The sequence below is a fragment of the Musca domestica genome, unplaced genomic scaffold (assembly GCF_030504385.1).
Source record: "Musca domestica strain aabys unplaced genomic scaffold, Musca_domestica.polishedcontigs.V.1.1 31, whole genome shotgun sequence".
NCBI lineage: Eukaryota > Metazoa > Arthropoda > Insecta > Diptera > Muscidae > Musca > Musca domestica.
The window spans coordinates 3,745,528-3,889,706 of NW_026712309.1; the positions used below are offsets into that span (position 1 = coordinate 3,745,528).

General features: G+C 35.3%; 11 protein-coding genes across 15 annotated transcripts in view; 2 read left to right on the forward strand and 9 right to left on the reverse strand.

The window, feature by feature from the left end:
- Positions 1–924: 924 nt before the first annotated feature.
- On the reverse strand, positions 925–9,965 carry LOC101901298 (kinesin-like protein costa). Its single transcript, XM_011292313.3, has 2 exons — positions 8,605–9,965; positions 925–8,545 (listed from the first exon to the last, which is right to left on the reverse strand). Exons 1-2 carry the CDS (start codon positions 9,819–9,821, stop codon positions 6,112–6,114), a joined length of 3,651 nt encoding a protein of 1,216 aa, XP_011290615.2. The 5' UTR covers positions 9,822–9,965; the 3' UTR covers positions 925–6,111.
- Positions 9,966–12,841: 2,876 nt separating this feature from the next.
- On the reverse strand, positions 12,842–20,131 carry LOC131803613 (uncharacterized). Its single transcript, XM_059125008.1, has 2 exons — positions 19,500–20,131; positions 12,842–14,825 (listed from the first exon to the last, which is right to left on the reverse strand). The coding sequence occupies exon 2, from the start codon at positions 14,823–14,825 to the stop codon at positions 13,293–13,295; it is 1,533 nt and encodes a 510-aa protein (XP_058980991.1). The 5' UTR covers positions 19,500–20,131; the 3' UTR covers positions 12,842–13,292.
- Positions 20,132–23,284: 3,153 nt separating this feature from the next.
- Positions 23,285–27,586, forward strand: LOC101901456 (ATP-dependent RNA helicase DHX15 homolog). The gene is made up of 6 exons (XM_005178753.4): positions 23,285–23,444; positions 23,559–24,823; positions 24,890–25,153; positions 26,615–26,737; positions 26,815–27,168; positions 27,230–27,586. Exons 1-6 carry the CDS (start codon positions 23,392–23,394, stop codon positions 27,355–27,357), a joined length of 2,187 nt encoding a protein of 728 aa, XP_005178810.2. The 5' UTR covers positions 23,285–23,391; the 3' UTR covers positions 27,358–27,586.
- Positions 27,587–29,713: 2,127 nt separating this feature from the next.
- Positions 29,714–35,889, reverse strand: LOC101888578 (gustatory receptor for sugar taste 43a). Of its 2 annotated transcripts, none has more exons than XM_020035150.2 (10): positions 35,639–35,889; positions 33,834–33,888; positions 33,635–33,767; positions 33,473–33,572; positions 30,858–30,923; positions 30,526–30,783; positions 30,389–30,467; positions 30,063–30,324; positions 29,920–30,009; positions 29,714–29,825 (listed from the first exon to the last, which is right to left on the reverse strand). In XM_020035150.2, exons 1-10 carry the CDS (start codon positions 35,790–35,792, stop codon positions 29,763–29,765), a joined length of 1,260 nt encoding a protein of 419 aa, XP_019890709.2. In that variant the 5' UTR covers positions 35,793–35,889; the 3' UTR covers positions 29,714–29,762. The 2 variants fall into 2 exon arrangements, with proteins under 2 accessions (XP_019890709.2, XP_058980982.1); XM_059124999.1 differs by having other exon boundaries at positions 30,526–30,801.
- A 5,551-nt stretch (positions 35,890–41,440) lies between these two features.
- On the reverse strand, positions 41,441–45,107 carry LOC101888754 (sodium channel protein Nach). Its single transcript, XM_005178765.3, has 7 exons — positions 44,737–45,107; positions 44,472–44,678; positions 44,119–44,409; positions 43,497–43,948; positions 43,320–43,446; positions 43,146–43,249; positions 41,441–41,841 (listed from the first exon to the last, which is right to left on the reverse strand). Exons 1-7 carry the CDS (start codon positions 44,994–44,996, stop codon positions 41,654–41,656), a joined length of 1,629 nt encoding a protein of 542 aa, XP_005178822.2. The 5' UTR covers positions 44,997–45,107; the 3' UTR covers positions 41,441–41,653.
- Positions 45,108–47,347: 2,240 nt separating this feature from the next.
- LOC101888932 (gustatory receptor for sugar taste 43a-like) lies at positions 47,348–50,344 on the reverse strand. Its single transcript, XM_020035149.2, has 10 exons — positions 49,971–50,344; positions 49,726–49,780; positions 49,510–49,654; positions 49,353–49,446; positions 48,494–48,556; positions 48,159–48,431; positions 48,024–48,102; positions 47,706–47,967; positions 47,552–47,641; positions 47,348–47,482 (listed from the first exon to the last, which is right to left on the reverse strand). Exons 1-10 carry the CDS (start codon positions 50,122–50,124, stop codon positions 47,420–47,422), a joined length of 1,278 nt encoding a protein of 425 aa, XP_019890708.2. The 5' UTR covers positions 50,125–50,344; the 3' UTR covers positions 47,348–47,419.
- A 1,889-nt stretch (positions 50,345–52,233) lies between these two features.
- On the reverse strand, positions 52,234–55,998 carry LOC101901789 (lactoylglutathione lyase). The gene is made up of 6 exons (XM_005178755.4): positions 55,853–55,998; positions 55,684–55,765; positions 55,483–55,619; positions 55,327–55,413; positions 52,501–52,614; positions 52,234–52,428 (listed from the first exon to the last, which is right to left on the reverse strand). Exons 2-6 carry the CDS (start codon positions 55,753–55,755, stop codon positions 52,302–52,304), a joined length of 537 nt encoding a protein of 178 aa, XP_005178812.1. The 5' UTR covers positions 55,756–55,765; positions 55,853–55,998; the 3' UTR covers positions 52,234–52,301.
- Positions 55,999–61,601: 5,603 nt separating this feature from the next.
- Positions 61,602–62,452, reverse strand: LOC101901619 (trypsin alpha-4). The gene has a single exon (XM_005178754.4). The coding sequence runs from the start codon at positions 62,419–62,421 to the stop codon at positions 61,651–61,653; it is 771 nt and encodes a 256-aa protein (XP_005178811.1). The 5' UTR covers positions 62,422–62,452; the 3' UTR covers positions 61,602–61,650.
- Positions 62,453–62,899: 447 nt separating this feature from the next.
- On the reverse strand, positions 62,900–82,081 carry LOC101887330 (ell-associated factor Eaf). 4 transcript variants are annotated; one of them, XM_005178759.4, is made up of 8 exons: positions 81,977–82,081; positions 75,879–76,956; positions 72,648–72,740; positions 68,690–68,828; positions 68,435–68,619; positions 68,287–68,365; positions 67,592–68,222; positions 62,900–64,578 (listed from the first exon to the last, which is right to left on the reverse strand). In XM_005178759.4, the coding sequence occupies exons 2-8, from the start codon at positions 75,991–75,993 to the stop codon at positions 64,183–64,185; spliced, it is 1,638 nt and encodes a 545-aa protein (XP_005178816.2). In that variant the 5' UTR covers positions 75,994–76,956; positions 81,977–82,081; the 3' UTR covers positions 62,900–64,182. The 4 variants fall into 4 exon arrangements, with proteins under 4 accessions (XP_005178816.2, XP_005178815.2, XP_011290616.2 ...); XM_005178758.4 differs by lacking the exon at positions 81,977–82,081 and adding an exon at positions 79,453–79,718; XM_011292314.3 differs by lacking the exon at positions 81,977–82,081 and adding an exon at positions 79,418–79,718.
- Positions 82,082–84,512: 2,431 nt separating this feature from the next.
- On the reverse strand, positions 84,513–85,630 carry LOC101887943 (NF-kappa-B inhibitor-interacting Ras-like protein). The gene is made up of 2 exons (XM_005178761.4): positions 85,376–85,630; positions 84,513–85,291 (listed from the first exon to the last, which is right to left on the reverse strand). Exons 1-2 carry the CDS (start codon positions 85,487–85,489, stop codon positions 84,749–84,751), a joined length of 657 nt encoding a protein of 218 aa, XP_005178818.2. The 5' UTR covers positions 85,490–85,630; the 3' UTR covers positions 84,513–84,748.
- Positions 85,631–128,303: 42,673 nt separating this feature from the next.
- LOC101889286 (protein sine oculis) overlaps positions 128,304–144,179 on the forward strand; it is a 133,599-nt gene continuing 117,723 nt past the window's right edge. Inside the window, exon 1 of the mRNA XM_059124982.1 lies at positions 128,304–128,726. The gene's annotated coding sequence lies outside the window, so the exon portion shown is untranslated. The remainder of the gene's footprint in view (positions 128,727–144,179) is intronic.

The window sequence follows — 144,179 nt, forward strand, 5'->3', positions numbered from 1 at the left end:
CCTTAAAGGCGAAAGAAACATTAGAACACAAATAGCAATTGTTAGACATATTCGTGGGAAATGTGGCAAAAATCATCAAAATGCCGAATTTCGGGAGGTACCGTTGTATGTGAGCTATACATGCAATGTTTCGCCACCGGAGCTAGACCCCATTATGACCAACAAAGTCTACTTTTTAGGCAAATCCGTGAAAAAATGTGGCAAAAATCATCAAAATACCGAATATCGGGAGGTGCCGTTATATGGGAGCTATACCAAAACATGGACCGATATATCTCATTTTCAATACCAACCATCCTAGACACAAGAAAAATTGTTCTGCTATATTTTGACGCCCTGTCTCAAATAATGTGGGCTGTTTCAACAGCCAGACAGACTTAAATGGATTTAGAATTTTATGTTGATTATGACTATATATACTTTATAGGGTCTACGATGAATATTTAGGGATGACATAGTTAATATACCCTCCTTTCCAAGGCGGAGGGTATAAAAATAAACATTATTAGAAGTTAGAAGAACGACACGTTGTTTAAGATACTTTGATAGAGGTTGCTGTTCTGAAGACTGGGATGGAGTCCCATATTCCAACGACTCAGAGATTGACGCTGCCTAAGACCCAGGCCCCTAGGGATTTTCACCATGGAAAGATTTGTGGAGTTATTGTTTGAAGTTAATTCGGTATGAATGAAGATCGCAAAATTATAATATCTTTTGTCGAACTGTCTACAGTCTTATTGTAAATAATCCACGGAGTTCACTTTCCTGGTACCGACTGCTTCTCATTCGCAATCAATTAAGAAGTTTCTTATCTTTTGTCAATTTGTCACAAATTTTTAACACGATGATCGAACGGCACACTGTTTCTCAAAATTTGCGCATAACATTAAACTGATTATTTTAACATTTAAAATAAAACTCCGGTTATTTGTATTTTTATTTTTGGGGAATTGCTTCTTTTATTCTTTTTTTGATATATATTTTTAAAGAATATATTCTATATGTATATATTGATGATATCTATAACATTGATTACAAAAATTCTTATTAATGGATTTTTGTAAGTGAGTGCTTGTTTGTGTGTGCGGTATATAATCGTATATACCAATTTTATTTCATTTTTTGTTCATTAAAACTTAATATTTAAAAAAATATTCTTAAAAATTCTTAAAAAATAAAAATATACAGTATATAAAACAATGGAAGTACATGGATAATAAATAAATGAAGGTGTTAGTTGGGTGGTGGGTACTTGGAAGTGAACTCAAATGTAAATGGAAGTTTTAACATAGGTTAAAAATCCATGAAATATAAAAACAAAATAGTTTTAACTTTTGTTGGATTTCAATTTGTTTTTTTTTTTTTTTTTAATAAATTAAGTTGTTATTTCTTGAAGGAAATGTGAGGTTCGTATAATACTTTTTGTGGTACACTAATAGTAGTTTTTATGAAGATAATCTCGTTTGAAAGTGATAGTTTAGTTAACTTATTGTTTTTGTTGTTTGAGTGCAGTTATTTTAGTGAAAAACAAAAAAGGGTTGATTTTCAATCAAAAAGAACAAAATAATACTTGTTTTGTTTAGTTTAACTCATTTCCACCAATTCTGCAAGGAGCTAAACAGCAGTTAGTGAATAAAATTTGGATTGAAAGCTAAAAGCCATCAAGAGATACCCTGGATTTAACACAAGTTGTAAACTGGGTCTAAGTCCTTCCTCTTTGCCTTGCTTTTATCCTTATCAAGTGCCATGATGTTCTTACATATTCAACTTAATCTATCTGTTGATTAGCTCCATCCCGGAGGAATTGAGAATTATACTACCACAAGAATATTCAATATTCTAACAAGGATAGACACAAAATACATGGAAGTTTAAATGAGGACTAGTCATTAAGTATATCATTAAAATTACATTGCTCTTTCTTTCTAAATATAAAATAAAATATAAAAATTATGAGTATTATAAAATAGTACAAAGAGATCGTTATAACAATAGAGAAAATAAAATACAGTTTCCTGCCAGGACTTAATCAATTAGACATAAAATATAAAAATCTTAAAATAATAACAAAACTATATATAAAACTTATATTAGGATTATTAAATTTATATTCTTTTATAAATGCCTTTTACATGTGTGTGAGTGTATGTGTTACCAAAGTAGGAAGAATAGTAAGTCTATTAGGTGATTTTAAAATATATATGCTAAGGTAACAAACATCGAACCTATATTGCTGTGAACATAAATTTGTTAATTTCTACAAAATAAAGAAGGAGGACATAAGTGAAACAAAAAAAAAACATAGAACACAAATATACATAACAAAAAAAGGAAGAAAACAGAAAACTTTGGAAAAATTGCAATGGAAACTCCAGACATTGCTACAAAACTTGTTCCCTGGAATATAACAGACATCTTAGTGCACTCGATACCAAGATCAGGATTTTCATTAAGCAAGAACAGAAGAAAGTATCACTGAAGATTTATTAGAGAGCTTTCGGAGGGGATTTTATAAATTGTAGACATTCTTCAGGACACCTTTTGTATTTGGAAGAACTTTTAGATACAACAAGTTAAAAAGCAGAGCCGGGCCGAACTTTAAATACCCTCCACCATTTAGAACGAAGTTGGAAATTTTCAAAAAAATAAAATCCGTTAAAAATTCTGTTAAAATCTTAAAAATCCGGGTCTATACGACGTGGACCTACATAGGCATTGTTTGTCATAAGAAATTACCATTTTCAAATTCAAAACTTGAAATAAACGATGAATAATGTAGCTAAAATCATCAAAATCCGTATATAGGGAGGTACCGTTATAACGCAGCCATACGAAGACCTGGACCTGCATAGATAATTTTCTGTCACAGGCTGTAGCATCCATTACGACCTTTAAATACGACATCTTAAAAAATTTTGGTGAGTATTGTACCTAAAATCATCAAAACACCGAATATTGGGAGGTACTGATATATGGGGCCTATACGAAGACCTGGACCTGCATAGACAATTTTCTGTCACAGACTGTATTTCCCATTACGAACTCTTAGTACGTAATTTGAAAATACTCTAGTGAATAATGACGCTAAAATCATCAAAATACCGAATGTTGGAAGGTACCGTTATATGGGGGCTATACGAAGACGTGGGCCTGCACATACAATTTTCTGTCATAGGCTGCAGTATCCATTTCGAACTTCAAACACCACATCTCAAACAATTTCGGTGAATAATGTCTCTAAAATCGTCAAAATACCGAATATCGGGAGGTACCGCTATATGGGGGCTATATGGAAACGTGGACCTACATGGCCTATGTACGAACTTAACCTGCCTACTGGCAAAATAAACATGTGTGCAAAATTTTAGCCTTCTATCTCAATTCGTTCGAAAGATATCGTGATTACAACAGAGACACGGACAGACAGACGGACAGACACACAGACGGACATCGCGCTAGAATCCATCCAAAGTCTCCTATAAGTAAATGTCCTTCTAATCTACTAATTATGAAAGGTCGTAAAAGTAAGGCTAAACTCGATTTAATCAGGGGTCCAATTATCGCATTTAATACCAGTTTCGATCGAAATGTCTCTTTGGGTGTACATTTTCTTGTTGGAATTGAAAATTTTGAATAGAAACTATGAGATATCGAATGCGAGAATTAATCTCCTACTTTCTCTATCAACATTTTTGGTATTTCGATGGATTTTTTTCGATAACGAGTACGAGAGCTTTCACATTACGTCAGGATAGCATTCTGCCCGAAATTAAAAAAAAAACTCCCACCTTCTGATAGTGCTAATACCTTGAACAGCACAAGTGGAATACATTCTCCAAAACAGGATGTCAAAAGGAATACTAAACGGACAGATTCTTTAGCAGATGTTCCAAATACATTGGATAATTTCCTTTTTATGGAATTTTTAAAATGCATATTTTAGGGCTCACACTATTAAAGGACTTACTTCAACACAGGATGTCTGAAAAAATGGTTAACTTCTTTCAGGGAGTTGTTGAGACTCCCCATCTTTTTAGGGCTCTATCGGAGATTTTAATATGTTCCAACTACATTGGGCAAATCCACTTTTACGGAATTTTTAAAATGCACATTTTAGGGGTCACACTATTAAAGGACGTATTTCGACACAGCATGTCTGAAAAATGGTTAAGTGACCCAGGCTTCTGGACCTGTCCACAAACATCTTGAGTAATTCCAATTTCAGCATCTTTTTTAATTTTGGCTATTTTTTTAAAAAAAGAAAGGTCAAGGACATTTAAGGACTATTTTCTAATTGATTATTTGTCATTGAATAAGTTCTTGAAGGACAATAAGTAAAAAAAAAAACTAAATTACTTTTTTCAGGGACTACGACGGATTTAAATGTTAATTTTGAAGGACTATTCCTTCAATGACTAGTTTTGAATTTTTGACAAAGAAACTTTCGAAGGCAAAAATGGTAAGATTTGAAAAAAAATCTATAGCATTTTCCGCAAATTTTATATTTTAGTTAAGGTATGTTCTTAAAAGGATAAACAATGTATTTTTAAAAATATTTTTCAAGTATTTCCAATATATTTTTATGGCTATTTTTGAGAAAATTCCTTAAAAGTTCATTTTTTGAAGGGGTATCGATGATTTTGATGAAGATTTTTATGGTAAATTCCTTAAAGTGCTAGAAGTGAATTTTAATTATTTGAGAATTTTTAATAAAATCTTTCAAGGATTTACCAAATTAGAAATTTAAAAGGCCTTGAGATTTAAATATAGATTGTATGGATTAGTAGCGAATTAAAAAAGTTTTGAATGAATTTCACTACATTTTTGTGATTGTTTTTGAAAAACTTTCAAAGCTATAGGTGTGGAGTTTTAAGGAAAAAAATTAAGCCTGACTATTTTGCAACAACGAAAAAATTTAAGATTTATTGAATCATTGATTTTTAAAAAATTCTATCAATTCAAAGTTTTACTTTTGACAGCAAGAGAGATCGAGGCCTGAATTCGCCTCCTGTGTGACATTTTTATATTGGCCTTGGTACTTCCAAGTACTTCCTAAGCTTGAAAAAATGGGGGCTTAAAAAATATTTTTGTAGGCTATAAGTGAATTTTAAGAATATTTGTTAAAAGACTTTCAGGAAAATAGTAGAAGTTTAAGCATTTGCTATGAAGGACGATAGTCCAAGCAAAACAGATTTCTCTCTCAACATAGTAGAGAATATTTTGTAAACAGATTTGTTATTAGCATTTCAAAATGTCACATGAAAAAATTAAATCTGGGCCTAAAAAGTTTAACTTAACTTATGCCATAAAAAGTGCAGATATGCCGGTCAAAAATTCCCCTTTTCGATAAATATGCTCGATAAATGATTGGGAGACAATGCGTGATGTAGGGTTAACAACAGTCTATTTTGGAAAGAAGAAGACGAAGTTAAATGATCAAAAATGAATTCTATCAATGGGACCATTTCATTCCCAATTTTCCTAGAATTCCTCTAAAATTCGCTTGAATCAATTAACGTCAACAAACTGCACTGTCTTTCAATGACTAATAAATTCCACTATTCGCAGAAAATCGAGATGGACTTGAAATTGCTTTCTACGAAAATATATCCGATGCCAAAAATTTCCCTTTCTAATATCTTTGCTCATTAAACGATTAAGAGACAACGCTTGATGATGGGTTAATCACAATCTATTTTAAATTGAGTTTCTGAGGATGATCAAAAATTAGACCATTTATTCCCAGGTTCTTGTACCAGATTATGAATCAAACTGCACAACGTTTTGCCAAAAATAACTAAAATCAGTTCTGGAGTTCCATATTAATTATACACCTTCCAAAGACAACGCAAAAATTATTCCACATAAAAATAAAAATAAAAAACTACCAATTCTAGGGCTCACAAATACAACAAAACACATATTTCATCATTACTGCCTAAAATACGCCTATATAGAACCCAATAATTAAGTACCAACTGTATGCAGCACGCACCATAGGTAGGTCTTTAGCTAAACTAAAAATATTCTTTAACTTACTTATAGTTCTCTAGATGTGTCTTACTTGCTTTTGTTTTCATTTTTTCTTAGCAATTGATCTGTTGTGTTCCTCTAATTCTTCCTGGACTTATCCTGTATAATGATTTTATTCTTTTGCCTTGTTACCTTTGTGTTTTGAGCATTTCCTGATAACTTTTTGAGATTCTCTTGCGGTATGGCTGGATGAGGTAAATCGATTTTCTGCAAATTACCCTCCTTGTCTTTGTGTCGTTTATTGCCAGCCGAATTGGAAGATGACGTCGATGGTATGTTCGAATCATCGGTGTGCTGAGTATTACTGCTGGCATAACGTGTCAGAACTTGAAATTTGGCAAATAGTTTATTCTTCGTTTCCCTTTCCTTGTCTTTGATCTTGTCCAAAGGTTTGTATTTGCTGAGCGTGGGATCGGTAATGGGACACATTTCCATTTCATTGATTTTTGAGGCCTTAACCAGCCGTGAGTTTGTGGTGGTGGTGGTGTGGCTATTACTTTGCTGATGGCCAGATGGACCATGATGACTGAGCCACTCAAATTCCGAGTCGGAATATACGGCATTGGCCAGTGTGGTTGGTGTGGGCAATGCCAACTGTGATGGTTTGTAGAAACGTGGCATCGACAACGATTGATCTGAGAACGAGGCTGAACTATTCGAAGTCTCTTCCGCCAAGTGCCTTAACATCAAGGTTAATTTCATTTCATGCTGTCTTTGCAGGAGTACCGCATTACGTTCTCCCTCCAGTCTGGCTTGTCGCACCGCATTGGAGAGAACTCGTTCCTTCCATTCCCAGGCATCTTTCTCCCTCTCTAATTGCACTAATTGTATTTCCAGTTTGCGTGACGAATCTCTGAGGTCAATAACTTTGGTAAAATATTTATAGAGTAAGGTGCGCATCTCTTCATTCGATAGCTTGTTGAGGCGGGCCATTAGCATTTGCTCGCCCTTCTCACGTTGCAGACGCTCACTGGTATCAATGGATTTGTGACCACAAATCAATTCATTTTTGAATTCTATAGCCGCATCAATGGCCTCTATGGCCTCATCGCATTCCAACAGCTTACGTTCCTCTTTGTGGCTCAGCATTTTATCGCGCTTCAACTTTCGATCCAAAGAACATCTTTGATCCAATAAATGGTCCCGAGTACGACGCAGATTACGTATTTCATGGCGTAAACTTTCACGTTGTTCATCGTCACGATATTGTTCCAAGTTATCTGATTTCTCTTTAAGGACATGATCCAAATGGGCAATGCGTGACTGGACATCCTTCAGATGTTTCGATTTCTCCTCAGGAAGTTTTGGCCCGTCCTCGAGTTTGCATGTTATAGCTTTGGTGTTTTCTTTTTCCTTGAGCGATTTCAACTCGTTTTGCAAAGCCTCCTTAAGTTTCTTCTCTTTCTTCACCTTCTTTTGCAGCTCCTCCATTAGCTTTTTGGATTCTTGCAGAGACTGTTGTAGTTTCTTGACCTTTTGTACACTTTCGCCGGCGATATGTTTTATGGAGGTTACATCATTGAGTCTTTGCTCCAAATGATTTATAACCGCCTTTAAACGATCCAATTCACTTTTGTCCCTTTGCTGGGCCATTGCCTTGTTGAGGGACTTTTTGGATTTTTCATATTCAGCTTCTAGCTTGGCACGCTTCTTGTGGAATCTTTGTTTGGCTGTGGTCCGCGTGTCGCTATTCTTAATGAGCTCTGTGATAATATTCTGTTTCAATTGCATGGTCTCCTCAATTTCTTTGATTTGTTTTTGCCTCGCCTCTATATCGGCATCTAGTTTGCGTAGTTTCTTTTGTATAGCCTCCAAGGGGGAATTGAGAATAGGTCTAAGTACCGGCAAATCAGTTGACACATCCAAAAAGTCGTCTGGTTGAGTTTCCAGCTGATGATTCTCTTTTGATTTATCGCTTTCGGAGCGCTCCCTAGACGCCACACGATTAAGCATTGCAATCTCAGCGCTGGATAATGTGGAGCCCGGTTGTATGGAACGTCTACGACCAACTCCTCCGCCACCACCACTACCTGAAACCACAACTCCGCCGCTATTACTATCACTGCTGCCTAGCGAAGGCTTACGCTCATCCTGTTTTTCTTCATAGCTGTTGTCTTTTTTTAGCCGCATGCTTTCCTGAGATTCCATAACACCTTTAGGATGGGTTTCCATAAAATCTTCATACTTTTGTTTTACAATATCATCGGTCTTTGTTTTCAAATCGTCCATTAGCAACTCCAGTTTTTCTTCCAAGTCAGCTCGGGGGGATTCCACATCAGATTCATTTGCAGAATTTTCTTGCATTGGTGTCTCTGAGTCGCTAACGTCAGGATCACTATCAACATCCTCCTCTTCCTCATCATGTTCGTCGGCTTCCTGTATGGGCCCCAAGGCATTTTCAGCCTGCATAGAATCGGTAGAATTCAAACATTCCTCACATTCTTGCTTCTGCAGTAACCATTCCTCGATTTGCTGCTTATCCGTCTCACCCAGAGTATTGGAGGATATTAATCTGTAGAACGATAGAAATTAAAAAAAATTCAATTATAACATGAAATTCATTCCACTTACTTCGACAACAAGTCCTCGGCATTGGACACCAATTTCGACCATTGGCTGGCGGCAAATTGTAAACCAAAATTATCATGGACCTGCGGAGGTATTCCCATTCCAACATCCCTCATTTCGGGTGGCAATTCATCCGGTGACACCGGGGTATTGTCATCAGAAAATGAATTGATTACCACAAAATTCCTTACACACTGGACCTTAAAGGCAAATTGCATATTACAAATGGTCTCGTTGATACCCCTTTCCAAAGGAGATACACAAACAATAACCAGAGTTTGGGCCCGGCCACCAAATGAGTCCTTGAGTAGAGTTGTCAACATGGTTTGATTATACGGCACATTGAAATTTGCTTTGAAAATTAACGAGGGATCTATAAGGGTGCTGACCACTCGCTCCAGCGACTGTAAACCCAAATCTTTGGGAAGACTTGTTGGCTGTTCCAGTGAGTTCAACATAAACAAACGTTCCGTGGCACACAAATCCGTGAAACTAGCTGTGGACAAGCGATGTTGAATCAAGCCCTCCTTTGATACCCATCTCTGTTCCAATGTTATGCTGAACAAAGAATGACCCATTTGAGATTTTGTACTGTTCAGAAGTTTGTAGCCCACTTTTAGCCAGTGGAAGGCATCATTGACATTCATGCACTGTACACTGCCCACTCCAAATACATCTCGGATAATCTCCCGACAAATCTCTACCCATGTTATGTTCACAGCATAAGTACGCTCCGGATGATTGGCAATGTGATTGAATATCTCACGTATACAACGTGCCACCACACCATGGTCATCCTTTTCGGGCGATTCATTGAAACCATTACCATACAAGGCGTATGTCTTGCCGCAACCGCTTTGCCCATAGGCCACCACAGATGCGTCAAAGCCCTCCATAAACAAACTCATCAGCGGAAAGACGGCCTGATGGTACACTTGATTCTGTGTACAATTCAGCGGCAAAGCATGCGTTACAGGAAACGAGTGGGGACCCACTTGTACTATGCCAGCTGCCGGATCCATGCATCCTATTGGTGGTTGCGGTCTTCTCGGGGCAAATGGTATATTCCGAACACAACATTTCCTATCCCTCTCGTCATCATCATAGTCATTACTGCTGCCTTCCTTTGTTGCATCCACCTCTTCTTCCTTTCGCAAATTTCCATTATTATCCTCGAAAATCGGACATATTCGCACCGCCACTTGTATTGGAAACTCCATTTTTAGTTCAATTCGGAAACACTTCTGGTCATACTGCACATACCAATGTAATTTCTCTATTTTTGTATATTTTTCATATATATTAATGTCTTTTTATTGTAAAAGCTGTAAAAGCTGGCTGATACATTTTCGTTGAGAACGACGAGAAGTAAGTAAGTAAGTAATCGATTTATTGAGACTAATTTCATTTCGATAACAAGATATGTACAGAGAATGATACCTGCGTGAAGTTAGCAACGTTGCTAACTATCGATAACATCGAATTTCACCAAAACTACAGGGTGACTCAGAACATCGAAATTTCACATTTAATACTTTTTTTCAACTGTGCGTCAGAGAAAAGACCTGGAACCGATTTGAAAACAAAATTAATTTATAAAATTATGAATGAAAAAGTAAATGAAATAAACAAATTTTGTTCCATAATGAATTCTCATACCCCAGTTATTAATTCCATACATAACATCGCAAATCAGTTTATGATACAACAACACTTTCAAATTCTGATATTTCACTGGTGGTCAGGACGGAAATCTGGCTCTGGAAGCCTCCATATAAAAACGTCCAAAAAATGTGAATGACAAATGAAAGTGGGAGCCCTTATGAGTGTTTTGGCATATAAAATGTTCTCCAAGTCAGTTTTTGGTAGAACAAATTTTCCAATTTTCTCATATTCCACTGGTGGCCAGGACGGGAATCTGGCTCTGGAAGCCTCCATATAAAAACGTCCAAAAAACTGCGAATGCCACATGAAAGTGGGAACCCTTATGAGTGTTTTGGCATATAAAATGTTCTCCATGTCAGTTTTTGGTAGAACAAATTTTCCAATTTTCTCATATTCCACTGGTGGTCAGGACGGGAATCTGGCTCTGGAAGCCTCCATATAAAAACGTCCAAAAAAACTGTGAATGCCACATGAAAGTGGGAACCCTTACGAGTATTTTGGCTTATAAAATGTTTTCCAAGTCAGTTTTTGGTAGAACAAATTTTCTCATATTCCACTGGTGGTCAGGACGGGAATCTGGCTCTGGAAGCCTCCATATAAAAACATCAAAAAAAAAAAAACTATTGTGATTGGAACTATGGTACAATAAGGAGGTAGAACAGCTTCGTAAAACTACAGAAATGCAGCTCTGAGGCTATACCCGCTTCCTGTCAGACTCATTCAAAATGATATACAATAAGTTGTTTTAATTTTTTTCATATTTTTCTCATTTTTAAAATGAGTTAAATAGCGTGAAAAATGAATGAAATACCTGGATTTTCTCTTAAAAATATTATCAAAACTGTTCAATCTTTCAATTTCATGCCTATGCTGGTTAATAGCCTTAATGTGCGAGCCACAATGTAAGTGTATTCCAATCATTGGTTTTAAAAATATTTTGTTTTTATTTTTCAAAACAATATATACATACACAAAATTGGCAGAAGTCGGCATATATTGCATTTTGTGCAAATTGCCTTCCTGTCACCTTCCTTTAAAATTTGCAATTGATTTAAAACATCAACAAGACACAAGGAAAAGCATGGATAATGGTTAAAACATAATACAAAATATTTGCGCGATTTTGACTTAACTCTAGTTTATTAGTACAAATGGTAGCATTTTGGAAAGGTAAGAGTGTCAGCAATAATTTGGCGCCAATTTTATTGACTCCGATAATGGGCCTTTTTTAGACTTTTTGGGGCTTTTATAAGAAATCCGGGTCCAAAAATCAATAATTTTACTGTTGGAGGTATTTATGTTTTTTCAACAATTTTTATAAATTTAAAAAAGTTTTCATTCAACATATTCAATTCCAAACTTGGTTTGACAGTTCACTGTAGCCGCAGCTGTGTCGATGCGTCTACCTATATTCTTCTACCATGCTTTGGAGTTAGAACCATGGCAGAAGAATACAGGTAGATGCATCAACACTTGGGAGCATTGATATGTAAAAAAAAATTAAATGTTTTGTCAAAAATAAGTAGATTTTTATATGTATTCTTATACCGATGCAAATCGGAGGTTGTTATGATATGTATTTTTCAACAATTTTTACAAATTTCAATAATTTTGTTACAAAAATGGCCAGGCTTAATCCCTTTATTGTTGTGTTTATAAAAACAACGTTTGTTTATTAGAGGAGAACGATGGAAATGTTTACCGGGGGGTAAGACGGGGAATATCTACTATGGTGGAGGGTATAAAAGGATAAGGAACTTACTTTTCAAAAATTGTGACAGTTTGGCAATTTTACAATTTTACTGAGTTTTAGTCAGTTTTGAATTTCTTACTATTTTTTCTTATATTTTAGATTACGAATTCTGTCATCAGTTTACAAATGTAATGCTTGTTCAGCCTCGCTGCATTCTAGGTCTTACAACACTGTCCGCTGCCATTGATAAAATTCTCACATCCGATACTCAACTTACCCTCACACATGCTGACCTTTGTCAACTAAGTCTTAAATCGAAGTGTTTGTAAGAAAATGTATTAAACATTTTTCAATTTAATCTTACACTTAAGGGCTAAGTACATAAGAAGCTTGAAGTCATGGCACGGCCTATTTTGTGACATTTCACAAAGGAATTACAGAGCCGCACTAAAATCCTGCCGTCGTTTTTCATTATAATTTGGCATTAATATGCCTAGCCATGACTTCAAGCTTGGTACAATAAAAAGGTAAGGTGGAGCTACCATCCGATTACAATATTTTTTCTCATTGTGCCCGACTTCTGCCAATTTTGTGTATGTATATATTGTTTTGAAAAATAAAAACAAAATATTTTGAAAACCAATGATTGGAAGACACTTACATTGTGGCTCGAGCATTAAGGCTATTAACCAGCATAGGCATGAAATTGAAAGATTGAACAGTTTTGATCATATTTATGAGAAAAAATCCAGGTATTTCATTCATTTTTCATGCTATTTAACTCATTTTAAAAATGAGAAAAAATATGAAAAAAAATAAAACAACTTGTTGTATATCATTTTGAATGAGTCTGACAGGAGGCGGGTATAGCACTTTTATTTGCGGAAAAAACTTTGACTAAAAAAAAGACGTTTGGTGTGGTTTGAAATTATAACTTGCTTTCTTTATTTTTCACTGGCTTATATACTAAAATTCTGTTTATTGCTGCATTTTCGTTGTCGGAAATGCAGCAGAAAAGAAAATACAGTTTTAAGCTAATATTAATATTTAAGTAAACAATTCTTTGGAAATTTGTCTGGAATAAAATGTTGAATTGCATATCAATATTTTAATAAACAATTCTTACAAATAAAGTATTAACGAATATTTATTCTTTGGAAATTTATTTTATAAAAATGTTGGATTTGCATATTAATATTTTGGTAAACAATTCTTTGGAATAATAAAATGTGGAACGATTCTCATTAAGGGAATAACGGGAGACACTATCGTTGAGGGGAATTAGTAGTTGATACTATAACACCCCCACCGCTAGTTTGAGGCTCCGACGAAACTATATTATTTTTATTCCATTGTTTATAATATTTTCATCTTTTAATTGTACACTTGTTACGTATGTGTTCTTATTCTTAATGATGTATATAAAAATAACTAAGATACAAATTGATACAATAATAGAGACATCAATGCCAAAACTTATAATTTTTGTGTTCTTATCTTTATACAATGCTTGTTTCAATGTTTCTTCATATTCTATTTGTTTTAAATATAATGATTCAATTTTTATATCGGCTAGAGTTGTGTTACTATTTTCTTTAATTTTTGTTATTAGGTTTGGTAGGATAAATTTATCGTGTATTTTTATTTTAATATTCGTAAAAGTTTTATTTAATGTGTTTATTTCACAATTTTCGAATTTGATCAAAAAGTTGCCGGTAATTCTCAGTTTGGCTTTGTTACAGTTATGAGTTATTTTATTGTTAAAGTTTTTAAGAATTAGTATTCCCGGAATGATTTCGGTTACTTCTTGTTTATTTGATGGTTGCATTTTACAATTAGCTTCTTCGAATTTTAGTATGTTATTTAAGCAATTGTCTTCGATTTTAATTAGATTTCTTTTTAGGTTATCTTTAATGTAAGTACTGTAAACGTTACTTTCTAGATCTATGAGTACGTCAGAATAATTAAGCTGTATGGATCTGTTATTCTTATCAGGGATTGGTACGAATGTTACCATGGATAGAGGATCTTTTGAAAAATGTGGAATGGAAAGAATTATGATAACGTTGTTATCGTGGAGTGCTATGGTTACTTTAATGTTGGTGTAACTGTCAAAGTCTGTAATTAGGTTAAGTTCGGTTTGAGTAAGAATATCTGTAGGAATTATTCCTAGTTTGCTGGAAAAGATAATTTGTCCGATGTCATCCACATGTTGCTGTAAAAGTGAGATATCGTTGTTGATCTGGTATATGTGTTCTATAAAGGTTATTTCTTCTTCCATGGTTGAGATTTTATTCCCTATAATATTTTTGAGTTTCGTTAAGTAGTTTCCAATGATGTTCTGCTGGTAATTTATGTGATTGGTTATATTCTGGATTTGAGAGTTCATTATATTGCTTATATATGTTAAGTTATTAATTTTGTCTGTTAAATTGTTATCGTTCGCTCGCAGCAGCTGAAAGGTCTCATTAATTTGTTTTTCGTCGTCGCTGTCCATTGTGCCAGCAATAATTTTTAACCCTTTACCTAGGATATTTAAGAGAGCCCGTTTCTTTCGAAAATGTGGGTTGAGGTTTTCTATTTTTGCCTTTAATAGCATAAAATTTTTGTTTACTGTATCTAGTAACCTTTTTGATTCGGTATTTGATGTTTTTAAAATGTCAATATTAGTTTTGATCATTTCTAATGTTCGTTCGTATTCTGTGGTGTTTATTATATGTAATATCTTGGTATAGTGTTCAATGGTTTTGGTTTCTCCTGTCTTGATTGGAATGTAACCGTTATTGTTTGATAGGTCTTGTATGTCGAGGGTTTGGGCCTTGGTTGCTGTAGTAAATGCAACCATTATTATGATCCAGTTAATCATCTGAAAGGGGATGGTAATTATCTAGATTTTGCTTTAATTTTTGGGTTATTCTTGTCTTGATATTTCTTTTGAGGTCTTATATGTGCTTTGTAATATTTATGCCCTGTTTTTGTGTTTTCAATATGATCTTCATCGACTTTCTTAGATTCTATCTTTCTGTACCTCCTATGATTTTTACCCCCTCGAATTTCTCTTATATAGTTTGTACCTTCCTCTATCACTATATCGGTTCTATTTTTGTTAAGTTTATTAATATAGTTATTTTTCTTCTTTAATATTAGATCATGTATTTCGGGATATTTATCCTCATGTACTTTGCCATTTATAAAGTCTATAGGTTTGATTTGTGTGGTGCTATGAATAGTATTATTATAAAATCCAATGATACGTGATATTTTTTCCTCTGTCGTTTCGTCTTTGGATTGTTCGTCATGTCGTAGTAATCTTAAGTGTTCGTTCAATGTATTGTGAAGTCGTTCGATATCTGCGTTGGATGTATGGTTACTGTTTGATGTGTAGTGTATATTAATGTTCTCTTTCCTTAAATATTCTTGAATCGGAATGGCTTTAAATCCTAACTCATTGTCAACAACAATTTTTTCTATTCTTCCAAATGTGCTGGTATATTGCATTAATTTTGATTTAAACTCTATCCTTGATCTTCCATTAATTTTGTATGCTGTGGCGTGTTTTGAAAATTTATCAATTATAGTTAAGTAAAGTTGTTTCTCTAGTGTATAGAAAACGTCTAAGTGTAATATTTCTCTGGGTTTTGTGGGTGTTTCCGTTAGTTTGTAAGGTAGTCTAGGTGGTCTTCTGTCATACTTTTCCAATGTGCATATTTCGCAATTGTTAATGAACTGGGTTATCCTTAATTTAAGTTTGGGGTTATAAATTTTTGTTTTTAGTTCCTCGAACACTACCTGAATTCCTCTGTGATTTTTGCTTAGATGTTCTTCCTCAATTATGTTTGTTAGTTGGAGTTCGTCTTCTATATCGTCTAGTTTCTTAAAAGTCCTGATTAATTTGAATCCGTTATTATTTGAAAAGAATTCCCTACAAGTGTCTCTGAAAGTGTCGTAAAATTCATTGTCTATCAGAACTGCATTTATTTGTGTTGGGTGACAGTGGGTTTTTAAAATCATAATTGCATATTCTTTATCTAGTTCTTTTATTGTTACAGTTTTTCTAATATTCTGAAAGATGTTTTCGGTTTTTATCCTTGCTGATCCGGAATGAATTTTTTTTTACGATGAGTTGGTTTTTAAATAAATTTATAGGTGAATCGCTTTCTTTAAGAATGGGTTGGATGTTTTCTAATGAATTGATCTCAACAATTTTATTTTCGATCCTTGATAATACATCTGCATTACTGTTTTTTGTTCCCTTTTTGTATTTAATCTCATAATCGAATTCTGACAACTTGAGCCTCCATCTGACTAGTTTTGAGTTGGGTTCTTTAATCGAAAAGAGCCATGTTAGCGGTTTATGATCTGTCTCGATTATGAACTTGCGTCCGAAAAGGTATGGGCGAAAGTATTTTGTGGCCCAAATAATTGCTAGAAGTTCTTTTTCTATCGTACTGTAATTGATCTCGTGATCATTTAGGGTACGACTAGCGTAGCAAATCGGGTGGTTTTCTTGAGATAGTATCGCTCCAAGGGCAAAGTTACTAGCGTCTGTTGTTAGGGTGAATTTCTTAGTAAAGTCGGGGTAAGCGAGGATTGGGTCGTGTATTAGTAAGTTTCTTAGCGTATTAAAGCTTTCCTGATATTCTGGATTGGATATGTTTATTTTGGCATCCTTTTTAAGACATTTTGTCATGGGTTTAGCTATTAGCGAATAATCTTTTATAAATTTTCGATAATAACCAGTCAAACCTAGGAATTGTTTAATTTGTTTGGGTGATTTGGGGATGGGGAAGTTAACTATGCACTCGATTTTTTTTGGGTTAGGTTTTATACCTTCTAATGTCACGACATGGCCAAGGAATTCAGTTTCCTTTTTTAAAAATTCCGACTTGTCCAATTGGACCTTGAGGTTGGCTTCTTGCAAACGGTTAAAAACAAGTTTTAATGAATTTATGTGTTCCTGCAGTGAGGTGGAAAATATTATCACATCGTCTAGATAAACCAGACAGATTTTGTTGATATAGTCTCTAAGGACGTAGTTCATCAACCTTTGGAATGTCGCTGGGGCTGTCTTTAGCCCAAACGGCATTCGTAAAAACTCGTAATGGCCTCCTTCTACACTGAAGGCAGTTTTATGGATGTCCTCCTCTTCGATTTCAATCTGATGAAATCCTTTTGCGAGGTCAAGTGTTGTAAAATACTGGCATCTTCCCAGTTTGTCGAGTATTTCGTCAATGTTAGGTATGGGGTACTTATCATCGATTGTAACTTCATTTAATTTACGGTAATCAATGACAAGTCTCCATTTGTTCTTCCCACTTGCATCGGCTTTTTTTGGCACAATCCAAATAGGGGCAGAATAAGGCGAATTGCTATGCCTTATTATATTATTTTGCAACATTTCTTGTATCTGTCCTTCGACTTCTCTTTTATGTATGTAAGGATATCTATAGGATTTACTAATTATTGGAACATTGTTTGTTGTCCGAATTTTATGCTTTATAACGTTGGTAAAACTCAATCGAGTATTTTCTTGGAAGAAGATTGAAGAGTATTTTTTTATTAGCTGTAAGAGACATCTTTTCTCTTCAGAATTAAGGTGTTGTGTCCTAATTTGTTGTTCCAAGCTATGATATTGCTTCATATCCTTGGTATCATCGCCTACCTTCTGCGTGGGCATGATTTTACTTAAATTTTTGTTATATTGTTCTTCAAAAAATATTGGTTTGTCATTTGTTTCTTCTCTATTTTCGCTATTTTTATTGTCAAAAAGTATTGGCATGTCCTGTCCGTTTATTTGTATGGAATTGTTTTTATAATTTATGCAAGTATTGTATGTTTTAAGTATATCGTTGCCTAGTAATCCATCATAGTGATTGTGAAATTTTAAAACATAAAACTCTAACGCATTATTAGTTATATTAAATTCTTGAAATGCTGGAATTACTGCCTTTTCTGTTATGGTAACTTGGTGTTGGAGAGTTTTAATAACAAGAGGTTTTATTTGGTGTATCCATTTCGGATGACAAATTCCTGGATTAATAATTGAATTAGTGGCTCCAGTATCCACTATCAGTCTCAAATGACCTAACTTGGTTTTTACCATTATATATGGTAATTGCCTGTCGAGGCTCTGTCCTGAAAATTTTCGGCTGTGCCTATTTCCATGGGTTCAGGCTGATTTCTAGTGTTTTGTCTGTTTGCATGGAAAGGGTTTTGGAAATTTCCTTCGTGGTTTGGGAATGGTTGTTGGTAATTTCTTCCTTGGTTTGTGAATTGTGGTTGGTGATTTCTTCCTTGATTTGCGAATGGTGGTTGGTGATTTCTTCCTTGGTTTGGGAATGGTTGTTGGTAATTTCTTCCTTGGTTTGGGAATGGTTGTTGGTAATTTCTTCCTTGGTTTGGGAATGGTTGTTGGTAATTTCTTCCTTGGTTTACGAATGGTTGTTGGTAATTTCTTCGTTTACTAGATTGTGCATTGGTCTGTGCTCTATTTTCATTGTTTCCGGTGTATGCGTAGCCGGCTTGAAATAATATGTCCATGGCCTGTTCCAAGTCTCCTGGGTTCCTACAGAGCAGGATGGATTTCATAGGCTCTGGAATTTTGCTTTTAAAAATGTTTAAAGCGGTGCGTTTATTATTAATCGCACTTTGCCTAGTTGCTTCACCTTCTCCTAGTATAACTACCAGTTTGTTGTTTAGTCTGTGCAATTTGTCCTTTACGTCATTATAGAAGTCTAGTGTGTTCGTCCTGAAAGTCACACTCCTTAGTTCGTCGAAAAGTTCTTCACTAGAACGTCTGTCCCCAAAATTGTTTTGCAACATGTTTTTTATGTCAGTCCATGAAATCGCGTGGCAGTTTATCTCAATTGCCTGCCTAGCTTTTCCTTTGAGTTTGGACTTTATAATGTCGGAGAAAAGTAATTGGGACAATTCGTCGTATGTGCGTAAGTGTGGGTAAATTCGGTCAACGAGGGTAGTAAAAGTCTGTAAGTTTTTTGAATCCCCATAGAACTCTGGTAAGTTGTTTAAGTATTTTAGCGGGTCTATGGTTAGTCTATTAATCTGATTTTCGGCCTGTTCTGCCATTTTAGTTATTAATTTTCCTTTATATTTTGGGTTATAGTCCTGTTTAGTTTTTTTTTTTTTTTTTTTTTTTTTTTGTTTATCTACGTCTAAAATATTGTCTGAGTTTCTTTCTAAAAATGCGTCTGTTTCTGCTACTTCTTATGTCACGAATGTAATGTTCTGTTCTTTCGTCAGTCAGGTATCCATCATTCGATTCAATCCCTGAGTCAAGTTCTAATGCTGTCGACCCGTTATTAGAGTTTCTTGGTATGTATTCAAAGTCTGATGGGTACTCTGATAATGAGTCACTATCGCTCATTGAAATGGGAAAGAGGGAGGAGAGGGAAAAAAAATTTTCAACAATTGCTTGTAGGGAATTATTTTCCTACACGATTTTTTCACAAAGGTATGTTAAATATTTTCTTATAAAATATACAAGTTATTCTTAATTATAGATTTCTAGAGATAGTCTTACTTTGTAATTTGGTTGTTGGTGCTAAGGATTGCAGGTTCACTTTCTTCTTAGTAGTAGGGTCTTCCACGGTGCAGTTCTCGGCATGAACTGTTCCTTAACTTATTGGTTTGTTGGTAATGTTATTTCTTTACAATATTGCTCCAATAGTTGCTGTCGAATTTCTTTAACATGTTTATTTTGGTATTTTGTTTTGTTGTTGTTGTTGTTGTTTCTTTGAAGTTTATAATCCACTGAAGGAATATCCTTTTTTTTTTCACTAGGTTTCCTTCTGACACAAGGATGTTCACCAAAAGGATAGATCTTTATATCCTTTCTGGTTCCACTAATATTTTTTAGTCACAGGGATATTTCTTAATATCCTTTTTTTTTTTCACTAGGTTTCCTTCTGACACAAGGATGTTCACCAAAAGGATAGATCTTTATATCCTTTCTGGTTCCACTAATATTTTTTTTAGTCACAGGGATATTTCTTAATATCCTTTTTACTTTTTTCCTTCATAAAATTTGTGTATCCTTTAATCTTATAAAGGATATTTCGAATACCGCACTAAGGATTAAAATCCTAGTTCTATCACGCACAATAAAATCTGTTTTATTATTTTTATACGTTGGATAGGACTTTGCGGTATCCTACCGACTGTGCCACTTTTATTTGCGGAAAAAACTTTGACTAAACAAGTAAAAAAACATTAAGTTCGGCCGGGCCAAACTTTTAATACCCTCCACCCTAGGGTAAAAGAACATTAGAAGAAATGTGGCAAAAAACATTAAAATGCCGAATATCGGGAGATACCGTTATAAAGGGGCTACACCAACACGTGCACCTATAATTACAATGTTTCGCCACACGAACTAGGACCCATTATGACCCACAAATACCAACTTTTACACAAATCAGTGAAAAAATGTGGCATAAATCATCAAAATACCGAATATCGGGAGGTACCGTTATATGGGGACTATACCAGAACGTGGACCTATACATGCAATGTTTTGCCACACGCTCAGGGACCCGTTGTGACCTACAAATACCAATTTTCAGACAAATCCGTGAAAAAATGTGGCATAAATCATCAAAATACCGAATATCGGTAGGTACCGTTATATGGGGGCTATACCAAAACGTGAACCTATACATGCAATGTTTTTCCACACGCTCAGGGACCCGTCATGACCTACAAATACCAATTTTCAGATAAATCCGTGAAAAAATGTGGCATAAATCATCAAAATACCGAATATCGGGAGGTACCGTTATATGGGGACTATACCAGAACGTGGACCGATATATCTCATTTTCAATACCAACCATCCTAGAGACAATACACACACTTGTGCCAAATTTCAAAGGTCTACGTCAAATAATGTGGGCTCTATCGTGATTTCAACAGACAGACAGACAGACAGACGGACAGACAGACGGACAGACAGACAGACAGACGGACATCGCTAAATCGTCTTAGAATTTTATGCTGATTATGAATATATATACTTTATGGGGTCTACGACGAATATTTAGAGGTGTTGCAAACGGAATGACAAAGTTAATATACCCTCCTACCCATGGTGGAGGGTATAAAAAAAGACGTTTGGTGTGGTTTGAAATTATAACTTGCTTTCTTTATTTTTCACTGGCTTATATACTAAAATTCTGTTTATTGCTGCATTTTCGTTGTCGGAAATGCAGCAGAAAAGAAAATACAGTTTTAAGCTAATAGGTGTGTCTGGTTACCCTAAAATTTGTAACAATTGTTACAAATTGTTACTGGAAGTCGTCTGTTAACCCAAAAGTTCTGCAAAAGAGAGCGGTTGGAGAGAGAAATTTTGACAGTTCTTTCAGTGAGAGTTTGCAAATTCTTGCTGGAAAAATTTTTTCTTGCAATCGCTTGCAACTCTTCTTCTTCTCATTCATCGACATTCAATCAGATGTTTTCTATTGTTTGTTTATTTATTTTTGTGCTTTCAATTTGAAAAATTTTTTTTGGAATTAGCAAGACTAATAGTTTTTGGAGAAAAACTTTACAAAATGTGAAAAACGTAAATGTTAATATGTAATAAGAAAATAAAAGACTATTTCCAACATTTTTATTTAAAAAACTTGTAAAATTAGTATTGCTTCCTTTGTTTTAATTCTCCTTATGGGGGACAAATTGGTTTGTTTTGATTTGATCAGCTGATTAGTTGCAAGCTTCTGCAGGAATACCGTCTGTTTACTTTTCGCATTTTCCTTGCAAAAGAGAATAAAACTACCTTACTCTCTCAGAAAGAAGTTGCTGGACAATTCCTGCAGGAAAAGTAACCAGACACACCTAATATTAATATTTAAGTAAACAATTCTTTGGAAATTTGTCTGGAATAAAATGTTGAATTGCATATCAATATTTTAATAAACAATTCTTACAAATAAAATATTAACGAATATTTATTCTTTGGAAATTTATTTTATAAAAATGTTGGATTTGCATATTAATATTTTGGTAAACAATTCTTTGGAATAATAAAATGTGGAACGATTCTCATTAAGGGAATAACGGGAGACACTATCGTTGAGGGGAATTAGTAGTTGATACTATAACATATAGCCTCAGAGCTGCATTTCTGTAGTTTTACGAAGCTGTTCTACCTCCTTATTGTACCATGGTTCCAATCACAATAGTTTTTTTTTTGATGTTTTTATATGGAGGCTTCCAGAGCCAGATTCCCGTCCTGACCACCAGTGGAATATGAGAAAATTGGAAAATTTGTTCTACCAAAAACTGACTTGGAGAACATTTTATATGCCAAAATACTCGTAAGGGTTCCCACTTTCATGTGGCATTCACAGTTTTTTGGACGTTTTTATATGGAGGCTTCCAGAGCCAGATTCCCGTCCTGACCACCAGTGGAATATGAGAAAATTGGAAAATTTGTTCTACCAAAAACTGACTTGGAGAACATTTTATATGCAAAAATACTCGTAAGGGCTCTCACGTTCATGTGGCATTCACAGTTTTTTGGACGTTTTTATATGAAGGCTTCCAGAGCCAGATTCCCGTCCTGACCACCAGTGGAATATGAGAAAATTGGAAAATTTGTTCTACCAAAAACTGACTTGGAGAACATTTTATATGCCAAAATATTCGTAAGGGTTCTCACTTTCATGTGGCATTCACAGTTTTTCGGACGTTCTTATTTGGAGGCTTCCAGAGCCAGATTCCCGTCCTGACCACCAGTGGAATATGAGAAAATTGGAAAATTTGTTCTACCAAAAACCGAATTGGAGAACATTTTATATGCCAAAATACTCGTAAGGACTCCCACTTTCATTTGGCATTCACAGTTTTTTGGACGTTTTTATATGGAGGCTTCCAGAGGCAGATTTCCGTCCTGACCACCAGTGAAATATCAGAATTTGAAAGTGTTGTTGTATCATAAACTGATTTGCGATGTTATGTATGGAATTAATAACTGGGGTATGAGAATTCATTATGGAACAAAATTTGTTTATTTTATGGACTTTTCATTCATAATTTTATAAATTAATTTTGTTTTCAAATCGGTTCCAGGTTTTTTCTCTGACGCACCGTTGAAAAAAGGTTTTAAATGTGAAATTTCGATGTTCTGAGTCACCCTGTAGTTTTGGTGAAATTCGATGTTATCGATAGTTAGCAACGTTGCTAACTTCACGCAGGTACCGCAATCCGTTTTTTCAACGATAGTATCGCTATCGAAAAAAACCATCGATAGTCTAGTGAAAACCAAACTATCGATAGTTTGCCAGCTCTATTCTCTTGTAGTATTTCTCACTTGAAAACGTGCGGTTTATTTTTGCGAAGGCAAAACATATAAAAATCCGGGAATATAATTGTTTTTAAAACTTAATTTTTGTATTTTCTTTTCAAAACATAACGGCATGTCGAAAAGACGCATAGAAGTCGGTGAGACGTACTCAAACAAACAGAAAAAGTAAGTAAAACATGCATGCAGAAGCATGGGAACGACGAGCAACAAAGGAAATGTAAAATAAAAATAATATGGCGCCCAATGAACTACAATAAATTCTTTTCGTTTTCATTGTAGGGGAGATGAGATGGCTTCAACATCATCCTCATCAACGGTGGCCAATAGTACAGCGTTGGGACCGGTTACGGCTCCCAAACAAGCTGGCTCCATGAATCCCTTCACATTGCGACCCTACTCACAACGATTCCATCAGTTGTACAAGAAGCGCATCACATTGCCTGTCTTTGAATACCAAACGGATTTCATGCGTTTGCTCAACAATCATCAGTGTATTGTGTTGGTCGGTGAGACAGGTTCTGGTAAGACGACACAGATACCACAGTGGTGTGTGGATTATGCCATATCGAAGGGTAAGAAGGGTGTTTCGTGTACACAACCACGTCGTGTGGCTGCCATGTCTGTGGCACAACGTGTCTCCGAGGAAATGGATGTGAATTTGGGTGAAGAAGTTGGTTACTCGATTCGTTTCGAGGATTGTTCGTCGCCCAAGACTTTGCTCAAATACATGACAGACGGTATGTTGTTGCGAGAAGCCATGTCCGATCCAATGTTGGAACAATACCAGGTGATATTGTTGGATGAGGCTCACGAAAGGACATTGGCTACGGATATTTTGATGGGTGTACTCAAAGAGGTTATTCGTCAGCGCAGCGATTTAAAACTTGTTGTGATGTCTGCCACTTTGGATGCTGGTAAATTCCAGCAGTATTTCGATAATGCTCCTCTTATGAATGTGCCCGGTCGTACACATCCTGTAGAAATTTTCTATACTCCCGAACCAGAACGTGATTATTTGGAGGCTGCCATACGTACCGTCATTCAGATTCACATGTGTGAAGAGATTGAAGGTGATATTTTAATGTTCTTGACGGGTCAGGAAGAAATCGAAGAGGCTTGTAAACGTATTAAACGTGAGGTTGATAATTTGGGTTCGGATATAGGTGAATTGAAGTGTATCCCGTTGTATTCAACGCTACCACCAAACCTACAGCAACGCATTTTTGAGCCGGCACCACCACCAAATGCCAATGGAGCAATTGGTCGTAAAGTTGTTGTGTCGACAAATATTGCCGAAACTTCGCTTACCATTGATGGTGTTGTGTTCGTGATTGATCCCGGTTTTGCCAAACAAAAAGTCTACAATCCTCGTATACGTGTAGAGAGTTTATTGGTGTCGCCAATTTCAAAGGCTTCAGCACAACAGAGAGCTGGTCGTGCCGGTCGTACCAAGCCGGGTAAATGTTTCCGTCTCTATACTGAGAAGGCCTACAAGAATGAAATGCAAGATAATACATATCCGGAAATTTTGAGATCGAATTTGGGTAAGCATGACTTTTATGAGCTATCTTAAGGAATTAATTTTTTAAACCTTTTTATTTCATTTTTAGGCACTGTGGTTTTGCAATTGAAAAAACTTGGTATCGACGATTTGGTCCATTTTGATTTTATGGATCCTCCAGCTCCGGAAACCCTTATGCGTGCATTGGAACTCTTGAATTATTTGGCTGCATTAGACGACGATGGCAATCTAACAGATTTGGGTGCTGTTATGTCAGAATTTCCATTGGATCCTCAATTGGCCAAAATGCTTATTGCCAGTTGCCAACACAATTGTTCAAATGAAATTCTATCAATAACGGCTATGCTGTCGGGTGAGATTATTTTATGAATTTTTTCTTTTGTTCGATGAAGTCAGTTAGGAAATCTTTTTGAGGTTGAGAATTATGGGGCATATTTGTTTAAGTCTAGTTGCTTTGTGTAACATTCGATTGGATGTGAACCACCTCGGCTCATGTTACTTTGGCCAAGACTTAGTATATATTGAATGCCCATTAGAGATCTCGGTAGATAGAAGCCAGCATTAAGGAAAATTGGGACATTATAGTATCGTTATTTTAGTATAAGTCTCATATTTAAAAAATTCCAAACGTATTTTACAAATTTCAAAAAACTCCAAATTCCAAACTCTACGAAAATTTATCATTTATCAAAGTTTCTTATGAAGAAGCTGCTGGAAAGGGAAATAAATGTATCTTTTTCGTTTACTTCATATCAAATTATGTCCCGTGGAATCAATGCCACTCCACTTTATATATGGGGGAAGATTACAACCAGCTTCTCCCTGTTTAGGTCTTCTCTTAATGGCTAGGCTTATCCGACAGAATCGGACTATTATATTTTAGATATCAGATGTCGCCCCTACCAGTTTAGAGAGAGAATTGCAGTCAATTAAGAGGGCGCCGATTTCCCCTCTGAAATATCTGAACGATTTTCACAACTTAACGTCCTTGGACTAAACATCTAATTTTCCTTCTTCGAAGAGTAGATCGAGGAAACGTTTTTATTTTGTAGCCACCAATTTAAAGGTTGGGTCTTAATAATAATTTAAATTCTCATTCGACAATGGTAAAGTCTTGAAAACTACATTTATATATTTTAAACGAAATAGGTAATTAATCGGTTTCCTTCAAATTTACATGTGAATTAAATTTTCTCATTTTGACTCAAAATGTTTCAAATGTTCTCGTTGATTATCTTAGTTAGCTTAATATTAAGCAAATGTGCAAAAGAAAAATTTTATTTTTTTACAATTGGGGTTAGAGAATTTGTCTTTTGCATACTCCACTGAATCACAGTTTCAATAGCGTTAAAAAGCCACAAGTAATTCCTAATTTACAACAATTACTTTCCGATTAAATCAATATAATTACTTGTGGATCCATTAAAAATAGCCATCTTTGTGGTCTTCTTTTTGAATTTGAAAACGTTCTTGAAACTCTATGCTAAAAATGCTGATGTTACAACTTCCTTTGTACAACTATAGAATTCATTAGATGTGTATTGTTGTTCTGTGTCATCACTGTTGGATATTTCATAAACTTGTATATGCCTATAATTGAACAAAAATTATATATTTTAAACCACAAAATATCAAAAAGATAATATCTTAAATGTACAAACAACTTGTGTGAACGGGTAAATGGTATACATTTTGTCATCGAATGAATCAAAATAATGCCAACAACACATACCCCAAACACAAAATGCTCTTCTTTTGTTTTATCTTTGGACTCAAAACCAAAAACAAATCAAATATGAAAACACCACAATAGTTCCGCAATGCTTTGTAAGACCAAATGAGGCCAAAAAGGCAGCTGATGAGGCTAAGATGCGTTTCGCTCACATCGATGGTGATCACTTGACCTTGCTGAATGTCTATCATGCCTTTAAACAAAGTAAGTAGTTTACAATTTCTTTTAAGGTTTGGATAAAAATCCAATAACGATTTTTTTTATATATTTATTTTAAACAGGCAGTGAGGATCCCAATTGGTGTTATGAGAACTTCATAAATTTCCGTTCTCTGAAATCGGCCGACAATGTTAGACAACAATTGGCCCGTATTATGGATCGTTTCTGTTTGAAACGTAGCAGCACAGAGTTCACATCAAAGGATTATTATGTGAACATACGTAAGGCCTTGGTCCAGGGCTTCTTTATGCAAGTGGCCCACTTGGAACGTACCGGCCACTATTTAACCATTAAAGATAATCAAATTGTACAATTACATCCCTCAACATGTTTGGATCATAAACCCGATTGGGTTATATACAATGAATTTGTATTGACCACCAAAAACTATATACGTACCGTTACAGATGTTAAACGTAAGTAGAAGACAACTAAAACTATCACAATATTGATTTACTCTTTTCTTCCCACCCGCAGCTGAATGGTTACTGACTCTGGCACCCCAATATTATGACTTAAATAATTTCCCTCAATGTGAGGCTAAACGACAATTGGAAATGCTGCAGCAACGTTTAGAATCTAAACAATATCAAAAAGGATTTTAATACGTTCAAAGTCATCCTCGTACGTTATTTCTTTTTTTACACGTTTTTATTACTCTTATTATTTCCCTTTACATACATAACCATATTCACTGGATCAAGAAATATTTGTTTATAAAATTAGAACACAAACACTACAAGGTTTATAATATAGATTTTATGTTTAGTATAACAATATGAATCCTACCAAGAAAATTCCACTAGAAGAAGAAGAAAAAAAAAAAACACAAAACAAGAAAAGAAAAGGACTACTTTTTCAACCAAAAATATTACAATACAACAAATGAAATATTTACGGCAAAGGAGCACATCCAATTTAAATGTAATAATCGATCATAAATGTTAATAAAGGATTTTTATCTTCAAATGCCGGAGATGGAGATTATTTTCCAAACAAAACACAATCAAATTTTGTTCACAATAAAAAGTACTGCCTTACTTGGGACATCATTAAAAAGGTAAGTTCAATCCTAATAGCGTTTTTTTAGGAAAGCTCAGATAAAGAGGATAACAAGCAACGGTATGGTATATCAGTTATGCTTTTTTGCAATATTAATTTTTAATCATCTGGATATCGGCGAACTAATACAGCAGTTCAATCAGTAGAATCGGTTTCTTCAGACGTTTCAAGAAATAAAGAAAAAAAGGAAACAAATATTAACCCAATTAATAGAAAATATCTATGTGACGAAGCAGATGCCCTAGGTCCTGAGAAGAGGTTGGAAATCCTTCGTTATTGTGATATCACTGTTCAGTTGTGCCATCAAATTATTGAACATTTATTGTTGTAGAACAGAGCCAAGCAGATTGTTATCCAGATATAAAGAATCTCCAAAGGCAAACCATCCAAATCCTTTGGTCCAGGTGGCATTATGCAAACATATAGAAAGTTGCATAAGTTATTTCCAACGACACAAACTCCCTTCCGTTTTTACTTTCGTCCATGGAGAGCGCATCCTAACATGGCTATAGGGAGGTGCATCACGAAAAAATAAGCTTTTCAGATGATCAGTACTAAAATTACGAATACTAAAACCAGAGGCGAGGGCCAGAAGAGAGATTAATGTGACAGCTTCTAATCAGACTTTCACACTCCCAAGTCATACCACGCTTTGACTTGCCTCAAGGTTACAGTTTTTGACAACGTTGAATTCCGAAGCCAAAATGCAAAGCTCCTAATATCACAAGCAGATGTCTCAAACGTGTCGTGTGCTGATGACTGTTCCATTATAGGATTAGGAGTTAATATTGACGATTCAAAAATTCGGGAGTGCAATCTAACAATAACCCCTACAAAGTCATTCGGGTAAATTTTATTCCCACAATCCATAATCCTTAAATTGTGGGAACAGACTTCTCTTCTTCTCACCACTTACATTAACCTGAAAGTGAAAGATAAGGAGACGATGATATATCTGGTCTGGACTTCATTCCTTGACGACATCCAGTGGAGAAAGTTGCAAACAATGCACTTCTAGTTGCAGTGAGTTGTGTCCCAACGTCCACAGTGGATAAAGAGCCAGAATATTATGCATATACAGATCCTTCTGACGAGTCATCCCCGCAGTGATCCCTTAATGGAAGATCCACCTCCTCACACAACCGCCAGGACTTCGTAGGTTAAGGCATCCAAAACGTCAACCGATCTTCGATGGCGAATCCGAAAACGGCTATATGTAGATGCAATTATGTCTTTTATGTAAATCCTTCTTCAGTCATGAACGGCAGCTTCCGCGTTCCATCCTGACTCAAGTTCGTTCGGTGTATAATAACATACAGAGAAAAATTTGTCCACGGTGGTCCAAATTGGACCCATTCATTCGTTTAAAGTTCAAAACTCCAAGTGTATTTTCAATAGACTCATGATTGAACGCCAGATTTACTCCTTTTCACTCACGTGAGAAACACACATGCGAGCGGAAGTGCTCTAATGGCACGAGTTTTACACGAAGTTAATAATAGGAGTGAGAGTGAAAATGTTCGAAATAGAGAGAGAGAGAGAGAGACAGAGAGTGGGAGAGAGAAAAGGGTACTCGACAAAGGTAGAATCTGTTCAATTTCGAGCGAATAATACTCTCACTCGAAAACGAACAAAGGCAAAGGAATTACTCACAGAACTAAATTTGGGCTAGTTTCATTCTCGACTCGAATTTGGCCGAGTTTTTTGGAGGTCTAATGAAAGCTAATTAGGTTGGCGAACTTTCATTGACTGACCATATCCAATCCAAAGCAAAAAAATAACCTATATTGTCTGTTTTTTCCTTCCATTAAACTTTATTCTTTAGAAAAGATCTTTCGATTTCAGCCGAGCAGTTAGAACAACAAACAATGCATTTTATTATAAGTAGATTTTATTGTTTATAAAAGCGTTAGAAATTAGTATTGATATGAAATAAAAAGTTTTTGAATTAACCATTCGTTTTTTGAAACTGAATAAGAATGACCAGATATGTGGCAATACCAGAGAACATCTAAAAGTAAAAAAAAAATATCAAAAAACATCGCTTCTTTTCAAGTACAGCCTGAATATTAAAAAAAGAGAAATCTGAGAAAAAATTAACTTACCGCTGCTAAAATATTTCGATCCACCATACACAGACCACAGGCTGAAAATCGAGGTTCATACACCAATAGCTGTTGCCAAAACTTTTTAACCTGAAAAGTAAAACTTGTCAGCTATTGACTTTTTCCAATAAAAGTAGATTTACCTCCTCGGCCAAGATGGAATCATGAATCGTTCGCTCGATTTCACAAATTATATGGATGGTTTGGGTAGACTCCACCGTTAAACGATGACAGGGCTCCACAACAGCCAACAAACGTAGGGCATGGAAAATAATCCACATGACTTGAAGCCAAACATAGCCGCTATCCTTATTGCTAAAGAGTTCAATTAGCAGGAAATATGCAGTGGCCAAGAGATGTAGGAAACAGGAGACGAGAATAATCAAGATTGCCATGCCGTAATAGCTAATGTAAGGGCAAAGAGTTAGTGAGGCAATTTACATTACAATTGACTTGAATATAGTTTTACCTCGAAACCAATTTAACACATTTGCCCAAGGATTCATGAGTCTCGGCCATCAGTTTTAAAAGCAACGATTTGGTTTTACCTAAAATAGAAACAATTAATAACATGTTCTTAAATCGCAACCCAACCTCAATTTCAACCATTTTGTTGATAACTTTCCGAAGCCAGCGACGAGGAACTGCTCACTGTAGAATTCGCTTTGACGGTGGTAATTTTTGGATTTTTCGTCATTTGTGGTTCCTTAACACGAACATGCGGCAAAAATGAGGTCCTCAACAATCTATTCAGACCTTTAAAACGTTTCCACAGCCCAAAGGTAGTATTGGCAAAAGATATATGCAGAACGGTGAGTACCAAATACAAACTATAAAACGGTATGTACCATTTGATGTTCATATCTGAAATTGGTTCAATGTCTTTTTTAAAATATTTAAGTAAATCATTGTGAGTCAAAACCAAAGTCTCTTCTAACCTGTCTCATCATCTTCGTGAACTTTCATGGAGGCTGCCTTCCGAAGCCATGTCCCAATATCGAGGCCTGGAAATGAAATGTATCAAAAATTATAAATATTTTGGATAGAAAGTTCCAGAAGAACCAATCGAAGAGTAACTTCGAAACATACTGCAAAGAATCAAGTTAATTCTGGGGGATTACTATGTAACCCGATTCGAATGTAAAATATTTCGGATGCGAATTTTTCATACCAACTAACTCGAATTCGCAAACCCATTTCCTACTTTCGGATTGCCATATCCGAGTATAGAATAATCATACTCAACTTATAGAATAATCATACTCAAAGTCGCTCGAAAGTTTTCATTTCTACTCCTTTGATATTTAGCTAACGGATACGAATAAAAAACGGGAAAAAGTTGTTGAAATTCAAACAAGCTTTCGAGGGTATTTAACCATTAGCTAAAGAGTATTCTATAACGTATTCAATAAATAATAAAGTGGGTGAACCGTTATACGGGGGCCATACCAAAACGAAAAACCCATATAGGTTTGTTATGTTTTGTAAGTGATAAATACCACATGTGAAAATGTGGCTAATATCATCGAAATGCCAAATATCGGACGGTATCGTTATATACAAACCGCGGACCAATATGAACAGTATTTGAATACCGAACGTTAAAATACCGAATTTTAAATAAATCCGATAGAAAATGTGGCCTAAATCGTAATAAGTGAGGAATATAAGTCGGTACCGTTACATGGCGCTATAAATAAACAGGGACCTATGCAGACATTGTTCTGCTGCAATAGACATTGTTCTGCTGCAATAGACAATTCCGTTGAAAAGTATAATATGTAGGGAGCAACCGTTACATGAGGACTAAACAAAAAGGTGGACCGATACCGACACAATATAAATTATTGTGTCCAATTTCTGTATGTCAAATAATGTGGACGGTATCGTGATATCACCAAACAGGCAGATATATTTGAATCGACTAAATATTTTATGAGTTACACGACAAATACTAAGAGGTGATAGAAAAGGAATGAAAAATTGAATATATCCTGCTTTCCATAATAGAGGATCAGTACAAAACAAAGCCAATTTCAGACAATACTCAATTCTATGACGGCACATCCACAGTTGGCTAAATGCAGCATAGATAGCATAGATGTTATAGTCATCCAAACATCATCGCATATTTTTTAGTGTAGGGTGTGATTGGGGAAATGGTATTGAAATAGAGTCTCGAACTGACAATCTTGCTCTAAAAAAAGTGAGTTTGTCATTTAGAATTCTGGATCAAATATAGGATTCACTGTCCTCCAAGTAAAAAGGTTCTGTCTCTCTCACAGGACATTGAAAGGAATCACTATGACATTACCTTATTTACAACTTCTACCTAATAAAGAGCTGATTTGGTTAAGAGTTCAGAAACCACTGCTTCAGAGGACTGCAGCAAGGATCAGGGGGATTCGTAGTGCAATGCGGCGGTTATAGGACCTCTGGATTGAATATCGCACTAAAACCTTTAGTAGTTTGCGGAACTACCAAATCGCTTAAAGCGAGATTGTTTAACATCTGATTTTCTGGAACTCCACAAATTTAAAATTTAAGAAAAAATCTTGTGGAGAGAGTATGCAAAAAAAAAAAAACAAGTAAAACCGAAGAGGATTATTTTTTGTTTTCTCAAAACTAGTTTTCCCTTCCTGGCATGAATTTTGCCATTGAAACATTATCACTGGGATAAGCTCTGACTATGAAAATTAACAACTAAATAAATTGACATACTTTTTGCCACATGTACTGCGGAGATGAGAATGTAATTCATTTCGATGGACAGAGAAACCCACTGACAACTAATTATTGAAAATCCTAGCGATAACTCTTAACAGCATATTTAATTCGTTTGCGAAGGTATTAAACGAATTTTAAAAGAAAAAATGTTCTCAAATCGTTAGTAAGCAGCACTTATATAACAGACAGACGATCTTATGAGGTCTGCCTGGGTTAAGCCTGGATTTGTTTTACTATTGGGGTCATTCCAACCATGACATGATGAATAGAAGCGTATCCTTCAGAAGCTGATCCTTCAGATTAACAACCACAGCAATCTGCGATAAAATTAGAAGTAGAAACAAGGTTCTCAAGGTTCATGTCGGGAACACTTGGGGTCCCGATAAGGAAACTTTGGAGACCCCTTTAAAACACGGTAGGCCGGGCTGTGGTAAGATATGCGTTTCCCCCGTGGTCCGCCAACGTTAGTGCTACACAGTGGAAAAATATTCAGTCCAGACAGAACGCCATCCTTCGAACCGCAACAGGACACCTGCCGCCCATCTATATGAGGAGGCGAAGGTCTTACTGGTGCGATAACAAAATAAAATGCAGTTAATGCTTGGGTGTTATAAACAGAACCCTCCTAATCCCCAAAAACCCCGGCAAACCCCAGCCAGTAGTTTTGGAGTAGTTAAGATCCGGACCAAACCTAATTAACTAACTCCAGTATCGTTTTGGGCTTGGAAGCAGAACCAGTTTGAGATAAAACAGAACGGACACAGCAAAATTTACTTACTATAAGGATTTCTAAGTCTTGACTTAAGCGGAATTTTGTAGTTCTTACCCAGTAAAATCGTTATAGATAACATCGGAACTATTAGTAAGATTAAAGCCTTTGTACGTTCTCGTTTCACATCCTTAAATCCATTGATGGTTTCATCAACCTAAAATTTTATAGAACATACATAACAGGCACAAATACATAATATTCAGGGGAGTTACTAACTTTGCGTAAACGTCCATTAAGTTCTCGGGTTGTATTTAAGCCAACAATTCCACAAAATACGCCAGCAACGGAAGCCAAGACCACCACCGATACATCTAGGGCTGTAACGATTTTTGATGTTGCCGTTTTCATTCTAAAAAGTTTTTAAATTAAATGTTTCGGGAGAAAAATATTCAAAAATGCTTAATCAAGAACCAACCTTATGGGGACGTTTGAGTTGGCATCATATAACAATCCGCGATAGGTAAGGAAAACTGAAAAAATGGAAATTGTAAGCGAATTTATAAGACGTAATACGTCGCTTTGTTTTGGGCACATGTATGCTACAAGTCTAAACACTGATATACACATAATGCTACAATCCTTCGTAAAGCTACTTTTTCTACATTTCTGTTAAAAAATTTTATAGCATACTTTAAGGCGATTCAAATAATTTGTTTTCTGAAAGGAAACACTTTATAGTGTAGTATATGTTAATATATTCATAGTATACAGGGTGAGAAAAAATAAAAAAAACTGCAACAAAGTCAACCGCCATAATTTTAAATTTGTTTTAAATTTTATTGAATGAAAGCAAAAAATGTCGGAGATAGCATCAAATTTTAGAATAAGTTTAGATTTGTTCGAATTGGTCACTTTTGGCACGAATTGTGGCCTTCATACCGACAATGAAACCGTCATACGCTGCCCGAATGTTGCTCTGCGGTGTTTTGGCCCATTCCCGTCAAAGCGCTTGCTTGAGGAGATCGACACTTTGGTATTTTTAGTGCCAACTTTACTTTCCAAAAAAAAACTCCAGACACAATAGTCCAACGGATTGGTATCCGGAGATTTTGGTGGCCATTGTGGGCTGGAAATGAAGCGTAACCATTCTTGGGTGGCGCGTGCTGAGTGCGATGGTGCTGAGTCCTGTTGGAATGTCCAAGGTCTGCGACCAAAATGTTTGCGTGCCCAAAGCTTTAATACACTCTCCAGAATATTTTCGCGATAATATTCGGCATTTATTCCGATGTCATGGTCGTTTAATACGAGCGGAGAGCGGCCATTGGCTGTTATAGCGGCCCACACCAACACCATGGCCGGCGCTTGAGTTCTGGTGGCCAACCGGAGGTGCACATTTTCAGCTGACCTCTTTGGCAAGTAAACACGATAATTTTGTTTGTTTACAAATTTCTGGAAAACGAATGTTTTCTCATCAGTTCACCACGCGAAGCAACTCTTTACCTCTTTTGAGTCTATTTTCTTTCTGTTGCGGTGTAAGTTCTTGCACTTTTTGGAATTTCAATGGATTAACCCCGAGCTCATTTTTCAATATGTGCCGAATGGAGTATTGTGATATATTCAGCTCACGAGTTTCGATCAAGTCGCTTCTTTACTTTTCGAACCATTTCTGCTGATGTTGCTGTTTTCTTCCGTCCACTTCCTTGACGTCGGGCTACACTACCAGTATCACAGTAACGAGCGATGGTACGAGACACAAAAGATTTATTCACATTTAAATGCTGGAGTGCTCAAACGATATCCACTTGTGGTTTTCCAGCCAAATATAAAAAAATCACACTATCACGCTTCAATTCCATAACGAAAAACTTTTTTTCTGAAAAATTCTCACGAAAATGCTTTTGTACGCTTGTAAACAATATAATGAGGTGTCACTGGAATAAGTTTAACAGCTATCGGACGAGTGGCTTAGAAATGACAGCAGTCTGAAGTTGGTTGCCGTTTTTTCATCTCACCCTGTATGTATCTTATAAAGGATTGTACAATATATGTTTCAAAAAGTTGTTGGGCCCGCTTAAAATTCTGCTTCCAATTTGTTAATCACAAAATGTTAAAAAATCACTTTACATATGACACTAACACGATGTGAAATCTAACCTTAAACGGTGTTTGATACATTATTAGCCCTAAACGTATTCCAATTCTTTCACATTTTGCAGTCATGAACTTGATTTTTTCAAGTTGGCGAAGCAACACATTACGTCTCAGGTTTTAAGTGCTTACCCAACAACAGAATTATGGATGAGGAATAGAATATAAACGGTACACTTTTGTCGATAATATAAATCCCCTTGGCATTCCTTTGCAACGAATATGGAGCCAAGGTAAAAACTTTACTCAGAAAGAGAATACTTATGGAGGGTTCAGATATTTCCATTTTTATTTATTTTTTATTTTTCCCTCAGATCTTCTAAATGCTGTGCCGCCTATTTGTTTTATTTACTTTCGCCACTCTTCAACTAAAGACCTCAATTACTTGTGCATGCAATGGCCAGCCGAATGTCCGGGGTTTTTGTTTTTTTTTTTTGTAAATGCATATGTATCCTTGTCATTTTTGCAAATTGCATGTTTTGGCGAGTTATGAAGTGGATAGTAATTCACACGTATAGAAATAACGAAAACAAGTTGATGAAAGGGAAGTGTGGGTTCTTTAACCCTGGAAAGGGTTCTAAATATTTACGAAGTAACGTATTGATAAACTGGGGTTAAAGTATATATTTATACGTTAAGGGAATTGCTTATTCAATTATTATATCCTTTAATTTAACATTTAATTCTCACTATTTTTGCCTGAATCCGTTCTCTCTATTAAAATCGGGACATCACAGAGCTTCGATATTTTTATTATGTCTAGAATGAAAGGTATAGAAAATGGGTGTATCTGTGTTTCTACAATTTAAAAAAAAATGCCAAATTAATTAAGAAATATAACTAACACGTAAATTATACTAGAAACCGGGATATACTCTTATATGTGGGCTATTCGAAAAGTGGGTATATTTTGTACAAATAAAGCTAGATGGAATTAAAAGATTCATTACTCTACCCTAGTTTTTGCGAAATTCAGAAAGTATTATAAAGGCCTTAAAAAGTTTGGGCTGGGAACCCAAAAAATTTTTAATGGGTATGATCTACAAATCGACTGCTATCAAATCCACGTGGAATTTCCATCACCCAAACTGTCTGTGCACAGTGACAGTTTTAGCAAATTTGCAGGGAATTCGGAAAAAGTTGTCGAATATAAAAAACTGAAAGAATTCTAGAAATGTTCCAAAACTGAAGGAATATAAAAGTTTTCACTACGATAACTAATTTTCTATTTATGATATCGAAAAAATTTCAAAACTAGTAGATTCTTGCAAGTTCCGGGACAGACCACATATTTTTTATGGTACATATTTGGTATGTTCCAGAAATGCAAGAATGTAAAACTTTTTACTACGATAACTGATTTTCCCTTTATGATATCGAAATATATTTTGCAAAACAAGTAGATTCTTGCCGGTTCTAGAGTTTACAAATTATCATTTTTATACCCTCCACCTTAGAAATGAGGGTATATAAACTTTGTCATTCCGTTTGTAACATCCTTAAATATTCGTCGTAGACCCCATAAAGTGTATATATATATTCATAATCAGCATAAAATTCTAAGTCGATTTAACGATGTCCGTCTGTCTGAGCAATTTGTATTGTGTCTAGGATGGTTGGTATTGAAAATGAGATATATCGGTTCACGTTCTGGTATAGTCCCCATATAATGGTACCTCCTCGGTATTTTGATGATTTATGCCACATTTTTTTCACGGATTTCTCTGAAAATTGGTATTTGTAGGTCATAACAGGTCCCTGTACGTGTGGCAAAACATTGCATGTATAGATCCACGTTTAGGTATAGCCCCCATATAAAGGTACCTCCCGATATTCGGTATTTTGATTATTTTTGCCACATTTTTTTCACTGATTTGTCTAATGGGTTCCAGCTCCGGTTGCGAAACATTGCATGTATGGGTCCACGATTTGGTATAGCCCCCATATAACGGTACCTCCCGATATTCGGTATTTTGATGGTTTTTGCCACATTTTTGCACTGATTTGTCTAAAAATTGGTATTTGTGGGTCGTAATGGGTCCTAGTTCGTGTGGCGAAACATTGTATGTATAGGCCCACGTTTTGGTATAGTCCCCATATAACGGTACCTCCCAATATTCGATATTTTGATGATTTTTGACACATTTTTTCCTGTGGCGAGTCATTGTAATTATAGGTCCACGCTTTGGTATAGCCCCCATATAACGGTACCTCCCGATATTCGGTATTTTGATAATGTTTGCCACATATTTTCGCGGATTGATCTAAAAATTTGTATTTGTAGGTCATAATGGGTTCTAGCTCCGTTGGCGAAACATTGCATGTGTAGGTCCACGATTTGGTATAGCTCCCATATAACGATACCTCCCAATATTCGACATTTTAATGGTTGTTGTCACATTTCTTCTAATGTCTCCTTTACCCTAAGGTGGAGGGTATTAAAAGTTTGGCCCGGCCGAACTTAATGTTTTTTTACTTGTTCAGTAACTTATAATGAAATTTGATATATAATATATCTTCATTTGACACTTTGCCCCAAAAAATAGGTTTTATGTCAGGTTGAATATATTTATGGTATCTAACTGATATTTATCAAATTCGACGTATTTCCTTCTAAAGTAAGTTCGGTTGTTGTGCCAAAACCCATCCAGTTTGGGTTAATCCTACACATTTGGTGCACAAAAAGGAAATCGGACGAAGAAGATATATGGGAGCTATAGATGAATTTGAACCGATTATCTCCAATTTCAATGTTTTATTACAAAGACATAATACCCTGTACCTGTATTTTCCACTACAAGAATGGTTAGAGCTATGAGGTATGGAGGTGTGCATACTTTTAGGCGCAATGCAGATGTGTTTAATTCAGTGTTTTAAATGTTCTTCATCGTCTTCGATATTTACTGTACTGTGGCTGTGAAAATTTCGCAACACAAAATGAAAACTGTGGTTAGCAGCACAACCACGATCAATTTCACATAACATGACATTGACTTTGCAATTGTCTTCTATAGTCTCTAGCATTCCGATGTCAAAAAATGATCACATTCATACATTCTATTTAGACCTGAAATATTTTGAAGTCCTTAATTTGTTGAAAGTTGCAATTTTTGATGTCTCCAATATCCCGCAACAACTCATACAGCTCGCAAAGGGTTTACGAAATCATTTAATGCAATATAAAATGCTAGACATTAGAAAAACAAATTAGCAATTAATTACCAAGCCTAGGATATAATTTAAGGTTTGAAATGCGGACAAGACATGACACGTTATGGTTAAATCAACTATTTGACGTCAATGCTGGCACAGACATTGAAAAACACCTTTTATTGGTCGTTTGAAAGCGAACAAAGAAGCATGCATAAGTGCATAGAACAGCAAATACTAAAAAGGAAATTGGAGTTGGAGATTTTCAAAGTAATAATAAAATCGTTAAATAAGATCCAAAGATCCAAAGATCCAAACATTTCAAAAACAACGAGCGCCAACAAGACTTGTAGACGAAAGTAAAAATTAATGATTTGAAGAAGTTTTAAAATATAGTCTTCTGTTTCGGAAGACAAAAAATGATTGCGGGAGAAATCCAGTTGATTCTGAAGATAGAAAGTTTATATCGCAAAGATTTTCATTAGAATAATGGCTTTGCTTTACCCAATACTGGCAGGCTTAAATTAATTCAAATGTCTACATTAAAAAGTAGACGTAATATGTTCAAGAGAATGAATGAATGAATAAATGTGTATTCTGGCTCCCTTATTAATTCTTATTTTAGATTTTATATCCCGTTTAGATTTAGCATGTATTATCAGTAGAATGTATATTGATTTCAACCTTTTGAATAATATTGTACATTTTGGTACAGGTATTGATGTAAAATTAAATGAGGAGTAGTTTGATATAAAATGTTATTTTTCAATCGACTCATGTAATATTTCCTGTAGCTGGTATTTCAATGCCTACTAATTTTCCGCTTTAGTATGGAACATGGTGAGTGCGCGATGCCTACATATAGGGTATACCGCTCCACGGTTGTTTGAGGTGACAAAGGTTGGCGTTGGGAATTCAAAGAAAAATAATAAAATTTTTTTAAATTTTCGGATTAAGATTCCTTGGAATCATTTTACATTATTTTTGTCGAAAATTTCAAACCTCAATCAAGTAAGTCTCCAAAGAAACCCTTTGGTCATTTTTCAGAATCTTAGCAAGTCAATTTATTCTACAAAATTATCGAAGAAAAGAGGATCTATTTCAATTAAATTCAAAAAGTCTCTATTTTAATTTTCTTCCTAGAAACCACGCCTATTAATAGAACAGGGTTGACATGTTTGTTCTGGATAACATGGTACAATAAGAAGGTAGAACAGCTTCGTAAAAATACAGAAATACAGCCCTGAGGCTGTCAGAATTATTCAAAATTTTAGACAACAAGTTGTTGTTGGTATTTTTGTTCATTTCTAAAATGAGCCAAATAGCGCTAAATATGAATGAAATTCCTAGATGTTCTTTCAAAACTATGATCCTAAGTGCCCAATCTTTCAATTGCATGGCAAATCCGGTTAATATTATTAATGCGCGCCCCGCAATTTAATTTTCTTTCAATCATTGATTTTGAAAATATTTTGTTTTTATTATTCAAAACAAAAAATACATACACAAAATTGGCAGAAGTCGGGCACACTAAGTAAATAAATGTAATCAGCTGGGAGCTCTACCTTACCTTTTTATTGTACCATGGGGATACCATAGTATTTTGGTGTTGCAAAATGGTCAGGCTTAATCCCATTATTGCTGCTTTTATAAAAACAGCGTTTGTTTTTTATATACCATACGTTTTTCCTGCTAATTCGACAAGTTTTAAGTCATAATCTCCCTTGGTATTTGATTTTTTTCGGAGAAAATGTCAAAGGATGAAATATTCTATATCAAATTTCATTGTAAGTCCCTAAGGAAAAAAACGTATACTTAACATATACCCATGGTAGAATTAAGAAGGTAGTCATGCAATCATATTTTTATTTTTTTTTTTTTCAAAATTGTTTATTTGACAACATCTCATTGTCATAATTTTTACTTATAAATCCACTGTGTATACACAAATCAGAGATGGGAACCTCATTTCTATGCAGTGAACATGGTAAAATAAGGAAGGTTATGCTATGTTTACGTTAGACCTTTTTGCAGGGTTAACCTACTTCAAGAGGATTTATTTGAAGTATAAGTAATGGGTATGACAATTTTAATCCAAATCTGGTGGGTTAACCCATTTATATGTAAACGTACTGTAACGTCATGCAATCATATGTCTGCATTTTTTTTTTTTCAATATTATACTTTTGACAACATCTCATTATCAAAATGTTGATTTACCAATCCATTGTACATATACAAGAAGAAGAAAGAGAAGTGATAGCACGGTACAATGAAATAAAGGTAACCTCATTTTAAATAAGCACTCCCAGCTCTGCATTTTCTGTAATTTACCTTGCCAAATTTCAATGCATAAAAAACAGTCCCCATCTCTGATTTTGTGTGTATTGAATGGATTTATGAATATAAATTTTGATAATGAGATGTTGTCAAATGTATAAATTTAAAAAAAATGTAAACATATGATTACATGACTTTACCTTCTAAGTTCTACCAGGAGGATTACCTGTGTTCAATGAAATTAAATTTGACAAAGTAAATTAGAGAAAATGCAGAGCTGAATATTATTATTTGAAATGAGGTTACCTTAATTTAGTTGTGCCATGGCAGTGACATTTGACAAGGTAAATTACAAAAAATGCAAAGATGGAGATGCTCATTTGAAATTTACCTTTTACCTTTTTAATTTTACCATGTTTATACCATAAAATATACAATAAAATATACCATTAATTTTAATGAATAAAAAATTGACCAATTTAACACTTCTTCCGAATTTGCTGATCTTATAATTTTAATGTGCAATTGCCAGTCTGGGTTGTGGAAAATGTCAAGTGTATTTAACAATACTGTGAGCAGTAACCAATTCTTCCTCCTTTCTAAAAAAAATTTTAGATAAATTAGTTCTAATTCTAAGTGCTTAAGCTTTCTTTGTTTTATTTGAGATATGTCAAATATACAATAAAGTTGAGAAACTAAATAACGCGCCAAATTATTTTAAGATTCATTATTTTCATTCTCCTCTCGATCTTCGAGCTCCCGTTGTCTTCGAATAAATAATTTCTCTCTGGCATTTTTTTCCTGTCGGTAGAATTTCTTCAATATAACTGTAAAATAGTACACAATTTCGACAGCGGATACCATGCTCATGCCGACAAATAAACTAAAAGCACTGCCCAAGTTTGCTGAAAATAGAGAAAAAAATTAAAAAACCTAAATTCAAAACGGAATGTTTATAAAGTCATCATTAATCTAATATTGAAATGCTGAATGTATTATATAGATCATTCCAATGATAATCGCATCTACGCTTCGTCCAGGGATTGTCAACTTAACGAATTATGTATAAAATTGATTGGCTTTCTACAGGTTAGCATATTATGACGGCGGCTTTGATAGCCGATTTACTCATCCCGGAGCTTGAGATAGAATATCTCCTAAATTTAACAAAGTGTTTGCCAGAACTGATGTCACCTGAGAATCTCTCCTCATACCATGTCTGGTCAGCTGATGATAAAACTGAGTTCCTAAATGAATGTTCTACCTTTGAAACACAGGCTCTCAAAATGATTGTAATATCAACTCGAAGCAGATTTAGTTTAATGGTATATTTGGTTTTAAAATAACAGGAATCTCTGATAGCAATATCATCTTTAATAGTAACCTGTATAACCTAATAATAACCAAAATATATATAATCACAGAGCAGGTCTAAACAAACTTTTTATCGCCCGTTCGATCTTCTTCCACATGTGGCAAACGTTTAAGCATGTATATTGCTCTCCTCCCAGATGAATTTTCTCCCAAATGTAATTATCTGAATAGCCGACAAGTCATCGTTAAATACCGAGTTGTTGCCTGAAAAATGCAAGGCGTATTTCTTTTACCCATTTTATTTAAGCTCTATCTTGTAAAACTCTGCCCCAGCAGATGTTACGATGGTGTCGTATATAAGTATATTTATGACTAAGTGCTAAGATACCCGACTATTAATCCATCATCAACATGTTTTTTCCGGAGGGAAATCAGAAATTTTCCACCAATTAGCTTTACTTTTTAGTTCAAGAAAACAAACATTGAACCTCGAGTTAGACAGGTGTAGGAATTAAAGTGTCACATTACGTTGGGCGCCGACCGATTGTCGTTAGCGAGCGTTTTGAAACTGCATTAGTCCTAAATCAATATTCTTATGTAACTTCGAATATTTACCGGAAACTCCAAGACTCTCTCCTGATTTTGGAATGAAACCAATCAGAATGCTTTAGCTAAGAAAGTAGCCAGTCTGACTCACACTTTTATAGGATCGGGAGCAATGGAAAATGAGGAATTTCGCAGTTAATTCTGCTGAACTTTAGCTTCAGAATAACAAGTAACAATCCCGAAAAATTGAATTTGAAATTAAACCTCGTCTCTTCTTTCCTATAACTCCAGTTTCTGTTTAATGAAACGTTCGACTAATGATACTTATACTAATACTAATGGTACTTACAGACCAATGTTACCATATTCGATAGTAAATCGTGGCGCACCCGCCGGTACACCTCGGAATTCATGTAAATGTGGACAACGGAATAATCCTTTTTCAAGCCGGTACTGAAATTTAGAAACAAAGAATGATGAGCAAGGTAATGCTGATTTAGAGAATTCAAAATTAAATACTTACTAGAAATCATCAATGGATTGTATATCCAAATCCAAGGTCGAACTGGTAGCCTGGACATTAAATTCGACCTTTTCACAACTATTTACGCAAGGACACTGATGTTTCTTTATGCGGCCAATGATGTCAGCTGGAAATATAAAATGTTGGTTTTGGAAATTCATAATGTTTTCAACTTACCAAAGTTCCCCACCAAACACGGAATATCCTTATAGGTACAAATTCGATCATTTGTCCGATTGCTATAGAAGAAATAAGTATGGCAGCCACAGAATTTCACCATCATTGTAACGCGACAATTGAGCTCACAATTCGCCCCCACGTAACTGGGGAAATAAGTGAGCGGCCGTTCATAGGGAAACGTGCATTGACGTTCGTCAAAGGTCAAATCTTTTACAGCTTTCGAACAAAATGTCTCGATGGGGCGCACAGATATGAAGACCTCTTCATTTAATGGAATAAATTTAATTGCCGAATGGGCACTGGGAAATCCATTGGTCTCTTGGATCATGACTTTAAAGCCAATCGAATATGAACTTATTTTATCGTACATGGAATCGTTATAATACAGCATCATTGAGAGGCCGTTGCGAAAACCTCCTGCGGCCAGTTGATTCGTGAATTTCAAGGTGCTTTAAAGTGAGGAGAATGGGATAAAAGGAATAAAAATGATTAAAAATATCCTATATCTCTAATAGATCTTTAGTTTTTTTTTAGTTTCTGAAACCTCAAGTTAAAACATTGTATTGCAACTGAGACGACCATCCTTCAACACCATTTTCTAAATTTTCTCAATACTTACTATGTCTGATTCAAATTAAAAGCACAGCAGAATCCATTAAATGTTGAGGCAACTTGAAATAAACTGTCACAGGGAACAATGGTATCCTTGAACCTACATTTGTATATCAGGTCATTGCAATTCCAAGCCATATTTCGGGCAAAGTCCAAAATATTCAGATCATTCAGTTCCAATAGCGCATCGAATAGTTGCAGCTCTCGAGGCTCATAATGACGATCGTCGTACATGAAACCATAATCGATGCCCAGAATTGATGTAAGTTCCGCCACCGTGGTGTTTTCCGGTATAGTTCTGCAAAATTTAAGGATCTTTAATAAAACATATGTAACACAAATATTCCAATAGCCTCCTACAATGTTTCGAAATATGCCTTCGATTTTTCCAAATTATACAAGACCTCCGGGCAAATGGTGGTGGCCGGAAACAGAATGCTATCAATGGGAGCATGGTCGTTTTCCACATTCATGCGTGTGGGATTGCTGCGATAGTCCACATAGAAGGTGAATACCATAATTATGGCACAAATGAACATGATCAATGTAATGAGGTACCAAAGAAACCTAAAGAAGACACATTATTCCATCAAAACCTTTAAATTGTCAATGTTGCGGACCTCACCTAATATATTTGTTGGTATCTTCATCACGAGCATATTTCAAGCCATGTATACTTGTGGTAGCACAAAATGCACACCAGGTTCTCTTGAGGGCTCCTTGTAAAGCTGTAATCGACTCATCAATATCCTCAGGTTGCAATTCAACTTGACCCATAGTTGTTTTACCGCAAACACAACAGTTGTCTGGTGTTGCTTTTATTTGAATGTTGTGGCTTGAATTTATTGTTTCATTTCGATTGGATTCATTTGAGGGGGCGTACATGTGTCCTGTTCATCCTAACAACCCTTAATTAAAATCACATTTATATTAAATTGGCAAGATAATTCAAGGAATACGGAGGATGTTGTTGTTATTATTAATTAAGACATTTTACGGACACATTTTCTATGGAAATCAAATTTAATAGTAATAGAATATGTTGATAACAAACAAATATAGAAAATGTACTGACCATAACAATACTTTCTATAGAAAATGCTTGTTATCGACAATGCTTTCTATAGGAAATATTGTTATCGACAATGCTTTCTATAGAAAATATTGTTATCGACAACATATATTGTTATCGACAACATTTTCTATAGAAAATATTGTTATCGACAACATTTTCTACAAAAACATAGAAAATCTTGTCGATGACAATATTTTCTATTGAAAACAGTTTCGATAACAATATTTTCTATAGAAAACAGTGTCGATAACAATATTTTCTATAGAAAACAGTGTCGATAACCATATTTTCTATAGAAAACAGTGTCGATAACCATATTTTCTATAGAAAACAGTGTCGATAACAATATTTTCTATAGAAAACAGTGTCGATAACAATATTTTCTATAGAAAACAGTGTCGATAACAATATTTTCTAAGAAAACAGTGTCGATAACAATATTTTCTAAGAAAACAGTGTCGATAACAATATTTTCTATAGAAAACAGTGTCGATAACAATATTTTCTATAGAAAATCTTGTCGATAACAATATTTTCTATACAAAATCTTGTCGATAACAATATTTTCTATAGAAAACATTGTCGATAACAATATTTTCTATAGAAAACATTGTCGATAACAATATTTTCTATAGAAAACATTGTCGATAACAATATTTTCTATATAAAACATTGTCGATAACAATATTTTCTATAGAAAACATTGTCGATAACAATATTTTCTATAGAAAACATTGTCGATAACAATATTTTCTATAGAAAACATTGTCGATAACAATATTTTCTTTAGAAATATTGTCGATAAGAATATTTTCTATAGAAAACATTGTCGATAAGAATATTTTCTATAGAAAACATTGTCGATAAGAATATTTTCTATAGAAAACATTGTCGATAAGAATATTTTCTATAGAAAACATTGTCGATAAGAATATTTTCTATAGAAAACATTGTCGATAAGAATATTTTCTATAGAAAACATTGTCGATAACAATATTTTCTATAGAAAATCTTGTCGATAACAATATTTTCTATAGAAAATCTTGTCGATAACAATATTTTCTATACAAAATCTTGTCGATAACAATATTTTCTATACAAAATCTTGTCGATAACAATATTTTCTATACAAAATCTTGTCGATAACAATATTTTCTATACAAAATCTTGTCGATAACAACATTTTCTATAGAAAACATTGTCGATAACAATATTTTCTATAGAAAACATTGTCGATAACAATATTTTCTATACAATAGGCGGTACTTATATAAATATTTTCTGTATTACCTTCGATAACAATATATTCCTTAAAAATAGTGTCGATAACTACACTTTCTATAGAAAATCTTGTCGATAACAATATTTTCTATAGAAAATCTTGTCGATAACAATATTTTCTATAGAAAACATTGTCGATAACAATATTTTCTATAGAAAACATTGTCGATAACAATATTTTCTATAGAAAACATTGTCGATAACAATATTTTCTATAGAAAACATTGTCGATAACAATATTTTCTATAGAAAACATTGTCGATAACAATATTTTCTTTAGAAATATTGTCGATAAGAATATTTTCTATAGAAAACATTGTCGATAAGAATATTTTCTATAGAAAACATTGTCGATAAGAATATTTTCTATAGAAAACATTGTCGATAAGAATATTTTCTATAGAAAACATTGTCGATAAGAATATTTTCTATAGAAAACATTGTCGATAAGAATATTTTCTATAGAAAACATTGTCTATAAGAATATTTTCTATAGAAAACATTGTCGATAAGAATATTTTCTATAGAAAACATTGCCGATAAGAATATTTTCTATAGAAAACATTGTCGATAAGAATATTTTCTATAGAAAACATTGTCGATAATAATATTTTCTATAGAAAACATTGTCGATAAGAATATTTTCTATAGAAAACATTGTCGATAACAATATTTTCTATGGAAAAACTTGTTGATCTATGGAAAATCTTGACAATAACAACATTTTCTGTAGAAAAATATGTCGACAAACAGTGTTTTTTAAGGTTTTCCTTTATAATATCGAAAAATAATCTGCAAATCCAGTAGATTTCTGAATGTTCTGTTCCACAACTATAATTTTTATTGAGATATAAAATATAATATTTCTTATACTCAAACATTTAATAAATTATTTCATTTTATCATAAAAGTACAATAAATTCTCGTCGTAGAAGCAAGTCGATAGCTGGCTTTAGCCGTCACTTTTCTGGAATTGTATGATTATAACCAAATACGTTGCGATGGCCGAGAATATCTGTATGAAAAAATATTTAACAAATAACTAAATTTGTTGATGAAATAATAAAAAGTTGACTAAACTTACGGATGTCAGAAGACTGCGATCGACCATTACCAGACCACATGCAGAAAATCGATCTTTGAAAACCAACTGTTGTTGCCAGAATTTGTTAACCTATTGTTTACAGTATTGAAAATATATATTTCGAAACATAAAATAAATACTGGATTCCCCTCACCTCTTCTGCCAGTATCGAATCATGAATACCTCTTTCTATTTCACAAATAATATGAATAGTTTTACTTGATTCGGCACTTACACGATGACACGGCTCGACAACCAAAAGCAGGCGTGATGTATGAAAAGTTATCCACATGACTTGGAGCCAACTAAATCCGCCACTGTTCTTTTCCAAAAATTCCATGAATAGGAAATATGAAGTGGCCACCAGGTGTAGGAAACAGGAGAGAAGTATGAATAAAACAGCCATTCCATATGAGCTAAAAGAAGATAGAATTACGAAAAGTTGGTACAATTGAAACCTTCGTTCCCTCACCTGGAAACCAATGCCACACACTTTCCCAAGGACTCGTGGCATTCTGCCAACATCTTCAACAGCAACGATTTATTCTTTTCTAGAATGAATTAGTTAATCAATCACACATTTTTATGATAATGCCCAAATGTCTACCTGGTGCCTGGTGAAGTTCGGAGGTAATTTTTGTAAAACTTATATGTAATGGAGGTTCATGTCCCTTGGTTGGTAAAACCGGTGTTATCTTCGGTATGTTTTGCATTTGAATTTCCTTCTTTGATTCAGTTGTTAAAAACGACATTATTAGCGTAACATTTAACGTTTTGAATCGTCTACTCAGGCTCAAGGTGGTGTTGGCAAAGGTCACATGTAAACACGTTAAAATGTAATAGAGTCCATAGAATGGTATATACCATAGAGTATTTAGATCTGAGATATTAAGATACTATTACAATTGCAAGATAAAGATAATAGGAAGAACAAATATCTACCTGTATTTTCACCTTCGGTATTTGCTGTCTGGGCAAAACTTAACCAAGTCCAAATATCAAAAACTGATTGCAAATACAAAAACATAACATCGTCAGGTGAATTAAGGGAAAACATTAACACAAATTTCTATAGATGATACTGTTATCGACAATGTTTTTTTTTATAGAAAATATCATTTTCGACATTGTTTTCTATAGAAAGGGTTGTTGTCGAGATTGTTTTCTATAGAAAATATTGTTATTGACAAAATTTTCTATAGAAAATATTGTTATTGACAAAATTTTCTATAGAAAATATTGTTATTGACAAAATTTTCTATAGAAAATATTGTTATTGACAAAATTTCCTATAGAAAATAATGTTATAGACAAAATTTTCTATAGAAAATATTGTTATCGACAAAATTTTCTATAGAAAATATTGTTATCGACAAAATTTTCTATAGAAAATATTGGTATCGACAAAATTTTCTATAGAAAATATTGGTATCGACAAAATTTTCTATAGAAAATATTGGTATCGACAAAATTTTCTATAGAAAATATTGGTATCGACAAAATTTTCTATACAAAATATTGTAATCGACAAAATTTTCTATACAAAATATTGTTATCGACAAAATTTCGATACAAAATATTGTTATCGACAACATTTTCTATAGAAAATATTGTTATCGACAAAATTTCGATACAAAATATTGTTATCGACAAAATTTCGATACAAAATATTGTTATCGACAACATTTTCTATAGAAAATATTGTTATCGACAACATTTTCTATAGAAAATATTCTTATGGACATTGCTTTCTTTAGAAAATATTGTTATCGACAATGTTTAGAGTCGATACTTTACTCACACATTAAAATTGTTATAGAAATCACTGGTAAAATGAGCAACATTATGGCCTTTAGTGTATCACGTTTCCTATCGCCATTTATAGAGGCATCCACCTTTGTAATTAAAATTGATGATATTGATATTTAAACTTTTGTCATTTCAACCCATAACCTTACTTTTTGTAAACGTACATTCAGTTCTTTGGTTGGATTATAACCGAATATGCCACAGAGAGCACCAGCTGTTACTGCCATTACAATAACCGACACATCCATGGTGGTAACGGCTTTAGAGGTTACAGATTTCATACGAAACGACTGCCTATGGGATAAAAAAGGAGATTGATTTAAATTGTATAGAACTCCTTCAATGAAAGCTTGAGAGCATCATACCTTAGTGGGATTTTAGAGGTAGCGTCAAAAAGTAGTCCACGATATGTTAAAAAAGCTGGAAAGAAATATGGTTTGGTTAGCAAAGGGCGGTATCGATCACATTTTCTATAGAACATATAGAGCGTTAATAATTTATTTTGTTAATTATGATATGTGGATACCATTATTTGAAATTAGATCAATTTGAATTAATTTTCTAATGGAAATGGTTAGAAATATTCCTTTCAAATCATCTCTTTACTTACACATGGCCGATGTTAAAACTGATGCATAAATAATAAAGGGAATGCTCTTCTCTACCAAATAGGTTCCTTTATCAGTCTTCTTTACGGAAAATGGAGCCAAACCCAATATCTTACTGACAATGTATATACAGCGGCTGGACTCAGATATTTCCATTATAATTTCTTGAGCGGCGGTATATTTCGAGTGTTTTCCTTCGATTGCAACTTTACAGTTCAAAGTTTCGAATGGTTCTGTTAGCCATCATTATCAAATTTTCAAGTTTTAAGTGCTCTCAATAAAATGTCCTTGCATATTTTGGTGGTCGTCGCCTTTGTAAACAAAATATTCGCACAAATTTTTCAATAGCGTGAGAAAAATAGTTAGGAGGACATAACACCTACACAGGCAAATACAAATAACATACATATGTATGTGGGGATAGGAGTGACCACTTTGTCGATACGCTACATAATTTTAAAGAAATATTGTCATCGTCATGATGTTCTATAGAGAACATTGCTATCAACAAGATTTACGGAAAAAACTGCTTTTAATAGAAATTATAGTTTTTGAAACAAAATGAAATTTTCAATAGAAAACATTGTTATCAACCACATTCTCTATAGACAACTATTGTTATCGATACAATTTCCAATAGAAAATTTTGTTATCGACAACATTTTCTATATAGAAAAAATATTGTTATCGACAAAAAATTCCTGTTATCGACAACATTATCTCTAAAACGTACTGTTATCGACAACATTTTCTATAGAAAATACTGTTATCGACAACATTTTTTATGAAAAATATTGTTGTTGACAAGATTTTCTATAGAAGATATTGTTATCGGCACGATTTTCTATCGAAAATATTGTTATCGTCACGATTTTCCACAGAAAATATTGTTACGACAACATTTTCTATAGAAGATATTGCTACCGACTAGATTTTCTATAGAAAATGTTGTTATCGACAACATTGCCTAAACATAATATTGTTATCAACAATATTTCCTAAACATAATATTGTTATCGATTTCATTTTCTATAGAAAATATTGTTATTGATTACATTTTCTATAGTAAATATTATCGACATTATTTTCTATAGAAAATAGTGTTATCGAGAAAAAATTTCTATAGAAAATATTGTTATCGACTAGATTTTCTATAAAAAATAATGTTATCGACAACATTTTTTAAGGAAAACATTGTTATCGACAACATTTTCTAAAGAAAAGTGTGTTATCGAGATCATATTATATATATTATATATTACCATCGATATTTTTTTGAAATATTGTTATCCATAAGATTTTGTACAGAAAATATTGTCATCTCTATCAGGTTCTATCGAAAATATTGTTATCGATAAGATGTACTGCTGATAGGACTTTTTTATGTTTGGAAAATATTGCTATACATAAAATGTTCTATAGAAAATGTTGTTTTCTAACACACTTTTGATGGAAAACATTGCTATTGACAATATTTGGTCTGTTCCAGAACAGCAAGAATGTAAAAATATCTACTACGATATTGCAAATATAGTAGATTCTTGCAGGTTCTGGAACAGAGGATTTCTCTATTACTCGAAAGAACATTTTCCAGGGTACTACTCTTACAGTAGGGCATCATCATATCGTCCATACCACGTTCAATTACCTTTGTGGTAAAGTTTGTCTCAATTAACCATATATTCCCTTCATTTTCAATTTCACATTGATGGTGAAAATAATAGCACCATTTTGTATTTAACTTATTTCTTAAATAAATATACGGAGTATCTTATGGTATGAATGAAACTTAGAACTACTGTTGAGGGATCCCAAATAATACTTTGTACTTAATAATTAAATATCAATAGTAGCATCATAGTCCCATCAAGTAAATAAAAATGCTCTCAATTCCATCATACCTGCCTTATCAATTGAACTACTTCACGCTTGCACCTTGTTGTCACCTATTTGAATGTTAAAGAGTTGTTGTTGAGCATGTAAACAATTATTAACTTCAATGCAAATACAATGCGCGATGAATGACAACGGACATGAAAGTAAACCAAAGTCCTGCCTGTGGTAGTATTTTTGTTTATTTTCAATTTAGTCTGCTGAACTAAAGGTTGACACCACCACTTTAGCATGAAGCCTTGTCGAATGAATAAACGAAATCATAGCATGACAGCTAATAATTAAGAAAATTTTGAATTTTGTTTATTTAGTCTCTCTTCTTAATTGTTATTGTGTAAATAAAGAAATGTTCTTTACAAAAAAACATGAATATGCAGTTGTATGTACAAGGTTAACGACATATTTTATTTCCGGTTGCATTTTCTACCGTACAATGCAATTTAATTGCACACAGTATTGGCATTGAAGATTTCAATCCAATAACCATCGGGATCCTTAATGAAAGCCAAACCCTTCATTCGACCATCATCAGGTTTCTTGACGAATTCTACACCCAATTCTTCGAATCTGAAATGGTAATGGTGAAAGGAAAGTTTTTGTTAGATGATGTGATTAAAATATGTTACCGTACAAACTTACCTCTTACAGGCGGCATATACATCGGGTACCATAATGCCAATGTGCCCAAAACCACGTGGATCAGAGTTACCGTTGTGATAGCTTTGATCGGGATCATTTTCAGTTCCCCAGTTGCTGAAATAAAATGAAAAAAAAAATGGTTAGAAACTTAAACTCATAAAGGACAATAGAACATGTAGGTGAGTCATTTTTAAATTTTTAAGTAAAATGTGTCTAATCGTCCATTAAAAAAAGGAATTAGTTGTAAATTGACATTCTCGAATTAGGAATATGTTAGATTTTTTATATAGATCTAGGTACAATTTTAATACAATTTTACTGCAGTTTGTAAGACATCACGGCACTCCTTCAGAGTTAAAACATGAAGACCACTGTCATTGCAAATTTAAAATGTGCTATAACTTATTTCAGTAGCTTTCCTGTCGTCAGGCACCTCTAGAGTTGATAATTATCCACTGTGGCATTAATTTGGACGAACAATTATTTCAGTTCAAAATTTGTTTGAATATTTGCTAAATAATATAAAATACGATTAAAAACGGGGGGTAAGCTCTGAACTAATGCCATGTTTACGTTTGAACTTTTTGTAGGGTTAACCTACTTTGAGAGGATTTATTTGAAGTAAAAGTAATGGAAATGACAATTTAAATCCAAATCCAGTGGGTTAACCCTCATATATATAAACGTACTGTAAACTTCATATTCCATCCACCATGGCAAAGCCATTAATAGTTAAAAAGTGTAGTAAGGACCTTCAAAATAGTAATGCTTTTATAGTAACTCAGAACTAACAAAGCTATTAGAGCTATTTCTAAACATGGACCCATATTGAGATTTATTTCAGAACATGTCATTCACATCCATAAACTTATCCAAATATTAAATTACAGCTGGAAAATGTGGCTAGAGATTTTAAAAGGGGGGTGCATATTAAAACATTTTCGTGGTGGGGAATTTTAACTGCTGAACGCCCAGAATGATTCGGTTGGAAATTGGGTATAATATGAAAAAATAGTGGAACTATGTGTCTTAAACATTTTTCTAATGCTAGCTTTATGACCTCTAAGAATCTGAAATGCCCTATTATTACTAATTTAATTTGAAACTTTGCAAATACATATAACTAGAAGATACCACTGTATGAGAGGACTGCGAAGATGAGAACACAGCTGAATGTGCAGGTCGAGGGGCACATAATTTCGACCACCAACTACCCCAAATTCTTAGCATGTTCAAGTCTTCCGCGCAAGCCACAGCTATCTGCTATAAAATGAAAAGTAGGAACAAGGTCCTCAAGGCGCTAGCCGGCAGCACTTGGGGTGCGGATAAGGAAACCTTGTTGACCTCTTATAAAGCGATAGGTCGGTCTGTGGCTTCAGTGTGGTCTGCAAATACGAGTGCAACGCAGTGGAAAATTATTCATACCTGTCAGAATGCCACCCTGAGAACTGCAACAGGGCCTCCTCATGACTCCTGTGGACCATTTACATGAGGAGACGAAGGTTCTTCCCTTACGTCAGCATAATCATATTCTTTCGTTGCAGTGCCTGCTTGGGTGTTATCGTGGGAGTCATCCTAACCACCATATGGTGACAGAACTCCCCCATCCAGGCGTGTCAGGAAGGACCTGCATAATCTAGAGTGAGAGGTCGAGCGATATAAGATAGAGCCGCTTGATCATGAGGCCTATCAAGCGTGTCTGAATAGCATGCATACTGATGCAGTCGCAGAAGTAGTTAATAATTACAGTATGAATGTCATTCTCGGAGTCCACCCCCATCCATTGCAGCCGAAGAACGTCGTCTGTCTAGACAAACCAGGGTAGTTTTGGCTCAGCTACGTTCAGGATGGTGCAGCCGTCTCAATTCGTATTGGGCACAAATTGGCGAAGATGTGCGGAACGCCTGCCCAGCGTGAGATACAGGCCCGCACAATACGCTGCATCCGTTTAATTGTCCAGCCATGCCTACCCAACTCCGTCCAGAGGACATTGAGGAAGAACCGGATTAATCAGTATATAAATAACAGAGCATGATAACACTGCTACAACAACAACAACATTATAACAAATAGATCCGGAAATTAGGTTTGAAATGTGGCTGGGACATCCAAAACAGAAAATCAGTGGAATCTTAATAAGGATGATTAATTCAAATAGAGCCTTATATATACCTCTTTAATTATATTGTTTTTTTTTTCTTACTTAGAACCCCAAATTCGTTTGGATATTACGGCCAACGCCTTTTATTTCTAAATAACATCATTGACAGACTGCCGGCGAATATAGCAGGCGAAAATTATATACATCTCCAGGATCAAATTATATACATCACTTTTTCAAATTTTCTCCATTTGAAGATGATAGTTATTGGATGGTATCAGTCCTTTGTCTAAGAACAGCATGTTCGGAAGGCATTTATTTTTAAACTACTATAGCTTTAAATTTCTCCAATATGTTTATAATTGGTTTCCTTTTGTATTCCGCGATTGCTTAAAAGAGTTTCCGATTATTTGTAGCAGATAGAAAGCCTGATAGCTTAAACAATGCTATATTCTGTATCGGTTTCCCAACTATTTACCCCTTGTTTCCCTTTACCCCTTTACATTTGATATCAAAATGTGACCGGCCCACACACTATCCGATAAAGATAATGTAATTGACTGGTACAAAGTCTACAAATGTTGTCAACATTTCAATGATAAAACAGTGCGATCAAACTTTGAAGGTATGGGAGAACCAAGAGCTGCTTGTGAATCCCATCCACTTTGGTATTCCATTCTATTAATCGCCAATGTACATCTATTGTTATAAATTGTTATACTTACTGTGTTAATTCCACAGTAGCCTTGCGGCTCATGGCCCATTTGGTACGTTCCTTGGTATCCTTGGGAACTTCGGCGGGATTTTCATAGCTATTGAATGGAATAACAATTAAATATGAAAAATATATGATTCCACATGTAACGCTCTTCCATACTCACCCCATGAAATACAGTGAAAATTGGGCAGCTGGGAAATCCAATTTTTGCAATAGAGTCATACCCAAGACGCCGCTGTAAAATGGCAGGGATTTGCGTGGATCCTTAATGCGATACATGGTTTGTTGGAAAAGGAAATCCTAGGAGGGGATGATACCATAATTACCGGCATTTCATTTGCACCCAAAACATTTCTGTCCTTACCTTAGTAGAGGGATCTGCTGGTTTACATAATTCATCAGCCTCGGAATTGGTTAGACCAGTTAATTCAGCCATGTTTGTCGTCCTACGGGAATATTTTTATGATTTAGTTTATAATAATTTTAACTAATATTTTTTAGAAAAATCTAGAGTTGAGGATAGGAATTTTTACCTCTCTTTCTGCCAAGAACTGCTGTGTGCTTCAACTAAAAATACTTGACTAATTTATCTCTCTGTGTGTTGTTGTGTGATGACTACATGTGGGGAGCGCCGCACACATGTATTGGTGTCCATATGGATGGGCTATGTTTATAATTGAGCGATAAAAGAAATGACGCGCTGCCAATGCGAATTAATCGAGTAAATGAAAATGATTTGGGGGGAATTTAATGAAGAATATTTGGGGAATATATTTTGGAAGTAAATTTGAAATGGATTGTCAGTTGGTGATGATTTGGGTCTCAATTCGCAAATGGGAACTTTACGTGAAAAGTGAGATTTGTGAGAGAAAAGAGAATTGGGTGGGATTGAATTGGAACAAAATACCACAATTTTTGCAAGTCTTCGCCAATGGAAAAATGCTATTAGATAATTCCTATTGAATCTCGAATTTATCTATTCAAATCTGAAATTCGATTTGAATATTTCCATTTGTTATTCGAACTAATTTCACTTGTATTAATTAATCAAATAAATGAAAATGTTTTGGGGTTTACAGGGTGAGGTGAAAAACGGCAACCAACTTCAGGCTGCTGTCATTTCTAAGCCACTCGTCCGACAGCTGTTAAAATCGGGGTACAGCAATTGAAATTTCAAAAAGTGCAAGAACTAACACCGCAAAAGAAAGCTTGGCCGAAAGTGGTGAACTGCCGAATTTGGTTTTATCCGATGAGAAAACATTCGTTGTCCAGCAGTTTGTAAACAAACAAAATAATCGTGTTTACTTGCCTAAGAAGTCAGCTGAAAATGTGCACCTTCGGTTGGCCACCAGAACTCAAGCGCCGGTCATGATGATGGTTTGGGCCGCCATAACAGCTGATGGTCGCTCTCCGCTCGTATTATTCGACCGTGGCATCAAAATAAATGCCGAATATTATCGCGAAAATATTCGCGATAAAGCCTTGGGCAAGCAAACATTTTGGCCGCAGACCTTGGACATTTCAACAGGACTCAGCACCATCGCACTCAGGACGCGCCACCCAAGAATGGTTACAAAATGAGGCTCCTCGTTTCACAATGGCCACCAAAATTTCCGCATACCTATCCCTTGGACTATTGTGTCGGGAGTATTTTGAAAAGCAAGGTTGGCACTAAAAAATACCAAAGTGTCGCAATCCCACGGCGGCCGGTTCTATGTACCGGATTGACTCGGAGGCACATTTCTCCGACCAGGGGCCGCCAACCCAGCAAATACATGTTCGTGTTCGTCCATTTTTCTGATGTGGGAGCAACATTACCCGGAATGTTTGCTCCGTATTCTCTTGGTCCGAGCCGGGATCGAGACCAACCCCGGAACATGGTTCTGCTCCGTTTGTTGTAATCGCATCCACCACAGATCGGTTTCGGTGAGATGCAACGGATGCATGGAGTGGGTGCATTTCCGGAATTGTTCCGGCCTAAACCGGATACAGGAGTATAGCGATAGGGACTACATTGCTTCCTGCTGCGTCAATGTAGACCCCAGTGAGTCTTCATCTTCGGCGTCCTCATCGTCGTCGCAATATGAGACTCTCCCGCAATCTCCTCAACAGCAATCTACGCAGCAGTTGACGCCACACATTGCTGTTCAGGTTCGGATAATGCATCATTTCTCTAATTTAATTGTGATGGTCTCAGAGGTAAGATTAACGAAATTGTAAGCTTTATGAGTCGGAAGAACATCAAGGTCGCAGCGATCCAGGAGACGAAGCTGAGTACCACCTGCAGGCTTCAAAGTTGTGATGGATACAACGTACTGAGGAAGGATCGCTCCAGAGGTGGAGGATTAGCGTTCCTATTGCACCACTCTGTCCAGTACAGACCTATCTCTCTGAGCTTGACTCTAGTGACCCGTACATGGAATGTATGGGGGTAGCGGTCAAGTGTGGAACCGCCGAGGTAGAGGTGCTCAACGTGTACATTCCGCCGTTAAATAGCTGTGCCCCACGTTATATGCCTAATATCAGTTCACTACTGGTAGGCAATAACCGTCTGGTGCTAGGGGATTTCAATGCCCATCATGAATTATGGCATTCCGTCCTAGGTAATGACCAGAGAGGCATGGCGCTGGCTGAGCAAATCGATAGCTCCACGTTTGGCACAGTGAATGAGGACGCGCCCACCAGAATAAGGGGAGACTGCCACAGTTCTCCGGACATATCCATCGTGTCCCCAGGTCTGACGAATGATGTAACTTGGCAATCAGTCATTTCTCTAGGCTCAGACCACCTCCCCATTATTATCGCCATCAATAGACCACCCGACTTCATCGACTCTGAACGCCGCACTTTCCTTAACCACGGGAAAGCTAATTGGCAAGAATTCAGAGAGTATACCAATCGCCGCTTCAGAGAACTGCCCAACCCATCTGATGTTCAGGTAGCAGATAGGTGTTTCCGGGACATCATCAAAGCTGCAGCCGCTCGCTATATACCTGCTGGTCGAATACCTGAAATAAGACCAAATTTCCCAGCAGAGGCAGCGGGATTAGCAAACGAGCGAGATGAGCTTCGCCGTACTAACCCTAATAACCCCAGAGTCAGGGAACTTACTCTGGAGGTAAACAGGTTAGTAGGTGAGCATAAGCGGAAAAAGTGGTTAGAACATCTGAAGCATTGCAACATCGGTACCGGAACGAGTAAATTGTGGGCAACGGTTAAGTCGCTTTCGAACCCTGGAAAAAAGGACGATCGGACATCTGTCTCATTTAACGGCGTAGAAGTGACAGATCCGAAGAGGTGCGCGTGTTATTTTAACCGGCAGTTTGTAGAGCACCCCGAGAGTGACAGGGTGAAGAGAAGGATACTACGCCGTGTACGATCCCTTCCAGCCGAGGAGGTACCACCACAATTTACGTTGGCAGATGTTGCACAGGTCATCAGAAGCGCAAAGTCATCCAATGCGCTTGGTCCTGACGGAATCTCAATGGTGATGTTGAAGCAACTGGATGAACCAGGAGTTGAGTATCTTACAAAGCTTCTCAATCTGTCGTTAGCCACCCTAGTAGTTCCCGATGCCTGGAAAATGGGCAGGGTGGTCCCGCTACTGAAGCCAGGCAAGGATGCCAGCAAAAGTGATTCATACAGGCCGATATCACTTTTGTCACCAGTAGCAAAGACGCTTGAGGCTTTACTCCTCCCCAGCATAAGAGAGTGTTTCCCAGTAGCCGATCATCAACATGGATTCCGGAAATTGCATAGCACAACAACAGCTTTACACGCCATTTCCACACATGTCAGTAGAGGTCTCAACCAGAACAGGCCGTGCGATAGAACAGTTATGGTGGCACTTGATTTATCAAAAGCCTTTGATACAGTCAATCATGCCACACTGTTCGAGGACATTGAACGCACCACCCTCCGGCCAAGTTTGAAACGTTGGATAGTAAACTACATGTGTGGACGCCAGTCGTACGTGGAATTCAGAAACAAGAAGTCGAGCATCCGTAGAGTTAAACAGGGAGTTCCCCAAGGTGGGGTGATATCTCCGGAACTGTTTAACCTCTACCTTTCTGAAATTCCACGCCCTCCAGACGGCATAGAGATTATAACGTACGCAGATGATTGTACGCTCGTGGCGTCCGGACCCATTATTGATGACATTTGCGATCGGTTGAACGCTTACCTTTTTGATCTTACCGCCTTTTTCACTGCGAGGAATATGAAGATATCCGCCACTAAGTCGACGGCCACACTTTTCACCACATGGACTGCGGAGATGGGGCTATCCTTGAATGTGCAGGTCGATGGTTCTATTATTCCGACCACCAACTACCCCAAGGTATTAGGGGTCACATTCGATAGCCTCTTTAAGTCGTCCGCGCATACCACAGCTATCTGTGACAAGATTAGAAGTAGGAACAAGGTCCTCAAGTCTCTGGCCGGCAGTACTTGGGGAGCTGATAAGGAAACCTTGTTGACCTCTTACAACGCGATAGGCCGGTCTGTGGTAAACTATGCGGCTCCAGTGTGGTCCGCTAACGTCAGTGCTACGCAGTGGAAAAATGTTCAGTCCTGCCAGAATGCCGCCCTTAGAACCGCAACAGGGTGCCTTCTCATGACACCTGTCGATCACCTACATGAGGAGGCGAAGGTCTTACCGGTGCGACAGCATAACAAAATGCTGTCAATGCAATACCTGCTTGGGTGTTATAGACAAAGCCATCCAAATCACCATCTTGTGGATAGGCAACCTCCGCCCAGGCACGTTAGGAAAGACCTTCATGATCTAGAGAGAGAGGTACAGAGGTATAAGAGAGAGCCTCTAGATCAACAGGCCTATCAAGCGGGACTGATAAGTATTCAGTCTAATGCGGTCTCAGAAGCCATTGAAGAATATAGAGTGAATACTGTGCTAGGAGACCATCCCCCTCCCGTCGCAGCTGAAGAACGAGAGCTGCCCCGACAAACCCGAGTAGTCTTGGCTCAATTACGATCCGGATGGTGCAGCCGCCTAAATTCCTACTGGGCCCGGATCAACGGCGACGTGCAGAACATCTGCCCAGCATGTGGCACAGGCCCACATGACACGCTGCACTTATTTCGCTCCCCAGCCAAGCCTACTCACCTAACTCCAGTCTCGTTATGGACACAACCCATACAGGTTGCATCCTTTTTGAGACTGGACTTAGAAGCAGAACCCGATTGAACTGAGTCAGAAAATGGAAACCGAACGAACACAGATGTATGAGCTGCTACAACAACAACAACCAAAGTGTCGATCACCTCAAGTAATCGCTTCGCCGGGAATGGGCCAAAATACCGCAGGGCAACATTCGGGCAGCGTTTGACGGTTTCATTGGCCGTGAAGGCCACAATTCGTGCCAAAGGTGACCAATTCGAAAAAATCTAAACTTATTCTAAAATTTGATGCCATTTCCGTCATTTTTTGCTTTCATTCAATTAAATTAAAAAAAAAAACTAAAAATTATGGTGTTTGTTGCAGTTTTTTTATCTCACCTATCTGTTGATGCCGTGAGCATGAAAAAGTGCTTTCAAACTCTAAGTTATGTGATAGAAACCTATTCGATTTCTGTAATTGAAATTGGATATAGTTTAGGCGTATTTGATGTTAAAAAATATTTCTTTGGCAGAATGCTTAAAACTCAATATTAATTTATGTCAAAAGACGTCTATTCAATAATTGACGATCTCTTTGCACTTCATCCCTATACCTTTTTTTATTGTTTATTGAACACAATGGACCACTGGTCTTAGCTTTTTAAACTGACTGAAATGGTTGGAATGATGCCAGTTTTACAAAATTTGGGATTTGACATCAGAATATAAGATCGTAAAGAAATCGACAACACAAAGCTGGACGTAAGTTTGAAGGGTGGAACCCATAATGCGGAAAAGTCGCTCATTTCGAAATGTATGGAGAACAGAAATTCTATGAGTTTTGCTGAATATATAGGCGGAAATATTTTGGTAGGATTCTGAATTTCAGGCAAACTTCAGTCTCATGAAAAATTGAATTTTTAGATAAACAATACTTTGGAGTCTTTAAATCTCTCAATCTTGAAATAGGAAAAATCCCTTTTTAACATAATTATTGTACGCCCTTGAATCAATTATTTATAATTGCCAAATTTCACCCTGGCAATTGCACATAATTGTTTAAGACTTCTTGATTAATGCTAAAATCCATTTCCACCGTCTATTAACATTGAACTGCTCCACATTAACTTTTTTCGCAATAGAAATTACAAAAATTCTCAATCATTTGTTCTAAAAAATTAACGAAATTTTATTCAAGTTCGTAATTTTATTCTTAAACAGAGGAAGCAGCGCTAACAACCCAGGAACGGAGGGCAGCAACATCAGCATACACACCGGGATAGTTGGTTTGGGCACAACCTTGACCCCAGGAGACAACACCGGCCAAGACACCACCAGAGACCAATGGGCCGCCAGAATCACCTTGGCAAGAATCCTTACCAACAGTGTAGGCACAGATCATGCTGGCCTTGATCTTAGATCCATAACCATAGGTGGAGGAAGCGCATTGGGTGCGGCCAACAATCTTAACATTGACATAACGCAATTGGGATGGGACGGAGGAAGAGCCGAAAGAGGTGGTACCCCAGCCAGAGACGGAAGCAGCAGCACCATTAGCGGGAGCGGTGGAAGCCAAAGCAATAGCCTTGATGGTGGAGCTCATGGTCAAGGAGGACGACAAGCGGATGACAGCAATATCGTTGACCTTGGTGCTGGAGCTGTAACCTTCGTGGTTCTTGAAAGCGGCAACGGAAACCAAAGTGCCGCCAGAGTTCCAGTAGCTGGAGCCAGCACGGACCTTCAAGACAGAAGCGGAAACGGATTGCAAGCAATGGGCAGCGGTGACAATGATCTTGGCGGAGTAGACGGAACCACCGCAGGAGTGAGAACCGGAACGTTGCAAAGAGATTTGCCAGGGGAAGGAGCTGATGGTGGTGGCAACACCGCCAACAATGCGACCCTCCGATTGAGGGAGCATACCCTCAGGGATGGCGGCGCCCAAGCAGCAAGCAACAGCAGACAATAAAATTACGAACTTCAACATGTTGATGAGTTAGTATCAACTACTGAGTTTCCAATTAACCAGCTAGTCTATTTTATACAAAACATTTTGAAGATACTGGCCACAGATAATCCAAATCTTCCACACTTTGAAGAAGCTCTTGAAGATTAGACAAAACCTACACCATTTTGAAAGTGAAGACAGCAAATGATGATATCGGGGGGTACAGATTAGATTTGACAATTATTTATATGATAATGAAATGTCCAAATTTGAAAATATGCCTGCCCCAAAGAGAATTGTCACGAATTGCTAAAATCGTTTAAAATTCCTTCCTATTCGCCAAACTTCGGAATGTAGTGGACTGTCAAAATTATATTGATATTTCCTTATTTTGATAGATTATCAGTCGACTTTACCCTCAACATGGTAGTTTACAAATAATTAGTACTCGAAAAGAGTGCAAAATGTATTTCGTACTTACTTTATAGAGTTCACAGCAAAACAACATCCATATCTATTTGTTGTTATATATGTTTTCTTTTATGTTTATTAGAATATGTAAAGTTTTTTTTTTTGTTGATTTTGTATGCACTATTTCTTCTGGTCTCATATATTTGTTACTTCTTCGTCCATGGTTTCTTTTTTGCTTTGCTTTTTATAATTTTAATTGTTTTTGTTTTTTTTTTGTTATAATCATAACTCTTAAATTTACTAAATTCAATAAAAAATAAATTAAAAAAAAAAACTAATAATAATAATTATATAAGAATAAGAAGAATCAAAAAATATTGGCAATTTGTGTATGTGTGTGTTTTGAAAGTAAGAAAAGAAAACAGAGAAAAGGAATTCTTTAGCACAACATTATTGGTTCTTTTCAACAAGAAAATTATTTAAAAACAGAGAATTAATATTTAAGAATTGTAACTACACAAGATGAAAAAATCAATCTTTTTCTTTATTTTTTACTTTTTTTTCTGCTATACATTGTAATTATCATCATCGTTTTGCAACGTCTTCCTTCATTTCATCTTCGCTTTAAACTAAAGAACATAAAAACACATTTTACTATAATTAATTGAATATCATTAATAAATTTCATAATAATAATAAAAACAAACAAACGAAAAATACACCATTATTTAACTTTAATATTAAACTTCACTTTTTTATATTTTTAATATATAATTGTTTTTGTTTTATATTTATAATATTTATATGTGGATGTATTGTATAAAAAAAAAACTAAAAACATTAGAAGGTTGCAGAATCTTTTGGAGATAAAGAAAGGTAAACAAAAGAAGAAAATAAAAAACAAACCAAGTAATTTTCTGCAATAAAAAATAAAGTTTTTATTATTAAAAAACACAACTTTAATCAATATTCTTATTTTTTTGTTGTTTTGTTTAAAATATTAACTATAAATTTTTCATACAAAATTGTAATTATTTTTTCCCGCCCATAATCCATTATTTCTTAAATCTTTTCACAATTTTTCTTTCTGCTTTATAAACATTTTCCAGTTTTGTTTTTTTTTTTTTCATTTATAATTATTATCTATGTTTTATATATTTTTCTTTGTCTTCTTCTTCGTTTTTTCTTTCTTTTATTATTTTACAAAAATATACTAAAAGTATTTAGTTTTAGTTTTGAGTGTGAGCGTATGTGTGTGTGTGTCTATGTTATTCTGAGGTGTTGGTGAGTATGATGAAAGGTGTAACAATAGTATAATGAGAGAGTGGTTTTGGTTTAAATTCCCCCAGAGAATTACATTCTTCTTCTTCTTCTTGTAATGGGTTCCATTCAATCGGAATCGTCATCCGATGAATTTGATGATAATTGTAAATCGTTTTGCAATAGATCATTGGGAAAACCATTGAAACCAAAGTTGGCCAGGGGATTTGAGTTGTTTGTTTCGGAATTTTGATGATGCTGCTGCTGGCTGTTGTGGCTATTGAGATGATTGCTATTGTGATGGTGACTGTTATTTGTCTGTGGATTGTAATGCATTTGCGGCGAAGATGATGTCGTCGTCAACGGTGCCATACCCAAGTTAGGCAATTGATTCATCATTTGTGCCGCTGCAGCCTTTGTGGGTCTGTCATCTTCGGTGCTGTCATCGGAATCGGAACCACTCTCACTGCCACTTGATTCAGAATCTGAACTTGAGCTGGATGAACTTAAATCGGATGCAATGTTCTGAAAATAAAATGGGATACAAAAAGAGGGAGAATTATTATCAAGACGTGTAAAGAGGATAAAGTAAAGGTATGATGTTCCACATACAGTCTTCTACAACTTCGCAGAAAGGCTTTACGGCCTGTGGCGCCGGAGTTAAACCACAACTATATTCGACGCTTTTCTCTATCCTTTTTACTTCTCTACAAGTCCAGAACTACAGATACTAAAACTTTATTAAATGACCTACACGTTCCCAAACAGAGAAAACGATGACTTTTGTTTGCCTTGTGTCTTAGCAAAAGTCTATGTTGTTATGGCCAACAAACTCAATCGTAGATAAGCAGTCGAGGACTCTGAGATGCAGAGATTCCACTAAATATGGACTATCTGGATTTACTGTAGAAGGAAAATATTATTAACCAACCGACAGCAAAACGTCTTTAAACGCTCTCTATTCCCATAGAAATAAAACTGCAGATGCTATGGACTATAGAATAGCTAAAGAAGACTCTTAAGTTGTTACGTTCATGGACAATGCAGCATTATAGGATTTGAGACTACAGTTGAACAGGGTCATAACAAAATTTGGAGCACCCGGCAACAAAAAAGTTTCTATTGACGTTGTTGACATCCATATGGAAAATAACAATAACGACTATGTAGGTTATGGAAAAATGAAAGGTGCTTATTAAGCTAAGGTCTAACATCATCATGAGAATGGTCTAAAATCAGCTGTTTGATCTCTACATAATCTCTAACATCTTCTCCTTTGCCATTACAATCTGTAACTTGTTTCCCTCTGAAAAATTTGGATAGAATAGTTGGGATTTTACCCGTACATGCCAGCTTGGTTTTGGCCTTTCCAGGGTTGAAGGCGATTCACTTCCTAAAACAATTAACTTGCGTTAGTATTCGACTTTTTTCATCAATTACTCTTTCCTATGATTCGACTCGGACAGAAAGATAAGAAATATATGGCTTCTGTTAGGGTAGGAAATCACTGCCTGAAAAACCTTTAGTTTCTACTCCTCTTAGAAACTATACCATTTGTTACCTGCGGAGTGTTCAAAAAAAAAAAGACCTCATTGCACTCTTTTCATGTAAAAACCTCATAGAAAGAGTTGGGGGCTTAGACCAAAAGTCGTACACTGGATGTACGTCAAAGTGGCCATACCAGAACCAGAACGTTAAAAACGTCATAGGAAAGAGTTTGGGGTCTAGACCACAAATGGATATACGTCAAAGTGGTCTCACCTCTTTTGACCAGAAAACACATGCAGAGAGCTGCGTCTTTACTGACAACCGGAGTTTTCATAAGAACTCCCCAATCTTCATTGAATATTATGTTCCATTTCAAGTAGCAAGGAGTGCGCTAAGACTACGGTAAGTCCTCGATATACCAATAATTCGAAAGATAACGCAATTACTGATGTCCACTATTTTGAACTTCAATTATAAGATACTTGCTAGGAACGCCTGGGCTGGTGGTGAACCTCTTTTGAATGGTCTGGCTTCAAATACAGACTGTCCTAACCCACTGATTAAACAGTCATATAAGCTTAATGACATTTGCAGCGAATATTCTTGCATCAAGAAAGCAGCCGAAACAATGAAAGAACTATGCAGTAGCATAACATGACCAGTGACTATATATGTCGATAGTCAGGTGGCCCCTTAAAGCTATCAAGTCAAGTGCCTTTTAATCGAGAGCCATACTTGACTGCAAGAAAGTCCACATTGAAGCATGTGATTGCATTAAGCTCCAGGACATAGCAACATAGTGGGGTATGATGTGGCTGATGAATGAGTTCGAAGATGTTACCAGTCGATTGACGAGACTCTTAAGCTACTTAGAGAATGGTTGTAGGGTGTCTAAGGCTATCTGGCCGGTATATTCGAGAAGATCAAGCTCTTGGTAGATCTGATCTAGGAATGGCGGTAGACATACTGACTGGCCACTGCAGTATCAGATATGTGACCTCCAGATGGGGTAACAGTGTTCCTGACTGCTGTAGACTATGTGAGAACGAAGAAGAGGTAGACGCAATCGAACATCATCTATGCAGATGTCCCACACTGTTAAACAAAAGGCATAGGCTGTTCGGTAGGTGGAATATAGAAACTATAACGTTCTTCTCAGACGTAGATCCCATCATCGGGTTTGCGAAAGGCATATCATGGATTGGCAACCCTTCGTATAGCTAGAAATCTCTACCTCTTCTTTCCAATTAAAAAAAAAAAAAGAACTTAGAAACATACTTTCAAAAATGTTCAGGAAACAGTTGGCAAGTTACACAAATGTGGTACCATTCTAAATTTAAATCTCGTATTGTGAAATGTTTACAAAGGTTTAGAAAGACTATATCAACAATAACATGACATAGCCACGAACTATAGGTGTTATTCTACTACAAAAAAAAAAGTTTTTCAAAAAACAAAAAAAAAAACTATGAAGGATCTACATGGATGTACATAGGAGCACTGCTGATGAAATATCATGAAATACTTTGGTGTGATTGATCTAAACAGCGAAAACATTTTATAATAATCCAGGCATTTCATTTGGCGATCTTGACAGTTCTCTAAATGCTCTTTAGTGACAATGGAAATTATCCATTTGAAGTTAAACATTTCAAACGATTAATAAATCTATGAAAATCTTATGGAACAGCTGATTAAATTGAAATACATTATGAGATTGCCTGTGCAACTGGCCTTCTGCTAATAAGCGGGAGGTACTTTATGAGCCATTTTTAAATTTCCAACCTTGGCCGGAGGTTGTAAAATCGTGTATATTTTTCTGTTCAAAATTGCAATATTTAATACTTTCTGTAGTGAATCTTTTAAATAGGCATGTCTATAATAGAAACCTTAAAATGTCAGGCAAATTATAAGGTTTTCTTGTTGACAATCTCCTTATGCAACATAATCGCCTAATAATGTGTGTTTCTAGCCCTTTTTCTAATATTTAGACCCCATTTAAGACATTCACTGTTGTGTTAAAAGATATGATAATTTGTTGTCAACATACCTGTTCCAAAGCTGCTGCTTCACTGGCCAATGTTGGCGATGAGGCAAGATCATAGTTATTATGATAGTTATTACTATTATTATGATTGCTATTCTGTAGATTATTGCTATGATTATTACTAAATAACGATGAGGAAGAAGAGGAATTGCCATTGCCATTATAACGATTATATGGATTTTGTGTTTGTTGATTTTGTTGCTGTTGCTGCTGCTGCTGTTGTTGTGTATGTTGCAGATTCTGTTGCCATTGGTGAAGTTGTTGCGTTTGTGAAGACTGTTGTTGTTGTTGCTGCTGCTGTTGCCGTTGGTGATTGTTGTGTCGTTTTTGATTACTGTGATGTGATGATTGTTTTGATTGTTTGGTAGGCGGTGATATATCATCCTGGAGCAATTGTTGAAAATCAAATTCTTGGCCAGAATTATTATGATGACTGGATGTCGAGGAGGATGATGAGGCAGAGACATTAGCAAGATTATTATAGCTACCCGAACCAACGCCGCCGCCCCCTCCACCACCACCAGCTGCAGCACCACCGCCACTACCACCACCACCAATGCTAAACATTGAATCATCATCATCAACAATCATGGGTATACTAGGTAAAGTAGCCTGGCCATTGTTGGCATTCCATCTATAAAAAATAAAAAATACAACTAAGTTCAATTGTTACATTTCCAAAAGGAGGAATAACATACGCCGGTGCTGACTGAGGACTTCTATTCACAACGGCTGATGGTGAACCTTGCATGGGTGAATTGCGAGACTTTAATTCAACTGTTAATAAAGAAGAGACGCATTTTAACATTGAATAGCCAGTATAGCGGTACTTTCTAATGGACTTACTTATGGTATTTTTTCTATTGCCTGTAGAAACTTTTGTTTTAGATGTTATTCTCATTGTACTGTTTTCTAGTTTTGGCGCTGGTCCTGTTGTGCTTGCCGATGCCGTTGATGATGCTGATACACTACCGCCACCAACTGCTGGCATTGACGAAGGAATAGGTACACTTGGCTTGTTTGTCATTTCGCTGCAAATATAAAATTGATTAGAAATGTTTGTTGGAAAATTCATTTGGGGCAGCAATATTTTTAACTTACCGCGTTTTCTTCACTTGTATGTTGTGATTTAATTTCTCTAATGTTATATCACCAGTTCTTTTATCGTATATGAGTATACATTCTTTTGTGTATTTCTTTTGATTTCCCTTATAAATGGTATGAGGCACACCGGAACTAACTGAAAGGAAAAAAATGACGAACAATATATTAGTAAAGTATAAACTAGAAGACCACATATGTTTATAAGACTTGATCCTTGGTATTACAGGTAAGGTAGTAGAATATCGGTTTGAGTTAAATGCACCAATTCAATCTTTCCGAAAAGTATTAAAAAATTAAAAATATTTAAAACAAATTAAATACGATGTTATAATTATATAGCTTATAAATAATATCATAGTCCTGAAACCAATATATATATGTCTAAAAAGCATGTTATTCTCATTCAAATAATAAATGACTTTCACACAGGAGAATTACCTTATCAATCCTAATATTTTTTTTTTTTTCAATAAATTAAAAAATATTATCTTGCATTTTAAATAATAAATGCATCAAAAGCAAAAATAGGTGCTGCAGCCCCCACTGCTTATTGACTTAAAAAAAAACAACAACAATAAAAAGTGCAATATTAATTTCATAACACAAAGTTCGAGGTTGACAACAAAAGTTTATGCAAGTCTGCTGTTGTTGTCGTCGTCGTCGATTTTTTATGTCTATTCTTGTTGTTGGTATTGTTCTTATTGTGGACTGGCTGGCTGACTGGTTGGTTTGGCCCCCATCCGAACAGAGTACACATTTTTGTGATGTCTTTTATAATTTTTTATTGAGTTTTTTGTTCTTTTTCTTATCACATTGTTTTTTCATGGCAATTTTTTTTATATATTTGCCACCGCGTGTGTGCATTGTTTTTGTTTTATTTTATGCAGGTGTGGATGGTTTTACGTTCTTCTTTTATATTTTAAACAATATTGAAATGAAATTTAAATAAACAAATTTGGATTGGGTGAAAAGAAGTAAAGTAGCACATATACGAGGGAAATTTAAGTGCAATTGGATAAAATAAATTTGTATTGTATGGGGTGTTTAAATTCTTGAAAGTATCCAAAAAAGGTTTGTGGTCTTATATAATTGATGGATACAGTTCTAGAGATTCCTTCCTCATGTGAAAAATATCTCGGCACGATCTTACACTACCATTTAAACTGGAGCATACGAAAAATGGCCTTCATGCGCTTTATTCATGTAGGAACGACATAGGAAAGAGTTAGGGACTTAGACACTGTATGCATGTCATAATGGCCTTACCTGTTCTGACCTATGTGTTTCTCGTCTGGTTAGAATAACATGAAAAAAGTTATTCGTGATGGAATTCAAGGGCGATAGTGTGATTTCTTTATATTTGGCTGGAAAACCACAAGTGACTATCGTTAGAGCTTTCCAGCATTTAAATGTGAATAAATCATTTGTGTCAGCAGAAATGGTTCGAACAGCGAAGAAGCGACTTAATCCGAACCCGCGTCGCAGTGGCCGAAAAATGGCTCGTGAGCTGAACATATTGCAATATTCCATTCGGCAAATGAGCTCGGGGTAAAGCCATTGAAATTCCAAAAAGTGCAAGAACTTACACCGCAACCGAAAGAAAATAGACTCAAAAGAGCTAAAGAGTTGCTTCGCTTGGCCGAAAGTGGTGAACTGCCGAATTTGGTTTTCTCCGATGAGAAAACGTTCGTTATCTAGCAGTTTGTAAACAAACAAAATGAGGTCAGAAACAAAAAAGAGGTCAGAAACAAAAAAGAGGTCAGCTGAAAATGTGTGGTTGGCCACCAGAACTCAAGCGCCGGCCATGGTGATGGTGTGGGCCGCCATAACAGCCGATGATCCCTCTTCGCTCGTATTAATCGACCGAAAATATTCTGGAGGGAGTATTAACGCCTTGGGCACGCATACATTTTGGCCACAGACCTTAGACATTTCAACAGGACTCAGCACCATCGCACTCAGCACGCGCCACCCAAGAATGGTTACAGAATGAGGTTCCTTGCTTCATTTCCATCGCACAATGGAATCAACAAAAATCTCCGGATACCAATCCGTTGGACTATTGTGTCTGGAGTATTTTGGAAAGCAAGGTTGACACTAAAAAATACCAAAGCATCGATAACCTCAAGCAAGCGCTTCGACGGGAATGGGCTAAAATACCGCAGAACAACATTTGGGCAGCGTGTGACGGTTTCATTGGCCGTTTGAAGGTTATAATCGTGCCAAAGGTAACCAATTCGAACAAATCTAAATTTATTCTAAAATTTGATGCTATTTCCGACATTTTTTGCTTTAATTCAATAAAATTAAAAAAAAATTAGCCCTGTAGGCTAACTTCAAATCAGGAAAACAATAATTTTTGGTACATTTCATCCCCTAAATATTTTACGATCTTCGCAGAATATTATAGACTTCTAGCCCTGCTCTCATACATTTTTTGTAACACGGTCAGGGGACGACAGCTTGGCTAGATCGAACCAGCTCCTCGCGGTGTGAAAATCGATATGCTGCATGCATGGTGGATCTAGGACGAATATTTCCCAGTGTTGCTAACTTTTTTAATCAATCAATATTATCATTCAAAATGTTTCGTAGGTTATAAAAACCATTTACAAAAGTAATGTTCAATCAATTGAGCGATTTCACATGTTTTTGTAATAAACAAAAGAAATAACCTTGTAATGATTTTAGTCAAGAAACAAGAAGATATTTCTCTAGAAACCGTATAAACCACAATATCTTAATTAATGATTTGAACGTTTTTTTAATGAAAACAGGAAATTCCATTATAAAATAAAGACAACAACAACAAAAACAACATTAAGAGCGGCAAGAAAATCGAATCCAAAACAACATTTGCATAACCATTTTATTTTACTGGCATTTTGAATTAAAAGAAATAGAAGAAGAAAAAACGCAGATATGCCACAAAATGAGCTGAGCCTCCCCCCAGCCCAAAAAAAAAAAAAACAAGAGAGGAACTAAAATTAAATATTTCAATGAATGAATGAGTGGCTCAACCAAAAGTAGAAGACAAAAAAAAAAAAACAACTGTAAAAAAGTGAAAGGGATTTTTTCTTCATAGCCACAATGCCTTAGTGGTGGTAGTTGCGGCTGTGGTGATATGTGCGGTGCCAAACTTTGGAATGCCATGTTATGGTTGAAGCGAAGAAAAAAAGAACTTGAAATAAAAAAGCAACTAGACCAATAAAAACTAAAAACTTTATCGGCAGGTTTTTTGGATCTCTGCACAAAAGGTTGTTCGCCATTTGTGGATCAAATTATGAGAGGAAGTGTTACTAAAGATTTGAAACTAAGCAGAAATAAAGACACAATAGGCCACAACTAAGGTGTCATAATACAAATTGGTCTCTACCTTGCTCAGGTGGTATTTATTGTTATATACCTGGCCGCATTTCGGTTTATATTGTTATTCAAAACTTGACGTGTGTTGAGGATAATAAAGGTTCTTGAACGCCGCGAAAAAAAGAGTTGTTGTTTCTTTAAACCTGAATCAAGTTGGTGGCCATAATTAACACAAAATTTTACATGTCAACAAACCATATAAAAATGTATGTCGGCAGACTTCTACTGATATTCTGCTAACATTGCATGCCAATGCATTTAAACTTGTTTATAATGGAGTAAAAAAAAAAGAATTATATTCAAATAACAAAGGTTTCCAATTACTTTTACCAGAGGAAATAACACGTTTCACATATCATTAGCACGTTTGCGGTGATTTCTTATTTCGTTTTGGAAAAGGGATTTTTGTGCTGATTTGTCATAAATTATTCCAGACTTTGTGGCACTTGTCGGATGTTTTGTATACAATCTATTATGGTTCGCAATTTTGTTTTATATCTACTTTTCTAAAGCAAACCAAACCTCAAAGCAATCGTTAAGCTAATTATATAAAACGTTTAAATGCGAACCATAACCAATTGAGACTCACCTAAATTTGGCACAGTAACAGTAACTTGATTGTTTGAGCCAACATCTACTGTAGCAACACGATTTTTATCCACACTAGCAGGTTTAAAATCATCTGAAAAGAAATAACAGAGAGAAAATATGAAATAAATTATTAAACGAATGTGTAAAATCTCTAATAATCTAAACTGAAAGTATGGTTATTTTGAAAAAACAGGCGCAAGGTTGTCGCCAAACACCTAGGTTTAAAAAAATGATCCGTTTTCGTATATCATTTGAAAGTCCCCTGTTCTATTGTACTCTGTACATTTTTTTTGGGAGAGGTATAAATCATGGGAAAAACTAAGAACTAAAAATAAATTATCAGTTTCCCAGCCACCATAAAATATCACGTGTGTAGAATAATTCAGTCTAGACAACTTGAATGAAGGGAAAAGTAGCCCTTTTATTTTCTCCATTCAATATTAGAATAGATAAGAACCGTGTGGCTGCGATAAGGTTAAGGTAGATTAGTTTTTTTAGTACTTAAGGAAATTTGTTTTCAATGAAACTAGAGCATCGAAACTACAATCGAATTATAGAGATGTCTTTTTCTGTCTCATTGACATATTTGGTCCTTCGAGCCGAATATCAGAATTAAATCTACACCCGAGCGAAACTGTAGTATTTCTCTGCTCCCTTTGACATTTGATCCCTCGAGCCGGATATGAGAACCATACGGGTGTTTTCTTACTCGCAATTGGTCCTTCGAGCCGGATATTAGAATTGAAGCGGTAGGGTTTCCCTCTCATTTTAACACCCAGTTCTCATAGATTTTATAAAAATTATAGAAAATCAAAATGTCTTCTCTCTTCCTAAAGGAGGTCGAACTGTCTTATGCTCAAATACCAAATTGTCTTCCAATAGAAACCTAATTGCCTATTCTTAAAACAAATTTTCTTCTCAAAGAAGACAAAAAACATAGAATATGAAATTGTCTTATCATAGGAAAACTCTCACCCTTAAAAAATCAAATTTGCATCTAATAAAACACTTGACTATCTTCTCTTAGAAAGCGGTGATATTTTCCAATTGTCTTCTGATAGATGACGAAATTATCATCCGATAGAAGACTAAGAGATCAACTAATAAGAGTTTTTCTCTAGAATAAATAAGCCTTTCCACAAAATACCAAAAGGTCTCTTAATACTACAAAGGAGTACAACCGGGCTTGAGTTTGCATCGCGAGGATCGCCAACCAGTCTATCTGCAATTATGATAATTTGCTGGAAAGTTAAAAAATAGAACCTTTCGCTCTTCTCATAGAAGATAACAGGCCATAGAATACAGGGTGAAATAAAAATCTATAACCAACTTCAGACTGCTGTTATTTCCAAGCCACTCGTCCGACAGCTGTTAAAATTATTCCGGTGATAGCTCATTATATTGTTTACAAGCGTACAAAAGCATTTTGGTAAGAATTTTCCAGAAAAAAGTTATTCGTGATGGAATTGAAACGTGATAGTGTGATTTCTTTATATTTGGCTGGAAAACCGCAAGTGGCCATCGTTAGAGCACTCCAGAATTTAAATGTGGATAAATCTTTTTGTCTCGTACCATCGCTCGTTACCGTGATACTGGACGGAAGAAAACAGCAACATCAGCAGAAATGGTTCGAAAAGTAAAGAAGCGACTTGTTCGAAACCCGCCTCACAGTGGCCGAAAATTGCTCGGGAGCTGAACATATCGCAATATTCCATTCGGCAAATATTGAAAAATGAGCTCGAGGTAAAGCCATTGAAATTCCAAAAAGTGCAAGAACTTACACCGCAACTGAAAGAAAATAGACTCAGAAGACTCGTTGTCCAGCAGATCAAACAAAATGATCGTGTATACATGCCAAAGGTTGGCTACCAGAACTCAAACGCCGGCCATGCTGATGGTATGGGCCGCCCTAACAGCCGATGGTCGCTCTCCGCTCGTATTAATCGACCATGGCATCAGAATAAAGGCCGAATATTATAGCGAAAATGTTCGGGAGGGTGTATTAAAGCCTTGGTCACGCAAACATTTTGGCCGCAGACCTTGGACATTTCAACATTACTCAGCACCATCGCATTCAACACGCGCCACCCAAGAATGTTTACAAAATGAGGTTCCTCGCTTCATTTCCAGCGCACAATGGCCACCAAAATTCCCGGATACCAATCCGTTGGACTATTGTGTCTGAAGTATTTTGGAAAACAAGGTTGGCACTAAAAAATACCAAAGTGTCGATAACCTCAAGCAAGCGCTTCGCCGGAAATGGGCCAAAATTCCGCAGGGCAACATTCGGGCAGCGTGCGACGGTTTCATTGGCTTTTTGAAGTCCATAATTCGTGCCAAAAGTGACCAATTCTAGAAAATCTAAACTTATTCTAAAATTTGATGATATTTCCGAAATTTTTCAATTTCATTCAATAAACTTTAAAAAAAATGTAAAAATTATGTCTTTTGACTTTGTTGCAGTTTTTTTTTATCTCACCCTGCAGACAAAACAGACAACACACAGAAGATAACGAAATTCTTCCTTAAACACAAAAGGATCCTCTAATAATGTACCAAAACATATTCTCAATGGAGAACAAAAATGTTTTACAGAGAGGACGAAAATGTGTTCTCATAGACGACCAAGATGTCTCCTCACAGAAGAACAAAGAATCTTCTCATAGAAGGGCAAAAGATCTTCCCATAGAAGACTAAAAAATCTTCGCAACAAAGACGAGGTTCTCGTCTCATGAGAGAACAAATTGTCTTCTTATAAAAGACTAAATGGTCTCATCATAGGTCTCACATAGGACTTCACATAGAAGAGCAAAATATTTTCATATAGAAGGCTTAAAGGTCTATTCATAACAGACAAAATTGTCGTCTCATAAGAGACCAAATTGTATTTTCAAAACCAAATATGAGAGGACCTCATAATAGAAGAACTAAAATAACGTATAACAGGTCTAAGGATTCGTGATGAATATATTCCCCATTTTTTCAACCTTATCTTTCAAAAATAACTGTCTTGTGTTTTCGTTGCAGTCTAAAATATCCAAAATTTCATTGAAAGCAAAAAAGGTCGTTTCAACTCAAGGCATTAAAGAAAAACAAAAGATCCATTGACTTATAATACGTCACACATCATCTTATCGCAAACTGAATTGGTTTCCTATGAAAATACAAGTTTTATTATGTGTAGAATAATCGACTGCCTTTTCGTCTAATAATCGTCACTGATACTTACATTTTATAGTGTGAAATGCATTCGTTGTATTCTTCGAATTGAATGTACATCCTAGCTTCAGCTCACGTACATCATCGCCGATATTCAAACGTGAGGACTTTTGTTTCATCATCATCGCAGGTGAAATGGAGGAGGAATTTGTAAAATTGGCACTATTGGTATGTTGTTGTTGTTGTGATTGATGATGGTTGCTGTTGTTGGTTTGATTATATTGCTGATATGATGATGATGATGCCCGACCCGAATTCGGTGAAACGGTTGTTTTAGAAAACGTAGCGGGAATTTCGTCACCGGCGGCTGAATTGCTAACCGCAGCACAATAATTTCCAGCACCGCCTGCACCACCAAATCCAAGGTCACCTTTGTAGGCGCCACTGCTGCGTTGTTGATAGTTATAACCGTGGCCCTGTGCCGAAGAACCCGAAGACAATGTTGCGTGTTCGATGCCACTGACTCCAGCAAAGGAGCCACTCTGTGCTAAGCCTAAGGACGGTAATGATGATGCCGATACGGATGAACCTCCGCCGCCGCCGACAAGGTTATTTGCTGTTCCCGCTGTTTGGCTCTTTGATTTTTTGTGTCGTTTTACTGTTGTGCCAGTAGCTTTGGCTTTAAGCTTTTGCAGAGCAGTTGCAGAACTTGAAGATTTCGGAATTTTTTGGCTGTTGGTGTTTTTTGGTGTTGCAATTTTAAAAATTGCCCACCAAATAACATATGTTTGTATAGAAAGAAAAACGGTTTACTAATTGAGTTGTGTAGTTGGTAGGTTTTCTTGTTGCTTTGGAGGCTTAAAGTAAGTTGTTGCTGGTAGTAGTTTGTGGGGTGTTCTTTGTTAGGACGATTGTTGTGCAATATTCGTTCTTAGTTTACGTTTTAGCTGGACTTTCTATATTGTTTGGGGAGTAGCATTATTGCGCCAAGCACATATCTGGATTCGCTATCAGGATTAAGGAACACTTTTCTAGTTTTTGTTTTTCAAATCTTTTGATAATTTACATTTTGTTGCTGTTATTGTATGCGGTGTGTTTCACTCTGTTTGCTCTATTCAAAAGTTTAAAACTTTTCTGGAGAGGACATTCTGAGAAGAGAGAGGAAAAGTTTAAATGTTAGAAATAAACAATTTAGGAAGAATATTCAAAATAATCTAACTTTTATAAATCTTCCGACGTATAATACCAATTGACTCAAACGGAAAGAGTTTTAGATACCTTTAAAAGGTTTTTTTTTTTTATATTTTTATATAGTTAGTAGTATTTTTACAACCTTGAAGACACTGAATTACTTCTGTCCCAGCAGAATCTGATGTAGAAGAATGATTTGGAGTGTGGATATATATTTTTTCTATTTCTTTCTTATGCTTATCGAATGCAGGTAAGCAAAAAGTATTTCCTAATTTGATATCCAAATTCCAGACTGTAAGGGATTTGTTTCCCACAGAAAGGTAGAAATTCAGGTACCACATAATAGAGTGTGTTTCAAAAGCGCTCTTAATTTCACGGTAGCCATGAATTAAATAAACGTTCGGCGGATATAGTGAGATTGTCTCAAAGTAATCGAGAGAGTGACAATGGTCCCAAAATTATATGCAGTCATATATGCATTTGCTCCCCTGCCTTAACAGAGAAAAGTTTTACTGTGAGTTGCAATTAGTGTTTCTAAAGCTTCGTTGATACCTGTTTTTTTGTCATGGCGGACAACAACCTCTACACGCCTACATCTCCCTTAGCAGATGGTGACGTTAATAAAGACAACAAAAAAATACTCCACTAAAATGGGAGGCTGTGGGCAGATGAATAAAGGATGATAGAATTCCTACCCAAACTACTGTAGAGCATGAGTCTGAGCTAGGTAAGCGCTTCCGAGGGGCTTTGGGAAGATTGTTCCTTATCGGATAAAGAGATGCGCCCTATGGTAATTCTTGACCAATCGATGAAGACCAGCTTCTCTTCAGGGTTTAAGCAATACGAATTCACAAGTACCAAAGGGCTTTGTTCCTATCGACCAAAGACAGAATACGCGAATACTCAGAGAAAAGAGCTGATCTATAAACCATTAACCTCGATGGAGACATGAACCAGCAGATGGGGCAGATTTATCATTAATTGAAAATATAAATGGTCGAAAACTTCCCTAATCGAAACTGTGAATCTTATAGGCACCCTCCGGGAGTGTTGCAAATTGGTGGTGATGCAGATTACATAACGACATTACAACATGGGTTCCATCCTCATCGGGAGATATGGCAGATATGTTAATAACGTTCACTCTGTAAATTCGGAACAAATACCTCTGTAAGAGGCATGATTCTACAGACTCCCGTCCATCAAATATGCTATTTCTTACGGACCCTTATATCATGCTGGCTCCTTCGATTGATGGTTAAAAAGATTTATTATTTACTTACTAAATATATTGTTACTGGGCTTAGTTCTAATTTTTATTTTGGAAATACATTTTTCAAACTGATTACGTCGAATTGTGTGCAAATCCCACACTATGCTTGTGATAATCCCGAATATTATGGGAAATATTCGAGGTTTTTGTAGGAGAATTCCAATATTTCCCTCTCTGCTTCAAGACAATTTCTTCAACACCTCTGTCTACCCATGAGCAACACCACCTATTTCACCACCTATTGCCTTCTCGCCAACTTGCATTTGTTTTCAATAATTTCACCAAATACGGTAAATGGCACACTTCTGATGTGCTTCGGGGTATCATGTCTTTTCAAAATGCTTAATTACTTTTGTGTGTAAACACAACAGAGGAATGAATATGTGTCACACATTCCCCATCTGATTTTCGTCATAAATCATATTAACATGGCTCAGTGGTTATGGCACATCATGTATGTATGTGTGTGTCGGTTCCCCCAACACCCACTGCCAGCCAGTCGTACAGACGAAACAAAATTCTACAATTAAAAGAAGAATTAATGAAACGCATGCCAAGTTATAAAAAAAGGAAAAAGTACGTTTACTCAATTCACCTCCACACACTTCATCAGCAGCAGCACAATATCATAGCGTAATCTTGGCAAAAAAAAACATACCATTTCAATTGAAATCTCAATCCAACCCACCCAAAACGTCATCCCGTTGTTGCTGTCCACCCACACAGATAGACTACATACAGCCCCCACACATAACCTTAAAAGAATAAGAACGAAGAACAAAAAAAAAAAAAAAAAAACGACGGCATCCACCATCCGTCCATTGAAATTGGTAGACAGACAGACAAAGAAGGAATGCACACAGGGAACAGAGTAAATGCCTCCTCCATTATTTTTCTTTCTCTACTTTTTGAAAATAGTTTACACTCTATTCACTGTGGTAGAATATATTCACACTTGTAATTAAGAAATATATATTTGGCTTTATTAAATACGCACGGTTTTTTTGCCAACATATGTTTTTTGCACTACACGGGGACACTTTTACTTTCTCTGGGCCATCAAAAGCATCATCACTAGTTGTTTTTATCTTCACGTTTTTCTTTGTAATCTCAACTATTTATGTCAATTTATTGTTTATGTTTACCGTTGTTTCAATAGTTTTTCAAGCGATTTATTTACTTTATTTTCAGTTGATGTCTGATTCTTATTTCTGTTACTAATTTGTTAATGACACTTTGGTGGCTATTGTTGTCATTAGGTGGTAAATTTTTTCTCTGATATGTTGAAGAGTAGAGCGTAGTCAAAGTATTTGTGTGCCGTGGTTTGACATCCACTTGCGTCGCTGTTGTCTGTGCACACTCTCTCGCTCTCCTCTTTATGACCGCAGCTCGCCGTAACGTCTGACATACGCTCGCTGTGTATGTTCTGTCATTCGCACAAAGTGATTGGATGTGGTAATTTTGTTGTTGTTGGTGGTCCTGTTACTACTGTTGCTTACTTTTAAAAAAATTGACATTTCACAGAGAGATGATGACCAGCAAAGGTATGTCTGCCGATAATTGTAAGGGAGAGAAACGGGGTGAAAAATGATGCCACATTGAATTTTAGTTGTTACAGATTTCATTACTTTTTGGGGGGATAATTTGTTATGATTTCCCAAAAATTATTGAATACTAAAAAGCTATGGTACAAATGTGCGGCCGAATTATATGATAACTTAAATTGCAATTTGGATGAAGTCAAGGGTGATCTTTATTTAGTAATATCATAAAATACTTATTCACGAAGGATTGTTCTAAATATTGACAGACAAGAATTAAACTACAAAGGAAATGAAAATGGTAGCTACATCTAAATCTGAACCGATGTGGAAGAAAATTTCTCAGATGTGTGTACCGCAGGGAATGCTTTAATATTAAATCGGATGAAGCACATATCTTGTAGATCCGTGCTAAAATTATATCGCTCAAGAAGATATTAAATCCTTGGCGCACAATAAACCTGAAATCGAATTTTTTTTTTGGCAGCTATATCCAAATCTGAATAAAAAACAAATTTGAAATGGACAAGAAAGTGACCTTTACTTTTTTCAAAAAAAAAAAAAAAAAAAAAAAAAAACAAGTAAAAAAGCTGTAATTTTGAATACCCTCCACCATTTGCAACAAATTTGGTAATTTTCAAAAAAATAAAATCCGTTAAAAATTCGGTTAGAATCTTAAAAATACTGAATTTAGTCGTTATTTTATGGTCTATACGATGACGTAGGCAACTTTTGTCATAAGCTATTACAATATTCAAGTCAAAGACGTGGACCTAGATAACCCATTTCAATACCAAAAGTCCTGCAGACATAATATACATTTGAGTAAAATTTTATCAAACTTCTTAATTTCGTTCGGAAGCTAGAGTAATTTCCAAAGACGGATAGATGGACGGGTATCGCTAAATCGACACAGAATTTTATGCTGATCAAGAATATATACTTTGTGGGGTCTAAAATGTATATTTCGATGTGTTACAAACGGAATGATAAACTTAATATACCCTCCATACTATGGTGGAGGGTATGAAAAAAAAAACACCTGCGGAATTTATATGCATAAATCAATTAGCACCGGTCAAAATTTCATGAAACGCCTTAACTAGATTGCCATTTTCTTTGATAACACGTCATAAAAATGACAAATATTCATAAACGGACGCCGGTGTAGAATATAAATTAAAAATTAAAGAGTTTTAACTTAAGATAGCAATATATACATATACATATATAGGGTAATAGAACTGAGATCGATATCAAATCGAATTAAATTATTGGCAGCTATATTCATCGATATTGATTCGTGTCCAAATTTGATGCTAACAATTGGGCAACGCTATAACATGTCATTCTCAGAGCACATTTTGACAATAACGATAGCCAAGTTGTTGTTGTTGCTGTTACTGCACTGAGTGTGAGAAAATAAAAAAGACACGAAGAAAAAAAGCAAAGGGGGAGGGAGCCAAAAGTAATGGTCGTTGAAAAAAATATATATCAACACCAACAACAAACAAAAAACGCACGCAAGACAACACAGCTGGTCGGTCTCGTTCGAACGGTTGTATTGTTTTTTCTTCTCTTTGACTTCTAAATGTATGTGCTCCACACATACCGTGCACACACACACACACACTTACGAAAATTGTTGAATTTTTTTAACAGGCGACAACGAGTTGTCAGGGGGGTAATCAAAACCCGTAAGCACAGGAGGTTTTTTTCGCTTTTCTTCACAAAGTGGCTTCGACAACGTAAACGCAAGCAAAATCACCACAACGTAACACAAAATCACATATCAACATACGACCGACTGATTGCCTGGATTAGGACTCCACTGAAACATTAAGTTAATAATTAAGAACTTTCACAATTTTCACGGAAAAATAGGTTTCCTTCAACTAATAGTTCAATGGAATTATTAACTATTTTTTGCACATTTGACTAGACATTTGGGGTTTTCCATTCCGTTCGTCGTCGCCTCGTTTCCACTGAAAGAGACATTCACTTATTCATTGATTTTTTTCTCTCGAGTGTGAGTTATATTTCTTTCTTTCCATATGCTTTGCTTTTTATTCATTTTTGCGACAATATTTCATGTTTTTTCAACGTATAGATGTTTTGTTATTATTATTGTAGAGGGAAATATTTAAATTATTGGATTATTACCAAATTTAGATGATTATTAAAAATTTTCCGTGAAAAACACTTTCGAATTTATTTTTTCACGTCAGCTTTAGGGATAACTAGGTTGGATTTCAACTAATCAAATTGTACGATTGTTGGTGGAAAATGGAAGAATCGATAGAATAATTGAATATCGATTTTTCGATTTTTTTTGCATTTAACGCCGTTTATTGACGGACAGTGATATTTTGCACTGCTATTATGGGATGGATTGTAAAAATTTGTAAAAAAAGAAACCTCGCCAACAAATTTTGGGAAAGAAGGAATATGCTACGTTTATTTTGCTTTAAATGATGTTCCATACATAGATTTACTTTCAGAAATTTGATTGAAACTGTTTCACAATTCACTTCGATGGCAAATCCGGTCAAATTCTTTAATGCGTGCTCTACAATAATTGTTTGTTTTTACCATTGATTTTGGAAATATTTTATTTTTCAAATCACACTTTGGAATATGCGCAAATCAATAAATACAGTCACATTAGTGACAGAAGTCGGACTCAGAAAAAATTGTAATCAGCTGGTAGCTCTGGTAGATATGGTACATTGTACAATAAAAAGAGCACACAGTAAAGATATTAATTGTTTTTGCCATGGGAATGAAATATTGAACATTTTGAATCATATTCTTGAAACAAAATCCAGGCATTTCATATATCTTTCAAGCTTGATATTCATTTTAAAAATGAAAATAATTGCATCTAATTTTAAAAATTCTAAAGGTGCAAGCATGGTACAATGAAGAGAAGGTAGGTCAACTTTGAAAAAATTGCAAGTATAGAGGTCTACCTGTTTGGCTTGTAATGTCAGAATTACTATCAAAACAATAAAAAAGCAAACAACTTGTTGCATTGATTTTGAATTAATAATTTAAAACCGCGAAAACTGAATGATAGTTCAAAATTTCTTTTCAAAATCATATTCTATATATCTCTTATGGTTTATTTCGCGACAAAAACTGTAGATTTTGTCGATGCATATGTTGTAATAAGCATTTTGAAAACACCCGAATTTGAATATTTTCTGAAAAATTTTTTATTATTGAAAAGAATACGCACACATAAACAAATTAAGTTGACATATTAAGCCAGAAAAATAAAAAAATTGAAATTATATGGTAGTTCTGCCCTACCTTGAATTCATTGTACCATGGGTGCAAGTACATAAAAAGCTTGAAGTCATGGCTAGGCATATTAAAGTCAAATTATAATGGAAGACGACGGCAGGATTTTAGGGCTCTTTAGGGCGATACGAAGCCAATGTACATATTAAAAGAAATGTCTATTAAACATTTTAGAAAGAAAATGTTATGTTATGTTATGTTCGATGATATCGAACAAATTTTATAAACGAAATATTTTTTTATTTTCTCATAGATCAAGAATCCAGCCCCAGCTCTGCATATTTTTTTTAAATTAAACTTCGTTGAAAACTGGTTCCCATCTCTGATTTGTGTATATAAAATGTATTAATATTTTTCCATCATGACATCGAACAAAATTGCAAAAATGGTACATTCTTGCAGGTTCTGACACATAGCATTTTTTGTTGATTATATACGGAGGTTTATTTTGTCTTCTATTTGACAAATGGAATTTTCACATTAAAAAAGAAGCCACTACTATATCGGAAACCCCTCTAGAATAACTTAAATTTATTAAGGACATGAATGAGGCGGAGAAAGTTATGGAGACGCCTTTTAATTCGTGGACAAATTTCCCGGATTACTATTTCGATATAAATTGGTATGTTCCCGAACTGCAAGAATGTAAAAGTTTTTACTACGATAATCGATTTTCCCTTTAAATTTGTCCACAAATTTCAGGGTTTGTCCATAACTATCTCCGCCTCATTCATATCCTCAAAAAGTTAAGTTATCCTATAGGGGTTTTCGGCAATAATGTAGTGGCTTCTTCTATAATATTAAAATTTCATCTGTCAACGACACAAAAACCTCCGTATTTAATCAATAAATTGTCCTTTTGAGCTTCCAATTATCTTTACATGGCACGAATATTGCAATTCCTCATTAATTATTATTTTTATTTACATACAAATTCAATTTATGTATTTATTTTCTTTTCTGAGCTTGTCATAAAATTGTGCATTCATACAAATTATCTTCGAATTCCTTAAATTGTAAATACACAATTATTTATATTAGAAGCAATTATTATTAGATCGATTAGATAACTAGAATGCGATGTCTTTTTACAAAATGTCAAGAACAAATCTAAAGTTTTGCGACAACAAAAAAGTTCTAAAGAGTTTGGAAATGTAATGGACACGATTTAATTATCCTCTTGGAAAGTCCTAGTTCAGCAATCTTATTATCCAGTGATTTAATTCATTAATATATATAAATAAATATACCTGAATGGATGCGCTACGAGAGCTGTCCAGATTGTAACAATAACACAGCGTGAGCTTGTCAAATATTTCAATTTTGGATCCTTCCGTGAAGATTTCGCATTCCCTAGACCATACGCATTCCCTAGACAAGTAGACTCCTTAAATAGGCAATAATTCTTCATTTAAATGTTAATAGTCATTCTTTTTATTAATTGATCATATGTGCGAGTTATTGTGTAAAATGAGATATTTTTGTAAAAAAAATATATGTACTTATGTATGTTCGTAGGGATTTAATACTTGTTAAAATCATTATCATCATATAAAAACTTAAACTCTAATAATTTAATGATATATACTGCGTTATATATCCTGTGAACGTGTCCAAAGCCTTCCAGACTTATGCTTCCGTTTTTTGTGTTTTCTGCATCACCTGCCGTAACTGAGGAAATGTCGATTTGGTTTGTGGTGGATGTAATCTAGCACACATGTTAATGAATGGTTCATACAATGATGGCCGTTCCATGGCATTGACGGTGTAGTGTTTAATACGTTCACGCGAACACCAGGCATTGGCACGATTCAGTATTAGCTCTACGGGGTCGGCTTGATTGTTTTGCATTTGGGCTTGTTGTGTGGGTGATGGAGGGGTATCTTTACGCTTGGAACGCATATTGGCCAGCACAATAATGGGCACTTCCTTCTTTTCCTTATTCTTGTCAATATCTGTTTTAATATCGGCCAACATGTCTAGACTTTGAGGATCTGTTGGGTCATAGACCAATACATAGCCATCGGGGAAATATAAATAATGTCGTGGTAGCTGTGCTTTGCTACCTTGAAATAGGCCAGCTGAATCATAGATGCGTAAAGTTTCTCTTGGGCCGCCACGTCCAGTGTCCACACTGGCCACATAAATGTCTTCAATGGTGGGATGTATTTCCTAAAATTTACAAAAGAAAATAAGTTTTAATAACTTTTTTCCATATTGCAAAAATATATTTCTTTGTTTTTTGTTTATACTTACACTCTCCAAAGTTATATTGCCATAGATTAACTGCTCCAACAGGGCCGTTTTTCCAACTCCTTTGGCTCCACATATTAGAACTTTACTAACTTTTCCAATTTTTGCCGTTAACATGTTTGCCTTTTTTGTTGTCTATTTTCCTTATTTGTCATAAATTTGCTGGAATGTAAAAACCACCAAACAAAATTTCTTTGGCTTTCGTGAGTATGTGTGTGTGCCAGTGTGTATCAGCCAGCAAAAACAAAAAGAGAAATTTTTTACGTATAACAATATGGCATCTTTATTGCGAAAACGAAGGTTTAAGAAAAATAGCAATAAAAATGGATAATCAAAATAAAAACACCAGCAAATGTAAGGGATTGGTTGACCGACTACAAGAGTTTTGATTAGGTGTCTACAGACTGTTAAAATTTCATGGTGACAGCTTATCCTAAGGTAGGGGTGTGTAAGTCGATGTTGAGCAATCGTTATTTACAGTGTTGGTAAAAGCGAGAAATAAATAGCTGATTTTCTTATTCATTTAGTATACGTTCTAGTGTGAAAAACTCGAAAATATTCAAATTTATAAAGCAAAAACACTGCAACACTAAAAATAATTACGGAGAAAATCCTCCAGATTATGAAAATTGAGCTAAAAAAGGAAGATACGTGTATCCATGGTACAAAGAAATAAAGGTAACCTCATTTCAAATTAGCATTCCCAGCTCTGCATTTTCTGTAATTTACCATGTCAAATTTTAAGGCATAAATACAGTTCCCATCTCTGATTTTGTGTGTATGCAATGGTCTTATGAATATAGATTTTGACAATGAGATGTTGTCAAATGTATAAATTTGAAAAAAAAAGAATTAAACATATGATTACATGACTTTACCTTCTTAGTTCTACCATGCGTGTATCCATGAGTTATCAGCTGGTAACAATTTTTTTCCAAATGTGCCCGACTTCTGCCAATTTTGTTATGTATTTATTGTATTGAATAACAAAAGTAACGTGAATTAAAGGACGCGCAAATATATTAATCAGCTTTGCCATGAATTGAAAATTGAATTAAAAGATTGAACAGTTGATCACATCATGGTAGAATGAAGAAGGTAAAGACATGCAATCATATGTTCATAATTTTTTTTCAAAATTATTCATTTGAAAAAATCTCATTGTTAAAATTATGCTTGTAAAAACATTATACATTATATATATACATTATATATACTGATGGAACCTGCTTTATATGCAGAGAAATTTGACAAGGTAAATTACAGAAAATGCAAAGATGGGAATGCCTAATTTTAACATGGATCATATTTTTGAAACAAAATCCAGGCATTCTAATCGTTTTTCGCTCTATTTCACTCATTTTAAAATAAAGAAAATTATCAAATACATGAAAGCAATTTGTTGCATATAAATTGAACAATTCTGACGGGCATAACCTCAGGGCTGTATTTCTGTGGTTTTACGAAGCTGTTCTACCTCCTCATTCTACCATGGGAATAACTATTTTTTGGCTTACTCATTACTAGTAATGATTAAAGTGGCACATACGGCTCCGAACTTTTTTCTGGAACCTTCTAAAACTTGTCCTGCAATGCTGTAATGAATATAAAACACATGCCGCTGAGAGAGAAAAACATTCAAATTAAAAATTCCATCCGTTAAAAGGAAAAACTTGAAATTTTCATAAATCTTTTTCTTCAGTTTTGTGCTCAAATGCAGAAAAACAGACAAGATCTGCAATTTATTAGTTTGGAACAGGAAAAATTTGTTCAAAATTATCATTTTAATCAAAAAACGAAGGGAGCAAGATAATATGGAAATTCGTAAGTAGTGTATTCTTTTGATACCCTCTGGCTGATACATGCTAACCCAAATAAACAGAAAGCTTTATTAAAGAAACCGTTCGCATGAGCCGAGAATGTTTTAAAATCCTATGTAAACGACTGCATTCATTAAAACGTAAAAAAATAATGCAGTAGCATGTACACTTTGAGGTCTCCCGCCGAATACACTGTAATAGGCCGCTACGATCTGCATCAAAATTCATTCATTTTTCTTAAATGTGTGACAACTTTTATCTTCCGACTATCTGCCTTGCGACATTGCTACTGGGGAAAAATTGATGAAAATGCCAAAGGATTCGTTCTTTGGAGCACTTGGTAAGTTTTTCTAAATAAATTATATCCTATCAGAGAACTTAAAACACCAAAATTTCTCTTGGCAAATGACATATTGAAGTCAAACCTCCAAAAAAATAAGGCATATGACCACTATAATTTTAAAGGTTGGTACTCCATGGTCCTGTTGGCTTTAGTGGACTATTAGTAGCCATTTAACGGTGTTACTATTCTTATATGTAAATAACAAGTAAAACGGGCCGAACTGTGAATAACCTCCACCAAATGCAACAAACTTGGTAATGTTAAAAAAAAATCGTTAACAATTTTGTAAAAATCTTTAAAATGCAGAATATAGGGAGTTGCCATAATTTTGGGGTCCATACGTAAACGTGGATGTACATGGGCAATTTTTGTCAAATACGAAACTTGAAACAATATCGGTGAGTAATGTCGCAAAAACATCAAAACACCGAATATAGTGAGGTACCGTTATATTATGGCTATACAATTTTGGTCACAGCCGTAGTACCAATTACTAAGTGCAAATTTGAAACCGTTCTGGTGTATAATGTCTCTGAAATCAGCAAAATACCCGATACAGAAGCACCGTTTTATGGAGGCTATACGAAGATCTGGACCTGCATATGCAATTTTCTGTTACACTTAATACTATATACTATGGTGGAGGGTATAAAAAAACTTTACAACCTTTGGAATATCTTATAAAGCCATTCCGATTATCAATTTACTCTCCAGGCAAGGGGAAATTATTTAACTTTCGCTTTTCGAAAATTCGAAAAGTTGTGGAAAAATTATTCTGCCACTTGAAGCAAGATTCCGAATTTCCTATCCTTCGGAATAGAAATGTATTAAAAAATGCAAACAATATTATAAAGTGCTGCACAAGTTTGTAAATGTGAAAGGGTATTTAACTTCGAGGGGAATATTAGGTGTATGTGGTTACCCTAAAATTTGTAACAATTATTGCGATTCGAGCATGGTAGAATAATACAGGTAGATGCATTAACGCTTGAGAACATTAATATATCAAAAAATTATAAATGTTCTTTCAAATATAAGTAGATTTTTATATCTTCGTCGTCTCGACGTCTTTTTAAAACAATTTTTACAATTTTAAATAATTTTTCATTCAACATTATAATCCAAAATTGGTTTGACAGTTCATTGTCCCATCAGCTGTGTCGATGCGTCTACATATATTCTTCTACCATGGGTTCGAGAGAGAAGTTTGGTTTGTTGTGTCACATCAGCTGATGATTTGCAAGTTTTTGCAGGATTTTTGTTTGTTTACCTTGAAAGAGAAAAAAACTACCTTACTCTCTCAGAAAGAAGCTGCCGGACTATTTAAAAAAGTAACCAAACATACCTATTGTCTCAAATTGACACAATCTCCAGCTGATTTTAATCTATAGTTATACCAGTGTCAAATTCGATGCAACGTTTTAGGATTTAATTCCATTTTGATGATTATTTTTTTTTGATATAAAATGTCACTGCCGTTAAATGTGAACATTTTTTGCCTAATAATAAAAAATAACGCTGTTATTGTGGTAGAATAATACAGGTAGATGCATCAACGATTGGGAACATGAATATGTCAAAAAATTTTAAATGTTTTTTATAATTCGCGTTTTTTCAAAAACTTTTACAAATTTTAATAATTTCTCATTCAACATTTTCAATTTCGAAATTGGTTTGACAGTTTATTGTCCCAGCAGCTGTTCTTCTACCATGGCTGTTATACATTACAAAACATCGACTACATGTAAAAATAATTAAACTTAGAAGTTTTCCTCTATTGTGATTTGATTTACAAATCACAATTATGTTTTTGACTGCAAACTTGGAAGCAGAAGGGCATACTGGCCGGATTTATATAGAACTTGCTCTACTAACTTTGCTCTCAAAATACGTAATTGTAACTTGAACTTCAACTTATTTTCAAACTGTTAAAAGTAGTATTCTTATAGGACCATTGTTTTTAATTTTTTTTTTAAACATTTCTGACCATCACAAAATAGTTTAACATTTTAATAGTTTTTCAAAAAATTGTTTTCAAGACACAAGTACAGATCCTTGAAGAAATCGTGCAGACCTGTTGTTCGGCTAATAAACTCAATAATATTCTGCTCTCTATCGTTTATATTTTCGCTTTTCAATATCACATTCATACTCTTCACTCACAGCTTCTTTGATGAGATCTACAGGAAAAACATTATCATTAAAGTAACATCGGCGCCAATACACTGATCCTACCTTAGACCTGCTTTCAAAATAGCAACTGCCCTAATTAAATTCGCACAAATCCCCGGGATCAATATCGAAAGAAGAAAAAATAGCCAGAGAGTGTGGCCAAATCTTTTTTTCAAAACAAACAGACGAAGAAATAGAGAAAGAGAGTGAAAGAAAGAGAAAGAGAGAGTGAAATAGACGGTGCTCATCACTAATCCCACAAAAAAGGATCAATGGATTATGAATTATCTGCTAATGTAATCAGATCTCTGGCTACCAGATTTGTCTTCGTTGCTGTTGTTCTTCTGACAAAAAAAAAGAAACAAACAGAAAACTATAAAATACGATGATCTTTAAAACGGTAATGTGGGCAGGAGGGAAAAATATTGCAAATACCTTAGGAACTTTTTGATTTTTTTTAGAGGCATGAATATCCGTCAGGTTGCCAGTAGCAGACTTGACTTTGAGTATCTGTATTTTTGCTATGGCCTCATCGTTTGTTAAGCTGATCAAAAGGCGCCTCACCTTTAGCTATCTGTTCTCTTTTTCTTTGAGTTGTTCAGTCAAGGAAAAGGTCGGATTAGAATCATTGCGTGATGGTTATCAATGGGTTTCTCGAACTTTGCTATGTTTATTTTTTTAAAAATCCTTTGCGTAGGGAGTACCTGTAAGCATGTTTTCCTTTGCGATAAATATCACCGCTTAAAATAGATTTAAATACACATGCAAATGATAAAAACATTTCTATTCGTGCAAAATTGTATTGGACAAGCGGAATGGGCTAGAATTCTGAAATTTATAATGAGAGTTACTAATAGAGTTCCTAATATGACTTAACGGCAGAATACATAAAAAACTTTTTTGACTAGCTTAAGTCATCGGCTGCCTTCTTCGGAAAAGAACAAAGGAGCGTGGGAACAAAATCGGACTAAGTCAAGCTAAAACTCCTTTGTTCCTCTACGAAGAAGCCAGCCAATGACTTAAGTAATTAAAAAAGTGTTTTATGTATTATCACCTTAAGAGGGTATGAAAAATAGTAAAACGTAGAATTGTGAAATGAGAGTCACTAATGGAATGCAGGAAAGATGTGCCAAAGAGTTTTTGGAAATTCGAAACTTTAAGAGTACGACAAATTCTAAAATGGTACTAAATTTCTAGAATTGTATTATGTGAACGGATATGACTAAAAAGAATATTGAAATTTGGTATGAGAATCAAGTTTAAAAAATAAAGATGTGGGTACATAAGCAGCTAGAAGCCTTCGAATGGCATATTTTGTGACATATCGTAAAGGGATGCCAGAGATGCACCCAAGTCCTTCCGCCGTTTTTTCCCTATAATTTGGCATTAATATGCCTAACAATGATGCCAAGCGGCTTATGTATATGCATACCATAAGATTGATATATGAAAGTGGTTTCAGAAATGTGTATTAATTGTGCGACCTGTACTAAATAATACTAAATCTAGAACAGTTTGGTTTAGGGTGAACAGATGAAGCTGGAATTATTTTTGTATTGGGTGGAAAAGTTCTGAATGGAACAACATTTGGTATTGGGTAAATGAATAGATCTGAAATTTGATATAGATGTCTGTGGTTAAGATATGGAGGAGTTTTTGAAAATGTATACTTTAATTGTTCGAAAAGTTCTAAGTGGTACTAAATTTGAAATTGGGTAAAGGGATAGAGCTGAAATTCTTAATTTTTAATATTGAGGTGCCTGTTGGTATCTAGAATTGTGCTATGGATTTGGAAATGCGTACTATAACTGTAATGGGTAATGGAACAGAGCTTAAATATTTCAATTTGATATGGATGTCACTGTCGGTGTTTCTGGTTGAGAGAAGGAGCAGATTTTGTATATGTGTACTATAATTGTACCAAATGGTACTAAATTTTGTAATGGGAAAATTACAGAGCTCAAATCCTGAAATCTATATCTATTAAAGAGGAAAATGTTTGTTTGTTTGTTTGTAATATATGGACTCGAAAACCGCTGAACAGATTTTCCTGAAATTTCCAAGTATACTACAACATCGCCTGAACGTAACATAGGCCATAAAAATTTTTGAAATTCCACTTCGAACTAGAGATAGAGGATCAGAATCGTAGGAACCAAAAAACCCAAAAATTTTTATTTTATATGCACATATCTATTGGTCGATTACAAATTTGGAATGCCTAACGGAATTTGAAATAAAAAAAAGCTAAATTATATTGAAATCGGTTCAGATTTATATATAGCTCCCATATATATTTTCGACCGACTTAGTTTATTTGATACACCAAACACGTTATACATGTTTGATTCCAATATGTGACGGGATTTTGGCCAGAAAAAAATTAGTCAAATTATATTAAAATCGATTTAGATTTGGATATAACTCCCATATATATTTTCGGCGGATTTCGGTATTTGATGCATTAAACACGCTGTGTACGTCACATTTCAATGAAATTTGGAATGTGTGTTAAAATTTGTCTAATAATTTTGTTTCCTTAATTATATTGAAATCGGTCCAGATTTAGATATAGCTCCCATATATATTTTCGACCGATTTCGTTTATTTGATGCACCAAACCCGATATGTATGTTCGATTCCAATGTGTTTTAGAATGAGTGACGGAATTTGATCAGAAAATAAATCAGTCGAATTTTATTGAAATCGGTTCAGATTTGGATATAGATCCAACATGTATTTTCGGTCGATTTTATATATTTGATGCACCAAATATGATACATATGTCCCATTTCAATGAAATTCGACATAAGTGACTAAATTTGGAACAAAAATAAATTTGCCAAATTATGTACAAACCGGTTCAGATTTGGATACAGCTCCCATATACAGGGTTGCCCATATTCGACGGACCTTTGGGCCCTTTGAGCCCATTGCAATCGACGAGGCTTGTCCGCAGGCAACATTCTTTGCGTCAATTGAATTTTGTACAGGAACAAATGCAAATCCGTTGTAAAGTGGACCGAGCCATGCCCAACTGCTGAGAACGGCGTTTTTGGGATGTTCTTGGGGACCTCTCAACACTGGCTCGTATGGCAGCGATATTCTCGGCCGATCGCCTTGGTCGACTTTTATATGGTCTCTTCGGATTAGAAAGAGCCTTACCAGTCGAAAATTTTTCGTATAAACGCTTAATGGTGTTCTTAGAAGGCACACTTCTCACATTTTTTAATGTTTTAAAAGCACGTTGACTTTTCACAATTGACTTCTTGTAAATTCCAACTATTTCAGAGCGTTCGCGTGGCGTGTATTGGTTCATGGTAAAGAGCTCAGCTGAAAATGTGCACCTTCGGTTGGACACCAAAATCTCCGGATACCAATCCGTTGGACTATTGTGTCTGGAGGCCATAATTCGTGCCAAAGGTGACCAATCTAAAATTTGATGCTATTTCCGACATTTTTTGCTTTCATTCAATAAAATTTAAACAAAAAGATGTAAAAATGTGAAGCTTGTAGTTTTTTTATTGCTGTAATTGCTCAAAAGTACTAATTGCTACTAATTTTTGAATGGAGAATTGGTATTGGATGAAGATATAGTGCTGAAATTCTGAAATTGGATATCGAGGTCACTGTTGGTTTCTAGTGTTTACGTATGGATATGTTGAATTACTTCTGGACAGAACAATTGAATGTGGGGTGGTTCTACAAATGTTCTCCTTGGTAAAATTCAAAATGAAGGATTTTGAAAACATGTTGGTGAAAAGTGTAAACATTTCTCCATTGTTCTTTCCGTAAGAGGTAAAGCTTAAATAAAATACAAAGCCTTGAAAGTCTGAAAATTTAGTTCGATGCATGAATTTTTGATAAAAAAAATTATTATACTATTTGTTAAACAAATTCGATTTAATTCACGTATCGAATGTAGTTAAACCTCCGTCTTCCTTTTAATTCGCAACCTCGGGTAACTTCTGTAATTTTTCAAAATTAATTATTTGTTGAATTTCATTTCTAGGCCAGTAGCAAAGGAATGTGAATACTTCTGTCAGTCTGTCTCCAAGGACATCGATTAGAAATGGCAACAACAAAAATTAGGACTACCTTTGTTCATTCGCCTCTCCTGCAAATGTTGACCGGCCAACATTCCTGCCTTTGCTCTTTTAATTATATTTGCTTTGCTAATTTGGTGACCAGGTACAACCCTCTGGCAGGGGACAGACAAATGTCTTACTAATAAGGCAACCGAAACTAAATGGACAAGAGGACATGCAGACAAACAGCCAGTCAGTCAGCCACTCATACAGACAGAATAACAAAATACAGAGTAAAATCGAAAAAAGGGTCAATCATCTCCTCGAAGATCATTTTGTTGTAGTTCTTTTTATGGTTTCGGTGGTTAGCTGGTGATTATGAGCGTGAAATGGGATGTGTCTCTCTCTCCCTCCCGTGTTGACCGTTGGCGCAACAGTAGGTAGGCGCTACTGTTTTGGGCCACCAAAACAATACCTCCTCTAATTAGAACTTCATTTTTCTTGGCATTCAATTGTGATGGGGGACGGACATGACTATCTTGGGAAGCAAATGAGAGTTGAGTGTTCTTATAAATTGCTGCAGTTTTGCACATTTTGTAACATGTCAAACAATTGACATTTGTCAACGTTGTAATTAAAGGTAGGACACCTCCTGAAATTGTTAGAATATTTATTACGAAATTGCAATTGAAATTAGTGACATTTCTTGAGAAATCTTTTTGATATTTTACAATAAATTCCAATCAAGATTACGACGTAGAAAAAGGTGCGATTTTCACATCAAAATTATAAAAACGTTGTACAGACATTTGAAGTCGATCTAGCCATATCCGTCTGTCCTCAAGCCTGTAATTATTGAAAGAAATATTCGATTGTATCTAAAACTCGAACATAATATTTTAACCAAACTTAGATAGATTTCAAGGTTGGGTAATGTTCGTCCCTTCCTTCTGTTACCTCTCCCACAAAATATTAATAATTTTCTAAAAAAATAAACATAAAAAATCATATTGAGCGAGGGGTGTTCGTAATGTAGTTTAAACTTGGCTTATTTAGATAAAACATAGATCTTGATTGAAAATGGACAATATTGATCCAAAATTATTACCATTTAGTACTTTTCGAACAATTGTAGTACGCATTTGCAAAACCACCACCAGATCTTTACAGTGGATACCATCAGAGGCTTCAATATTAAATTTCGGGATTCCAGCTCTATACATTTCCTCAATACCAATACATTTAGTACTTTTCGTACAATTATAGTACTCAATAGCAAACTCGTTCCGAATTTCAAACTTAGACACCAAAAGTTATCCCATTCCCCAATATCAAATTTATTTCAATTTTGTACTTATCCATGGTACAATAAGGAGGTAGAACAGCTTCGTAAAACTAGAGAAATACTGCGCTTGAGGCTATGCCCGCTTCCTCTCAGAATTATTCAAAATTATATCCAACAAGTTATTTTCATTTATTTGATATTTTTTGTTCATTTTTAAATTAAGTCAGATATCGCGAAAGATGAATGAAATGTCTGAATGTTCTCTCAAAAATATGATCCTATGTGTTCAATTTTTCAATTCCGTGGCAAATCTGATGCGCGCCCCGCAATTTAAGTCTCTTTCAATCATTGATTTTGAAAATATTTTGTTTTCATTTTTCAAAACAATAAATACATTCACAAAATTAGCAGAAGTCGGGCACACTCAGGACAAATTGTAATCAGCTGATAGCTCTACCGTACCTTTTTATTGTACCATGGTACTTATAGAACAACAAACGCACCTCCAAATCTCAACCACAGATGTCAATAGTAACCTTAATATAAAATTTTAGGATTTGAGCTCTGTAATTTCCCCATTACCAAATTTAGTAAAATTATAGTACGCATATCCAAAATCAGCCCTTCTCTCAATCATAGACACCAACAGGGATATCCATATCAAATTTTAGGATTCCAGGTATATCCCTTCCTCCAATACCCAATTTAGTATTATTTAGTACTTTTCGTACAATTATAGTACACATTTACAAAACCACATCCATATCGCAATTCCAAATACCAACAGAGACCTCAATGTCAAGTTTCGGGGTTCCAATTTACTTAATACCCAACTTAGTACCACTTAGTAATTTTCGTATAAGTTAAGTACTCAATTTCAAATCTCTACCATATCTAAATCCTAGACACCAATAGTTATCGCAATATAAAGTTTCACGCGTTCAGATCTATCCCTTCACCCAATAACAAATTTAGTTCAATTTAGTACTTTTCGAACAACAGTAGTACACATCTGCAAAGGCACCTCCAAATCTCAACCACAGATGTCAACAGTGACCTTAGATCAAATTTCACCATTACCAATTATAATACGCATATCCTAAATCAACTCCTTCCCTCAAGCACAGAAACCAACCGGGATATCCAAATCAAAATTGAGGTTTCCAGTTATATCCCTTCATTCAATACCCAGTTTAGTACTATTTTCAACTTTTCGTACAATTATAGTACACATTTACAAAACCACATCCATATCGCAATTTCAAATACCAACTGAGACCTCAATATCAAATTTCGGAATTCCAGACCTATATATTCTTGATCAGCATAAAATTCTATATCGATTTATCAATGTCTGTCCAATGTCCATCCGTCTGTCTGTGGAAATCACTCTAGCTTCCGAACGAAATGAAGTAGGTTGATAAAATTTTTCTCAAATGTGTGTTATGTCTGCAGGACTTTTGCTATTGAAAATGGGCCATGTAGGTCCACGTCTTCGTATAGCCCCCATATGACTGTACCTCCCGATATTCGGTATTTTAAGTATTTTAGCGACATTATTTACCGGAATTATTTTAAAATTATTATTTAAAGTTCGTAATAGATACTACAGCCTAAGACTGAAAATTGTCTGTGGAGGTCCACGTCTTCGTATAGCCCTCATATAACGGTACTCCCCGATATTAGGTATTTTGATGATTTTAGCGACATTATTTACCGAAATTATTTCAAATTTTGTATTCGAAATTCGTAATGGACAGCCTATGACAGAAAATTGTCTATGCAGGTCCACGTTTTATAACCCCCATGGTACCTCCCTATATTCGGCATTTTGATGATTTTAGCTACATGATAAACAGATTTTTTTTCAAGTTTCACATTTGAATATTGTAATAGATTGTGACTAAAGTTGCCTATGCAGGTCCACGTCGTCGTATAGACCCTAATAAAGGACTACATTCGGTATTTTTAAGATTTTAAAAGAATTTTTAACGGATTTTATTTTTTTGAAAATTGTTAAATTTATACCAAATGGTGGAGGGTATTCAAAGTTCGGCCCGGCCGTACTTACAGCTGTTTTACTAGTTTAAGGCTGGAAATACATAAAGCGCTTATTTGGCTGGCTTAAGTCATCGGCTGGCTTCTTCGGAAATGAACAAAGGAGCCTAGGGTCAAAATCGAACTAAGTCAACCTAAAACTCCTTTGTTCCTCTACGAAGAAGCCAGCCGATGACTTAAGCTAGTCACATAAGCGCTTTATGTATTCCCAGCTTAAGTTTTAAAATTTTATTTCCAATCATCCAATACCAATTATAGTACCATTCTGTACTTTTCGTACATTTATAGCACACATTTATGGGACCACCTCCATATGTCCAGGCTACACATGATCAGCGAGCTTAATACTAAATTTCAAACTGCAAGGACTATCTGTTCGTTCAATACCAAATAGTACCAACCATAGTACAATTTATCACTTTTCGTGCACTTGTAGTACACATTTCCTCCGTATCACAAACCTACAATCAATTGGTATCCCAATGCTAAATATCAAAATTCCAGATTCATTCGTTCACCCTAAGCCAAATTGTTCCAAATTTAGTATCAATTAGTACAGGTCGCACACTTACTACACATTTCCAAAACATATTCATATCAAACTTAATTTCCAACCTTGATTCTCATAGCAACTTTTTCAAGTTTTAAGCTCTATCCGTTCACATAATACCAAATGGTACCATTTAGGAAGTTTCGTACCATTTTAGAGCTTTTCGTAACTTTCCAATAAAATATTTAATACACTTTAGTACTTTTCGTACCTTTTTAGTACGAAACTCCGAAAACGGGGTTTCTTCGTTTCGTTTTTTACACCCATGAGTGCTCCTGCTCGACTTAGAGTTTCAGTCTTTTCACGAATTCGAGGGAGTTTTACGAGGGTCTGCAAATGGGAAATGGGAAATCAATGTTCAGGACTGGATTCTCCTTCTATGAAAACATGAAATGGAAAATATTTTCTTTATATTTTTTTTTCCTTTCCTTAAAATTCTTTCCTTAAAATTCTTTCCTTTTTATAAATGTTTTCTAATTTTCACATTTCCATAGAATGCTCTCTTCGAACTTCGCATAAGAAGTAGAAGAAATCAATTTAAATCTCACAAAGGGCATTCTCTCTCTGATACAAAAGAAAGGCAAAACAAAGCAGAAAATAATTACCCAACAATTTGGCTTCGGGGTGTTGGTTGGCTGATAAATATGGCCATGTCAAAATTAAAGCAGTCGATAAATAGGCCGACGACCATTTGTCCGCCCAGAAGAGAATATCAGAGGCAAAAGTTCTTTCAAGTTTTTTTCCTGTTGTGTTGGTGTTGTTGCCCATCCTTTCTTCTTCTTTTTCTTCTTTTTCTTCGGCCATATGCAAAATAGGATCGTCCGCCGCGTTTTTTTTATGGTTTTGCCCAAAAGTGCAATTTGATTTATTGGCTCGTAAGTGAATGTTTGTCAGCCCCTAACCAGAAAAACTTTAATAAGAGCAATTTATCAAAATAAAAGTAGGACTAATTGTTTATTAATTGGCATTAAGTTGGAGTGTGTGTGTGTGTGCGTGCGAGTGTATGTGCTTATGTTGCAACGTTGAGCTTCCTTTACATCAATGCCGCACATTTTATGCATCTCTAATAGGTGTTTTAACACTCGGACACTCTTCTAGTCAAATGCAAATGCCGGTGCTACCGGTCTTATGCTAATGCCTTCTTAGATTGAATAACGACACGAAAAAAACGTAACACCAGCCATTACGGCAAATGATTTATGTGAAATTCAAGCTATTTTGTGATCAACATAAAATATATAGGCATATGACTATTTAAGGTATTTGTGAGTGTGTGTGTGTGTTTTGACAATTTTTAGAAACATAAATTTTATTTTTCAATTTTTATCACAGCATAACAAAATTTTAGTAAGAAAAAGAGTAAGGTGATTTGAGAAACATTAAACTGCAATAGAAATTGTATGGATGAAATTAATTACTTCTATTAAAAATGCTTCTATATTCTTTTTAAAATAGGTCTATGCGGGCCTATATATATATATATATATATATATATATATATATATATATATATATATATATATATATATATATATATATATATATATATATATATATATATATATATATATATATATATATATGTATATATATATATATATATATATATATATATGTGCAAATCCATTTTGGAAGATTTTGTTTTTGAAATAATGCCCTTGTCCTTAAATCTCTTCTGATGCGACATTCCGTGTCGATTCATACTCAATTATCGTCTATATAACGACTATAAAATTAGAAAAATTTAAATTTTTTGGTCCATTTGAACCTTTAAATGTACATCTTAAGAACACTGAGCTTTAATTCTGACCCTAACCCTACCTCCAGTTATATGCCAAAATTTCGTGAGGATCGGACGATAATTGCGACATGCATATAATACCCTCAAAACGTAGTGTTGCGGGGTGTAAATATTAAAAAAAAAATACAATTCAAAATTGTAAGTCAAATTGAAACAAGTAAAAAAGCTGTAAGTTCGGCCGGGCCGAACTTTTGATACCCTCCATCATTTGGCACAAATTTGCCAATTTCCAAAAAAAAAAATTAAATTAAATCCGTTAAAAATTCTGTTAAAATCTTAAAAATACCGAATGCCTATACGACGACGTGGACCTGCATAAGTTATTACAATATTTAAATGTGAAACTTGAAGAAAAATACCGAATATAGGTGGTACTGTTATATGGGGGCTATACGAAGATGTGGACCTGCACAGACAATTTTCTGGCATGGGATGAAGTATCTATCACGAACTTCACATGCGAAATTTGAAACAATTCCGGTAAATAATGTCGCTAAAATCATCAAAATACCGAATATCGGGGGGTACGATATATGGGGTCTATACGAAGACGTGGACCAACATGGCTCATTTTCTGTTTTGTGCTGCAGTATCTATTACGAACTTCAAATACCAAATTTGGAACGATAGCGTTAAACAATGTCGCTAAAAACATCCAAATACCGAATATCGGGGGTACCGTTATATGGGGGCTATATGATAACTTGGACCCACATGGCCCATTTACAAACTTAACCTGCCTACTGGCAAAATATATATGTGTGCAAAATTTTAGCCTTCTATCTCAATATGTTCGAAAGATAGCGTGATTACAACAGACAGACAGACTCGCAGAGAGACAGACGGAAATAGCTAAATCGTCTTAGAATTTTACGCTGATCAATAATATATATACTTTGTTGGGTCTGACATGAGTATTTCGAGGAGTTACAAACGGAATGACAAAATTAATATACCCTCCATAGTATGGTGGAGGGTATAAAAATCGCATGCGATAAAAAATATGACAAAAATTGAACAAAAGATATTCACTTTTTTGTGCTATATTTTTCCGCGATTTTCTTAGGTTTTATCCGTTTCTGGCAAGAGACCATTCCGAATTGATGGGAATTGTGAAAATCGGCCCAGCGGTTCTTGACTTATAAACAGTATAAATAAGATCTATTCATTTACATATATATTGTACCTATTTTGCTATATATCCGATTTTTTGGCTATCATAATCACTTTAATGGTCAGAAGCGACCTTTTAAGAATTTGTGATTTGCCTGGGATTTAAAATATTCGCGGTTTAGTGGAAATGTTCTTATTTTACATAAAAGACAGATGGACGAACGGACGTTAGATCAGCTCGGTGAGATAGGAAGATCCATATATACTTTCCTATGTGGGAAACCAATATTTCGAGGTGTTACATAATTTTTGGCCCAATCAAACTTATAATACCCCCAACACATAGTGTTGTAGGGTATAAAGAGTAGAGAATAACTGACAGACTAACTTGCTTAGAATTAACGACGAGGCAAAACGACTAATGCTAGAATCTTGAAATTTTGCACGAGGTCCATACCGGGCATGTAGGTATGTGATAAGGCTAGGTTTTTTGAAATGCGAACTAAAAGGGTACGAAAAGTACCAAGATGTAATGAAAATTAAATATTTTATATTGGACAAATCGAATGAGGTAGAATTCTGAAAATTCGAATGAGAGACACTGATGAAGTGCCGAATAGATGTACCAAAGCGTTTTTAGAAATTCAAACTTTAAGGTTACGAAAAGTTCTAAAATGGTACCATTTCGTATTATGTGAGAGGACTGAGTTAAAAACTGGCAATTTGATATGAGAATCAAGGTTGGAAAGTATGTTTAATATATGAATGTGGTTTAGAAAATGTGTACTAAGTATGTGACAGTTTGGTTTAGGGTGATCGGATGAAGCTGGACTTTTGAAATTTTGAATTGGGGGGGGTAGGTTTGTGATAAAGAAGTGATTTTGGAAATGTATACCACAAGTACACAACAAGTAAAAGAGCAGCTAAGTTCGCCCGGGCCGAAATTTTAATAACCTCCACCATTTGCAAGGAACTTGAAAAATTTCAAAAAAATTCGAAATCTACTTAAATGAAGACCGTTATATGGGGACTATACGAAGACGTGGACCTGCATACGAAATTTTTTGTCATAGGCTGTAGTACCAATTACGAACTTCTAATACGAAATTTAAGACAGTTCCAGTGAATAATGTCGCTAAAATCATTAAAATATCGACTATCGGAGTACCATTATATGGGGGGATATACGAAAATGTGAATGTATTATAGGCTGTAGTACCCATTACGAACTTTAAATACGAAATTTGTTACACTTCCGGTGAATAATATCACAAAAATCATGAAAATACCGAATATAGGGAGGTACCGTCATATGGGGGCTATATATACGGAGACGTGTATCTGCATTCTAATTTTTTTCCATAGGGTGTAGCACCCGTTGAGATCGTCCAATGCGAAATTTAATTCCGATTCCGGTGAATAACGTTGCTAAGATCATTAAAATACCGATTATCGGGAGATACCGTTATATGGGTGCTATACGAAGACGTGGAACAGCATACAACATTTTTTGTCATAGGCTGTAGTACCCATTACGAACTTTAAATATGAAATTTGAAATAATTCCGGCAAATACTGTCGCTAATTACGCTGATTCAGAATATATATACTTTGTAGGGTCTATTATGAATAGGGTCTATATTCAATAGAATGGTGGAAGGTATAATAGAGGTATACTATATTCGGTCCAATTTAGAATTGGGTGAAAAGTTTGTGCTTCAAACTGAAATTTAGTATTAGGGCTGTGTCCATGTGTAGCCTGGACATATGGGGGTGGTTTTTGTACGAAAAGTATTAAATCGTTCTAAAATAGGTATTGGGTGGAGGGATAGGGCTGAAATCCTGAACTTTGAAATCGAGGTCACTGTTGGTGTCTGTTGTTAAGATATGGAGGTGATTTTGGAAATGTGTACTATAATTGTTCGAAAAGTACCAAGTGGTATTACATTTGATGTTGGGTGAAAAATAGAGCTGAAACCTGAAATTTAATATTGACGCCTCCATATTTTAGTGTCTGTGGTTAAGGCATGGAGGTGGTTTGGACTTTCATCCTATTTTTGTAGGAAAAGTACTAAATGGTACTAATTTTTTTATTAGGTGGAGGAAAAGGGCTGAAATTTTCAAATTTGACGTTGGTGTCTCTGTTTTTATCTGGATTTGAGATATGAAGGTGTTTTGGAAAAATGTACTATAATTGTACGAAAAGTACTAAATGGTACTATATTTGGTCTTGGGTGAAGGGATAGTTCTGGAATGCTTAATTTTAATAGTGAGCTTCCTGTTGGTATTTGGAATTGAAATATGTAGATGGTTAATTGTAGGAAAATTTTTAAATAGTATTAAATTAGGTATTGGGTGAAGGAATGGAGCTGAAATCCAGATATTTGATTTAGATGTCACTGTTGCTGTAGGTGGTTAAGATATGAAGGTGGTTTTTGGAATTGCGTACTGTGAACCTACGAGATGTGCCAAATGCCACAAAATGTGTCGTTGGTTGTTGGGATAGAGATGGATTTCTGAAATTTGAAATCGTGGTCAGTGTTGGTGTCTAAGGTGGAGAGAAGGCGGTGGTTTTGCAAATGCTTACTATAATTGCTCGAAAAGTACAACATGGTACTAATTTCGGATCACTGTTGGTGTCTAGGATGGAGAGATGTAGATTGTTTTGGATATGCGTACTAAATGGTACTAAATTTGGCATTGGGTGAAGGAATAGAGCTGAAATTCACACGAAAAACATTGTGAAGGAAATTATAAAAATATTAAAATATACCCCTCAAGTCACTATTTTTCAACTGGAAATGGTTGGTATTTAAAGTTTGCGTGTTCATTCTTTTAAAACCTCAAGGCATCTGTCAAGTGTTGAAACTGACTTTTAAATAAGAAAACTCCGCTTCTTGAATTAGAATTTCCAAACTTGTGTGACTGTCGTTTAAGTACTCAGTGGTTTCCATACAACAACAAATTTAATGGCAGTTGTTTGCTGAAATTTGCGCTACACTGAAAATAATGTTATTGTATTAATGGCTCCGAGATTAAAAAATATTTCAGATCCTTGCAAAAATATATTCTTGAAGACATTCACGTTTGTTTTCGCCTTAATCCTTAAAAAAAAAAATTATAAAATATAGACCAGGGGAATTTTGAGAATACAAGTTTATAGGTTTCCAGTTTCTTTTGAGCAGAAAATCTCTTAAAAATATATTTTGAAAAATCTACGAGACAAATTCTTGGAAACCATGCTATATAGAAAGATAGGTTAGAGCTACCAGCAGATTACATTTTTTTCTATATGTGTCCGACTTCTGGCAATTTTGTTTATCTTTTTTGTTCTGAATAATAAAAAAATAAAAATTTCAAAATCAATGATTGTAAGAAAAGTACATTGCAGGACGAGCATTAACCAGTTTTGCCATGGAATTGAAAAGATGAACAGTTTGGATCCAATCATTTCATTCATTTTTCGCTTCATTTATCTCATTTAGAAAAAAAAATGAGGAAAAGTTCTAAATAAATGGAGACAATTTTTTGGCACATAATTTTGAATAATTCTGACAGGAAACGGGCATAGCCTTAGAGTTACATTTTTCTGTGGTTTTACGAATCTGTTGTACCTCTTTATTGTACCATGTTGATTTTTTTTGCCTGGTAGTCCTTCAACAATTTTTGTTAAGTCAAATATTTTGTCCTAATTTATATATAATCTTTAAAATTTTTGTGAAATATATATGACTATTGGTCTGATGGTCCTTGATGAAAAATTCCTAAAAAATCCACATTCATTTAAAGAAAATATTTTTTAAAATCTGCGATTATTGGTTGGAATATGTTGTTGATAAATCCAAAATTATTGATCTGAAAGCCATAGGAAGATTATTTTTTAACAAATCAGAAGTTTAGGTTTGATGGCTGAATAAAAATATCAGGTCTGAGGGTAGTTTAAAAAATAATCTTAAAAATAAATTGTTTTATTGCTCTTTGGAAAAATATAGCTGGCATAGGTACCTTGAAAAAATATTCCTTAAAAAATCCACGCTTGTTGTTGCGTCAATCCCTAAAAAATATTTTTAGAAAATTGTCTGTTTAATCTTAAAAGAGTATTCCTATAAAATCATCACAATTGGTCAAAAAAAAAATATTCTTTAAAATCCATTTTTAGACCTTAAAAGAATATTCCAAAAACAAATACACTTTAGGACCTTAAAAAATAGTACACAAATACACGTTTCGTTCTTCAAAATATTGTTAAAAGATTTCGGTCATTGGTCTGAAGAGCCTTACAGAAACTCCGAGATTTTCCAAACCATGATTACACTGTGCAACACTGGCAATAATTGCGGAAAAAATCCACGTCATCTTTACATGATTTCGCCAAATTTTGACATTATTTAAAGATACCCCCTTAGTTATTGTGAGAGTCTTGACCATACTTTCCAGTCGGTAGAAAAAAACCTTTCGACAGAAGATATTTAATATAAATATGTCTCCCAATATAAACTTTTATTTATGACCTACGACCTTTTTCGTGGAAGTAAAAATTAATATTTAAATAAAAACCACTTCGGATTTTTATCATACCAAATCGGTTGGAAACGTGATGTTTCGGTATATATAGGTGCTATTGCAAAATAAATAAAGGGTGTCCCTATTAGAAAGCAATTTTAGAATATGGCGCCATTCGAATTTGCTAGTATGTATGAGGTTAGTAAAAATCGAGCATGGACAGCGAAGGGAGTAAAGAGTATGCGATTTGGTCTAAACTTGGTACATCGTGATAGGTCAGGTGCGAAAATGGACACTATCGGTCGACTCTATCAAGTACCTCCACCACAAACGGTCTAAATTTTAAATAAATAATTAGAACTATTATAAAATGTGATGCAAGAGTCCGATTGTCTTCAAATTTTACACATAAGATGGAATATAACGGTCTACTCTTTTTGGTACCAGCCCACAAAAGCTCATAAAACGCAAAATAAACATCCCATTCCATTTAAACTTGGCACATCTGAATATATCTATCAACACAGGTTCTGTTATAAAGGCGGTATAGATCGGACCATTCCTTCTGGCACCTCCCCCACAAAGGGTCAAAGTTTTGAATAACAAAACGTTTATAAAATCCGAAAGAAGCACCAGGTTCTCTTTATATTTCAAACATTCCATTATTTCTACTAATTCAAGATCTGTTGTGAAGATGGGATATATCGGTCCTCTCTTCTGGTACCTCCCCACAAAGGTTCAACATTTTGAATATCCATGGAGCTCATAACACACGAAATTATCATCCGATTCCATTCAGACTTGGCACATCTCAATATTTCCATTAATACAAAATTTGTTATAAAGAAAGACATTTTCTTCTGGTCCCTCACATAGGGTTCAATTCTCTTAAAATTTCACACACACAAACATATTTGCTAACACAAGATCTGTTGTGAAGATGATATATATCTGCCAACTCCTTCTGTTATCTCACCCACAAATGGTCACAATTTTCAAATCTTTCATCTATCATAACTAGCGAAACCATTCGGCGATTCTTTACAAGTTCCTATATATAAATACTTCCCTTAGCCAGAAATCTGATATTGGCAAAGACCTAAAATGGTAAAGACTAGACAAATTGCATTCTGAGTAGATGGTTTGTGTCTATACTCTCTAGAATAACAGCTCATTACAGGGCCATGTTAATATAAATACCAAATTTATAGAAAAATATGACAAATAAAAGTTTGAAAAATCCAAAAATAGGATTTCAAAATTCTATTCCATAGACTTTCCCAATTAATTACATATCGCCTAAGCGGTTTAAATCACCTAATATTGCTAACTATGTTGTTACGATATCATAACAACAGAGGTATTTTCACAGGGTTGACATATTTTGACTCTGTCTTGTCCCATCTTTATACTTTTATGTCTTTGATATTGGATAACAATGTTCAATTTCCTTCAAATTTTCACATACTAATATTTGTATCTGTATTAAATGTAAATTGAATACTTCGGTCCGCTATATCTTGTTCCTCACGCATATTTCCACATTTTCAGAAAAAGAACACACATTTCATATTAAGTATAGGAAGTAGTCGATATAGTCCAAATCTGACACGTTTTAATATTTATATCAGTCTTAGGTCAGATACGAACTTGTCAATATTGTCCAACTGCTTCGGAACCTCCCCCATAAAGGGTCAACAGTTTGAATAATCATATCATAATCTGTCGGCAAAACCGACCAATACAATTATACTTGTTTAGCTCTACTTTCATGATCTTCTGAATATTTTCATGTCCATAAAAAATCTGCAGATATTATTCCAATTTTCATTGCAAATACATCTTTGATATTGACAGAGTCTTTCTTCCATTTCCCTCAGTGTCTGTGTCACAATTTGCATCACTGTGTGTGGTACAAATTTCCTCTCTCTCTCTCTCTCTCTCTATCTCTTTCCCCTCTTCCCATTTAGTTTAACGTAATCAGATCCCTGTTAAACCAACAGCAGGAGGCCGACATTGTAGTCAAATTGTAAACTGCCCAAATAGCCCAAGTGAAAACGGTTGGCGTGAACAAAAAGGCAACCAGAAGACGCGGCTGGTGAAAAATAGTAAAAATCAATTTAATAATAAAAGTATTTAATTAAATCACAAATGCAACCGGAGAATGGTCAGCCATCAGTCGACGTCACACCATGGCTAGCTGGCCACGCAAAAAAAAAAGAGTTAATTGCCTGGCAAACAGTGTCCAGTCGAGAAAATATGACGCCATGATCAAATTCAAACAAACGAAGAGTAGAGGATTATATTCTATGGCTATGATTATTTGAGATTTAAGAAAACAGATGGCTGTAGCAGCAACAACGACAACAACAAAAAGTGCCAACTAAGCGTTTAGCGTTTCTGGCAGCAGCAGTTGCCGGTCAACGTTTATCAAAAGGAATAGCATGACCATCCATGGCAGGGCAATGCTGAGCTGTGCTGTGCAACAACGCTGGTGGTATTTTAACTCCTTCTTAACGTTTACCGGCCACTGCTGTTTTTTGTTGCTTGGTGGTGGTGCCTGGTGTTGTTGTTGTGATATTGTATCAGCGCTTTATAATCTAAACTTTGCATCACGATCAGCAAATTCCAAAGCCAGCCAGCATTGCCCATCATCGTCTTCATCGGCTCAGGCAAGCCAAGCTGCAATATGAATGTGAATCCTTCGCCCTCTTCTCCTGGTTTGTTATCAGTTAAGATTTCAGTTCACCATTCAGTTGTCCGTCTGTCCACCAATTGGACACCGGGATCCTCGGGTGTTGCAGACGCGATTATTTATTGACACTTGAAACCCTTCAGTTTCTTTGGTTTGCTTTGGCCTGCCTTGAATCATCATCTCCGCTTGGCCGGTGGTAGTCGCTGAGGCATTTAAGTTATGCTGTGTTTGAATGCCAACGGAATGGTGTTTCATATTCAAGCATTTGATTTATGTCCACGTAATTGTTGGTTTTTTGAGTAGGGTTTCACATCCCCACAACTGGGGAAATGGGAAAACGGAGAGAGATTTTTATTTTTGGAGGGAATTGCAATTGTAATGTCAAAGAAGAAAAGATACTCTGCGTCTTTATAAAATGGCAGAAGGCATATTTTCTGTGGATGGAAGAAGGTTATTTACGTCAATAGCCGGGAATCTTCTTCTTAATAGAATATCACTTTTTCATAGAAGCCCAAAGGTTATATTTCATCTTCATACAAAGGCGGAACTTCTGTTTCTCCTTCACATCATAGCAAGAGGTGTGCTTCCCCTTTAGAGAGGATCAGAAAGTCTTCCGATTTTTCTCCCTTAAAGAGTTTGAACATCAAGGAACCTGCACTTTTTTTCATTAATCGAGGAAGACCTTCTTCTCCTTTATTGCAGAGCAGGAGGTTTTCTGTTTTCTCTTTATAAAAGAGCAGCAGAACTTTCGCTCCACCTTCTTCATAGAACAGCAGGAGATCTTCTGCTTCGAATTCTTTATAAAATTGTTTTTTTTTTCTCATCAAACTTTTTACATCTACTGCTTAAGATGTAGCCTTCGGCAACCCTACACTTTTACGGAACTGTCAATATTTTTCAAATTTAACCTCAAATTTGTCTAAATCACACATATCCCATATGGCGATGGCGATGTTTTTAAAGATCATCCACATATATCACTTTTTTCAATAAACTCTCCAGCCAACCAAACAATCTTTCTAAGCGGATACAAAGGAGGCACGACGACGAAGCACAAACGACTAATCCTCCAAAGAAACAGGCAAACAGGAGAAATAAAGAACAAAATGCACACACTGAAAACATAGCATTGGGTTCGCTGTCATACACGTTAAACCAAACGCACCCGCTGCTGGCTTGGGCCTGCCAGCCTGTCCGTCTGCCACCGCTTGGATATGCTGGGTATGGAGAATACTTATGTTTATACGGTGGAAGCTTTAACGTGTTAAATTGATTTAAATGGCGCGTGAGCGAAAGAGATAATTTCCACATGTCAGGATGTTTGGAATATTTATGGGCCAACAGTTTAAACTCTGAGCGCTTAGCGCGAGTTCAGTCACAAACAACAGCTATAATGGCTGTAATAAAGGTGCAGAGGTACAGTGGGTGCGATTGCAAAAATGAGGAAATAATAAGAGGAATTTATCAGCCAATATTCATATAGAAGAAAAAGAGAGGTCTTCTTCTTCGTAGGAAGAAGAAGGGAGGTCTTCTTCTTCGTATAGGAGAAGAAGAGAGGTCTTCTCTTTCTTCTTCGTATAGGAGAAGAGAGGTCTTCTCTTTCTTCTTCGTATAGGAGAAGAAGAGAGGTCTTCTCTTTCTTCTACGTATAGGAGAAGAAGAGAGGTCTACTCTTTCTTCTTCGTATGGGAGAAGAAGAGAGGTCTTCTCTTTCTTCTTCGTATAGGAGAAGAGAGGTCTTCTCTTTCTTCTTTGTATAGAAGGAGAAGAGAGGTCTTCTCTTTCTTCTTCGTATAGAAGGAGAAGAGAGGTCTTCTCTTTCTTCTTCGTATAGAAGGAGAAGAGAGGTCTTCTCTTTCTTCTTCGTACAGATGAAGAAGAGACGTTCTCTTCCTCTTCGTACAGGAGAAGACGAGAAGTTCTTTTCTTCGTACAGAAGAAGAGGAGACTACTTCGTCTTCTTCACATAGAAGAAGAGGTCATCTTCTGCTTTGTACAGAAGAAGAGACTCTCTTCTTATTCTTCTTCGTAGAGAAGAAGAGGTCTTCTTCTTTTTTAGACGAAATTCTTGTCGTTTTCGTATAAAAAACCGATTTCTGCTTTAATTTCGTACAGAGTCAAAACGTTTTTTCTTCGTATAGAGAAAATCTCGTTTTTTTTTTTGATAAAAATATGGATATTTATTTACGTAAAGGATGTTAACCCACTGTACCGCTGTTGCCTGTGACAAAACACCCAGTTAGACTGTCCCAAAGAGTCTACAATTACAAGGTGTTCAGTTGCTTGAGCTTTTTGCACCCATGATATTTTGCTCTTCTCCCTCCTCCCCCTTCACCCTTTATTCCCCATTGTCGAGTGTGTGTGTTCATGTTTTATTACCTCCATGTAGCATTCGGGGAGAAGTACATTCATGTTTGCAACTTCACTTGGTGAGTTACGACATCAAATGACGATGGAGACGACGACGACGATGATGGTGGTGTCCACCATCTTTGCCATGCCGCTCTGCTCCGGCTCAAAACTTTATTGATAATTGCTACCAATTACATGCAATTGCAAAATCATTTCTGACACCTTGCCATAGTTTACGACTGACAAACTGTCATATATTTTACATCAAATAAACGCCATGATTATCACAACGACGACTGGCGGGTTTTTTGGGGGTTCTGGCGTATGGTGGTGGAGTGGCAACAGCTAACCACGAAGTTGGTTGGATGTTTGGCTGGTAATTGAGGTACACCATAGCACTGCACACCATTAGCTGGGAGATGATTACTGGGAAATATTTGTTGTCTCGGTCATAATTTACAACAACACCATGCACACACACACACAAACATAAATAACTATTCTTTTTCGATCGTCAGAGGTGGTGGTGGTGTAATTATGTATTGCAATTTGTGATTTTAGCCTCCTTTGGCTGGGTAGGACCCAGCTGTAACTCCATGAACAACAACGCCACCAACATCAACATCAAGAAGCCTCCGATTCGTTGTGGTGTCAGAATTTCGTTCGTTGTGCATGTCGTGGAAATTAAAATTAATTTAAATTGTTTTATAATGAATATTGAGGATAGTCTTTGGAGAGGTTGTGGTGCTGGTCGTAGAGTGGCGGATTTCGAACACAAATTATAGACCACAAATGATTCTTAGTTGCATAGAATTATGAAAATAATTTATTATTTTTGTTTTGGGTTTCGTAAAATATTAGATTTGGTTTTGAGAAATATGAATGCATAATTGGTGGATTGAACACGAGCACTTACCTTTTAATTTATTATTTGGGTATGCATGCATGTGTGAAACAATTAATTGAAGTACATGGAAGGCATGGGAGGAAAATATATACCTAGATTGAGAAGCAAAGCTGGATAGAACAAGGTGTACGGAGATGAATGTTTGTTAAGTCACAGGCTTTTAGGAGTTTTTGCTTGGGAGAGGAAAAATTAGATTTGAAAATTATGTGCAATAATTTTTATAAAATCCGAGGAATTGAATATTGTGATTGACTTTTTGGTTTAACAGACCTACTACATTCCCATCTAAGGCCTTCGATGTTGAATGTTTGTTTTTAAAGGGTGAGATTTTTTTTTAAATTTTATTGAATGAAAGCAAAAAATGTCGGAAATAGCATCAAATTTTAGAATAAGTTTAAATTTGTTCGAATTGGTTACCTTTGGCACGAATTATGGCCCTCAAACGGCCAATGAAACCGTCACACGCTGCCCAAATGTTGCTCTGCGGTATTTTGGCCCATTTCCGGCGAAGCGCTTCCTTGATGTGATCGACACTTTGGTATTTTTTAGTGCCAACTTTGCTTTCCAAAATACTCCAGACACAATAGTCCAACGGATTGGTATCCGGAGACTTTGGTGGCAATTGTGCGCTTGGGCATTCCATCCTGTCCTGTTGGAATGCCCAAGGTCTGCGGCCAAAATGTTTGCATGCCCAAGGCTTTAATACACCCTCCAGAATATTTTCGCAATAATATTTGGAATTTATTCTGATGCCACGCAAATTAATACGAGCGGAAAGCAACCATCGGCTGTTATGGCGGCCCACACCATCACCATGGCCGGTGCTTGAGTTCTGGTGGCCAACCGAAGGTGCACATTTTCAGCTGACCTCTTTGGCAAGTAAACACGATTTGTTTACAAACTGCTGTACAACGAATGTTTTCTCATCGGAGAAAACCAAATTCGGCAGTTCACCACTTTCGGCCAAGCGAATTAACTCTTTAGCTCTTTTGAGTCTATTTTCTTTTTCTGTAGCGGTGTAAGTTCTTTCACTTTTTGGAATTTCAATGGCATTACCCCGATCTCATTTTTCAATATTTGCCGAATGGAAAATTACGATATGTTCAGCTCAAGAGTCATTTTCGGCCTCTGCAACGCGGCCACGTGTCGATCAAGTCGCTTCTTTACTTTTTGAACCATTTCTACTGATGTTGAAGTTTTCTACCGTCCACTTCCCAATTCCTTAACGTCGAGCTACGCTACCAATATCACAGTATCGAGCGTTGGTACGAGACATAAAAGATTTATTCACATTTAAATGCTGGAGTGCTATAACGATAGCCACTTGTGGTTCTCCAGCCAAATATAAAGAAATCACACTATCACGCTTGAATTCCATCACGAATAACTTTTTTTCTGGAAAATTCTCACCAAAATGCTTTTGTATGCTTATAAACAATATAATGAGCTGTCACTGGAATAATTTTAACAGATGTCGGACGAGTGGCTTATAAATGACAGGAGTCTGTAGCTGGTTGCAGTTTTTTCATCTCACCCTGTATATATGGATCTTCCTATCTCGCCGAGCTGAGTCGATCTAGCTGTATGTTCGTCCTTCACTGATCACCCTTAGAGCAAAACTTTTGCCCTATTTTCAGCGGTTCTGCTCCCATTCAAATTTTTCAGACAGGAGTGACTTGATAGCGCTGCCACACAAAACAAAAGACTGAACAGTACACTCCGTAAAAACCTCTCACATTTCGAGCAATCATACTCGCGAGCAAGTTTCGCTCCCAAGTGAAACCGACAAAATCTGTACTATGCTCTTAATTTAGTTTAAAAGTGACTCTGAAACCTTCAATACAACGAAAATTATGAGGAATCAGACCAGGGATTGGATTGAAGTAGTTGGTAGAATTCTATCATTTGGCTTATATAGGATCATCAAATAGGGTTGGCCAATCATTTGATGGTGGGTTTTCGTTTCCATCGTTGGTTGTAAATCGGATTGCTGGTACTCGAATCGATGTATGAGACTGGGAAGGACTCAGATCGATATTTGTCAAGTCTTCAACGATCGGTTTGAAGTTTCAAATCTATCTGACCATTATTAATAAATCCCACTTCCGATCTCACCCCACAAAAGGTGTCAGAAATTATATATCGATTTACATGGAAATCTGGAAATCTCAATTCCAACAAAAAAAATATTCTCACATTATCATCTGCTGTATTGGAAACCCGATCTTGATGATTATGAATTTTTATTGTGATTTTATTAGTTTACAGGCGCCACCAGCACCAACAACAACTCTGGACCCATTCCGTCACTGAATGGCCATTGTTTTGGGGCTATTGTTTTTCGACGTTGCGTTGGGAAAGTGTTAAAAAATTATCAAATTATAAGATTTACATAACAGCCAATGCGATCAGATTACCCAGAAACACCTTTGCGAGACACAGTTGAATCTGGAACCAAAGTGTCAAACACCGACCGACCGTGGTGACCAGACGACAATGACAAACGCAACAAAAAAACAAACAAAGCCCGTGGGGCCATTGATGTCATAAAAATTGGAAATGGGAAAACATGACTGCCATTGTTGCAGGGAAATGACAACAACACCAGTTACATGGCCGCAACATGTGTGATTGGGGCGACACTGGCGTCACCGTTACACCACCACCCGTGACAGTCGTACTAATGAGGCTGGGTTAGTTATGTTTGGGTCCAATGAGAAAACCACAGCCAACAACCATTCACACCGTCACCACCACCATCACCGCGCTCATGTCGACCACCAACCGCCACGACCAGCCAAGAAGGTGAATTGAAATATTTCTATTATTATTGTGGCTATTATTCTTCATCGTGCTGTTGTTTTTGTTGTTGCTATGATTTGAAGGAGCGTAATTAAATCTATAATTTTTGGAAATAAATCTTTTTTTCGATTGAAACGAGGCAAGAAGAAATAAACTCATATGAGGAATTCGAACGAACGGACGAACGAACGATCGAACATGTTGATCATCATTTCATTTCATCTATGAAATGAATTCAGATTTCAAATGCAAACGCACACACACACGCTCACGCTCACACAATAGGCGAATCATACAAAACAAGACGTGATAGACCCCCATCAGACGCGTAGACCTAGGGTGTTATTTTTATGGCACATTGCATTGTTGGGTTATTGGGTATTTGAGGTCTTTTTAGCTGGCCAGCAGAGCTAACCCTCCATTTAATATAACCACCAGCCAGTCAGCCAGCCAACCACCTGCTGTTTTAGCTGTTAAAACAAACCATTGTCTTGTTTTGGAATATACCTTTCTTTTTTTCCAGCGTTTTTGCTGTTGTTGTTGCTAGTATTTGTTGTGGTCTCGGAGGAGATCGTTTAATTTTTTAATGGCCACGAACATAGATTATCATTTAATATTCTCTCATTTATGATTCTATGAGGTGATATCGATACAACACAAGGTGATATCGAGCACCCTACAATGGGAGCGGTCGGGGTAAAGAGTGTTTTGTTTAAAGGGGACATATCTTTAATGGAGGACTGAACAAGAATTAAAATTCTGCAAAATATAAGATCGCATTTAAAATTCTGGCATGTAAATTTGATCTTTTTTGATCCAGTTAATATGGACAGAACAAGTGTGAGACGACTCTTTCAATGTCAGATCCAAAGCCATGACTGCCCAATTGAAACAAACAAATGGCTCAGACAAGCTCTTCATACTATCCGCTGAGTGAAAAACATATCCTGTGCACAAAGAAGTTTGCAAAACGGAAACAGCTTGCTGTGAGATATATACAGGGTGAGATAAAATAACTGCAACAAGGTCAAACGCCATAATTATTACATTTTTTTAAATTTTATTGAATGAAAACAAAAAATGTCGGAAATAGCATCAAATTTTTGAATAAGTTTAGATTTGTTCGAATTGGTCACCTTTGGCACGAATTGTGGCCTTCAAACGACCCTGCGGTATTTTGGCCCATTTCCGGCGAAGCGCTTGCTTGATGTGATCGACACTTTGGTATTTTTAGAGCCAACCATGCTTTCCAAAATATTCTAGACACAATAGTCCAACGGATTGGTATCTGGAGATTTTGGTGGAATGAAATGTCCAAGGTCTGCTGCCAAAATGTTTGCGTCCCGGAAGCTTTAATACACCCTCCAGAATATTTTCGCGATAACCGATCGATTAATACGAGCGGAGAGCGATCATCGGCTGTTATGGCGGCCCACACCATCACCACGGCCGGCGCTTGAGTTCTGGTGGCCAACCGAAGGTGCACATCAGATCAGCTGACCTCTTTGGCAAATAAACACGATCATTTTGTTTGTTTACGAACTGCTGGACCACGAATGTTTTCTCATCGGAGAAAACCAAATTCGGCAGTTCACCACTTTCGGCCAAGCGAATCAACTCTTTAGCACTTGTGGGTCTATTTTCTTTCGGTTGCGGTGTAAGTTATTGAACTTATGGGAATTTCAGTGGCTTTACCCCGAGTTCCTTTTTCCAATATTGACCGAATGGAATATTGCGATATGTTCAGCTCATGAGCCCTTTAGTCACAGCCACTGCGACGCGGCTTTCGATCAAGTCGCTTCTTTACTTTTCGAACCATTTCTGCTGATGTTGCTGTTTTCTTCCGTCCACTTTCTTGACATCGGGCTACGAGACACAAAAAATTTATTAACATTTAAATGCTGGAGTGCTCCAACGATTGCCACTTGTGGTTTTCCAGCCAAATAAAAAGAAATCACGCTTGAATTCCGTCACGAATAACTTTTTTCTGGAAAATTCTCACCAAAATGCTTTTGTGCGCTTGCAAACAATATAATGAACTGGAATAATTGTAACAGCTGTCGGAGGAGTCGCTTAGAAATGACAGCAGTCTCAAGTTGGTTGCAGTTTTTTCATCTCACCCTGTATGTGGTTATTTTTTGAAAATGTTAAAATATGAGTGAGATACTATACCGAAGTGTTCCAGCAAAAGAAGTGTTGTGCAAAATTTAAAGAAAATCAGACATCTATTACCAATTTTATGGGAATAATTGTAAATTAAAAATTTAAACTTTTGTGGGGGAGGTACGAGAAGGACTTTCGCAAAATTTTGAAAAATATAAGTAAAAATTAAAGATTGTTTTTGGGGAGAGGTATCTATCATCTTCACGTCAGATCTTGTGCAAACAAAAATATTAGGACGTGTGAAATTTGAAGATCATCGAATACTTATTTTAACCCCTTGTGGGGGAAATACTTGAAGATGTACTCCGATATATCCCATCTTCACGCCAGATCTAGTTTTATCAAAAATATTGGGATGTGTGAAATTTGCAGAGAATATGATAATTTCTCATTTTATGAGAGATATAATAATTCACTACCACTATATGGCGGAGGTACCACAAGGAGTCACAACAGCCACATCTTCACAACAGATTATGTTAGTAAACATAAAAAGTAAAATATAATAACTTTCAGGAGAATTGGATGCGTATTTCGGTTTTTATGAGAGTTATAATTATGCAAAATGTTGACCCTTTGTCAAGGAGGTACATGATGGCGAGGACCGATATTGGCCATTTGCGTACCTGACATAGCACTGATGCAAATGTTGGTATTCCCTTCGAGAATTATAGTGCGCACCAGCCAGCCAGACAAACGAACGGACACCTCTGAAATGGATTTGGTCCAAAGAGACCTAGGGTCTAAAAAAGCTAATTCCATGAGGCACGTTTTGGCCGTATCAAATGATATATACTCCCTGTGTGGCTGAGGGTATGAAAAACACTTTGGTTCGTCTATCCTACACAACAACATTTCAAATTTAAGATTGCCCACTCCATCCCTTCCTCATTTACCAAATTTAGAACAATTTAGTATAGTTCGTAAATTTTTAATACATGTTAACAAAAACTACACACGAACAGTGACCCAAAAACACATTTCAACATTCCAACTCCATTCTTTCACTCAAACTCAAATTGTACCGAATTTAGTACAATTCTTACACATTTTCAAAACCACTTCCGCATATCAACCTTACTTCCTCTTATACCAAAAGTCAAAACTTAGCTCTATCCGTGGTATCAAAGTTAGTGCTTTTTAGTACACTTATAAATCGAATTTCCGAAAAAAATCCCACCAGAGACCCTCATCCCTCATTTAGAAGTCTAACTCTATTCGTTTGACCAATATAATGGATCCAAAACCCAGCCTTGTCTTACCTCTAAACACCAACTTTGACCCACAAGCAAAACTTCAAGCTTTAGAAGTTTCGCTTGGGCGTTGGTGAATCAGTCTGTCAGTCACTCATTTCTCTAGTCTTTTTATACCCCCATCATACCATGGAAGGTTTATTAATTTGTTACTCCCGAAATAGTCATGTTATACCCTGAAAAGTATATATATATTGATTAGTGTAAAATTCTAAGTCGATTTAGCAATGCTCGTCTGTCTGTTGTAATCGCGCTATCTTTCGAACAAATTGAATTAGAAGGATACAATTTTTCATATAACTGTACCTCCCGATATTCGGTATTTTAACGATTTCAGTCACATTTTCTGACAGAACATTGCCTGAATTTCTCCAAAAATTGGTATTTGTAGATCGAAATGCGTTCTAGCTCCACGTTTTCCTATAGCCCCCATATAACCGTATTTTTATAACCTACACCATAAGGTGGTCAGGGTATTATGCCTTTGTGCATTTGTTTGTAACAGGGAAAAGGAAACGAGATAGACCCGTAGTTCCTTTTGATGATCTGCATAGAATCACATTCTGAGTCGATTTATGCATGTCCGTCCGTCCGTCTGTGCGTCCGTCCGTCTGTCCGTCCGTCTGTCTGTCCATGTATTTTTGTAAACAAAGTACATGTCGCATTTACTGCTCGATCCAGATGAAATTTTGCACAAATCATTTGTTTGTTTGAAATTGGAGATTATCGGTCAACATTTAGATATTGCTTCCATATATATCTTCGTCCGATTTGCTTTTATTGCGAATCAATCGTGTAATATTTTGCCAATACGACCAAACTAAGCCTGAAAATAAATATGCCAAATTTTATCGAAGTCGGTTCAGATATAGCTATAGCTCCCATATATATTGTTCATTCAATTAGTTATTTTTGTCCTCCCCAGCCGAAATATGCACTTTGTAACAACGATATTTGGGGAAATATATCAAATACAGCTCAGAAATACCTTTGCCAAATTTTATGGAGATCGGCTCAGATTTGGATATACCTCCAATATATATATATTTTTATCCGATTTCAAGTTAATTCTCCACCAAATGGGCAATACAAGCCCGAATTGAAAAGGCACAAATGCTCAGCAAATTTAGCAGAATTCGATTCGGAGGAGGATATTCCTCTCATATATTAGTTCCTTTGGACTTTGACTTTTGAACTTTTGTATGTTATATGAAGCTCTACTAAATATGCAAAGGGTCCGTTGGCCCGTCCTACTTTAGACTTTCTTTACTGGTTACAATTGAGGCCACACCTTCTATCGAATTTGTTTAAAATTCGGCATTTGTAGATTATAATGGGTTCTAATTCCGGTGTCAAAACATTGGTATCCACATTGGGATACTATTCCAATATAGCAGTACCCACCGATATTCGGTTTTCTAATGATCCTAGCCACATTTTCCATAATTTTTTTTTTTCAAATTTGGTATTGAGAACCGCATTAGATAAAAATTTAGTAGAAAATTGTTTATATAGGCTCCCGTTTTTCTATGGCCCCCATATTACGGTTATACTCATTTTATTGTACTTTGAAAATTTTTGCCGTTTCCCGAAGCATCTGCTGGTTGACTATCTAATTTCAGTTCAATTTGATTGCTTGTGCCGCATTAAAATCCTTAATTTCAGGCAGTTGTTACATTCCGAGACCTATTTAATGTGTGGTAATCCACGTATTTCATATCTTTTGGTCGTTAGGTCATGCATGTTATTCCTGCAAATCTAATACCTACTCTAAATTCTTAAAATTTAATATGTGCATAGTGTAATCAACAGTCGTCGCAAATCTCTCATTTTTTGAGCCAAGTTATTCTCTAGTTTCTCAAATTCTTATTTTTGGTCGGTCGGTTGGTTGGTTGGTGGCTGTGGCGTTCATTTAACATTAAAATGATTAAACGTTGGGTCACCCGCAGCACAAAAATAAACAGTTTCTTTTGTTTATTTTTTCAAAATAAAAACGAAATAGTTTTTAACACCAGGTATTTTTCATAATTTTCAGAAGATATTAATCTCCGGCATAGATCATGGCTGCAAGTGGGGAAAAGGCAGCCGGGCCACAACTGGAGAAGGGAGCCAGTCAGCCAGCCAGCCAAGACATTTCAAAATCCATCCTCATGGCAGCAGTCTCTAATAGAGAGTTAACTGTCGCTGGCAATGTTGATGATGAAGAATTTATTTTTCGGAACGACGCTAATGAGCATCGCTTTTTAATTAACAACAACAATAAATAAATAAATATTTGTGTGTTATTGTTGTAATTGTAATCTTGGCATGAGCCAATAATTTATTACAATTATAAAAAAACATATTATTAACCCCTTTTTGGAATGATCATGCTATGCAATAATCTGTTGGAATGGGCCATACGGTCGGAGTGCCGAAGTGAGTGGAGTCATTACCGGGGAAATACCTCCTGCGGAAATTACATGTTAATTGTTGTTTTTTGATTCGGTTTGGGATGGCACTCCACATGGCATGCATTAGTTCAGTTTTCCTTGACGCCTTTTGGGTTAATTGTTTATTTCACATCCAAATGCCATTTAGCGAGAAATGTTAACCAAAGGAAATGTTAATTTAAACAAATTAATCGAAAAGTAACCACATTGTTTAGTTGTTTTTCAATAATGATCTCTAAATTTATCATTTTGATGAGTGAAAGGTATTTTGGTTATGATTGAAATTTGGATGTAATTGCATTGAAGGCAAGATGTCCATGCGAAGGGAAATGATTTCTAATGGTGGGGACTTCTGACAAATTCGAAAATTATGCTCTTTCTCCAAACATGCATCATATTAATATACAGATTGCCATCGTAACAGTGGCCAATCATTTCATAAGTCAACCCTTCAAATAGTGGTTGTCAATATATGGACACAATTCCTCGGCACAATTCGCGGCTACTTTGTGTCCATACGTTCTCCACTTTTCGTACAAATATCGGACGCATTTCCAAACCACCGCCCATTCTCAACCTTAGATATCAACAGTAACCTCAATATCAAATTTGAGGAGCTCCATCTTATTACCATTTAGTACATATACGATCAGCTTCTTCTCTTAACCACGGACACCAACAGTGACATCAATATCAAATTGCAGGATTCTAGCGCTATTCCTTTACCCAGTACCAACTTAAGTAGCATTTAGTTCTTTTTCGAACAAATTTAGTACCATTTAGGGCTTTTCGTACAAATATTGGATGCATTTCCAAACAACCACCAATTCCCAACTTCAGATACCAATATCAAATGTCTCAGCTTATTACCATTTAGTACTATTATAGAATGCATATACAAAATCAGCTCCTTCTCTTAACCACAGACACCAACAGTGACATCCATATCAAATTTCAGAGTTCCAGCTCTATTCCTTTGCCTAATACAATTTAATATTGGCATTTAGTACTTTCCCAACAATTATAGTACGCAGTTTCAAAACAATCTTCATACCTCAACTTCAGATGCCAACATACCGATCTCAATATCAAATTTCGGGATTCAAGCTCAATAAATTGATTAAATGCCAAATTTTGTATTATTTAGTATTCTTCGTATAATTTAGTATGCATTTTTAATTTCTGCAATTCTGTAAATTTCCTCATTATCAAATTTAATACAATTTAGCACAATTATACTTTTATCTAAAATTAGCTCCCTCTCTCAACCACAGAAACCAACTGTGACCTCAATATCAAATGTCAGAATGTCAGCTCTATATATTTACTCAATACCAAATTTAGTATCAAATATCGTACAAATATCGGACGCATTTCCAAACCACCGCCAATTTGCAACCTCAAACACCACCAATCAGTTGAGGATTTTAGCTCTGTAATTTCCCCCACTATCAAATTTAATATCATTCAGTACAATTCAGTACGCATTCTTCTCTCAACCTCTCCCTTTACCCAAAACCATATTTAGTACCATTTAGTACTTTTCGTACAATTTGGTACACTTTTCCCAAACCACCTCCATATCTTAATATCCAATTTCAGGATTCCTATTCTTCACCAAATGTTTATTTAATACTATTTAGTACTTTTCGTACAAAAGTTGGACGCATTTCCAAAACACCGCCAAATCTCAACCTTAGATACCATCATTATTTTAAATAAAAAATTTCAGAATTTTCTTTTTTCGTGCACTTGTAGTACAAATTTTCAAAACCAACGAACAGGAACCTCAATACTAGATTTCAAAACTCCTCTATCAGTTTACCCTAAACCAAACTGATCCAAATATAGTACAATTTAGTATAGTTCGCACACTTAGTACACATTTCCAAAATCAAATCTATCCGGTCACATAAACCCAAGTGATACAATTATAGAAGTTTAATACCATTTAAAAACTTTTCGTAACCTAAGAGTTCTAATTTCCGAAAAACCTGGATTGTAATTTTGCATTTAAGGTAGTAAAATATCCGATTAACACCTTCAGGAAAGGGATATATCTACTTATTTCATTTCATAAGGTTTAACGGGATTTTATAAAGATCTACACCTGACTACACTGACGATATAACAAGGTTGCAAAAAGTCAAAGTTTTTAATGCTAATCAGTCTTTAAAAATGTGAAATCAATGTCCAATTTTCTTCAAATATTACCACAGCCAAGTATTTTACCAAAATTAGGTCCCACATGAGGATGTAATATGTTCCTTCCGTAAACTCCCCAACGAAATGTCGGTGAAGGAGGTATCCATTGAATTTAAGTACTTTAAAATATTTGTATAGCTACGGCAATATAGGTCCGCTCCTTATTGTAACTTTCCCACAGAGGATCAGTAAATTTAAAAATCATAACTGTTTTCCTTAAACTTCACACGATACAACAATTAGATCTAGTGTGAAGATGGAACATGTAGGTCCACTATTTTTGTTATCCCCACAAAGGGTATACAAAAATAAGATGTCATAGACTGTCATTTATATATCTGAAAAAAAAAAAAAAATCAAAAATCGAGGATAATTCGAAAGTCCTTATTAACTTGTTTCATGTCGATTTCTTTAAGCAGTAATGTTTAAGTTGTGACTTATTTCGGTTCAAGCTATATGAGCGTATAAGTCCATATGAATGTTCATACGTAATGGCATACATACATATGTATCTAAATACATGCATATCAAATTGCCTCGTTGTTGAACACACACTCACAATCACTCGACACATTCAATAAATTGCATTATTATTTCCAGACAATATTTCACATTCGAATTTCGTCAATTTGTAAAACTAATTCGGAATGATATCAGTTGTTGTTGTTCCTCGTTTGCATTTACGAGGAATATTTGATGTGCCGTTTGTTTCGTGTTCGCCTCTCATTTGGAGTCATTAGAAGCAAAAATGCCAATGTTTAGGCACACGATGTGGAAGTTCCGCGTGTGGCATTTGCGGCGGCAAAAAAAGGACGTCAAAGGACTTTACGTTCGGTTACGGAACGGAAATGCAATTTTAGATTTCATCAAATGATAAGAAAAACTAATAAAACAAAACATAACTGAACAAAACAAAACAAATGAGAGAGAACAATAACAAAGTTCACAAACTAAGCGAACATTATTGAGTTGGCAACTTTTGCCAATTGATGTTCTTTTGCGAGTTTGTTGTTGAAGTTGTTTATTTTGCCGGTTCATAGGGTAAGTGCGCCTAAGTTCGGCATGTCCCAGTAGTCGGCAGTTTTGAAATTTAAACTTAAATAACTAAAAATGGAATTGACCAAATAATGAAATAATTGCAAAAAAACGTCAACAGTGTTCTCTGCTCTCTTTCTGTAAAAAAAACAATGAGCTCCGATCATTTATTACGAGAGAATAACGGTTTTCGTCGGTGAGTGTCTTCCAACGCGTGCGATAGTGCTTGTTTGTAAAGAAAAAATTAGTGGTGGCGTCAACTTAATAATCGATTTAAGTAAATGAAATTTAATACTTTTGGAATCAGAAATATTTTATAATAGTAAATAACAGTCTATAGATCATTTTATAACTTAAAAAACATACCTAATCAAGCATTTTCTCTTATATTATTTAATTCCGACATTAGGAACAGAAAAAAAGAGATTTGCCAGTAGTCGGCAGGGGGTGCCGATTAATAGAAAAATATCATTTTTGACCTATTTCACCAAAACTTGAGAAAAGTATTAAAAAATAATCCAAAAACTACTCAAATAAAAAAATAGTTTTGAGTCGGCAGTTGCTTTTATTGTGCTTTTTGACCAACTTTTCTAAATTAAGTAGGTTTTTTTTAAATCAGCTATTTGACGTTTTAGATAGCGGTGGCATTTAAAAAAATGTTGGTTATCTAAGGGAAAAATATCAATTCACAAATTCCAAATATAAGAAAGGTACTTTCTTAGTTAAATCTCATTTTTATTTTAATTGAAAATCCATACTATTCTTGATTTTCTACCTATATTTGGTTTAGAATGATAATTAAATAAAACACTATTTAAAAACGAAATTATTTAATTAAACTGTGAATTAGTATTACATCATTGTTTTATACTACTTGAAATAAAAAAATATACAAAATAATATTTATACCCTACAACACTATGTGTTGGGGGTATTATAAGTTTGATTGGGCCAAAAATTATGTAACACCTCGAAATATTGATTTCCCACATAGGAAAGTATATATGGATCTTCCTAGCTCGCCGAGCTGAGTCGATATAGCTATGTATGTCCGTCCGTCCGTCTGTCCGTCTGTCCATGTTAATTTGTAATCACGCTACAGGTCGCAATTATGGCCCGATCCTTACGAAATTTTGCACGAAGGTGGGGTTAAGGTCAGAATAGAAGCCTATTTCTTTTGGAGATGATCGCCAAATGTTTAGGGGTTGAAATGGACCAAATACTGAAAAAATGTCGGAATTTGCAGTAGCTATACAGTATACAATTATAGACCAATCGACGTGGAATTTCGCATGTAGCTACAGTTAAGGGCGGGGAAGAAGCCTACCAATTTGGGTGGTCATCGGATAATATTTAGCGGGTAAAATAGACCATATCTTTTGTGTTGAAAAAATTCAAAATTTTTTATTAAACCGCGAATATTTTAAATCCCGGAGAAATCACAAAGCCATGACAAGGTTACTTCTGATCTTTACATTGATGTTAACATCCAAGAAATCAGATATACATCGCAAAATATGTGCGATATATATGTTTATCAAAGAAGATATGCTTGAAAGATCTCTTATATGTCGAGAACGGCTGAACTGATTTCGACAGTTCTCATTAATTCAGAATGACCTCTTGGCAGGATAAAAATATTGATATAAAGATAAAAATATTGATTTTGTAAAATTTTCTCATATTTTTTCAATTTTTGGCATATTTTCATTTTGAATTAAACATTTGGTAATATTTCTACAGCTAACAAAACTAAGTAGTTAGGATATCAGGATATCATATACAGATCGCATTTATGGCCCGATCCTTACGAAATTTTGCATGGGGATAAAATGAGGGTCAGAATAGAAGCCTACTCTTTTTGGAGATGATCGCCAGATATTTAGCGGTTGAAATGGACCAACAAAACTGCAAAATTGTCAGCAGGTCGTAATTATCGCCCGATCCTCACGCACACTTGAATGGGGGTTACCGGCCATTGCAAAAGCCAAGCAGTTTTGGATGGCCATCCAAAAATATTCAATGTGCGAAATAGTTTGCCAACTTTTGTAGACAAAATACGAAAATGTCCATTCCAGTGACTTTTTGGAGAATTCACAAATACAGGAAAGACGCACTTCTGACTATTTCGTTAACGCTGATTTCGTTGAAGAATATAGTCAAATGTCTGTATCTCATATAGATGCATTTCAGACAAAAACCAATAATAAATGTTTATCTTTTGCCACTTCTGAGAGGTTATAGGTCTTTGGGAAATATTGGTTCCAGATCTAGGAAGACCATTTACGTGCAACAACTACAAATAAATTGGAAATGAGCAAATTCGTTTAAGTTGCTATTATTCGAAAATTAGAGAACGGAACCTGATGGTTTTCTTTCATTATTTGTCACGATATCTTGTGGAATTCTTCCGAGTATCTCGCCTATATACACTGTATCGTTTATTATAGTGTTGTAGGGTATTCAACTGTCGGCCCCGCTCGACTGTAGCCTTTCCTTACTTGTTTTTTTAATGAAATAGCATATGCCGACTACTGGCAAATAGACATGCCGAGCATTGGAAAATGGTGCCGACTACTGGCAAAAAACTACTATTTTGGTAAAATTGCAAATTTTGCCAATTTCATAAAAACAAGTTCAATTGTTGTTTATTATTTCGAAAACTAAACAAAATATGGAATCTGAACAACTTTATTTTTCTGCAATTGAAAGATTTCAATCAGAATGTCGAAAGATTGAAATATTGAAAAGCCTAAAAGTGCCGACTACTGGTACACTTACCCTAGTTTGATTTTGTTTTGCTTATGGGGTTTTCGATTGAACTGTTTTCTTCTTAATGGCTGACATAGTTATGGAATGTTTTGGTGGGTGACTATTACAAAGCAAATATTTGCAATATTTTTAAGTTATAGTTTTTACATTTTGATTATTATGGGGGAAATAGGTCCATTAATTAAGATAACTTTATTACACTAGGCCATGTTGTATATCGTGCATTTGCCAGTAAATTTTGATAAATTAGCTACAATTTATTCATATATATATATATAACACCCGATTTAATATTTAACCCTTACGAAAGCCGGTAAGCGATTCCTTAAACTATGGTATTTGCCGAAATTTCACCATCGATTCAGATTTAAATATATCTGCCATTATAATTTTCTCTGATTTAATGAATTTTAGTTCATGGAATAAATATAGCTCCTATATAAATAAATGTTCTATCTAATTTCAAATTTAGTTTTCATACCCCACACCACATAGTGGTAAGGGTATTATGTCTTTGTGTATTTGTTTGTAACATGGAGAAGGAAGTGAGATAGGCCTATAGTTACTTTTGAGGATCTTCATAGAATCACTCTCTGAGTCGGTTTATGTAAAGGGTGTTTTATAAGCTAGATAGAACTTTAAATTGTAACCAGCAAAGAAAGTCCAAAAGTCGGGCGGGGCCGACTTTATGATACCCTACGCCACTTTGAAATTTTGGTTGAGCTCCACATAACTTTTAAAAGTTTTTATGGGAGAATTCAATCATACACGCTATGATTATAATTATAATTTAAAATTCAAAGGACTAAATATGCCGAAGCATTTGCATCTTTTAAATTCGGACTTGTATTGCTCATTTGGTGCAAAATTAATTTGAAATCAGATGAATATATATGGGAGCTATATCTAAATCTGAAGGGATCTCGATAAAATTTGGCAAAGATATTTCTGAGCTTTATTTGGTATATTTCCCTCAATATCGATGTTACGGAGTGCATATTACGGCTGTGGGTAACAAATACAACAAATCGGATGAACAATATATATGGGAGCTATAGCTATATCTGAACCGATCTTCACCAAATTTGGCATACTAGCTTCTAGACTCAATTCGGTCGTAAATGCCAAATTCCATCCTATTTGAACAAATATTAGACGTTTGGTGCACAATAAAAGGTAAATCGGACGAAGTTATATATGGGAGCTATATCCAAATCTGAAGGTATTTCTGAGCTGCATTTGATATATTTTCCCAAATATTGTTGCTACAGAGTGCACATTACGGCTGCGGAGGACAAAAATCACAAATCGGATGAACTATATATGGGAGCTATAGCTATATCTGAAACGATTTCGACCAAATTTGGCATACTTATTTTTAGGCCTAATTTGGTTGTATGTGCAAAATTCCATACTATTCGGTGTGATATTACACGTTTGATGCACGATAAAAGGCAAATCGGACAAAGATATATATGGGAGCTATATCTAATTTTTTACCGATTATCTCCAATTTCAATAGGGGACGTCCTTGGGCCAAAAAAAAATGTTATTTGGCCCAAGGACGGATAATAATGCGACCTGCATTTTGTTCACAAGAATACATGGACAGACGGACGGACGGACATGCATAAATCAACTCAGAAAGTGATTCTATGGAGAGCCTCAAAAGTAACTATGGGTCTATCTCGCTTCCTTCTCCATGTTACAAACAAACGCACAAAGACATTATACCCTTACCACTAGGTGGTGTAGGGTATAAAAAGTAACACAAAGAATTAAATGTTGATGAACCTTTTTCTTTATTTGTTTCAGTATGCTCTGACAAATCATCATGAATAGACTCACGCTGGAACAACGCTACGAAATTATCCAAATTTACTTTGAAAATTAGGCTCTAGAGCAGTTGGCAAACGACCCGTTGTTTTATCGCAAAATTGTGTTCAGCGATGAGACGCAGTTTTGGCTAACGGGTTTGTTAATAAGCAAAATTGCCGCATATTGGCCAAAGTTTATCGATATCGGTTCAGATTTGTATATACCTTCGATATATATCTCGCATGAAGTTAGAGTTAAGGACAGAATGGGCCACTCTTTTTGTGTGAAAAAATATTAACAATTCCATTCCACCGAAACGCTGAAAATAACTTGCAGGCGAAATCCAAAGTACACAAAAGGCGAACTTTTTTGTGCTGATTTCGTTGCCGCATATTGTTAAAATATCGTAGATAAGCAGATCATATAAATGAGTCTTAATTTTGAGATACAGAGATGTTTTTGGAGATGATCCCAAAATATTTAGGGGTTCAAATGCAACGGAGTGCGTACATATTGAGCAAATGCCCTGGTCAAAAAGCTAAGGGTAATATCTGGGCAGTGCGCTATGGCATAATTTCAAGAACGAAATCTTCCAAAATGGATTTGGACACGAGGGGGCTTCTAACATATTGTAGTGTTTTAGGATATAACATGGTCGGCCCCGCACGACTTAAGCCTTTGCTTACTTTTTTATTTTTCTATAAAAACTTCTTTCACCGCATTGAGGAATTCACCTCTCAAATTTAAATATAGGAAGGCTTTGATTTTTTTCGATAACTACCTTTCAAAACAGCCGGCCTGAAATTTTTAATTTTTTCTTCAACAAAAATTTGCATACACATTTCCATTTCCATTAATTTTGGCTTCCGTTTCGAACCTAAAAAAAGATGCCATTTGTTCTGAATATCACTCGTCGGTCATTGTCGTAATGGTGAAATTGAGAATCACGATCACCAACTACCTCCTTCGGTTGTAGTGTCTCCTTGCCGGCACTATCATCAGCATAAAATTCAATAAAATTTCAACATAAATCATTGTCACAAACAAATTGTATATTTTAGGAAGAGAAGTTGTTTATTCCTCTGCTGTGGTGTGGCATGCTAAAATTTCCCCGAGGCAATATTCCCAGCATCGAGCACCACCCGAAACAGGATTCCAGGCAAGCAACACAGAGAAAATGCAGCAACTAGCCAAAGGAGGCAAGGTTATGCGTAAGAAGAGGTGAGGCCAGGGGTTGCAGAGGGCAGGTAAGTAATCGAAAACTTGAAAGGTGTTAATATTCAATTAAAAAAGATCTGCAATTTTATCCACACAGTGGGAATGGGCTGGATGGATGTATGGATGGACAACAACCAACACCAATGCATCTCGTACGTACGTACATACAAACATATATAAATGGATGTCATTTAACAAGGATAGCTTTTAAATGTTGGCAACACTCTTTTGCCATGACTAAATCTTTTGGTAGTTGACTTGTAGTTTACACGCTGATCAGACACCTTCTGATCAGCCACCTTCCAGCCCGACCTCCCTCTCTCCCATCCATTCTCTTTGCCACCATTTTCAGTTGGCATAAATGTTTGCCAGGGCCAGGAATGAAGTGGCAGTCGTTATGTTGGTGGCCTACGCATAATAAATTAAGCGTCAACAAGCTGCAGTAATGCCAATTTCAATTTGTTTACGCCTGTTTCCATTGATCCCCCCACGGGCTGTAAGTGTCGTCCGAGTGTGGCCACTGGACTGGACATTGTATTTGTATTGTTGGGTGTTCGTTTGTTCGTTTTTTGCCATGCTAGCTGCTCGGTCCTAAATCTTTCAGCTGTTGACTGGTGGCCACAGACATACAGCCAGCCAGTCCTGCTAACTTTGCGTGTCGTTTCTTTTTCATACTTCTCTGTTTGGCTCCCTTCCACACAGAAGTGAGTAACGTAACGGCAAGAAATGTCATGGTTTAACTAACGATAACTGACTTATGAATTTACTCAGGTGCGATCAATTGTTGATTTTCATTTCGCTTCGACTCCCCAACCTCTGTCGCTGCCTGTGAGCGAGCACTCAAAGTCGGATTAAAATTTAAGTTATGAGCATTTAGTTTTTTTTGGACAAACTGAACACGAGGATATTTGATAGGTCTACTAGGGGAAAGTTATTATTTGATTTAGCTGCTGGAAACTTTTAAATTATTTGAATGGGACAAAGAGAAAACTGTAAATCGATTAACCAAATTGACCTGAAATAGGCAAAGATGCAATAGGATTTTGGGGCAATAAGGTTTTGAAGGTTTTAATGGCATTTTGTCAAGGGCTGTCAGATTGAAAATTGGGAATTTTTTCAAAAATATTTTAAAGACACTCAGACCATTTTTAGGAAATTTTTTTGAACTAAAGGGATAAAATTTTGGAATTATTAAGTTAAAGAACTATTAAATCAGTCTTTACACCAATACAAGTAAATTTTTAAATATTTTTTAAAATACCTTGCGATGGAATTTTGGAGCTTTGAAGGTTTTAATAATATTTTGTCAGGGCCGTCAGATTAATTTTTTCAAATTATTTTAAGGACCCTTAGACCAAAAATGGTGTATTTTTATAGAGTATTTTTATTCGGATACAATTTTGGAGGAATTAAGATAAAAAGTAATAATAATAATAATAATAATAATAATAATAATAATAATAATAATAATAATAATATAATAATAATAATAATAATAATAATAATAATAATAATAATAATAATAATAATAATAATAATAATAATAATAATAATAATAATAATAATAATAATACTAATAATAATAATAATAACAATAATAATAATAATAATAATAATAATAATAATAATAATAATAATAATAATAATAATAATAATAATATAATAACAATAATAATAATAATAACAATAATAATAATAATAATAATAATAATAATAATAATAATAATAATAATAATACTAATAATAATAATAATAATAATAATAATAATAATAATAATAATAATATCATAATAATAATAATAATAATAATAACATCATAATAATAATAATAATAATAATAATAATAATAATAATAATAATATAATAATAATAATAATAATAATAATAATAATAATAATAATAATAATAATAATAATAATAATAATAATAATAATAATAATAATAATAATAATAATAATAATAATAATAATAATAATAATATAATAATACATAATAATAATAATAATAATAATAATAATAATAATAATAATAATAATAATAATAATAACAATCATAATAATAATAATAATAATAATAATAATAATAATACTAATAATAATAATAATAATAATAACATAATAATAATAATAATAATAATAATAATAATAATAATAATAATAATAATAATAATAATAATAATAATAATAATAATCATAATAATACTAATAATAATAATCATAATATAATAATTAATAATAATAATAATAATAATAATAATAATAATAATAATAATAATAATAATAATAATAATAATAATAATAATAATAATAATAATAATAATAATAATAATAATAATAATAATAATAATAATAATAATAATAATAATAATAATAATAAAATAATAATAATAATAATAATAATAATTACGGAGAAGATCTAGCAGACTATGAAAAGCGAGCGTTTTAAAATTCCTTGGAATCCGCGCATTTTGCAGTAATTTTGGTGGAAAATGTTAACACTCAATCGAGTCACCAAAGTGGTCATTTTGGCCCTACTTTGAAAATATAGTTAAAAAACTCTCTAAACGGAATCGTAGCTAGTCGAAACATTCTACAAATTGTTTGTCATAAAATTTTACTGAAAAAGAATTGTCTATAGAGTTCCACGATATCGAATGGCCCCAATGGTGCCCCCCGATATTCGATATTTTGATAATAATTACCTCATTTTTTAAAATGGAGTAGTCGAAAATCCACACAAGTAGCTCCCTCTGAGTACTTTACCCCCTGGAAGAGAATTTTCTATATAGGTCTACGTTTTAGTATAGCACCCATATAACGCAACCTCGAGATATTCGGTATTTGAAGTTTGTAATGGGTAATACGACCTATGACGTGATCTATGTCTATGCAATTCTACGTCTTAATATAGCCCCCATACAACAGTTCATCCCTTTATTTGGTATTTTACTGATATTAGCGACATTATTCACCCGAATTGTTTCGAATTTCGTATTTGAAGTTCGGATTCGTTACTACAGTCTATGACTATAAAATTACTTATCCAGCACCACGTCTTCCTATTGCCCCGATATAAAAGTTTCAACTCGACCAAGTTTTTTTTTTGAAATTTTTTAAGTTCCTTTCGACTGGTGAAGGGTATAAAAAGTTCGGCCCGGCCAAACTTATGTGCTTTTTTACTTGTTTGATCAAGTTTTCCTCGGACTTTTTGCGAGTTGATACCTTAAAGTAACATCAAAGGGCGAATTATTCTAAATCAAATTACATTGTGAGTCTCCGAAAAAAAGTTACCTGTACAGGGTGAAATGGCATCAAATTTTAGAATAAGTTTTGATTTGTTGGAATTGGTCACCTTTGGCACGAATTATAGCCTTCAAACGGCCATTGAAACCGTCACACGCTGCCCGAATGTTGCTCTGCGGTATTTTGGCGAAGCGCTTGATTGAGGTGATCGGCACTTTGGTATTTTTTAGTGGCAACCTTGTTTTCCGAAATACTCCAGATAGAATAGTCCAACGGATTGGTATCCGGAGATTTTGTCCTGTTGGAATGTTCAAGGTCTGTGGCCAAAATGTTTGCGTGCCCAAGGCTTTAATACACACTAAAGAATATTTTCACGATAATATTCGGCGTTTATTCTGATGCTCCGGTCAATTAATACGGGCGGAGATCGACCATGGGCTGTTATGGCGGCCCACACCATCACCATGGCCGGCGCTTGAGTTCTGATGGCCAACCGAAGGTGCACATTTTCAGCTGACATCTTTGGCAAGTAAACACGATTTGTTTACAAACTGCTGGACAACGAATGTTTTCTCATCGGAGAAAACCAAATTCGGCAGTTCACCCCTTTCGGGGTGAAACGAAGCAACTCTTTAGCTCTTTTGAGTCTATTTTCTTTCCGTTGCGGTGTAAGTTCTTGCACATTTGGAATTTCAAAGGCTTTACCCCGAGCTCATTTTTCAATATTTGCCGAATGGAATATTGCGATATGTTCAGCTAACGAGCCATTTTTCGGCCACTGCGACGCGAGTTTCGATCAAGTCGTTTCTTTACTTTTCGAAGCATTTCCTCTGATTTTGCTGTTTTCTTCCGTCCACTTCCTTGACGTCGGGCTAAGCTACAAGTATCACGGTATCGAGTGATGGTACGAGACACAAAAGATTTATTCACATTTAAATGCTGGAGTGCTCTAACGATAGCGAATTGTGATTTTCCGCTTGCATTCCGTCACGAATAAATTTTTTTTCTGGAAAATTCTCGCCAAAATACTTTTGTGCGCTTGTAAACAATATAATTAGCTGTCACTGGAATAATTTTAACAGATGTCGGACGAGTGGCATAGAAATGACAGCAGTCTGAAATTGGTTGCCGTTTTTTCATCTCATCCTGTATAAGAAAAAAATATCTATTTTCACTGCATAGCAAAAAAAAAAAATTTGCATTAGTGATGTCACAAAAAAAAAAACTCAAATATATTTTTTACTTTTTTGATCAATTTTTCTTCGGACTTTTTTGGAGTTAACGCCTGAAAGCAAGATAAAATTTTGTTTTAGGACGAAGGTGTCAAAAGAAGAAATATTTTACACAAAATTTCACTATAAATCTCAGAATAAACCATATAACTGGGAGCGATAATTTTTATGAAAATTTATTCGAAATGTATGTACTAAAACAAAAAAATCAGGTGTTTTCTTTTCATTTTTAATTTAAAACATTTTCATATCGTTTTTTTTTTGGAAAAAAAGTCAAAGGAAGAATTATTCTAGATCGAATTTGCGAGTCTCTGGACAAAAGAAATTTGTATATTCAATATATACCAAAAAAAAAACCTGCGTAGGTAATATTTGTCATAAGCCATTACAATATTCAAATGCGAAACTTAAAAAAATCGGTTATAATGTCGATAAAATCAAAATACCGAATATCGGGAGATACCGTTATATGGGGGCTATACGAAGACGTGGTCCTGCACAAACAACTTTCTGTCGTAGACTGTAGTATCCATTATGAACTTTAAATATCAAATTTGAAACAATTCCGGTGAATAAATTCGCTAAAATCATCAAAATGCCGAATATCGGGAGGTACTGTTATATTGGGGCTATACGAAGACGTGTACCTGCACAGACAATTTTCTGTCTTAGGCTGTAGTATCCACTACGCACTTCAAATACCAAATTTGAAACTATTACGATGATTAATGTCGTTAAAATCATCAAAATAACGAATATCGGGAGGTACCGTTGTATGAGGGCTATACCGAAACGTGGACCTACATGGCCCATTTTCAATACCAAAAGTCCTGCGGACATAACATACATTTGAGCAAAATTTTATCAATCTACTTCTATTCGTTCGGAAGCTAGAGTGATTTCCACAGACGGACGGACATCGCTAAATCGACATAGAATTTAATACTGATTTAGACTAATTATTTTCATATATTGCTGAGAGTCTTCACAAAATATGCTTAAAAATCCCCATATTATTGCACTGATGGTTCTAATATACTTTCGAAATCTAGTATTTGTTGGCTGCTGGTCATGAAAATAATCCCTATATATCTAATTTTTTATTGTAATAATTCTTAAAAAAATTTAGGCAAATAGAAATGTGTTGTTATGATCTAAATATCAAAAAAATGAATACCTCCGAAAAATATTTACCCAACGTCATCTCTTTTATGGCCTGCAATTGTATTTTATGACTTGTTGGCTTAAAACGCGCGAAAAGAAAACAACAGAACAATTCTTAAACATATATTTAGGTTTTTGAGGAGATTATATCACACCACACAACACACACACGCTCGTACAAATCCCAAACATAACGACATAAAGTATCAAAATTCATTAATCTCACCAATTTAATCTCTAAATCAATATTGAAACGTGTCTTCACACCTCTTTTCTTTGGGTTTGCGTTGTCGTGTTGAAGTTCATATCTTGGGCTGAGGAGATATCAAATGCCAAAAGAAAACACCAAAACATTAATCCGAAAACCAACAACTTTAAAAAAACACACACACACATCGTCACACATATGTATGTCGAACATATGTAGCCAAGTCAGAAATGTGAATAAACACACCGACCTCGCCATAACCCCTCATAATAAAAAGTTGCGAGGAAAAGAAAAAAATAAAAAAACCGTAGCTGCGTTTAGAGCCTAAACATTTGCTGGGCCTTCCCTATTCCCGCGTTCTAGAAGGCAACAATAACACCTATCATATGTGGAGTATTTATTCATCTTCTCTTTTGTTGGCTTTTAAATAAACAGACCATCTCTTCGTTTTTCCCATCGACCCTGTGTAAGGCGTTTCGGTTTCGAATGGTAGTAAAAAAGGTGTAAAATGTAAATAAATTATCCTGCTAAAGATGATATCGATCGATATGACTTCTCCATGGTCAATTGTTATTGTTGTAGAACTTTTGCTGCGGAAAGTAAGGCGAAAAGAACGGGTGAAACTATTCCAATATTCGGAGAGTATAAAATTAGAGTCAACAGTAATTTCATACGATTCGAACTTATTGTCAGCTTATCTCTTGATTTCTGTCACCGGGAAGCGATTCCAAATATTTGAATTGTTTTAAAACAGTGGTTTCTGTAGTAAATCTTACATTTATGGTCGTTAAAAATTTTTAAAGAAAAATCTGAATTTATTGGCAGTTCTTCTTTCAAAAATTTGCTTTTATAAAAAAATTCAGAAAAATATTTTTTACAATTCAGGATTATTGGTCAGAAGGTCTTTTAAAGAAACCTGTTTTTAGCGGAAAATTTTTTACAAATTATTTAAAAGTTCAAAACATATCTAAAAAGTCCATGATTATTGACCTAATGGTCTATTAAACATGTTTCAGTCGACATGTTTACCGACAAATGTATTGCTTCGGTCAATGTTAGTTAATATAATATATATATATATATATATAATCAGTTCTCAATTCAAACATATATATATATATATATATATATATATATATATATATATATATATATATATATATATAATCTATGTGCCAGATTTGATCTTTATCTGCTACTTCCTTCGCTTTATATGAGATATGAGATAATTTTTGGAAAATATTGAACTGTACGTGAGATACAATATACAGTGGACCGAAGTACACCACTTCATACAATACTGATAAAAATTTTGTAATGTGTAGAATTTAAAAACAATCGAACATTTATTTCCAATTTTATGCGAATAATTTTTAATCGAAGTTTTGTCCTTTTGTGTGGGGAGCTACTTGATGTTGTGGACCGACATATCCCATATTTACATTCCATTCTAGTTGAAAGAAATAGAAAAGAAAAGAAATATTTAGTTATGCCTATACTGAAAATTGTCACCCTTTCTGGGTGAGGTACCTTCAGGTACCTCGCAGATATATATCATCTTCACAAAAGATCTTTTGTTAGCAAAAATGTTTGTATGTGTGAAATTTAAAGAGAGTTTGAAGCTTGTTTCGCTTTCTTTGAGCGTTTATTTAATCAAAATCTTGAGCCCTATGGGGGAGGTACCAGAAGAAATAATCCGATCCCTACCATCTTTATAACAGATCTTGTGTTGATGGAAATCGGATGATGAATGGAATCGGATGTTAATTTCGCGTTTTATTAGCTCCATGGATATTCAAAATTTTGACCCTTTGTGGGGAAGGTACCAGAAGGAGAGAACCGATATATTCCATCTTAACACCAGTGCTTGGGTTAATAAAATTATTGGGATGTGTGAAATTTGAAGACAATCGGACTCTTACATCACATTTTGTAAGAATTGTAATTATTCAAAATTTTGACCCTTTGTAGTGGAGGTACTTGATGGAGTGACCGATGTTATCCATTTTTGCACCAAACCTAAAAATTATGCAAATATTAGCATTTGCAAAGTTGGAGCAAAATCGGATTATCCTTTCTCTTTCTGTCCAAAAAATATATATTTTTTAAAAATTTCGACCTTTTGTGTGGAGGTTCCAGAAAGAGTGGACCGATATTGCCCATCTCCGAACTCGATTTAAGTTTGACAAAAATATTACGATGTACCAAGTTTAGACCAAATCGGATACTCCCTTCGAGAGTTATCGTGCGCACCAGCCAGACGGACGGACATCGTAGATCGACTCCAAATGTCCTGAAATGGATTTGGTCCAAAGAAACCTAGGGTCTAAAACCGTTATTTCGACTAGACACGTTTTCTCTAGTCATATGGCTGTGGGTATAATAAAATCTAATAATATTAATAGTAGACCAATACTAGCCTTTAGAAAATTATTTGTAAATATTCCGCAACTACAGGTTGAAGGTTCAGGTATACTACTACCACAAGGAAAAGGAAAACTCTTTTTGATGATTCACATCACCAAAGCCATTGAAGAAAATATGTTCGAATTTCCAAACCACTGTACCGAACAATGCCATTGGCAGGCATTTTTATGTCTGCCATAAAAATGACATCGTAACCTGCTGGCTTTGCGACTGCAGCATCAGCGATTCTCGGGGCGCAGTGCGTTTACATTGCGTGTGTGAATTTCGTGTAAACATGATTGTATTTAAGATCATTATTTTTTAACACCCATTCCAACATTAATTTCCCCCAAAAAAAACCTGCAACAACAGCAACCATCAAATGTCCAGGCAGCACCCAGTTAGCCAAACCATGGCAGACTCAGTTAGCCATCCCGCAAGCAGCCACCATTCGACAAAATACACACACTCTCACACGCGACATGATATCAATTTAATGGTTCTACAAACGAGCGATTGATGAGCATATCAAATAACTAAACTATTCTCATACATTTAAAATGTTATTGTCTGTCGATCTGTTCGGAGTGTGTGTTCGATGCGAATGAGGATGCAGCTCATCTGCAACATTTCACCATGGCATGGATGTTCTCGCTCTCTTCGCATCTCGGAAATTGGGTTTACTCTACAGGCTGGAGAGCTGAAATAATAATGAGGTGGTGTAAAGGAAAGGTAGAATTGTTAATGTTTGTGGAATTCGAAGTATGTTACGAGGGTGTTGGTGGGAAGTTTGGTTTGACGAACTTGCTAGAGATAAGATTGAACACTTTATGACAAAAACGTGATATCTGTCTGTCTTATACTGTCATTATTTTAAAGTTTTCTACCATTAAATTTAGAAAATATTAAATTTGTCACTCCGAAATATTCGGTGGAGAACTCAAATCGATTTAACGATAAACGTCTGTCTGTGGAAATCAGAGAATACTGCATATTACTTTATTTAAAGCTCTAAAATGTAGACAGTAGTTGATATTGTGTCTAGTCTGAATATGCTGAAAATATTGGTTTCCTTATATACATCGACCTTATATAAAGGTACCTCCTGATTTTCGGTATTTTACATTTATTAGACACAATCTCCAGCTAACTTAGTTGCAATCTTATATTTCGTGATACAATTAGAGGAAGTTTTCCCCCAAAAATGTTTTTATGGGTCCAGCATTTGTTATAGACCTCATATAACGGCTACTCCAAATGTTTCGTATTTTGACGGCTTCTGTTACAATTGAAAGTGAAACTTGACATATTGGGTCTCCATTTGGTATGTTTTTATTTAAATAATTTACGACCCAGGTCCACTATTTGGTACAGCTCCCATTTAAGGGCACCTAATAATTTCCACCTAAATCTACGGCAGCTTAATATATTGGGACCTCGCCAAATAAATACCTTCGCAAAAATTGCTCAATTTAGCAGCAATATTTCGGAAGCCCCTCAATTGAAGGTTTTTTTAAAATTCTTAATATATGTACAGAGACCCTTTATAACAGTACCTCCCGATTTTCATTCTCTTTCTGAGCAGTCAAATATTTTCTTTGACAGTTTCGACCTTTTGTGGGGAGGTACCAGATGGAGTCGACCAATATTGCAAATCTCCGAACTCAATATATGTTGAAAAATAATATTACGATGTACCAAGTTTGAACCAAATCGGATACTCCTTTCAATATTTATTGTGCGCACCGCCAGCCAGGCAGACAAACGGATGGACGGACGGACGCCTCTAGACCGACTCCAAATCTCCTGAAACGGATTTGATCCAACTGAGATACACCCGTTATTTCGATCAGGCACGATTTAGCCGTATTTAATGATATATACCCACTGTAGCCATATGGCTGAGGGTTTTATAATGCTTCCTACATATTGGGCGCCAATGTCACATGTTCGATTCGTGCCAATTGTTTGAGATTCTACCTGTAACAATTAAAATGTATATTTTAGAAGAACATCACATTTTAAAGGAAAAGAGAGAAGTAGATATTACGAAGTGTTTATCAAAGGTTGCCCCTAATTAAATATTTTTATACCCTACACCACAAGGTCCGTCAGTCTGTCCATATATTTTTGTAAACAAAGTATTTATTGCCCGATCCAGATAAAATTTTGCACAAGTAGTTTGTCAACCAAGGACGAAGATTTATTCACATTTAAATACTGGAGTGCTCTAACGATAGCCACTTGTGGTTTTCCTGCCAAATATAAAGAAATCGCACTATCTCGCTTGAATTCCATCACGAATAACTTTTCTTCTGGAAAATCACATTTTTTTCATCTCAACCTGAATGTCAAATTTAGTGAAAATCGGTTCAGATATAGCTATAGCTCCCATATGTATTTTTCATCCGATGTGTTATATTTGTTCTTCACATCAGTAATATGCACTCCGTAACAACGATATTCGGGGCAATATATCAAATACTGCTCAGAAATATATTTGCCAAATTTCATCGAGATTTGTTTAGATTTGGATATAGCTCCCGATTTCAAGTAAATTATGCACCAAATGGGCAATATAAGCCCGAATTGAAAAGAACCGGTGAATGCTCCGACAAATTTAGCAGACAAATTTAGCGATTCAGAGGAGAATATTCCTCCCATATATAAGGCGAGATGAAAAAAATGCAATCAACTTCAGACGGCTGTCATTTCCAAGTCACTCGTCCGACACCTGTTAAAATTATTCCAGTGACAGCTCATTGTATTGTTTACAAGCATGCAAAAGCATTTTGGTGAGGAAAAAGCTGGAAACCCATAAGTAGCTATCGTTAGAGCACTCCAGCTCCAAATGTGAATAAATATTTTGTGTCTCGTACCATCGCTCGTTGCCGTAGCGTAGTCCGACGTGAAGGAAGTGGACGGAAGAAAACAGCAACATCAGCAGAAATGGTTCGAAAAGTAAAGAAGCGTCTTAAACGAAACCCGCGTCGCAGTAGCCGAAAAATGGCTCGTGAGCTTAATATAGCGCAATATTCCATTCGGTAGATATTGAAAAATAAGCTCGTGATAAAGCCATTGAAATTCCAAAAAGTGCAAGAAATTTTTAGCTATTTCCGATATTTTTAGCTTTCATCCAATAAAATTTTAGAAAATATAAAAATTATGGCGTTTGACTTTTTCAGTTTTTTTATCTCACCCTTTAATCATAATTGGTATGATTTAGTTCTCACAAATTCCCCATAAACTTTGTTTGTTATGTGAAGCTCAAATAAATACGCAAAAGGGGGTAGGGTGGTATCATAAAGTCGGCCCGCCCGACTTTAAGACTTTCTTTACTGGCTTATTCCATAATCCATTCTGGAACCTAAAGATACATTTTTTTCTGTATTGGATATGAATGACAGTCATTTATGTATTTAGGCTATGACTGTGAGCCCATGAATTCTCATCTATTTCTTTCCAAATCGACAATTGAATCGAAGATTTAATGTAGAAACACTTTATTTTTCTATCAGGCCCTCCGAAGTGGATTCTATATGTATTTCAAGCTTCGTATTAGAATGCCTTGCATATGTAGAAATCACAAAAATATCCACTACATAGAGAAAAACTTTTATCTTCTACTATGTGATCTTCAAAGACTTCTTGTTTCCCAACTGATTATACTTCCAAACTCATTTTTCACTTTACCGCAATTGTTCAGAAGTCGCATTTTCGAGATGATGTTCCCAACTTATGTCTGCTTGTGTTACCAAGTAGTATTCATTGAAGTTCTGTAGAGAAGAGATGATTTTACATATCCAAGCAGAGATGGGCTTTTGCTGCCACCCGAAGATGATGATAATCTCTGGTGAATAATCTTCAACACTTAAATGCTATTGCCAGCAGTTAGTATTACGGCTGTTCATGTTGTAGTTGTTGTTGTTGTCATTGTTATTTGACATTATCTATGTTCTGTTTTGACCACAACAGATATTCGTCGACGTCGTTGACTTGATACTATGTGGCAATGATGACGATGGTGATGGCCAAGAGATAACGAGATGTTGTAAGAGAAGATATTCAAATATAGCAAGGCACAGTGGTTCGAAGGAGGGAAATATTAACTTAACTCAGCCTAATAAAGATTTCGAAAGAATAACGATAATTCACGGGGTTTCCAAAGGAAAAGTCTTATTCATCCTGAAAAATAGTGGTTTCTTTGGAAAACGATTTCTTTTAATCTGAAGTTGTTAGCATTGTATATAGAGATCATCTTTTGTGTTTTACAAATAACCCCGGGGTTTTTTGTCAGTTCCCCTGTATGGCGCGTCCCCTCCGGCGGATAGGGGGAGATGGATGTTATAGATGTCACAGTTACGAACTGAATGGGGCGGAATAGTGTAATCATCCTTTTCTGGGGATCTTCGGATTCCCCGCGGACAAAAAACTGACTCTAAAACAAAAAGCAACTATGGAAAAAGATGAATTAAATAAAAAAGTTACGGCGCATGACCTAAATAACCCAGTACCGGCAGGTGCTTATGGTCCAGCCAAGAGTCACACCTCGCCGTTATTCAAGAATCGTGAGCAAATTTCTCATGCATGTGTGGGTACCTTGGCATCTGTGGTCGAAGGTATTGCTATAAAAAGAACGACAAGGAGTCTGAAGAAACTCCGGGGAAGTCTTGGCTTAAGTTGAGTTTAGGGGCTATGCTTGGATTGACCTGAAATTTTTACCGCAGGTAGGTATTTGTAACCTGATTACGGCAATGTAATTTTTTTGTGGGGGAAATACCCGGTTACCCGGTTATTCGACCCAAAAGTTCGGATACAACATCCGGTTTATATCCGGTTCTAAGTAACCGATATCAATAAAATGGGTATCATTTGAAAGCTTATGAAAAAACCTATCCAACAAGTCACTGGAACTAGTTCGGAGAAATTTAGGAAAATTAGCATTTTTGTATGAGTACTTTTTGAAAAACCCATAAAAACTCGAAAATGGACCCATTATAGGATATATTATAGCTAACACTATTGCCTTTCCAAAATGGCGTCATATGTGTTGATATCTTTTGTAGTTCCGAAGATATTGACTTTTAAAGTCGTTACTTATGAAAGCAGTTGGAGTGAAGCCAAGTTTTGTGTCGGGTTTAACGTTCTTGTTAATCTGCTTTGTTTTTAATTCGGTGTTGAGTAAAAACTACTTTTAATTTAACGGTATTTTTTGCACTCTTTTTTACGAAATTGAATAGAAAGAGAATCAAGATATAAAGAATTTCTACGAATGTGGGTGGAAAGGTTAGTTTTTAATTAAATTGTGCTTTACGATGGAACAAGTCGAATTATTTGAAATTTACGAAATTTTTAATTTTCAACGCACTGGATTTTTGTCGGAAGGTGCCCTTCGTCAACTGCAAAAGTGGGGATTAATTCCAAATGCTGGTGCATTAAAATTCAATCGGGGACATTGCATGGAGTTGTGTCGTTATGGTGATTGTTGTGATGGGTGGATTTGGAAGCAAGTAAATCATATTTCATATATATTATGTGTCTAATTATATTTATTTTTAGGTGTCAAAAGAAGCTTCAGGGCCGTCGACCAGGGAGATGTAATCTAAAACGATCCATACGAAAAGGAACGTTTTTTGATAACTCTCATCTCTCTATTTGCCAACTTATTGTTTTCTGTTTTATGTGGATTGAGAAGAAGTTTCACCGTGGCCATGCTGTTGAGAGGCAATGGGTTTTCGGCTGTGTTGAACGGGAAACAAATAAATGTTTTATTGTTCCCGTTGAAGACCGTTCGAAACAAACCTTGCTGCCCCTCATTAAAAAGTATATACGACCCGGTTCAGTTATTATTTCCGATTTTTGGAAGGTAAGATTATATAATATGTTGACATATGTATATTATCTTATAATAAATATTATATTTTTTTGTAGGCTTATGCGCCTTGAATGAGGATGGGTACACCCATTATAAAGTCAATCACTCGGAGCATTTTGTGGATCCCGAGACGGGGCACCACACCAACACTATAGAGGGTTTGTGGCGCCACCTCAAGGTATCACTTTCTGCATATAACCGTAGAAAAATATTTTTCAACGGTTATATACAGAAATTTATATTCTTGAGGTGGTGCAACGCTAACCAGAAAAATCCATTTGAGGAATTTCTGCGCTTTGCTGGACAACTTTACGACCCCACAAATACTAAAGTTGAACAGCAAAGGCAGGAATTCCAAATGGATTTAATGGAACCCTCTATAGTGTTGGAGGTGAGTGCTTCTGTGGATAGCTCCGACGATGAGGACTCACCACCCAAAAAAAAGAAGGCAGCTTTAACAAAAATTAAATTTAATTGTTAAATTTTTATTGTTTAAATCTTTTATTATTTTGTTGTAAATTTTGTTAATTTAATTTTAATTTTTAATTGTTTTTTTTCTTTGTTAATATAATTTGTAATTTAGTTTTAAGAATTTAAAGTGAATTAAATAAAAAAATATAAATAGTTTTAATTAGAAAAGAGGGTGTTTTACTTTTAAACGTTTAGGATAATATGGATCGCGTAGCCGGTGTTGGACATACCCCAGAGGAGAAAATCTTAAGCCCCGGCCGAAGGCCGTCTACTTACAAAAATTACATTTTTTAGAAAAACTATTGATCGCGTAGCCGGTGTTGGACATACCCCAGAGGAGAAAATCTTAAGCCCCGGCCGAAGGCCGGCTACTTACGAAAACTACAATTATTAGAAAACTATTGATCGCGTAGCCGGTGTTGGACATACATCAGAGGAGAAAATCTCAAGCCCCGGCTGAAGGCCGGCTACCTACGAAAATTACAATTTTTTGGAAAAACTATTGATTGGGTAGCCGGTGTTGGACATACCCCAGAGGAGAAAATCTCAAGCCCTAAGCCCTTCTCCCAGAGGAGAAAATCTCAAGGCTACCTACGAAAATTACAATTTTTAGAAAAACTATTGATTGCGTAGCCGGTGTTGGACATACCCCAGAGGAGAAAATTTTAAACCCCGGCCGAAGGCCGGTTGCCTAAAAAAGCTATAAAGGTCAAAGTCAAATGCATCTAGACTGGAGAAAAATATAATTTAATGAATTCTATCTCTTATATCTTCGGAACCACAACAGATATCAACACATATGACACCATTTTAGAAAGGCATTTTAGTGTTAGCTATAATATAGTGTATAGATTTTAAGACCCATTTTCGAGTTTTTATGGGTT

Coding starts and splice junctions, on each gene's coding strand:
- LOC101901298 (XM_011292313.3), bottom strand. CDS start 9,821: ATGGAGTTTCCAATACAAGTGGCGGTGCGAATATGTCCGATTTTCGAG. Junction 8,546..8,604: donor GCCGAGGACTTGTTGTCGAA/GTAAGTGGAATG, acceptor ATCGTTCTACAG/ATTAATATCCTCCAATACTC.
- LOC131803613 (XM_059125008.1), bottom strand. CDS start 14,825: ATGATTAACTGGATCATAATAATGGTTGCATTTACTACAGCAACCAAG.
- LOC101901456 (XM_005178753.4), top strand. CDS start 23,392: ATGTCGAAAAGACGCATAGAAGTCGGTGAGACGTACTCAAACAAACAG. Junction 24,824..24,889: donor AATTTTGAGATCGAATTTGG/GTAAGCATGACT, acceptor TTTCATTTTTAG/GCACTGTGGTTTTGCAATTG. Junction 25,154..26,614: donor AATAACGGCTATGCTGTCGG/GTGAGATTATTT, acceptor ACACCACAATAG/TTCCGCAATGCTTTGTAAGA.
- LOC101888578 (XM_059124999.1), bottom strand. CDS start 35,792: ATGGAAATATCTGAACCCTCCATAAGTATTCTCTTTCTGAGTAAAGTT. Junction 33,889..35,638: donor ATCCATAATTCTGTTGTTGG/GTAAGCACTTAA, acceptor CCATTTTTTCAG/TTTTCCTTACCTATCGCGGA. Junction 30,325..30,388: donor TGTGTTAAATTGGTTTCGAG/GTAAAACTATAT, acceptor CCCTTACATTAG/CTATTACGGCATGGCAATCT.
- LOC101888754 (XM_005178765.3), bottom strand. CDS start 44,996: ATGTACGCCCCCTCAAATGAATCCAATCGAAATGAAACAATAAATTCA. Junction 44,410..44,471: donor AAGGCATATTTCGAAACATT/GTAGGAGGCTAT, acceptor TAAATTTTGCAG/AACTATACCGGAAAACACCA. Junction 43,250..43,319: donor CAATCCATTGATGATTTCTA/GTAAGTATTTAA, acceptor TCTAAATTTCAG/TACCGGCTTGAAAAAGGATT.
- LOC101888932 (XM_020035149.2), bottom strand. CDS start 50,124: ATGGAAATATCTGAGTCCAGCCGCTGTATATACATTGTCAGTAAGATA. Junction 47,642..47,705: donor ATTCGATACTGGCAGAAGAG/GTGAGGGGAATC, acceptor TGTAAACAATAG/GTTAACAAATTCTGGCAACA. Junction 47,483..47,551: donor ATCGCAGTCTTCTGACATCC/GTAAGTTTAGTC, acceptor TTTTTCATACAG/ATATTCTCGGCCATCGCAAC.
- LOC101901789 (XM_005178755.4), bottom strand. CDS start 55,755: ATGGCTGAATTAACTGGTCTAACCAATTCCGAGGCTGATGAATTATGT. Junction 55,414..55,482: donor TTTTCACTGTATTTCATGGG/GTGAGTATGGAA, acceptor TCCATTCAATAG/CTATGAAAATCCCGCCGAAG. Junction 52,615..55,326: donor GCTACTGTGGAATTAACACA/GTAAGTATAACA, acceptor ATTTTATTTCAG/CAACTGGGGAACTGAAAATG.
- LOC101901619 (XM_005178754.4), bottom strand. CDS start 62,421: ATGTTGAAGTTCGTAATTTTATTGTCTGCTGTTGCTTGCTGCTTGGGC.
- LOC101887330 (XM_005178759.4), bottom strand. CDS start 75,993: ATGATGATGAAACAAAAGTCCTCACGTTTGAATATCGGCGATGATGTA. Junction 68,366..68,434: donor CAATAGAAAAAATACCATAA/GTAAGTCCATTA, acceptor CTTTATTAACAG/TTGAATTAAAGTCTCGCAAT. Junction 64,579..67,591: donor AAGCAGCAGCTTTGGAACAG/GTATGTTGACAA, acceptor TTTTATTTTCAG/AACATTGCATCCGATTTAAG.
- LOC101887943 (XM_005178761.4), bottom strand. CDS start 85,489: ATGTTAACGGCAAAAATTGGAAAAGTTAGTAAAGTTCTAATATGTGGA. Junction 85,292..85,375: donor GCAATATAACTTTGGAGAGT/GTAAGTATAAAC, acceptor TGTAAATTTTAG/GAAATACATCCCACCATTGA.